The sequence below is a fragment of the Rousettus aegyptiacus genome, unplaced genomic scaffold (genome assembly GCF_014176215.1).
Source record: "Rousettus aegyptiacus isolate mRouAeg1 unplaced genomic scaffold, mRouAeg1.p scaffold_m13_p_16, whole genome shotgun sequence".
Taxonomy (NCBI): Eukaryota; Metazoa; Chordata; class Mammalia; order Chiroptera; family Pteropodidae; genus Rousettus; species Rousettus aegyptiacus.
The window spans coordinates 52,803,330-52,925,225 of record NW_023416291.1 but is presented as its reverse complement, the minus strand read 5'-3'; the positions used below and the strand labels follow the sequence as shown (position 1 = coordinate 52,925,225).

General features: G+C 60.8%; 7 protein-coding genes across 20 annotated transcripts in view; 4 read left to right on the top strand and 3 right to left on the bottom strand.

Annotated features, from left to right (window-relative positions):
- The first annotated feature begins 223 nt into the window (after positions 1–223).
- On the top strand, positions 224–25,195 carry TJP3 (tight junction protein 3). Of its 7 annotated transcripts, XM_016163524.2 has the most exons (21): positions 7,668–7,867; positions 11,487–11,543; positions 11,665–11,774; positions 12,464–12,566; positions 12,784–13,135; positions 13,678–13,781; positions 14,735–14,894; positions 15,168–15,282; positions 16,392–16,450; positions 16,663–16,729; positions 16,974–17,130; positions 17,640–17,748; positions 17,837–18,074; positions 18,639–18,850; positions 21,167–21,262; positions 22,445–22,515; positions 22,909–23,119; positions 23,200–23,300; positions 23,654–23,935; positions 24,604–24,650; positions 24,976–25,195. In XM_016163524.2, the coding sequence occupies exons 1-21, from the start codon at positions 7,850–7,852 to the stop codon at positions 25,076–25,078; spliced, it is 2,772 nt and encodes a 923-aa protein (XP_016019010.2). In that variant the 5' UTR covers positions 7,668–7,849; the 3' UTR covers positions 25,079–25,195. The 7 variants fall into 7 exon arrangements, 2 of the variants coding, with proteins under 2 accessions (XP_036089994.1, XP_016019010.2); XR_004954987.1 differs by lacking the exon at positions 7,668–7,867 and adding an exon at positions 224–454 and having other exon boundaries at positions 23,654–24,650; positions 24,976–25,077; XR_004954985.1 differs by having other exon boundaries at positions 7,666–7,855; positions 23,654–24,650; positions 24,976–25,077.
- A 93-nt stretch (positions 25,196–25,288) lies between these two features.
- Positions 25,289–31,910, bottom strand: APBA3 (amyloid beta precursor protein binding family A member 3). 3 transcript variants are annotated; one of them, XM_016163529.2, is made up of 11 exons: positions 31,781–31,910; positions 30,542–31,144; positions 30,413–30,452; positions 28,026–28,171; positions 27,822–27,908; positions 27,571–27,732; positions 26,957–27,136; positions 26,657–26,869; positions 25,817–25,936; positions 25,591–25,731; positions 25,289–25,506 (listed from the first exon to the last, which is right to left on the bottom strand). In XM_016163529.2, the coding sequence occupies exons 2-11, from the start codon at positions 31,115–31,117 to the stop codon at positions 25,435–25,437; spliced, it is 1,737 nt and encodes a 578-aa protein (XP_016019015.2). In that variant the 5' UTR covers positions 31,118–31,144; positions 31,781–31,910; the 3' UTR covers positions 25,289–25,434. The 3 variants fall into 3 exon arrangements, with proteins under 3 accessions (XP_016019015.2, XP_016019016.2, XP_016019017.2); XM_016163530.2 differs by having other exon boundaries at positions 31,727–31,907; XM_016163531.2 differs by lacking the exon at positions 25,817–25,936.
- Positions 31,911–32,712: 802 nt separating this feature from the next.
- On the top strand, positions 32,713–34,808 carry MRPL54 (mitochondrial ribosomal protein L54). Its single transcript, XM_016163567.2, has 3 exons — positions 32,713–32,868; positions 33,633–33,795; positions 34,407–34,808. Exons 1-3 carry the CDS (start codon positions 32,751–32,753, stop codon positions 34,537–34,539), a joined length of 414 nt encoding a protein of 137 aa, XP_016019053.1. The 5' UTR covers positions 32,713–32,750; the 3' UTR covers positions 34,540–34,808.
- Positions 34,809–37,054: 2,246 nt separating this feature from the next.
- Positions 37,055–38,137, bottom strand: RAX2 (retina and anterior neural fold homeobox 2). The gene is made up of 2 exons (XM_016163459.2): positions 37,904–38,137; positions 37,055–37,400 (listed from the first exon to the last, which is right to left on the bottom strand). The coding sequence occupies exons 1-2, from the start codon at positions 38,117–38,119 to the stop codon at positions 37,062–37,064; spliced, it is 555 nt and encodes a 184-aa protein (XP_016018945.1). The 5' UTR covers positions 38,120–38,137; the 3' UTR covers positions 37,055–37,061.
- Positions 38,138–41,468: 3,331 nt separating this feature from the next.
- Positions 41,469–86,874, bottom strand: MATK (megakaryocyte-associated tyrosine kinase). 4 transcript variants are annotated; one of them, XM_036234100.1, is made up of 28 exons: positions 86,791–86,874; positions 79,466–79,694; positions 78,689–78,803; positions 77,966–78,163; positions 77,550–77,842; positions 76,399–76,584; positions 75,250–75,478; positions 73,553–73,713; positions 72,497–72,616; positions 70,572–70,711; positions 69,668–69,800; positions 68,915–69,105; positions 62,777–62,874; positions 62,338–62,433; positions 60,869–60,980; positions 60,004–60,101; positions 46,820–46,872; positions 46,365–46,478; positions 46,151–46,266; positions 45,857–46,076; positions 45,347–45,440; positions 43,974–44,039; positions 43,140–43,239; positions 42,977–43,061; positions 42,828–42,901; positions 42,489–42,684; positions 42,023–42,109; positions 41,469–41,925 (listed from the first exon to the last, which is right to left on the bottom strand). In XM_036234100.1, exons 1-28 carry the CDS (start codon positions 86,841–86,843, stop codon positions 41,686–41,688), a joined length of 3,897 nt encoding a protein of 1,298 aa, XP_036089993.1. In that variant the 5' UTR covers positions 86,844–86,874; the 3' UTR covers positions 41,469–41,685. The 4 variants fall into 4 exon arrangements, 1 of the variants encoding a protein (XP_036089993.1); XR_004954983.1 differs by lacking the exons at positions 41,469–41,925; positions 42,023–42,109; positions 42,489–42,684; ... (6 more) ...; positions 46,151–46,266; positions 46,365–46,478 and adding exons at positions 64,166–64,349; positions 65,585–65,756 and having other exon boundaries at positions 46,846–46,872; positions 60,004–60,980; XR_001599250.2 differs by lacking the exons at positions 41,469–41,925; positions 42,023–42,109; positions 42,489–42,684; ... (7 more) ...; positions 46,365–46,478; positions 46,820–46,872 and adding exons at positions 56,148–56,173; positions 64,166–64,349; positions 65,585–65,756 and having other exon boundaries at positions 60,004–60,980.
- Positions 86,875–92,050: 5,176 nt separating this feature from the next.
- On the top strand, positions 92,051–115,563 carry ATCAY (ATCAY kinesin light chain interacting caytaxin). 2 transcript variants are annotated; one of them, XM_016163483.2, is made up of 13 exons: positions 92,051–92,406; positions 94,545–94,662; positions 103,489–103,547; positions 103,969–104,190; positions 105,428–105,613; positions 105,872–105,974; positions 106,427–106,558; positions 107,080–107,166; positions 109,474–109,572; positions 110,233–110,268; positions 111,710–111,781; positions 112,842–112,874; positions 113,230–114,011. In XM_016163483.2, exons 2-13 carry the CDS (start codon positions 94,586–94,588, stop codon positions 113,882–113,884), a joined length of 1,761 nt encoding a protein of 586 aa, XP_016018969.2. In that variant the 5' UTR covers positions 92,051–92,406; positions 94,545–94,585; the 3' UTR covers positions 113,885–114,011. The 2 variants fall into 2 exon arrangements, with proteins under 2 accessions (XP_016018969.2, XP_016018970.2); XM_016163484.2 differs by lacking the exon at positions 113,230–114,011 and adding an exon at positions 114,477–115,563 and having other exon boundaries at positions 92,060–92,406.
- A 3,464-nt stretch (positions 115,564–119,027) lies between these two features.
- Positions 119,028–121,896, top strand: part of NMRK2 (nicotinamide riboside kinase 2) — a 3,642-nt gene continuing 773 nt past the window's right edge. The window contains exons 1-5 of one of the 2 annotated variants that reach the window (XM_016163566.2): positions 119,028–119,159; positions 120,561–120,651; positions 120,985–121,033; positions 121,114–121,270; positions 121,541–121,612. In XM_016163566.2, coding sequence (XP_016019052.2) covers positions 119,059–119,159; positions 120,561–120,651; positions 120,985–121,033; positions 121,114–121,270; positions 121,541–121,612 — 470 coding nt within the window. In that variant the 5' untranslated portion in view covers positions 119,028–119,058. Of the gene's footprint in view, positions 119,181–120,560; positions 120,652–120,984; positions 121,034–121,113; positions 121,271–121,540; positions 121,613–121,896 lie in introns of both variants that reach the window. The other variant, XM_016163565.2, reaches the window with a different exon arrangement.

Here is a 121,896-nt window from a genome sequence, read left to right as displayed (position 1 = left end):
GGCTGCAGGAGACGAGATCCGTTCATTCCCAAGCTTATCCAACGAGCCTTTCCCCAGGACCTGCCTCTGCGTGCTGGTCTCGGGCCGATATCGGACACTCAGCGGTGAATTGCGCGAGCAGGCAGGCCTCGGGCGCCCCTGGTCTCCGGGCGAGCAGGGGTTAAGGCCAGCCGCTCCCACGTGAGAGCACCTTACGACAGAGCCACACACCCAACCAGCCTCCCGGTCTCTCTCTCGCACTGCCAGTTCGTCTGTGCATGTCGCATGTCATCGTGCCGGTTCTGCCTGGCACAGGACCTGCTAGCCTGTTGCTGCCACAAGGAAAGAAAAATTGGGCAAACAGGTGGGGAGAGCCGGGCTCAAACCTCAGGCTCCCAGCTCACCTCCATGCCCGGCGGGCACCCAGGCCCTGGCTGCTGCTGCCTGCCCACGGGCCACCCGGCCTCCCTGACAGGTAAGTCTCTGCTCGGCCCGCCATCCCGAGGCCATTGCTAGGATCGGAGTCCCACCATGGGTTTCCGGGACCCCAGGTCACCTCCCCCCGGCTCCCCAGAAACCAGGAAACTGACACTCGTGTGTGGGCACTTGACATAGTTTCTAAAGGATTATCTGGCTGGCAGTTACCGCCCCTGGCAGCTAGCCCAGGACATCAGAGCCAGGGACCTGAAAGGGTCATTGTTGGCCCAGGTAGTGCCAGGGGGCCAAGGGGGCACAGGTTGGTCTCTCCAACCTCCCAGACTGAGGACCGGGGTGGGGGTGGGTGGGGAGAGACGGCAGGTGGGACAGCCTGGCCACTGGTCAATGCTGGGGCCCGCTGGGACTTTCGAAGAGGCCCTGAGGTTTCTGGTGACTGTGTGGGCATCCCCTGCTCTGCTGCCACCGGCCGGGCCTGGGGCAACGGGTCCAGGGGTCGCCTGAATCGCCTCCTTGAATCCCTTCTCCGGGAAAAATCTCCCAATGGGAAATCCGGGAGGAGGCGGGGTTGGGCAGACAGTTGTCACAACAGTCCCCAGAGCCGACCGTGGGCGAGGAGCTGGGACGGTCTCTGGACAGAGGAGGCCTAGAACCTGGAGAGGAGAGGGGTCAGGTGGCAAAAGTTTTTTCTAGGTCATTTGCTCCCACAGGTGCAGGACAAAAGGTGCTTCCTGGGGAGCCAAGTGTCTGATTGCACCTCAAGTCTCTTTGTCCAGGACGGAGTGGGTCGCTTGGGGCCGGAAGGCATGGTCGTCCGAGATTCTGGGCGGGCCTGGCATTTGGGGTCACCCTAGGAGTAACGAGGCCACAGAGCTCCCAGGGAGCGGGGACATTTGAGATTTGGGGGGGCCGCAGGGCTGGGAGTGTATGTCTCCACTGAGACAGCGTTCAGCGGCTTCTGTCTGCATCTCAGTTTTCTGCTCTGCAAAGTGGGTATTAAGAGTCACCTGCTGAGGACAGCGCGCACTGGGGCAGTGTGTTCTCAGCCACGCGGGCGCGCAGGATAAGCCGCCCCACCCAGGATGAGATCTCAGAGCGCAGGGCCAGCTGTCACGCCCCACCCGCCTTCCTGTTTTACCGAGGTCGAACCCCTGCTCAGAGAGGAGCAGCCACTTGCCCATGGCTGCCCAATAAAATAGGGCTGTCAGGTGGATGGGACAGCCAGGGGGGTGTCGAATGCCAGGAGGGGCGGCCTGGGAGCTGCCTGAGACCAGCCGGCGGGCTCCCGGCTCAGCATCTCGTGAGCGCCCCGCCTCCCTGGCTGGTCGGCCCTGAGCTCTGGGGAAAGTCCACAGCGGGGCGGCCCGGTTCTTATTCTTCCTCCTGGGCCTGGCGGGGAGCCAGCGCGCAGTGTTTGCTCAGGGTGGAGCCTGACACCCTTTGGAATGGGCCGAGGTTAGTGGGAGATACGCCCGGGGCAGCGGCTGCCCCTGCAATGAAGCTGCATTCACGGGGCGCCTGGGGCGTGCGTCCTCCGAGGTCCCGCGAAGGTGGACACAAGGAAGGCAGAGCAGAAACAAGGGACGTGATAAGACAGCAAATCGTGTCCCGGGTTAGCGGGTGGGCAGCCTCACAGAAAAACAGAAGGGGAGAGGCCAGGGGCGTAGGAATGGAGCAGGCGGGACAGTGCTTCACAGTCTTAACGATCGGGGTGCCCACCGAGGAGGCGACATCGGAGCAGACTTGAAGGGAGTGGGTACATGGGGCTTTTGCGGGAGGGGGACAGGACGTGCGAAGGCCCTGGGGCAGGACCGTGCCCGGCCATGGGAAGACCAGCGAGGAAACCCCGTGGCTGGAGCAGGGTGTGCGAGAGGGAGGGACAGGGAGGGCGGGACTGTGACGGTGGCGGGTCGTGCAGGGCTGCGTGGGCGCGGGCAGGACTTGGCTTTTACCGGGAGGGAAGTGGGGGCTCCGGTCAGTCGGCGATGGGCAGAGGCCAAACCTGACTCAGGTGCTCACGGGCCCCCCCTGGTGGCTGCCGTGGGGAGGACAGGCTGAGAGAGGAGCGGGCAGGAGCCGGCGTCCAGGGCTGCCCCGACCGCGCCGCTCCAGGTGAACCACGATGGGTCAGGACCAGGTAGAGACAGAGGAGATGGGAGAAGCGGGCAGATTCCGGAAGGACTTTTGGTGGAGCCAACAGCATCCGCTGGTGTACGAGAGACGGATCCGCGTCCAGGGTGATTAGGAAGAAAAGTTAAAGATTCCAACAGGCGAGTGGCCCAGGTCGCCCGGAGGTAGGCAGAGATCCGAGGAGGAGGCTCGGATGCCGGTGTGAAGCCTCTTGGTGTTACTCTGTTAAAGGATAATTTTTCCTTTTCGGAAAGGTAAAAGCAAGACTGTCATACTAATAAAACAAAAGGTGCTTTAGGAGTTTACTTAACTCATTAATCAACGAGGGAACCAGTGAGATTTTACAGCCCGTTCAAGGAAGAGTGTAAAGAAAGAACACGTGTGTGCGCACACACGCGCGCAGAGGGGCATCGGGAATGCTGAAATGAATTCAGGAATAAATGCGAAACTGGTCAATAGCCACAGGGAAATAATCCGGGGTCTCCACGGGACAAACGTCATTCGCGGTTCTAGGGTCAAGTATCACCTGCAGCGCCACCAGTTAGTTCTCTGTAGTTTCCAGGGTTGTAAAATAGCTCAGAGGTGATGAGAGGCACAGGCGACGAGGCAGGGTACGCCAGAGCCTGGCATCCCTCAGATGCTCGATAAATATGCTTGGAGCCAACGCGCGGGAGCTACTGGTTGTCCCTGAGCTAAAGCCACAGCTCATTCTCTGACCACTCACGGGTGGGACTGTGCGTCCACGGCTCCCCGCGCCGGCGGGTGAGCTCCAGGCTGCAGCGCCGCGCCTGGTCTGCAGGGGGCGCTCAGCCCGCCAACAGGCAGCTGGTGGGGAGCGCCCAAGGCTCAGAGAGCCGAAAGGCGGGTGCGTCTACTCCGGACCGGCAGGTTCCGGGTGCGGCGGGCTCAGCCACAAAGCAGATGAGGACTGTCAGCATGGGGTCACTGGGACTTTTAATGGCTCTAGTGACCGGGAGCTGGCCTGGGCGCAGGCGCGAGGGCCAGACTGAAGAGGGACTGTAAGAAAGGCGTGGGGTGTCTGGGCCCCACCTCCAGCCGCACGTGCAGAACCCTGCTATAGATAGGTTCGGGGAACGTTCAGCCCTGGGAACGGCATAAGTCACCTTCGCTTTTTCCCGCCAGGGCTTGTCACCCTCCTCCTGGCCCAGAGTGGAGAAGGGAGCTCCGGAGGCCTGGGCAAACCTCTCTGCGTGCCGGCTCAAGTCGGAGCCGAGTCCCCATGATACAGACAGGGACACGGAGCCGAGCAGCAGAGGGGCTGGAGTTCATGCTGAGCTCAGCACCCTCCCCCCCCCCACACACAGATTCTTTCTAGGGATCCAGCTTCCTCCCACCTGGTGGGGGGAACACCCCCACTGCGCCCCCTCCAGCTGCAGCCCACACTCCAAGCTTCTAGAAGAGTCTACACGCCCCTCCTCACCTTCCCTTTCCGCCTACATCCAAGTGTCGTCACTAAGGTGCTCGAGGACCCCATGTTGCCAACACCTGGGACATTCCTCAGTCCTGCCATGCTACAGGGGCGCCTGCCACACCCCGAATCTGCCCTTCCTCAAACCCATGGCCCAGTCCAGCCACGAGGAAAGCGTCAGACAGAACGCGGTGGTGGGGGAGGGGGCCATACTGCAGGGTCTCGACCATTGTCCTCCAGGTGTGAAGGTCGTGGAACGAGGGGGTGGAGCCAGAGAAGACACGCTGACCCGACATACTGGGGGATCCCGGCCGGGTCCCCGGGGCAGAAAAGGGGCATCAGTAGAATCTGATTTCGGCCTGGAGTTTGCTTAATGGTGACGTAGCAACGTTAGTTTCCTAGTTTTGACAAATATACCAAAGTCACGCGTGATATGCATGTTAGGGGAAACCGGGTGAGGAGCATATGGGGACAACCCGAATTATACCTACGACTTGTCTGTAAATTTAAAATGATTCCAAAATAAAATGTTTCTTTTTGAAAAAAGGCGACATCTTGCAGAGCCTCCCTGGTTCCCCAGCTCCCACCTTCACCCACCTCAGTCTGTCTTCCCCACGGCGGCCACAGGAGGGCGCCAGTGAACACCTGAGTCAGGTCCCGCTGCCCACAGCCCTCCAGGGCTCCCACCTCCCTCGGGGTGAAAGCCCAGGTCCTCCTGTCCCACAAGGCCCTGCACCACCTGCCCGTCCCCTCCCTGCCCTCCCCTCCTCCCTCTCTCTCCCTCACTCTGCTCCAGCCACACGGGCCTCCACGCCAGGCATGGTCCTGCCTCACGGCCTTTGCATGCGCTGTTCCCGCCACCTGGAAGACCTCCCGCCAGATCTCCCCATGGCTCCTCTCTCACCTCCTTCCGGCCTAACTGTTCCTCTTCCCAGCTCCCTCTCACCTGGGTGACTCCTACTAAACCCAATTCCTGTCACGAATGTCACCTCCTCAGAGAAGTCCTCCCCGAACCCCTAGCCTCAGGCCATGTCTCCCTGCTGACGTCCTCAGGAGTCTAGACTGTACTTTTAAACTTACATTCTGTGACGATTCCATTATGTCTACCTGCCCTGAGGATGCCGGGTCTCTAGTCAGTCGCGTGCACACACAGTGGGCGCTTAGAGATGCTGGTGGCTGAGCCAGAGCCAAGACAGGGTACGGAGCTTGTTGCAGGACATTCCCGGGCTCTGGTCCCACCTATGAGGCCACAGATGACCTTTGCCTTCTGCGGTTCAACAAAGCAGCCTCCACCGGGGAGACCCCAAGCCGGGGAGTAAAGCCCCCAGGCTCCCACTCCTCCTGGCCACTGACACTCTGGGGGATCTCAGCTCAGCCTCTGTCCTCTCTGGGCCTCAGTTTCCCCACAGGTCCTCAGAAGCAGCTAAGCAGGTACTTCCTGGACCTTACCTTCCCTGGCTTCCTTCACCAACCCCCTCATGCACTGCCCTCTCCTGGTTGAAGTTGGCACTGCAATTCCAAGTGGGAACTTGGTCCCCCATCACTTCTACTTAATGTGCTTAGAGCGCAGTAGGGACTTGAAACATTTATGTTGCGTGACTGCCTGGAAAAATGAAGGCATGAATGAAGTGGATTGATGAAAAGCATATTTTCAATTTCTGGAGGTCAGAAGTTGGGGGAATAGGGGACTCAAGGCCAGTGACCTTCTCCGAAGCCTGGGATTTGGGCGCAGGGCCATCTGACGGGTACTAGGGAGCCATCGGGTGTCCTGGAGCAGAGTATGACTGTGAGATCAGAGTGGTGGCGGCTAAAGGGAGGCCATGCACGCATCCTGGGCCGGTTGTCCCCTTTCCAAAGAGGGGTTACAGTGGGGTTTCTCTACCCCAGTGCTATTGACATTCGGGGTCGGCACATTCTCTGTGCGGGGCCCTCCCAGGCAGCATCCCCGGCCCCCACTCACTCGGTGCCAGGAGCACCCCCAGTCATCACAACCACAGGGGTCCCCAGACATGGCCCGGGGTCCCCCAGGGGCAGAGTCACCCTATAGTGAGAAGTACCCATACTGAGGGTTGTGGGGTCAAACAGCCAAATCCAGCTCTCGCTGGCCAGGCTGCCATGGGACCCATGTGGCCTCAGTTTTCTCAGCTGCAAAATGGCACATGAATGTCGCATGTAACAGTGGCCGGAGTGAAGGAAACACTCAGTAGCTGTGAGCCAGTAGCTTGATTACCATGATTCAACCCGTTTGCTCCCCAGAGGATGGCACTGAGGTCGGGTGGCAGTGAGTGCAGGAATTCGGGGTGTTCCCTCAGCTTCCGTCACCTGCAGGCCGCCTGTCCGATTGGCCAAACTTGCGTTCCAATCAGTAAGTCCTCCCGAGCAATCCCAGCCACCGACCCCTGCGTGGGAGTGAGCGCCAGCAGCGAGCTTTTATTTTTCCCATGACCTACCAAAACAAACACGCAGCTACTCGAAAAACGTTTACCTTGTTCTACCCGATAACACTTTGTGTTTTGCCTGCTGGTAGCTGAATGTCACACTCGGGAAGGCTGAACTTTTTCCTCCAGCCAACAGGTCCTCAGAAGGGGCTTCTGCAAAGGTTTAGTGCCTTGGTGGCCTTTGGGGACTCTTGAGGCTGGCCGACTTGGGTCTCCAGATTAGTGTTTTGGGGAGGGATGAGAAGTCAGCTTGGGAAGGGAGGCGGCTCAAAAACTTTGATTATATTGTTTGTCTTTTTTACTTAGCAAACTTTCTTACCTTCAAAACCCCAGCTATGACGCCTCCTCTTCCAGGAAGCCTTCCCTGATCTCCCAGTTTCCTCTGCCTACCCCCTACTCGCAGCCCAGGGGTTCTTTCTCTCTCCAGTCTTGACTGGATGAGGCTGGGAAGGGGCGCCTATGCCAAGACCTGCCGCTCCAGCCTTGGGGCGAGGCGAGGCTCAAACACAGTGGGGGAGTCAGGGAGTTGTTTTTTTTAAGCCGAAAGGAATGTGAATGGAGCCACCTCCAGCTCCACCCATCCAGGTGACTTCCTCCCTCCCTCCCTCCCTCCCTCGATCCCAGGTAGAGGGTTTCCTGCCGGCGTCGCGTTTTCCCTAGGTCTTCCCTTAGAAACCTGGGCCGCTGAGGGAGAGGCGAGGCGGCCGAGGAGCGGAAGTCTGACCTTTGCTCCCGGGAGCCCGAGGAATTTCTCCCGCCCCGCCCTCGTCGGCGGGAGGCGCAGCCCAGCGCTGGGTGTGAAGACGGGGCCTGGCGCCAGCACGGGCGGCTGCGCATCTTCACGAAGTCCGCGCCGACGGCCTCTCTGGGCCTCAGTTTCCCCCTCTGTGAAATTGACCAAATCTCCCGGAGATGGGGGTGACTCGAAAAGACCGATGCTCCGGAGGTCTCTGGCCCTCGTCTAGCTTCTGACCTATTAGGCCTCCCCACCTGAACCTCAAGATGCGCACGTTCCGCGGACGGGGAACGTAACGGGGAACGTACCGGGTCGCAGCTCCGCTCCGCACGCGGCCGGGATTTGTGCCGGGTCTTCCCTGCAGCCTTGCCCGGCGGGTGTCCAGCCTGCGCCGCCGGCTGGGGCTCGGCCGGGCGGAAAACCCGCTTGGGCATTGCCACCCGCGGACGGGATCGCGGGCCGGGGGGCGGGGCAGGCGGCCGCCCGGGCGCCCGAAGGCGCGTCGGGGCCGGGGCGGGGCCGTGGGGCCCTCGGAGGAGGAAGGCCGGCAGGTGCAGCCCCGAGCGGGCAGGAGGAGGACGCGAGCCGCGCCCCCACTCCGCCGCGACCCTCCCGGCCTCGTCCCTCGCCCCACGGTGGGGACCAACGAACTGTTTCCAGGTCCCTCAAGGAGAGGGGCGCTGGAGAGCACCGAGGTGGACCATGGCGGTGAGATTCCAGGCCAGTGGCCCGCCGAGGGCGAGAGGGGGAGGGGATCCACCTGGGCTGGGACCTGGACCCGGGACCCCCGATCGCCCGTTGCCTATGTGACAGATGAAGAGACTGGGCCCGGAGGAACGCGGCGGCCACCGCGAGGCCGCGTTGAGACGCATCCGCGGCCCTCGGTCCCAAAGGCTGCCTCGAGTACCCGGTACACCTGGGTTCAAATCCCGGCTTTTCTGTGCACCTTGGGGCCAGTGAGCCACCGCCTCTCCGCGCCTGGTCTATGAAATGGGTGATGGTCATTTTAAAGAATGGTGGAAGGTTGCTAAGGGAAAATGTACTTTAAGCGACGGGCGCGTAGTAGGTCCCAAGTGGAAGTGTTTGCGCCGGATTCCTAGGGGTGTTGTGCGGGTTAAGCTTGAGCATTAGTGGAGGAACTGCTGGCAGTGACTTTACGTGTGCGCTGGGTGGCTTTGGTGAATGCGGCGAGGCTGCTGGAGAAAGCACCACCATTTATTGGGTGCCTACTGTATACGGAGCCGTTAACTCGCATGACCCGCCAGAGATAGGGGTTGAGTAAATTGGCCGGGCTGGGAGGAGGACTTGGGGGACTTGACCCCTCGGGGTGGAGCTTGAACTGGCTCACACGCACCCTACTGGGTTTCAGATAGGGCCGGAGGGGTAAACTGAGGCCGTGGGGTGGGGCGCGCGGCTCGCCCCAGGCCACAGCGCGCGAGGCTTTCGGACCGGCCGTGCTGGTTCCCGCCACCTCCCTCCGCGCTGCGGGAAGAGCTCCCAGAATCCCCTCCCCAGCTGGAGTTGGTGCGCAGCCCCGGCCCCGGCGGTTCCCGGAGGTGGGGACGGAAGGGGAGGGGAAAGAGCTCTTGAGCCTGGGAGCCGCTCGCCCGGGGCTGTTTGACTTGCTAAATGACCTGTCCCGCTGGCTCCGCCGCTCTGCTCTCCTCTGTTTGCAGCCAGCGCTTGGCGAGGGGGAGGCCGAAGGTCCCAGCCCCGCCCTCTGAGCTCACCTTGACGGGGCTGGGAGCTCTGGGCTCCGGACACACCTGGTTGGGTTCCTGGCAGAATCTGCCTTAGTCCATCATTCACCCATTCCCTAGACTCCGTGGTTCCTGGACCTGCAGGACAATGCTGGGGTCCCAGGGCCCCCATTCCTGCCCACCAGGAGCCCCCCAGACTGGAGGGGTGTAGACGGGACAGGAGGACTGGGACGCCCCAAGGTCCAGTCGTCAGGGATGTGTGGATGGGGGCCCGGGGGTTGTGAAGAGGGAACAGGAGTTTGCGGGAGCGCCGCTTGTGCCAAGGCCTGGAGGGGAGGCCCCAGCAGGTGCCGATGGCGGTCACCACAGTGCCAGGAGAGACAGTCCGAGAGCAGAGGCCAGACACTCCCCAACGGATGACTAAACTGGATGATCTAAGGTGGTTTTTATTTAGTGAATAAAACGTAATAAACCCGGGAGGAGTGATTATGGGGAGCCAGGCAAGACGGGCTGACCAAGGACGGCCTGAGGAGCGGGCGCAGACCTAGACCAGAGCAGGAGGGGCCGGCCGGGTGTCAGTCCTGGGAGGGTGCCCCAAACGCGGGCGCCAGACAGGGCGAAGGTTTGGAGGTGAATTCCTCTGGGGTGGGCCAGATGGGTCAGGCTTGATGTGGGTGGCGTCGGGGAGCCCAGAGGCCTCCGGGATCAGTGAAGGTGAACCTACCCGAGGCGAAACAGGCCCAGGCCACGTGCGTCTGTCCCTCCAGGTTCCCTGCGGGTTGTTTCTTAAAATAAAGCCAAGAAATCGAAATTCAGGAAGCTGCGGCCAGGTGGCTGGGCAGGGGTGTGGGGCAGGCTGCCAGGGTTTGCCGCGTGCTGTGTGACCTCAGGCAAGTTACCGAACCTCCTTGGGCCCCTCTTCCCTCCCCCCGAAGGCAGGAAGAGTAGGGTGCCACTGCCCAAGGTCACTCGGGATGAAATGAGCGAGGACGCTGACAGCCACAGCCAGCTCTGGATAGTGTTGCTCGTTAAGACGATGCCGAGAAAGGCCACTATTGTCATTATTATCACTTTTCACAACAACAGCCATCTCCCCAGCCGAGGCTCAAGGCTGTTCTGACTCCATGCCGCCGCCCCGCCCTGAGCGATGGCAGCTGGGGTGGGGGCACCCATTCTGCAGAAAAGGAAGTCGAGGGCGGGGAGGCAGCAAAGGGTGGGAGCCCGGGCTGTGAGTGCTGGGCGGCTCCGAGCGAGGCCCCACCCTCGGATTTGCTTCTCTGTCCTCCGCTCCCCCTCCAGCCCCCCACGCCTGGGAGCCAGGGAGGCTGCCCTCCCGAGAAGCCAAGCAAAGGCACTGGAGCGTGCCCACGGAGGGGTTTGGGCTGGGGGGTCCCCCCCGCCGCTTCCGCCAAGCTGGGGAAACAGGCCGGGCAGGGGAGCAGGGCAGCCCCACAGGAGGTGAGGGATGGGAGGGTGGTCCTGGCTTGTGGCCAGGCTCTGTGTCCCCGCTTCTCCCAGGGTCTCCCGGCCTGGGACTCGCCACGCCCAGAGCCGTGTTCTCATCTCTGCCACGGGCCTGAACACGACAGAATCCACGTCCCGCATCCCCGCCCTCCCTCAGCTATGCCGACGTGGCAAGTGCCTCGGTCTCCCCATCCGTAGTATGAGATAGTGCATGGTACGTGCCTGGCACGAAGGAAGCACTTCATTCACTCATTCACTCATTCACTCATTCAATAAATAGTCACTGACTCTGTTGTGAGCCGGGCACTGAGCACTCGACTGTGAACAGGACACAATCCTCCACCCTCTGGAGCCGATATTACAGAAGGGGGAGACGGACAGTGAATAGACGAACTACGTCTAGGGACTGTTGAGGGCCACAAGTTCCATGAACCAGGACCCTGTGTCAGGGGAAGGCAGAGAAGGTGACCTGGTGCGGGGCAGGAGGGGCCTACGGTTCTGAAGAGGGTGGTTGGGGGCCTCGCCATGGAGGTGGGGAGACCCGGGGAGGTGAAGGAGGGAGCCAGGTAGAGACCTACAGGAAGAGAGCTGCAGGTGGTGGGGAGAGCTTATGCAAAGGCCCTGGGGCAGGACCGTGCTTGGAGTGGTGGGGTCCGTGTGGCTGGAGCAGAGCGTGACCTCCCGCTGCCTGGTGGGCTTGTTTAGATCCCCCAGGGACGATCCAGACCTTCCAGAGTGAAAGGGACCCATAACCCACCTTTTCTCTGCTCACAGTACAATCTGGGTCACCCAGGGTTTCTCAGCTTTTGTGCTGACAGCTTTCAGGGACAGTCCACTCTCTGTGGGAGGCCGTCCTGGGCACTGGAGTGTTGAGTGGCATCCTTGGCCTCCGTGCTCTCGATGTCGGGAGCACCCCCAGTTGTGACGACCACTAACGTCTCCAGACGTCAATGGATGTCCTTTGGAGAGAGGAATCCTTTCCAGTGGAGAACCACTGACTTAAATCCATTTTGCAGATGAAAAAACTGAGGTCTCAAGAGAGGTCGCAACTTGCGCACAGGCTTAAACCACAGGAGTGTCAGACTGGGGCTCCCCACCCAGGGATGGGGACCCCCAGATGCTCTGACTGACGTGCTGTGACCTCACGCCCACCTCCCCCGCTCCTCTCCTGCCAGGTGTTGGACATGGAGGAGATGACCATCTGGGAACAGCACACGGCCACGCTTTGCAAGGTGAGCTCCCCCCCCCAACACACTCGAGTGGGTGCCAGAGGGAGTGGCAGTTTGGTCCCCATGGGAGAACTTTTGTTCCGGAGGAAAGCAAAAGCTCATCCCGTCTCCGATCGCCCCTCAGGACCCCCGCCGGGGCTTCGGCATTGCGATCTCCGGCGGCCGAGACCGGCCGGGTGGGTCCGTGGTAGTGTCCGACGTGGTGCCCGGAGGGCCGGCTGAGGGCAGGCTGCAGTGAGTACCAAGGCGGCGGGGTGCGGCACAGGGCGGACACACGGGGAGGAGGGACCTGTGTGGGCCACACGAAGCTTGGAGGCTGGAAGGTGCCCGGCGCCTCCCCGCCCTGTCCACACAGGCCGTGGACCTGGCAGCGGCACAGAGTCCGTGATTTGGCCGTCACTCTCCCCAAGGCACGTCCTGGCCCTCCCGGCTGTTCCTGCGGCCATAGTGGCCCCGGGCACTCTGGGACCGGAAAGCTCTGGAAACCTCTCTTGTGGCCAGAGCCGGACGACCCGTGTTCTGGGCCTGTGGAGGGAGGCGGGTCCCGGTGGCATTTGGGAAATGGTTCTGGGACCCGAGTGGCCGACGGGTGGCATGGCTGGGCCGGGAATCGGGGACCAGCTTCAGGGAGGGAGAGAGAGAATGTGCAACACAGATCGGGGAAGAGGGAGAAAAGCGGGAAGGGGCGGGGCTGGGAGGAAAGGCGGGGCGTATGGGCGGCCAGCGGGGGGGCACGGCTTCCGGCCCACCGTGGCGTTGTCTCTAGTGGGCTGCACGAGCCGCCCCGATTTGGAGATGAGGAAACTGAGGCCCAGGAGATAAATGTCTTTGCGAGCTCGGGGACACCAGCGAATTAGAGAGGGGCGCTGGGCCGTGCAGGGGCCCTTGGGGCCCCTCCCGTCTGAGGCCCGCTCCTCCCCCAGGACAGGGGACCACATCGTCATGGTGAACGGGGTGTCCATGGAGAGCGTCAGTTCCGCCTTCGCCATTCAGATACTCAAGACCTGCGCCAAGATGGCCAACGTCGTGAGTGGGGCCGCGTGGGAGGGGACCCCCGCCCCCGGCCGAGCCCCACTGGTCCTGCGGCCCACGGGGGGGGGAGGGGGTGTGGGCGGGAGCAAGTGGGATCCCGTTCCCATTTCACAGCTTGGACACTGAGGCCCAGAGGGGCCGGGGTCCCCCAGGGCCACCCAGTGGACGGGACAGAGCCTTGAGCTGGTTGCCTCTCTGCCTCCCCCGACAGACGGTGAAGCGTCCCCGGAAAATCCGGCTGCCCGCCCCCAAGGCCAGCCCCTGCGCCCCCGGCCGCCAGGACTCAGACGAGGAGGATGGGCCCTGGCGACTGGAGGAGGCCGACCACGGCCGGGGCTACGAGGGGGACACGTCCAGCGGCTCCGGCCGCTCTTCGGGCGAGCGCTCCCACCGGCCCCGGGCAGGCCGCCGGAGCCGGGCCAGCAGCCGTGGGCGCAGGAGCCCGGGCGGCGGCTCCGAGGCCAACGGGCTGGCCCTAGTGTCCGGCTTCAAGCGGCTGCCACGGCAGGACGTGCGCATGAGGCCGGTGAAGTCGGTGCTGGTGCGGAGGAGGGAGAGCGAAGGTGAGCCCGACGGCAGCGGGGCCCGGCGTCCCGCAGCGGGGCCGCCCGGGACGCCCGGACGTCCGGCTCCACGTGGCGTGTGGGCGGCAGGACCTGCGGACATGTCACTTCATGCAGCAAAGGGGACACTGCAGATAGGCTTAAGCCAGGGCCCCTGAGGGGGGGCGACCCTGGATTCCCCAAGGGCCCAGTGTCCTCACAGGGGGCAGGAGGGTCAGAGACTGAGCCAGGCTGCGTTGCCAGCTGCAGTGAGGAGGGAGGGGCCACGCGCGAGGCACGCTGCCCCTCCGGAAGCTGGAAAAGGCCGGAAACGGCTCTCCCTGGAGCCTCCATGCAATGACGTTAGAACCCCCGTGGTGACACAGTGTCTTATCAGGTTGTCCTGTCAGAGTGTGACGGGGAGGGAGCCCAGCCCGACCCCTTCCTCTGGGACAGCAGCCCCGATCGTGGGAGGGCCAAGGGCAGGCGAGAAGGCTGAGCTCCAGGGGGACCCGGCAGCCCAGACCCCAGGCCCTGCCTCAGTTTCCCTCCTTTCCCCACAGAGTTTGGGGTCAAACTAGGCAGTCAGATCTTCATCAAGCACATCACGGATTCGGGCCTGGCTGCCCAGAGCCGCGGGCTGCAGGAAGGCGACCTCATTCTCCAGGTGAGCCCCGGCCTCCTGTCGGGCAGGGCAGGGAGCCCCAGGCCAGAGGGGTTCCGTGTGACCGAGCCGTAAGTGCAGGTCAGCAGGCCTGGCCCTGGACGGTTCGCCTTCTGCACTGTTGCCAGTTTCCCAAAGGTTGGAGATGGCCTTCCCCTCTTCACCACCATCCGCGGCGAATCCACTGCCAGATGTCAGTTTCTAGTTGCCCCTCTGGCTTGTCTGTTTCTAGTATCAGAACCTTGTGCCTACAGCTCGGCTTCCCAGACCTGCCCTAGGTGGTTGGTGCTGCTGGGAGTCCAGGCTCAGAGGAGCAGCTCTGCCTTAAGAGCTGGTGTCCGTCGAGACTCCGCTCCTGAAAATCTATCTGTTTCTGGCGATTCCTTAGTGTTTGATCTCCAAGCCGCCTCCGGTTGACTGCTTCTAGAGTCTCCTCGCAGTTATCTGTTTCTAGTGACCCTGAGGAATTGTCTGTTTCTAGCGGTTTGGGGCCAACCCTAGAAACAGCTTTGCGGGGGACTGGATCTCCCAATCCTCAGGGTTACTGAAAACAGACGGTCCCGAGGGCGGATGCCGGCAGGGGACCCCCAGGGACGGAGTCCTTTCTAGGAACTGTTTGCTGTCTACCTCTGGCTGTCTGCTTCCGGCACGTTGGAGCCTCCTCCCCTCTCTTCTGGTTCGACTCGTTTCTAACATTCGTTCCCAGTGGCTCCCGGGAAACCCCCTCTTCCCGGTCTCTAGCGTCCGTCCCCTCCTTAGAAAATTCCGTTTCTAGAATTCTTACGGAAGTCAGTTCTTAGCGTACTCCTCTCGTAGACATTTTCTCCTGAGAATGCCTCTTTTTGGTAATGCCTGGGGATTGTGTGTTTCTACTGCCCCTCTCCCAAACTGTCTGTTCCTAGTGTCCCCTCTCTCTCCTTGACTCACGTCCTGTCTTCCTTCCTGGTCCCCTTGAGATCAACGGGGTGTCCAGTGAGAACCTGTCGCTGAGCGATACCCGGCAGCTGATCGAGAAGTCGGACGGGAAGCTGACCCTGCTGGTGCTCAGGGACCGAAGGCAGTTCCTCGTGAACATCCCGCCGGCCGTCAGCGACAGCGACAGCTCGCTCCTGGAGGGTGAGCGGCCCGGAGGCAGGCCCTAGGGGTGCTGAGTGGAGAGCGGGGGAGGTGGGGGAGGCGCGGGTGGGGGTACCAGGCAGGGCCAAGCAGGAAGTGGCGAGCCTGGCCCCGAGAGGCCCAGAGAGGGACAGGAGCTTGCTCAAGGCCACACAGCAAGTCCGGGCCGGAGCTGGCCTAGGCCCCTTTGCTTAGAGGGGCCTCGATGTTCCCCTCTGCGGGCCCAGCTTGGAGGGCGTGGCGTGGCTGATGGGATGCCCTCTCCCCCCGCAGACATCTCGGACCTGGGCTCAGAGCGGTCTCAGGCGCCACCGTCCCACGTGCCACCGCCACCGCAGCACAGAGGCAGGCAGCGGAGTCCCGACGCCAGCCGAACCAGCTCCCCCGCGTACGCACCCCCGCCGGCCAGCAGGGGAACGCGGGCATATTTTTTCCACTTGGGGGGGTAGCCTTGAGGGTGCAGTCTTGGTGGCCTACCTGAAAGAGGCTTCCCCGCCCACCCACACACAGTCTTTCTTGCCCTCAGTATGTGGCTTTCGGTTCCTGGGTGCTAGGAGAACCGGATGTGGACTGACTTAAAGCAGAAGGGATCCAACGTTATAACGCATCCTAGGAGACTTCAGAATGCTTAAACCCTTTGACTCAGCAAGGCCCTTTTAGGGGTTTCTCTTGGGGGGCAAAACAGCCACGGATGTGTGCGAGGACTGGAGGGTGCTGGTTCGTGATGATGATGTTTATGAAAGGGGAGAATTAGCGGTCATCTCGTATTAGTCTCCTGCGGCTGCTGTAACGACGTGCTACAAACTGGGTGGCTTAGGACGACAGAAATTCACGGTCTCAGTGTTGGAGGCCGGAGGTCCCAGACCAGGATGCGGGCAGGGCCGCGCTCCCTCCGACGGCTCCAGGGCAGAGTCCGTTCCGGGCCTCTGTCCCAGCCTCCAGTGGCCTCCGGCAGCCCGTGGCTCCCAGATGGGTCTTCACACTGTCTCTCTGCCGTGTGTCGGTCGGTGTGTCCGAAGTTTCCTGTTTTACGGGGACCCGCCATACTGGCTGTAGGGTCCCAGCCTGCTCCATCCAGTGTGACCTCTTCTCTACTACTTACAGCTGCCACAACCCTACTTCCATCACATTCTGAGGTGCGGGGGGCTGGGACTTCAACAGATGAACCTTGAGGGGACCCAGTTCCCTGCCCCCAAAGCACAAATGCTCAATACTTGGGGTTTATTTAGAGAACGGGCACCTCGCTTAAGCAGTCGGTGCCCTGCGGAACTGGGGGTTGTGTCTGTTAGCAGATTACCCCCAAAGCTCACTGCTGAGAACAACAGTATTTGTTACCGCCGGCCCTCAGGGCGCTGGCGAGGGCCCGTTCCCTGGCTGCCGTCGCCTAGCTACAGAGGGGCAGGACCGAGATTTGAATCTGAGTTCAGATAAATAAAAATTCTAAAAATCACCCTTTGACCTCTATCCCCATCTGATCCCAAACCCGTTCCCCACCAGGGAGAGCCCCCGGCTTCGGCGGGAAAGGTCGGTGGATTCCAGAACCGCCTCAGAACCAGGTGGGTGGGGGGGGCGGTGACTCTGAGCACCCCTCCTCTGATAGCTGTCATGGCAGCCAGTGAGGTGGTGCCCAGCACAGTGGGAGGGGGTGGGGCCAGCACAGGTCAGGGACAGTTCCCTGGGAAGGACCCAGGGCAGGGATACCCTACGGCAGAGGTCTGGGGGGTGGGCTGGCCAGGGTGCCTGGGAAAGACCAGCTGTTCCCCTTCAGACGCCCCCAGGCAAAGCGGCTATGACATCTACAGGGTGTCCAGCCGTCGGAGCATGGAGGACCGTGGGTATGTATACCCCAGAAAATAATCCTACCCGCCCGAGACTCCCGCACCCCTTGGGGCACCTTCCCACACGTTTGTTGATGGGTGCACCGTAGGTTCTGTGGGGCTGTTTGGGAAACGGAGGCCCTGGAGGGGGCGGGGCCCCCAAGGACTGTGGCTCCCGCCCCGCCCCCTCCAGCCTGACCCGCCCCCGCCCCGCCCACTCTGGCCTGACCCGCCTCCGTGTTCCCACCACGCCCCCGCGCAGGTACAGCCCGGACTCGCGCGTTGTCAGCTTCCGCAAGGGGACCAGCATTGGGATGCGGCTGGCGGGGGGCAACGACGTGGGCATCTTCGTGTCGGGGGTGCAGGCGGGCAGCCCGGCAGAGGAACAGGGCATCCAGGAGGGAGATCAGATTCTGCAGGTGACCTGGTCGCGGCTGGCCGTGGGCGTGGTGGCGTGCTGGGGATACGCCTGCGTGTCCTCCCCCGGCTCTGCTGAGAGCGGGTGTGACCACTGTCTGCCTCCCTATGTTGTTGACCTTGTCACAACCTTGAGAGCAAGTGTTGTCTGGGACCCACTGTCCCTGTCTACATATCATTGTCCTTGTCACTACTCTGTGACTACGCCCTGACTCTTTGGAGTGTCACAACATTCTGGCCAGTGTCACGATCTTGTCACACCTGTGCCCTGACAACCCACAGTGCCTCAGCCACTCGTGTACCGAGCGCAGTTCCCGCGCCCCGGGCTCAGGGTCAAGATGGGTGTCAGCGACGCCCGGCTGCCACGGGGCCATGCCCCCGTCAGAAGGCCGTCCCCAGTCGCCGGGGCCCTTGGCAGCAGCTCTGGCAGCAGCTGGGGGTGGGCTTTGTCCCAAGGGAGAGCTGGGGTCTAGTGTCCGGAGCCGCGTCCACTCCACGCCCCACCTGACAGGTGAACGACGTGCCGTTCCGAAGCCTGACGCGCGAGGAGGCCGTGCAGGTCCTGCTGGGGCTGCCGCAGGGCGAGGAGGTGGAGCTGGTGACGCAGAGGAAGCAGGACAGTGCGTAGGGGGTGCGCCTGGCGCTGGGGCGGGGTCCCCTCAGGTGCCAGCCCCGCCGGCTCACACCGCCCCCCCTCGTGCCCCCCAGTCTTCCAGAAAATGGTGCAGACGGGCGTGGGCGACTCCTTCTACATCCGCACGCACTTCGAGCTGGAGCCCAGCCCGCCCTACGGCCTGGGCTTCACGCGCGGCGACGTCTTCCACGTGCTGGACACGCTGTACCCGGGCCCGGGGCACAGCCAGGCCCGCGGAGGCCACTGGCTGGCGGCGCGCATGGGCCGCAACCTCCGCGAGCAGGAGCGCGGCGTCATCCCCAGCCAGCGGAGGTGGGAGCCGGCCCCGCCCCCGCCTCGGTCTCCCCGCCGCGCTCGGTGCCAGCGGTGCCGGGTCTCCCGAGGAGAGGCTCAGGGCTGCCCGGCCAGTGCCGCGTGGGTTTCCTCGGGCGCTGTAACAAGTCGCCACAAACTTGGTGGCTTCAAACCACGCACATTTATCATCTCCTGTTCTGGAGATGAGAGGTGCAAACTCAACCTTTTGGCGCTACACCCGGGCGCAGGCAGGGCCGGGCCTTCCCGACGCTCCAGGGAGAACCGCGCCGGCCTTTTCCGGCTTCTGAAGGCGCCGCGTCCCTGGCCGGGGCGCCTTCCCCTTCGTCATAGTCACGGACGGCCAGCAGCGCAGCCTCATCCATCTCTCTGTGACCCTCCGCCTCCCCGTTATGAGGACCCTGGGGAACCCACGGTCCTCTCCCATCCCAGGGGCTTGAACTTAATCCATCTGTGAAGTCCCTTTACCATGTGACATGGCTACAGGCCTGAGACTAGGACAGGGACGTCTTTGGGGCCGTTATCTGCCGACCCCAGCCGCTCAGTGATCTCCCTTCTCCCCAGGGCGGAGCAGCTGGCCAGTCTGGAGGCCGTCCAGCGGGCCGTGGGGGCGGGGTTCGGGGCCTCCGAGGGCCCTGGCCGCAGGGCCGAGTTCTGGCGGCTGCGCGGTCTTCGTCGAGGAGCCAAGAAGACCACCCAAAGGAGCCGCGAGGACCTGTCGGATCTGACCAGGCAGGGTCACTACCCGCCGTATGAACGCGTGGTGCTGCGAGAAGGTGGGACCCCCGCCAGAGGGGCTGCAGAGCCCCAAGTAAAAGTCTTGGGAAGTCCTAGTACAGCCTCCAGAAGCCGCCATGCTGACCTCTCTCCTTCCGCCAAAAATACCCACTTCTGGTCATTGTAGGGCACAGAGGGGACAGGAAAGGGCTTCGTTCCTTAAAAATAATCCCAATTCCAATAGAAATAGGCAAGCCACATACATAATCTGTGAAAAGAAATGGTTGAAAATAATTTTAATAATTTTTTTAATATACTATAGCCACAATATTATTTCGAGAGAGAATTCGTGTAGAAATTATTAATGAGCCACTGCACGTTTTTTTTTATACTAAGTCTTTGAGACCCAGCGTGTGTTTTGCCTCAGCGTGTCGGTTTAGATGACGTTCGGCAGCCACATGTGCCCAGCGTTGTCACACTAGACGGCACAGCGAGGGGGGTTATTCGTTTAGCGGGTGTCGCCGTTTCGAGGCTGTCAGCTCGAGGTAAACAGACGCCCCTGAAAATGCCTGCTGTGAACAGGTGTGCAGACCGAAACATGTCCACAGTTGTTCACAGCGGCATATTTGCAACAGCAGAAAGGTGGGAACAACCCAGGTGTCCATCAGCTGGTGAATGGATAAACAATGTGGTTCGCCCGCACACTGGAATATTACTCAGTCGTGAAAAGGAGGGAGGCACTGACTGTCCCTACCACGTGGACGGGCCTTGAACACATGATGCGCAGTGAGAGAGGCCAGACACAAGGCCACACAGTGTGTGATGCCATTGATGTGACAGGTCCAGAACAGGCACGTCCACAGAGACAGGAAGTGGGTTAGTGGTTGCCAGGGGCTGGGGTGGGGGGGCATGGGGGATGACTGCTCATGGGGACGGGGCTTCTTTTTGGGGAGATGAGAATGTTCTGGAACCAGATGGCGGTGGTGGTGGTGGCACAACATTGTGAATGTACTAAATGCCACTGAATTTTACACTTTACAATGCACAGGCTAAGAAAGTAAATTTTATGACATCTGTATTTAACCACAATCAAAAAAAAATACAGGTACAAAACCAGCACGTAGAGCCTTTCCCCAGAAGGGTGGGAGGGAAAGGGCCTCATCCAGGTTTCAGAAAGGGAAGGGATTAAGCTCCGCCCGAGGCCTCAGGGGAGAAGGGATTAAAACCAGGTGCAGAGGCCTTGAGGAAAAACATGGAGGAGGGGAAGAGCCAGTCCCCACCACCCCCAGCCCCACGAGACAGGGCCGAGCCGCTGCTGCACTGCAGTAGAGACAAAAAAAAAGACTTAAAAATCAAAGGCCACGTACTTCATTTCTAGCCCCAGCCAATGAAAGTTAGAAATCTCAATGCCTGCAGCTTTTGAGAGAAATAGACCTGGAAGGGGACGAGGGAGAGAGAAGGTACGCAGGGGGGGGCTGGCCACTCACCCCTCTCCTGCCGGGTGTGTTCTGTACCCCTTGCCTCATTGGTGACAGCGTCTATCAGTCCAGAGGTCGGGAAACTCTCCCTGCACGGAGCCAGACAGCATCTATTTTAAGTTTTGTGGGCCGCAGAGTTTCTTCAGAAAATGCTCTGCTGGAAGGCAGCCAGAGACGGTACATAAACAAATGGACATGACTGTGCCCAGAAAACTTTATGTACGTAAACAAGCAGTGGGGAGCCCTCGAGCCACCCTCCTCTTGCTGGGCCTGCTTCCACGTCTGGATGTGTACTGTCGCTATACTTTCCCGTCTAATAAACCTATTTTCTGCTAGAAAACAAACCAACAAACAAAACAGAACAAGCAGTGGGCTAGATGTGGCCCTCGAGTTGTAGTTTGCTGACCACTTGGTTAACTAGGTTCAGCTGCTATGACAGAGACCCCAAACCAAATGACAGCTGCATTAAAAAATATACATTTCTTTTTCAAGTGACTGCCCTGGTGTAAGCAGCCGAGTATGGTTTGGCTGCTTCAGCATCAGGGACCCAGGCTCCTCGTTTTGTGTTTCTGCCTGATTGTATATTCCACATGGCACATCCGTGCCCACATTCCAGCCAGCAGAAAGGGGAAAGAGAGCGGAGACCACTCACCCCCTTCCTCCAAGGATACAATTGCACTCATCAGTTCTGCTTGCACCCCATTGGCCAGAACTTAGTCACATGGCCATCCTAGCTGCAAGGGAGGCTGAGAGATGTAGTCTTTAGCTGGCCAGCCATGGGCCTGGCTAGATAGCTACCACTACAGAGGAAGTAGAGAGTGGTTGTTCAAGGGCCTAATGGTCTTTGCCTCAGACGGGATACTCATTCTTTCTTGTCATTGTTTCTTGACCCCTCAGCCAATTTCAAGCGCCCAGTGGTGATCTTGGGACCCGTGGCGGACATCGCTATGCAGAAGTTGACTGCCGAGATGCCTGATGAGTTCGAAATCGCAGGTGAGAAACCAGATCCCTTGGCAATCTTGTTGGTAAATCGTTTCCCAACCCTTGTCCGGCCCCTGGGGTCGAGGCAGCTTGAAGGGGCTGCTTATGATGTTCTGTGGGGTGAGAGTTAGAACACGAGCCACCAGCAGCCCTTCCAGTCCTGTCAGGCGTGACGCTCGGGCTGGATGGAGCCTCGGAGTCCTTCACGGCGTTCACCACGCAGCCACTGCCACATGAGCCAATGCACAGCTGTTCCTTTGTTCAAGATTTGTTTATTGAGCTATGGACACAGCATCGAACAAAATATGCAGGGTACTCTCAGGAGACCAAAAATCAACGACTACAGAAATAAACTAGATTAGGGGGTCAGCAAATTACAGCTCCCAGGCCAAGTCTGGCTCCTCCGCTGTTTTTTATACAGCCTGCTAAGAACAGTATTGACATACTTTAAGTGGTTGAAAAGAAGTTAGAAACAATTTTTTTTGTGACACGTGAGAAGAATTGAAAGCTGCAACTTGAACATAAAGGTTCACAGCAGCATTATTCGCAATAGCCAAGAGGTGGAAGCAACCTAAATGCCATGGGCACGTGGCTGGGTGAGCACAATGTGGTCCACCCAGACGATGGAATATTACTCAGCCATGAAAAGGAAGGAAATTCTGACACCTGCTACAATGTAGATGAGCCTGGGGGATGCTACGCTCAGTGAAGGAAGCCAGACACAGGACAAGTCTGATTCCACTTATATGGGGTCCATAAGAGATTCACAGAGACAGGAAGTAGGCGGTGGAGCCAGGGGCTGGGGGAGGGGCAGGGAGTGAGGGAGTGGTTGGGACAGAGTACCAACCAGAGGCTGGGAGTTGGGACCAAGCCTGGGAGAGCAAGGGTCTGGCGCTCTGCATTGGGCTCTCGACCTTGCCACCCGTTGGCCGTGTGACCCTGAGCCAGTGACCTTGTGTTCCCGAGGCTGCCTCCCCATCCTCCAGCTGGGCCAGGAACAGCCGGCCCGCCTCAGGAGGCCAGGGCTGAGGTCAGGAGGGCACGAGCGCGGCAGGCGCCGCTGCCGCGGCTGCTCTCGGGCTTCCTCCCAAGGCGGTGGGAGCCACTGTGGGCTCCCGAGCGGGGGAGCGGGGCGGACGGACGGGGACTTGCGGGGCTGAGGGACCGCCCTGCCGAGCGCCTCTGCCCCCACAGAGAGAGTGCTGAGGATCGACAGCTCATCCAAGATCATCAAACTGGACACCGTGCGGGTGATCGCAGAGAAAGTGAGCACGCTCCGCCGTGGGTCGCGTCTCGCAGAGGGGGGACCTGGGGTGCAGGCGTCCAGCCTGTTCTCGCCCCACGGCCGCAGTGTGTTCTCCCGTGGAGACCCAGCTCAGAGGCCTTGTGATGCCGGTCACGAAGGGGAGACAGAGTCTGCCCAGAGTCACATGGCAGCAAGCCCTGTGAAAAGGCAGAGACTCAGAACTGGGGCTCTGGGGCTCAAGGCGCTGCGGCCTGGGTTATCGCCAACGCCACCCCGTGCTGGCCCGTGGATGTGCGAGGCTGGGGTCCACTCTGACCTCAGACTCTTAATTTCCCTCCGACTCTTCCCCCGTCTCATTGGGCCTGTCTCTGGGTGCGTTTCTCTCCCTTCCCATCACACGGGCCCCGCCCAGGACAAGCACGCGCTCCTAGATGTGACGCCCTCGGCCGTCGAGCGCCTCAACTACGTGCAGTACTACCCCATCGTGGTCTTCTGCGCCCCCGAGAGCCGCTCGGCCCTCAAGGCGCTGCGCCAGTGGCTGGCACCTGCCTCCCGCCGCAGCACCCGCCGCCTCTACGCCCAAGCCCAGAAGCTGTGGAAGCACAGCGAGCACCTCTTCACAGGTAGGGCCGGAGCAGGGGTCCCCGGGAAGGCGACGGGTCCGGCCTGGGTCTCTCGGCACGCTGACACCCCCGCCCCGCAGCCACCATCCACCTGCACGGCACGAGCGACAGCTGGTACGAGGAGCTCAAGGCCACCATCCGTGGGCAGCAGACACGGCCCATCTGGACGGCCGAGGACCAGGTGCGGAGCCAGGGTCCGGGGCCTCTGTCTCGCTGTAGGGCTAGGTCAGAGGTCAGGGTCTAGACCTGGTCCCTGCCGTAAGATGGGACTTGGGGGCTCGGTCTGTGGCCTGGGGCTGGAGTCAAGGGTCAGGGCTTAGCTCGGGTTTGGGATCTTGGCCTTGAGTCAAGCAAGGGGTCACTGGTCAGAACTCACCCTCGAGTCAAGGGTTAAGCCTCAGCTTGAGAAGCCAGGGTCTTAACCTGGTTTGGGACTGGAGTTTGAAGGTGGTGTCCTGGGTCAGGGATCGGTCAGGGACCTGGGAGGGCCTGGCCCACGGGTCTCGCCTCAGTCAGGCCATTCCCACCCCACAGCTGGACGGCTCTGTGGAGGACAACCTGGACCTCCCCCACCGCAGCCTGGCGGACAGCTCCGCCGACCTGAGCTGTGACAGCCGGGTCAACAGTGACTACGAGACAGACGGCGAGGGCTACACGGACGGCGAGGGCCACACGGATGGCGAGGGGGGACCCCACACGGATGTGGACGAGGGGCCCCCAGCACCGGCCCTGGCCCGGTCCTCCGAGCCCGTGCTGGCGGACGAGCCCCAGAGCCCAAAGGACCATGGGAGGTCATCAGGCGTCCGAGGGGCCCAGGTGAGCAGGACGTGGGGCGGCCCCAGCAAGGGACTGGGGATTGGGCAGACACACGTGGGGAGTCGGTGTTCTCCCAGGACGTCGACAGAAACTTCTCTGATCAGATCAGCATCTGGGACCTGGGCTACGAACCAGTCCCTTACAGCAGACGCTTTAACCGCCGCGCCGTTTCCGTACCTGGGCTACAGGGACCGACGCCACGAGTCCCGCCGTCGCACGCTGGCGCGTTCACCGCGACACAGCCCGGGCCCTGCCCGCGGTCGCTGGGGACTCGACAGTAGCGACGGTTTACCCCGCTCTCATTCCACGTGGGGCCCCCGTCTGTGAACGTGACACGGGCGCCCCTCCCTCCGGACCCTCCAGGCGAGCGTGACCGTGCTCGCCAGGGCTGTGTGGCGGTCCAGGACAGCCTGCTGAGCGGGCAGGTGCCATTCTAAGCCCTTTACGTGTGTGAACGTCACTCAGGAGCCCGACAACAGCCCTCTGAGGAATTTTAAAGGGGGGAACCAATTCCCCTTCTGCTGACAGGCTGGGAGGGCCCGGCTAAGGTCGCTGAGGTCCCCCGTCCTGTTTTCTCGTTTAAATTGGAGATGAGTTGCAGACTTGGGGGACGGGGGGGGGGGTCACTCACTGCAAAGGGGTGTTGACATCCTTTCTGCCTCCCCAAGGTGGACAGCCGCCACCCACAGGGTCAGTGGCGACAAGACAGCATGCGGTAAGGACCCCGTACTCCACGCTGGGGCCCCTCGACGCTTCCCTGGGACTTGGGGTTTGGAGGGGTGAAGAAGAGACCCAGACCCGAGCTCTGTCTCCGTGGCGCTCCCAGCCTGGGGCGCGGCACAGCCCGGCAGAGCCGCTCTGAGCCCCGCCAGTGCAGGCCGTGATGTCCAGGAAGGCTTCCTGGAGGGGACATGGGCCAGGGCTCTGAAGGCCGTGCGGGCGCTCACTGACGAGGCCCGACCCCCCGGCCTGCTGCCGTGCCCACCCCCGCGGGGCCCACACGCTCCCCAGCCACAGCCTCTCCGTCTCCTGGTCCCCAGGACGTATGAGCGGGAAGCGCTCAGGAAAAAGTTCACGCGAGCCCGAGATGCCGAGTCGTCCGACGAAGACGGCTACGACTGGGGTCCGGCCACCGACCTGTGACCCCTCGGCGCCTGCTGGCCCGCCCGCCCTTTTCCTTCCTGGAGCCGGGACTCAGTTTCCCCTACAGAACCCGGACTCTCCCTCCAACTGGTCTTTAATAAATATTTTCACACCGCCGGGGCGGGCTCTAGTGGCTTCCAGAAGGACGGACTCGGGGCCAAGGCAAGTCCTGCCTTCCTCTCTCGACCCCACGCGCCCTGATCCGAGACCTCGCCCATTCGAGAAGCTTTTAATTTTTTTCCATCAGAAAATAACACAGAGTCGAGAAATGCGTGGGGCCTCGGCTTGCCCAGGAGGCAATGTGGGCGGGGCCAGGGCACGGCGGTGGGGTGGTGGCCTGGTGGGGTGGTGGCCGGTCACAGGTACACGGGCTGCTCCTGGCCTGTGAGCAGGCGATAGGTGGCGGCCGGCATGGTCTTGATGTGAACCTGTGGGGGGAGCAGGCGGCGGGTTGGTGGGGGCCCGGGCTGGGAGGAGGGGTGGCCTGCCTCGCCCCGCCCGCCGCCACGCACCTCGGGGTGGGCCTCGGTGAGCAGCTCGATGACACGGGCGTGCGGCGTGGCCACCACGCTGTGCCCGTTGATCTCAATGATGCGGTGGCCCACACGGACACCCCCACGCTCGGCGATGCCGCCGCGGAGGAGGCTGCAGATCTGGGGGAACACGGGGGGCCACGCGCTCAGGGGGCTGCGCGGGGGGCCACCCGCCCCCACCCGGGGCCCTGTGCCGGGGCCTCACGATGCCGTCCTCGACGCAGAAGCCCAGCTGCTCTCGGGCGTGGGGCCGGCGGATGATGGCCGTGGTGACTGGCGGGCAGTGGACAATGCTGAGGGTCACCAGCACCTGCGACTTCACTTCCTGTGCGGGGCAGGGGCCGTTGGCCTGGCTGGGCCGCTTGGCAACCTGCAGTCCCCCGGGACTTCAGTGTACCCACCCATAAATGGACCTACAGCCCCGACCCCCTGAGAAGCGGTTAAGGACGTGGACGGGAGCTGGGTGGCCTCGGGGTCAAAAGTCTGAAGTCTGACACCCGGGGCCGGAGCTTCTTCACGGTCACTAGCGAGTACCCAGCAGTGTCTACCAGGCAGGGTGACAGTCAGTGACGAGCTGCGGGGACCGGCTCAGACCGGCCCTTCTGGCCTGGCCAAGGCCTTCCTCATCCCGGGGCCTCAGTTTCCCCATGTGGGCAGCAAGGGGAAAGGCTCAACGCCGGCTGCCTCACGGGAGACAGGCAAGGCCGTCGGCTCTGCCACTAGCCGCCTGCGAGCCTGTCCTGCTCCCCACCAGTGGGGTCGCCCTGGAGAGGCGACTTCCCCGCTCCCAGGGGAACGGGTAGTGTCTCCCTAGGGGTGTCCCGACCCCTGCCTGCCCCCACGAAGCCTGACAACCTCAGAGCTCAGTTTCCCACTTAGTTTCCCTAAGCACAGAGGGCTTGAAGGTTGTACCACGCCCCTTCCGGGCTGGGCCCGAGCCCTGTCCAGAGAAGGCAGCTGGTGGCCTCGCTGCCCCTTCCCTGGGCCTGCCATCCACACCTCATGGGCCAGGCCCTCTGAACCCAGCCGCCCTGCCAGGACTCACGCGGATGGCGGCCTGCACGGTGGCCAGCGGCAGCCCCACCAGGCTGGTCCCGTTGATGGCGGTGAGGCGGTCCCCAATGCTGAGGGCCCCCGAGCGCTCGGCGGGGCCCCCGAGCAGCAGGCTGGCGATGACGGCCGTGGGCAGCAGGGAGCCCCAGCCCGACTCCACCAGCGCCACGCCCAGGCCCTCGCCCTTGCGCTTCTCGAGGACCACCTGGGAGGGGACGCAGGTAGGAATGATGTGAGGGCTGCTCGGTGGGGGGCTGGGAGGGGGCCGCCCGCCCACTGGCTCACAGCTCACCTCCCTGCAGTTGTCGCTGTTGGAGAAGTGGTCGAGGTCCCCATTGTGGAGGTGGCCGGGGCCTGCAGCCCCCGGGCTCTGCTGGGTGCCCACCCGGCTGGGGTCAACGCCGCTTTCCCGCAGGAACTGGCTGTAGGCCGCGGAGAAGGCCTGGCCAATGGCCTGGGCGATGAGCTGGGCCTGGGGAGGATGGGCGGTGTCACACTGGGAGTGCCCTGCCCCCTCCCTCTGCTCCCCCAAATCCTGACCACCTCAGAGCTCAGCCCCCACCCCTTCCAGGACAAGATCCCCAGCAGACTGCCTGTGGGGGGGGGTGGGGATAGCCGCCCTCTTCCTGCTAGGGGTTGGGGGGATGGAGCGGAGGACGGGGGAGGGAAGGGGACGGAGGGAGACAGGCCGGGGCAGGGGCCAGGGACGGTTTCAGGACTTGGCTGCCAGTCTCAAAGTCTTATCAAAACACTGGAACACGTGGGCCCCGTGGAGGGGTCAGATCAGCGCCGAGGACCGAGGAGGGGACGCGGGGGTGACGATGGGGACCGAGTGAGCTCCGGAGGGAAGTGGGGGCTGGCCCGCGTCCCGCTCTCCCCCGGGACGCCCGAAGCCCAGCGGCTCACGTCCTCTGAGTGGAAAACGTGGCAAATCATCTTGTAGAGCCGGCGGCCCTGGGCCTCGGGTGCCGGCCTCCGCGCCAGCCGCCGGCGGGCCATGATCACCAGCACGCTGCCGATGTCCGCGATGTAGGAGATGGTCTGCAGGGCGTGGTCCATCATGGCCTCCTGGGGGAGGGGGCAGAGCAGGCCTGGGAGGGCTGCCGGGGCCTAAGCGGGGCCCCCCGCGTCCCAGAGGCCAGGCCTGGGCCCTGTACCTGGGAGTCGGCCATCAGAACCTTGACCCTCTTGGTGGAGATGAAGAGGTCCACCTCCGTCATCGGCTGGGTCTCCCCGTCGGGGGCCTGTGGGGGGTGCGGTGGGAGGTGGAGGACCCCAAAGACCCAGCCTCTGCCCCACCAGGCCCCCCGGGGCCTTGGATGACCCAGCCCGCCCACCCGCCCATCGGTCTGTGGCTTCACCTTGACGCGGTCCACGGCCTCCTGGGCCTGCGCCATGCGCGTGCTGGGGGGTGGGTTCCGCTCGGACACCAGCTGGGTGGAGCCCAGGTATTTGGCCCCAAATATGACACCGTCAAGGAGGTCTTCATGTTCACAGGGTCCCGATACTGAGGGCGACAGCGGGGGCCGGTCAGCCTGGACGGCCCCGTCGGCCTCGTCCACCCACGTGGGCTCGGCCCAGGGTCGGCCACTCGGACAGTACAGAAGAGCAGAGATCAACCCTCTCAGGACTCGGTACCACCTAGGCGCCCGGGCCCGCCCACCGTCCCGTCAGCCGGAGACACAGCCCAGCAGCGCGGCCCTCGCAAACCCAGGGCCACTCAGCATCTAGAGCCAGCTCTGTCCTCGGCGCAAGGGCCCCGGGCAGAGGACCCGGCACCCGGGGCCGCCTGCGAGCCCAGAACCGAAGCAGAAGGAAAGACGCCTCCACCCCGCACTCCCAGAGTCCCGTCGTCAGGCTGGCCCCAGACGGCCCCGACCCACCCCTCGCGGTTCCTCTCAGCGGTTCTGGACACCCGCCCCCCCCCCCCCGCCCCCGCCATCGATCAAGAGGCAGTTAACTCTGCTCACTGTTCTGGAATTCTCCCCTACTGGCCCAAAAGCACAGACAATTCTACCCACGGCCCCAGAACCTCCTGGAGACGACCGTCCACGTGTCTAATGCTCTCGTGCGGTCCGGAACGCCCCAAGGCTCAGATCGGCACTGTCTGCAGAAGGCCCCGACAGGTTTCGGACCACAGAATCCTATCATGGGTTCTAGAAACCCCACACCATGCCAGAGCCAGACTTCCACTCCACGATTCCAGAACGTCTTCGCCAGGACAGCATTGGGTAGCTCCCCTCATGGTTCTAGAATCCCCTCGATAATCCGTGGCCACAGATGCACCCCGCGATGCTGAGACTTATTCGAACATCCAGAAACAAACAACGCAGCTCGTGGTTCTAGAGTCCCCCCAACTAGCCCAGAACCACAGAAAGCTCTGCCAGCAGTTCTGGAATATTCTAATCAATAGCTATTGCTCTGTGGTTTGGAACCACAGGTATAGGCCCCAGTGAACTAAACCACACTCCTATGGCTCTGCTCATCGTCCTTCATGACCTAAGCATTCTCAGACCACAGGCGTCTCTGGGGTCCCAGCGCTGTGCCGTTCGACGTGGCACCCACCAGGCACGTGCGTCTCGGGCCCTGGAATGTGGCTGCCCTGGATTAAGGTGTGCTGTAGATCCAAACACCAGAGTTTGACGCTCCTATGCGAACTGAAGTAAAATAACTGAAAATGTTGACTGTGTATTGAGGTACCGTTTTAAATATGCTGGGTTAAAATGTGTCATCGCTATTACCTTTTTTGAATGTGAACAACTAAGAAGTTTCAAGTCACAGGTGGTTGACATTTTTCTGTCATACGGCACCAGCCTAGGCCCTTCGGATGACTCTGGAATTGGACTGCTCTGCCCAGTGCCGGACACCCCCCACTGGTCTGGAACCGCAGATGAATTCTGTTCACTGCGTGGTTCCAGAACTTCCTGGTCTGAGTAGAACCACACAGCTCTGTTCACCATTCCGGAACACTCTTGTCAGCCCAGGCTCCTTTAATCTAGGACCATGGGCAAAATGCCAAGTTCTGGAGCCCCCTAAGAGAGTCCCAGCTCCACTGGGACTCCAGATCCCACTTGGAAGTACAGGGCCAAACCAGCTCCTCTTTGCACAGCCAGACTTTGCTCTTTAATATAGAGCCTCAGATAATTGGGGGAGGGGAAAATTCTAGACTATCCCAGGTGGCCAGACCGGGTCTTCACATGCCTTTAGGGCAGAGATTGGCAAACTTTCCTGCAAAGGGAAAACACTAACTGTTTTTTTTATTTTGTGGGCCAGATGGTCTCAGTTGCAACTCAACTCGACCATTGTAACACAAAAGCCACTACAGACACTATGTAAATGATGGGGGTGTGTCCCAATAAAACTTTATTTCGGGGCACTGAAATCTGAACTGCATGTTCCTTTCAAGTATAAAGGAATATTACCCTTTTGATTTTTTCCAACCACTTACAAATGCAAAAGCCATGAAGCCCACAGACATACCAGAACAGGAGGTGGGCACAGCTGGTCCACAGACGGTCATCTACCAAGCCCTGCTGTAGAGGGGAGCACTAAAAACACCGGCCGTCTACTCCTTCTAGAACATTTAAGGCTGTCTCTTTCTTCTCAGGCTGTCTGGAATCAAAACCAACCTCAGAGCCTCTCTAGAAGCGCCTCCACACTAGCCAACTTTGTGCCAGAATTTAGGAGTCTGACTCAGGCTGTTCAGAAACCCCTAGGTCCCTGGGGCCAGGGTGGGTGGGACACTCACCCTCCTGGAGGGCAGGGTATGAAGCCACGGTCTCAGGGCTCTAGAAGAAGATAGAAGAGGGGCAGGACTGAGTCCCTCCAGCTTGGCTCCTGGCGGCGGAGGAGGCCTGGGGGGTGGGGCGGGCACTACCTGGGCACCGGCAGGCTGCTCTTCGGAAGCGATCAGAGGGACCGTCTCCAGCCAGGGCTCCGGGGAGCTGCTTGAGCTTCTGCTGCCATGCCGCTTGGCAGAGGCTCCCTCTGCCCACCCCTGGGGGCCAGTATGCCCCTCTGGTTCCTCAGGGGGCTGCAATAGGCGAGGAGCAGGGTCTGCAGGCTCCTTGGGACAAGCCTGGGAAGAAGGACACTCCTCCAGGTGCAGAAGGTTCAGAAGGTCGTCGCGGCCAGCCTCAGCAGACAAGAGCCCGTGGGCATCGGCCAAATCCTGGGCGGCCCGGCCATGGCCGGTGGCAATGTGCAGGGGGCAAGGGGGCCCATCTGGGGACTGGCCCCCCAGATTGCCCGGCAAAGCCTCAAACTGTTGCACCAGCTCCTGAATATTCGGCCCGTCAAGTTCCATCTGACTCAGGCTGCTAGGGCCTCCGGGCACTGGGTCCCACTGACAGCCAGTGGTAAGGTCCTGAGATGGCACAAGTGTGTCCCTGGGCTCCTCCAAGTCCATGGCTGGAGGCCCTGGAGGAGGTCGAGGGGTTGTCAGGAATTCCATGCTTGGACCCCGGGCTCAGGCCAGCATCTGAAAGAGATTCAAAAATTAGATTTCTTGGGTGTCAACTTGGTGCCAGGCTCTAGCTGAGGGCAGTTTAAACAAGACACAGAATTTAATCTCCACCATACCCTGCAAGGAAGGGTGTGCTGCGACTCCCATTTTACAGATGAAGAACCTGAGACGCAGAACGCAGCTGTAAGACAGTGACATCCCGGGCTCCAAACTCCCAGAGGATTCCCCTGCACCTGTCACACCAGACCTCTTCCCACCTGTAGACCCTGTTTACCCCAGTCCTTACTCTTCCGAGCCTCCCTCCCCCGCAACGTGGAATCTCGGCAGGAGATACACTTCACTAAGAGGTAGGTGCAGGTAGCCGAGACCCGGGACTCAAGACCCAACCCCGAGACTTCAGATTCAGGACCTCAGATTTGATTCTAGAGATCCTGGACGCCGGAGAGCCGACCCTAATCTCAAGACCTTCGATGCCACTTTCGAACTGGACCCCAGGCTCAGACCCGGAGCTCAGACCCAGCCTGTAGACAACTCGAACCTAAAGCTACGAGTTAAGACCCCAGTCCTTACGCAGACCCCGGACTCAAGACTCCAGACCTGTGGACGCAGGCGCCGGCCCCAGATCCTGCTCTGCCCCGCCTGGACACTCACTTTCCAAACAGCGGTGGCTTCACCCCGCACAGCGCCCAGGACCCCACGCCCCGAGCCCGCCAGGTCTTCCGGGACGCTGCCGCTCGCCATTCCGGGTCAAGGTGTCAGCAGATGTAGCCGCACACCTCTCCCGGCCCCTGGGCATGCGCGCCCTCGCGGGGCCTGCTGGGAAATGTAGTTCTCTCAGCCAGCCTCGCCGCGAGGTGGAGGGGCGGGGGAAATGCTAGGTGTTGGAACCGCACATTCGAATCCCGGGTTTCCAGGCGCGTCGCGTGGGAGACCGGGCTGGCCTCTGGGCCTACTTTCTCAACTGAAAAATGAGGTTAATAATCACTGCCTGCCTCCTACGGTCGTGGTCATTATTCCGAGGGATGACAGATGGGAAGATATGGGACTGGAAAATGCTAAAGGAGAGTGAGAGGTGGTCTCTCCGACTACGGCGACATCGGAAGCAGCGCGGGGACCCTACTACACACGGACCTCGGTTTGGCTCACAGAAGGGGGCAGAATGGCATGTCTCGGCTTAACCTTCCCCCTCTGTGCCTCGGTTTCCCGAGTTTTAAACCGGGGATAATAATAGGAGGGATACCTCGTGATTTTGAGGTTTAGGGAGCAAGCCTGTCAAGGATTTAGCAATTGGTCCGGAATATAATGAACCTAACAAATGTTCGTTTTTTTAATGACCTTTAAGCGTTGAGTAAGTAATTGCTCACCGAGTAGAATCGGGAATGTGTATGAGGGGTCTTTAAAGTGCATAAGTAACTAAAGGAGGGCAATAAGCCAATGAAACATCTTTCGAAAGTCGCCTCAGACGGTACCGGGGATGTCTATGAAAGTTCAAAGCCAAGCACCATAAGCCCAAAGCCGGAAGACCACACTTCCCAAGAGTCTCTAGGAGCCTCTAACTCCCAAGCTCCCTCTGGCCGCTGACGCCTCCGGACGCGCGCACGTGCAAGCGGCGGCGCGCGGCATGGCAGCCAGGCACCTGTTTGGGGCTACCCGGACCTGGGCCGGCTGGCGGGCGCGACAGCTCCCTGGCCCCGCCGCCCCTGGAAGCGTCTTCGGACGGGATTACGCTAAGAAACCAGGTGAACTGGGTTAAGACGGCCCAAGATGGGAACGGCGGGGACATTGAGCGGTTGGGAATACGCAGGCGCAGGCCGAGGACGTGGCTCTTCGAGTCCACGCGCATGCGTAGAGAGGCGGGCCGCTGGGTTTTACGCGCAGCTGCAGTTTGAGGGACGGAGGGCGCGATTGGACTCAGTGCGCAGGCGCCAGCCTGTACCCCAGCGGCCGGTGACGGGGGTGTGGGTTACGTGGAGTAAAGGCGCTCTTCGCCGCGCAGGCGTGCGGTTGTTTTCTTTGGTCAGTAGGTGGGTGGCAAAGTGGGAGGAGGCCATGAGCTTGGGTCCAAGACCTGTTTCTGCACCCAGATCACTTTGTGAGCTTTGGCAAGTCATCACTAGAAATAGGAGAATGCGGTGGGGCCCATCTAATTATTTAAGCAAAGCCAAAACGAGTTTATTTGAATTTTAACTGCACGTAAACTTGCCTGATCTCTTGTGTTGAAAGGAGGGAATTGGCAAATAAATGTTAGACCTTAAAGAGACATAGCCACACTTTCTCCTAGAGGTACACAGGAAGAATCAGAATAGAATTGAAAAGGAATGTCTTGGTCTCTCTGAGTCTTGGTGTTATTTAATGCAGTAGCCACGTCCACCTTCAAATTATTTTGAGTGCAGCAGACAGGGTCCAGCCAGGGCTCCAGGCCACCCAGATAGACAGGGCAGGATAGGAAGGCTGGCCTTCGGAGGCTGGAGCTGGGTCGAACCAACACTCGCCTCTACCCTAGTCGTTAAGGGCAAAGGCGGCAAAGGCGGTGTGGTCAGCGACGACCTGAAGGACCCAGAGGTGTGCACAGACCCCGTCCAGCTCACCACGCATGCCATGGGTGTCAACATCTACAAGGAGGGCCAGGATGTGGTCCTGAAGCCGGACGCCGAGTATCCCGAGTGGTGAGTGGACCACGCAGCAGTGCAGGAAGAGCCAGTGACGGGGTCAAATCTGGGGTGTCTGGGAGGGTTTCCCTGGGGAGCGTGATCCAGGTGGCAAGACCTAAGTGGGTGGAAGGAGCTTCAGAGGTGGTGGGAGCAGCCAGTGCAAAGGCCCTGAGGCAGGACACCTGGTTCATTAGCAAAGCAGGGCGCAAGGTGGGGAGTAGGGAGAGACAGGGCAGGGAGGTCGCAGCGCAGTCCCGGCTGGGCCTGGGGGCTCCAGGGAGGGTTGGGGCAGTGTCAGGACTGGAAGCCACTGACATACACTGATCCTTAAAGCTGGGGAAGGTTCAGAGAGGTTGAGCGGGAGGGGGAGGCGTTGCAGGTGACGGCACAGCACGAACAGTGGCCAGGAGGCAGGAGAGGCTCGGCGCATGCGCACCTCCCACGTCAGCTCCCCTGGGCTGGGGACGCAGCCAGGAACCCAGCTCGGGGAGCGGAGGGGCGGCTCTCAGGCCACACAGCCCCCCGGACCCAATCCTGCCGCTCGCTGCCTCTGCGCTGCCTCTGCCCAGGGTGCCTGGGAGTCATGGCAGCCGCAGCGGCCCTGATTCCTGCCCGGACCCCGTCAGGCTGTTCCAGATGAACGTGGGCCCCCCAAAGCAGCTGGAGGAGCTGGACCCTGAGACCCGGGAGTACTGGCGGCTGCTCCGGAAGCACAACATCTGGCGCCACAACCGGCTGAGCAAGAGCCGAAAATTCTAGTTGGGGCTGGAGCCTCCCGACCCGCCAAGGACCTCGACGGGCCCCGGAGGGTCCCGGAGGGCCACCACCCTGCCCCTCGGTGTCTCGGAGCCTCCCGACCCACCAAGGACCTCGACGGGCCCTGGAGGGCCACCGCCCTGCCCCTCGGTGTCTCACGGAAGACTTTATTTCCCTGGAGAAAACAGACTTTCTTACCTGGGTTCCCATGTGGCCCTAGCTGGGTCAGGGGCCTGGGGACCAATAAAGAACTCTTGGAGCTGTCATCAGCAGGTTCTGGGCGCCGCTGGGTGTCGTGTGACGTGAGGCCGGTGGGAAGTAGGGTGGGCAGCGGGGAGGTGGGCGCCTCCTCAGGCGCAGTGGTGCTGCGGGCCCAGCTGCCGCTCCTGGGCCATCGGCTGGGCTTCTGCAGGTCCATTGTCCTCTCCAGGCCCCACCGATGCCTGAAATTCCCAGCACTGCCCAAGGGGCTCCGGCCCCGCTCCTCAAGGGGATGGCTTTTCCAGCAAAGCCTCTCTTGGTTGCAAGGGACTCAAACCCGACTCAAGCCATGGGAAGAACAGAGTTGGGTCGCATCAGGCATGGCTGGATCCAGATGCTTCAGTATTCAGCCATGTGGCTCTCCCCATTTCTGGTCCTTTTGACCCCCAATCAGTAGTTCTCTTGGGCAGGGATGGCTCCAGGGCTCCTGATGACAGCCCCTACCCAGTTCAGCAAGCCCAGTCCAGTGTCCTCCCTGCCAGCGTCACAGGGTTGTCTTCATTCGCCAGTCATTTGGACCCAGGGACGTGGGCCTACCAACTTTGCTGTCCACCCGCCTGGTGCCTAGTCCTCACTGCCCCCAACCAGGAAGCGCAGCCTGCAGTATCCCTGGGGTACCATGAACCCGATCCTCAGCCCCAGTGAGAACCCAGCTTTGGGTGGTCATGGCTCCTGCCCTGCTGGGCTGTGAGAAGGGGTCTCCAGGGCAGTGTCCCAGGGAGGAGTCAGGCTGGTGGGATGGAGCCCCCCACTCTGCCCCACCTTAGCCATACCCTTTATCTGGTAGGAGCCTGCTCAGGTCATGGGTGGGCACTGCCTTCCAGGCCCCTCTGTCCACATGCTGGCGGGGCGGGGCCCCCAAGGCTAATTCCTCCTGGTCCCAGGAAAATGAGAGCCCTCATCCGCTTAGAGGACTCTGCCGAGGAGATTACTGAGAACGTGCTCGCCGTGGTGGCCCACCCCGGACAGGCGGGGCGCCCCAGCCCTCCCGTGACTCAGTAAAGACCAGTTGCAGCAGCCACAGGCCCTGCCGGACCCTCCCCGCCCTCGCCCCCTCCTGCTCTCCCTGCCCCTCACTGCTCTGGGCGGCACACGGCTCCTCGCTGCTCCTCCAACGCAGCTAGCTGGGCCCTCCACCCTGTGCCGTTGCCTGTGTCGCCCCTCCCCACGTGTCCCCGTGGCTCCCTCCCTCTCGTTGTCCAAGTCTCTCCTCTGAGGTCACCTCCGTGCTGCCTCGCCAACCACCTCATTAAAGCCGACACCTGCCACACGGTCCTGGTCGCCCTTCCTAGCTCTATTTTTCTCCCCAGGATTCACCACCAGCTTGTGCTTTGTTTTATTTGTTTTAATGGTGCATCTCGTTCCTCCCACTGCAGTGGCGGCTCCGTCAGGGCAGGGACTGTTGTGTCCCCATCACTCACTGGTTGGATGGGGACCTGCACTGGGCAGAGTGCATGCAGGCTGGGCCCCGTCCCACCCTGGCTGGGCTGGGGAAGTGCCGGGACCTGCGGTCAGTGGGGACACAAGCCACACTTTGAAACGTGGAACGAGCAAGGACAGACAGTATTTGCCCAGTGTCCCCCGAGGGCCCTGGCCTGAGTCACCACCCGGTTCCTACCGTCTCCTTACCCCTCACGGGGCAGTGGGTTTGGGGAAATGAGTTTGAAAAACAGCTCTAACCCCTACCGGCTGTGTGACCTCAGGAAACTGGCTCCCCAACTCTGGGCCTCAGTTACCTCCCTGTAGAATGGGGTGGAGGCCTGTGTGCCCGCCTCACGATGGGCTCGGGCCAGGAGCAGCTGGGCAGGAGCTGCTGGAACCAGGTAACCAGCGGAGAGGGAGGCACTGAGAGCCGAGCGCTCTGCTGGGCAAAGATTAGGCAGGGTTTAGGCTCATCGGCTTGCAGACCTAAGGGCCTGGCGGCTCCCGATTACTGCCTTACGGCCCGGAGCCTCCGCACCCTTGCACCCTTGACAGATGGGATACTGAGGCCCCAAGAGGGGCAGAGACTCCGCAGAGGCCACGCAGGGCCCTGCCTCCTGGCCTGGGAACCTCCTTCCCGAGGCTGGGTGCTGGTCTGCCTACAGGGCAGGGCGAGGTCGGTTGGGGACCTGGGATGGGTGGCCAGGGTTAGGGAGGGTGGGGATGGGCAGAGGTCTCAAGTCTCACTCCTCAGTGATGGCCTGGCCTGCAGGTTGGGCTGCTCTGTGCCCTCGGCCTAGGTCAGGACAGGCCGCAGAGGGAGTGCTGGGTGGGTACCAGGCTCAAGCCGGTGGCCAGGCCCTGTCCAGAGCCTGCGCATGCTCCTTGGCCAGCAGCCGCAGAGACGCCTCCTCCAGGGCGAAGCCGTCGGCGAAGGCCGGGCCAAAGGCCTGCGGCCGGAAGGATGCCTGCAGCCCCGGGCCCGGGCCCAGAAGGCGGGGGAGGGCTGGCACGGCGGGGGGCCCGGGGCCCAGCCAGGGCTCCAGGGGCAGTGGCATGGCCGGCGGGCGGGCGAACGGCAGCGCTGGGGCCTCAGGGAGCCTCGGGGCTGAAACGGCGCCTGAGCCCGACTCCAGACGCTCCTGACGCCGCCACTTGGCTCTGCGGTTCTGGAACCACACCTGGGGGCAGCGAGAGGCTGCTGCCAGCGCGGGCCGGTGCGGAGGGCTGGCCGCTCTCCCCCTCCCCCGGCGGCCTGACCCCCGCCCCCGCTGCAGTGCCCCAAGGCGGTCTTGACAGACGGCCCCTCACGGCCCCCATCCTAGCAGCACCCCCCAGTGCTTTCTGGATCCAACCCCTCCTCGCCGCCGTTCTCTGCGCAGGTGCCCAGGCCCCTCAGCCTCACCCCTCGTCTCCCCTGGCGCTCAGCGCGGCGCTCGAGGCCCTTCCCGCGCGCTTTTCCAGCCTCGTCCCCTCCCCCCGCCCCCGCGCACGCGCCCCGAGCTCCGTGGAAACTCCTCCAACTTGACCCCTGCACGTCCTGCGCTCGCCGCCCGACGCCTGGGAAAACGCCCTCTGTCCGTTCAGACGTCGCAGCCCCCGTGCCACGTGCCCTCCTCTGCGAGGTCCGCCCACACGCGGGAGACCCCCCCCCCCGCGTGGTCATGTCGCGGGGTGCGCTCACCTGCACGCGCACCTCGGGCAGGTGCACCTTGGCTGCCAGCTCCTCGCGACTGTAGATGTCTGGGTAGTGGGAGGCCTCGAACGCCCGCTCCAGCTGATGCAGCTGGTACGTGGTGAAGGTGGTGCGGTTCCTCCGGTGCTTCTTCTTGGGGGCCTCCTCGCAGGGTGCTGGCCCCGCGCCCTCAGCCGCCGGCCCCTCCCCAGGGCTCAGGAACATGGCTGCCCCTCGCCTCCACCTGGCGGGACAGCAGGGGAGCCCAGCACCTGCTGGGGCGGGGGCGAGACGTGGAGGGGCTTCCCCCTCCCCGGGGTCCTGCGTGCATTCTGCCTCCCCGGTCTCTCCCTGCGATCTCGACCGCGGACTGTCTCACGCTCGGTCTCTCCCCACTTCCTTCCCTGATTCTTCTGCATCTGTCAGTCTCTGGTCTCCCGCTTCTGTTCCCCTCTCCTCCTTGAGTCCGCCCTCGCGGCCTCTCCCTGCACCTCTGTCGTTCTGTCTGTCCTCCTCTGTGTCTAGGGCCCCCGGGAGGGCAGGCCCCCATGAAACGCTTCCTTAGCCCCAAGTCCTCTGCCCTGGGGGACTCTGCACCCCCAGCTCCCACCCGGATGCCCGCCTTGCTCACCTGCCCAGTGCTCACCGCCCCCAGCGGTCCCTTATCAGCCCAGGTGTCCACGGGGCTCCCGCCCCAGCGGGCCCAGCACCTCGTCTGCTGCTGGCCTGGCCTGGCGGCCTCAAGGGGGTGGGGTCGGGTGGGGGAGGATTAGCACAAGGTATTAATTGAGACGGGCCCTCCTGTCCTGTCTGCCACTGGCTGCCCTGAGCCGCAGAGGGAGGGCTGGGGGTGGGGGGACCCTGTCCTCCTGGGTCCTCCTCCTCTTGCAGCAGGACGCCAACCAGAGCCTCCCTGTCTCTGGGCCTGTCTTCCTGGCCATAAAATGGCGACACTACTAGGACCCGCCCCATGGGGCTCTCGCTCCCGGGACTCACCGGGGCGATGAAACGGGAGCGTATCGGGCCGTGATGGGCACACGGTGAACGCTCGGTGAACGTCTGCCGCTGTTTCTACCAGCAGGGCCAGAAAAGGGCCGCCTGCGACACGTGGGTGTCAGCGGAGCTGGGGAGGCGGCGGTCCCGACAGGCGGCGGCAGTGTTAGTTGGCTCCTCTGGATACTGAACAGCGCATGGCATGGGGGGCATTTTAGCTGGGTTTTGAGGTACGAATAGAAGTGCGCTCTTCATTTACCCAATAAACATTCATTGAGCACTTACTGTATACCTGAACAAAACAGACAGGTATCTGGGAGCTGACATCCTAGCTGGGGAGACAGACAACAGCCAATGTGTAAGTTAAATGGAGCCCGTCAGGTGGTTGGTGAGAAACCTCAGGTGGGGGAGGGACGGGGCACGGGGGGGGGGGTCCATGCTTCTAAGGAACGTGATCACAGTGGGGGTGCAGAGCAATGCTGCACGTTCTGGACAAGGCCGGTGTGAAGGGGAGGGCACTGGGGAGCCATGGGAGGTCGTGCGGCCGGGAAGGGACGCAGCTGGCACCTTGGACAGTGTCGTGGGCATGACGGGAGGTCAGGAGGGGCCTGGAGGCGAGAGCAAGGGCTGTGGGGACGGTGAGCAGTGGGGGCAGGGGCACGGGAGCACTTCCGGGGGGAGAAAGTTTGGGGAGGAGGGAGGAGAGGGCGACACCCAGGGCCCTGTTCTGGGGACAGGGAGATGATGGAATTGTCACAGAGACAGTGGCCCGAGAGCTGGAGCAAGATCCAGGGGAAGACCCTGAGACTGGTCTGCTAACCCCCCCCAATCCAAGGTACCCTGAAAACCAAGAGGAGGGTCTGCGGGAGAGGCCCGAACACCTGCTGCTGGACGCAGTGGGAGACCCAGGCCCTCGGCAGGAGAGGAAGCAGAGACAGAGCCTTCCGGACGTTGGCTTTGCAGGGAGAGAGATCCGTGGAGACAGCGAGGAGCAACGCACACGCACACCCAGAAAAGGGGCGACCAGGCCCTGGAGGGGTCGGGCCCAACTGCAGGGCACGTGGCCTTAGAGGAGTCAGCTGCGCTCCCAGATCCCAAAAGCAGGGCCGAGGCGGGAGGCAGGGGGAGGCCCCAGACACCCTGAGCTCAGACCAGAGGGGCAGCTAGTGCTTCCGGGGGCCCCTCCAGCCTCAGCTGCCCCATCCGTAAGTCCAGCTCCCGGCTCTATGGCTAGGGCAGGCCGGGCCTGTGGGGCGGGCAGATAATTCCCTTAATTGCTTCATCACTTTAAAACGCTAATGAGCTGCTCTGTTCTCTGGCTCCAATTAGCTAATTGGTCCGGTGGGTTAAGAGGCTGCAGCAGGGCTTGGGCGTCGGTGCGGGGGGCTTTGGCGATTTAGCGGGATGTGACTGAAGGTGCAGACGCTGTGTCAGCTTAGAGGGCCGGATTAGGGGCGGGCCGCGCGGCGCGGGTGAGGGCGGTGGGCGGGGCCGGGACAGGAGGGAGGAGGGGCCGCCCCCCATCCCCCGGCGGGGTTGGGCGCGGGCCAGTCCACACTCTGCCCCTCCGGCCTCCCACCCTTCACTTCCCTCCCCCAGGAAGAATTGCTAAACCCCTTCAGGTGCCGCTGGGGAAACTGAGGCCAGAAGGTGGGCTGGGCTTCCGGGGGCATCTCAGAAGGTCAGCATGACTTTGGAGTATTTACTAGCTCCGGCTGCGCTCAGGCAGGGGTGGGTTGGCTGAGGTGGGAGGGTGTGCTGGGGCCTGGTGTCCCATCCCCTGCTTGGGGGGGGATCCTGGGGTGGGACGTCGCCAGGCCCGGACGGGAGACCCCCTACAGGCTGCCTGGGTGGGAACGATGGGGTGGCTGACAGTCGCAGCAACGACTAAGCGCCAACTGCGAGCGCGCGCAGGGGCCGCACCTCCGCGCTCGCTCCGGGAAGATGCGCAGGCAGGGCCCCCAGCCCCACAGTGTCCCTGAGACACACACATGGAGGCAAGTCGGGACTCAAACCTGGGGAGTGGGCCGAACCGAGCCCCCTCACCTGAGAGGATGGGAGGGGCGGGGCCTCGGGACTGGCTGCTCGGCAGGCTTTTCTTGGAGTCCCTGGGTCAGGCTGCTGGGCCGTGACAGCTGGAGGATATGGGTGGCCGCACGGAAGCATCCCCAGGCTGGGTAGCAACGAGCACGTGGCAGACCCTCCCTGGGCTCCCATGCGCTTGCTCCAAGGGGCACATCTCCCATGGTCCTTTGAGCCTGGGACCCAGAGAGCCCCGGACCCACACCCGGACTGGGACTTTGAGGGTCCATTATGGCATCCACAAATGGTTCACAGTGGGGACCTGGGGGCCATGGCAACTGGATCCACGGGATGGCTGTGATCCCCGACTTGGAGAGTCTCCTGGCTCCATCCCAGGGGTCTGTGTCCCCACTGTGGCTGCCAGTGGTCCCAGCTGTGCCGACCCCTCAGTGGACAGACCCCTGGCAGATGGCTCCAGGCTGAGTGACGGGGTGCCTGGTGTGGACCCCCTGGGCTGAGAGGACGCTGGGGGTCGCGGAGAGAGACTCAGACGCCCACAGTCCTTGGAACGTCTTTATCGAGGCACCAGTCCCCCCCGGTCCATGGTGTCCAGGGGCCGGCCCGAGCCCCGACACGGGCCCGCTCTGTGCCCCGAGTCCAGTGGGCAGCTTGCTGGCCCTGACCCTCCTCAGGCCTGGCCCACGCCCACGCCCACGCCCCTGCCCTGAGCCCCCGCTTTCCGGGTCCCCCAGGGCCCGCAGCCCCGCCGGGCAGGGTCAGGGCTCCTGGCCACGGGGCGGGACAGAGCCATCGGCGTCCTGCCCCTCTCCGGAGCCGGCGGTCCCGGCGCTGCGCAGCTCCCGTGCCAGCTTCTCAGCCAGCTTCCGAAAGGTAGGCCTGCGGGCCGGCTCCGCCTCCCAGCAGCTGCCCATGAGCGTGTGGACGGGGCCCGGGCAGCCCTCGGGGGGCTCCATGCGGTACCCCTTCTCCACAGCCTCTGTCACCTCCTTCAGCGACTGCAGGCAGAAGGCACACGGGTGCGGGCTGGGGGTCAGGGCCACGGCCCCCGGCCCGCACGAACCCTGTGCCTCCCCACCCCCACACCACGCTCACCATCTTGGGGTATGGAGCCCGGCCGTACGAGAAGACTTCCCACAGCAGCACCCCGAAACTCCAGACGTCGGACTTACTGGAGAATTTCTGTAGGCCCCAAGACCAGGGTGAGGAAGGTCCGACACCTAGAGGTTTGCGCTCCAGCCCTTGCTTCCTCCAGGAAGTCCCCCTGGATTTGACCTCCACTCTCTGGTGTCTTCCACTCCCTAGGCCCCCCCACACCCGACCAAGTGGAGCTCAGACTCAGTACAGGAAGGAGGTCGCTTATTCTTGCCCTTAGCAATGAACCCTGAAAGGGGGAAATGGGCCCAGACGGGGTCACACACAGAAGAGGCCACACAGGAGCTGAAAAGAACAACTATGGGTCAAGTGCTCACTGGGGAGGCTCAGAGAGGCCAAGACATGTGCCCAGGGTCACAGAGCAGAGCTGGGGTCCTAAGGGACCTGGAGCCGGAGGGGCGCTCACCCCGTGTTTGAGAGCCTCGGGTGCCGTCCACTTGACGGGCAGCCGGCTGGAGTCCAGCCCCTTTCGCTCAGCTTTGGCCAGGCCGAAGTCGCTGACCTTGGCCACCAGGTCCTCAGAAACGAGGATGTTGCGGGCGGCAAGGTCGCGGTGCACTAGCTTCTTGCTCTCCAAGTACTCCATGCCCTCGGCCACGTGCCTGCGGGGGGGACAGGGGCACGCGGGCGCTCATGCCCAGGCCGCAGACTCCCAAGGCCAGGCTCCTCCCTGCTCTGTGCCTCGGTTTCCCCTTGACCTCGGAAAGCCCCCTCTCCGCCCCGGGGCCCCCCCTCCCCCGCTCACAGGGAAAACTGCAGGAGCTGGGGCGTGTTCACGAGGGCCCGGCCCCGAGTCCGCAGGAAGTTCACCAGGTTGCCCTGTGGGGAGGACACGGGCTGGGGTTCGAGGCTTCCCGGCTGCGCCCCGACCCCCGCACGGGGGCACCGCCGCACCTTGCTCACGTGCTCCATGACGATGTAGAGCCCCTGGTGCAGGATCACGCCCAGCAGGCGCACCAGGTTCTTGTGCTGCATCTTCCTGGGGGGCGGTGGGGGGCGTGGGGTGAGGGCCGGCCGGAACCCCGCCCCCAGGGCGCCCGACCCCCACTGCACTCACGTCATGACCGCGGTCTCGTCCAGGAAGGCCTGGGCCGTCACGTCACACTTGATGTTCTTCACGGCCACCTTCTGGCCCAGGTATTCGCCCTGCAGGACGGCTGGGGGCAGGACGGAGAACGGAGAGCGGCGCCCGACAGAGATGGGGGCAGACACAGGGACGCACCCACTCACATCGACCCCCACATAGGCCTGGGAAACCCTCGCCCCGCGAGCTCCAGCCTCCCAACCAGAGAATCCTCTAAACCAGGGGTCTGCAAACTGCGGCCCTCGGGCCGAATCCTCTCGCTGATTTTTTGTAAGGCCCATGAGCTCAAAATTCTTAAGTGGTTGGAAAAAAAAAAAAAAGAATGCCATTTCTCAACACGTGAAAGTCACGCAAAATTCAAAATTCAGTGCCCATAAATAAAGTTTTGTTGGCGCATGGCCACGCCCGTCGGTTTTCCTGTCTTCCGAGGCTGCTTTCCTGCTAAAGGCAGGCAGAGCGCGTGTGACAGCCGTCTGGCCCGCGAAGTTGAAAATGTTAGCACTCCAGGCCTTTGCGGAGAAAGCGGGCGGAGCACCGGAGCAGAGGGACCAGCCTGTGCGGAGGGACCAGCATGTGCGGGAGCCCGCAGGTGCCAGGGGCGCACGCACACCGGGTGCCCGGTTCCCGCCTGGGTTAATCCGCCCCCACCCACCGCAGCTGCTGCCACGCCCCTTTCACAGAGAGGTCAACCGAGGCATGGAGAGAGGACTGCTGTCTTCAGCCACCCAGCAAGAGGTCTTCAGTACGGATGAGCATCATCCCTCTGACTCCGAGGCCCGCACGCCCCCAGCGCACGCCCCCACTCACCTCCAAACTCCCCCTCTCCGATCTGCGCCCCCACGGTCAGATGTTGCAGGTCCAGTAACCAGCCGGCTGTGGGACGAACACCTGGTCAGGGGGGCACCGGGCTCCCCCAGGCCCTCCCATCGGGGCACCACCTGGTGAGAGACACCCAGCTGTGGGCTCACATTCGGTGGCCGACATTCCCAGCAACGCCCCACGGGCCTGTCTGATGCACCCCTCTCCTGGGACCACGTGGTCCAAGGCAATATGGCCTCCCCCGTGGCGCTGCCCATCCCTCTTCCGCCTGGAGACTGTGCCCCTCCAAATTCCCCGAGGCCGAGGTCTCGTCCCTACACAATCTATTACCTCTGGCCACCACGGACACACACGGGGTGAAAAATACAGCAGACACGGAGCCCAGAAAAGCTTCAAAACCTTCGAGTGCTCTAAGTCATGGCCTGACCTCTGGCCTCCCTGACCTCTGTCTCAAGTAGGCTACTCCTCTCTCCCCTAGCAGGTTCTGTGGGCCTCCTTCCTGTCCAAATCAGGAGCCCTCAGGTATGATCAGGCATGGTGACACCAGCCTCCACACAGGGGGGCATCCCCAAGACGTCCAGATGTCCCCAGGAGAGACACGTGCTCCCAAGGAGACAGCCATGGTCATCAGGTTCAGAAGGCTGCAGGGGGGCTGTGGCTGGGGGCATTTGCTTTGGGCCTTGAGTACTGATGCTTTTGCCCGAGAGTCTGGAAAAGCATTTCAGGGGAAGGGAACAGAATGCACGACAGTACAGAGGCTGACGAGGAAATGAGGGGTCACAGCCCGGGGGGCTTGTGAATGGAGAAGGGGCCCTGCAGATGAGGCAGGAAACTCCCTTTTTCAGAGTGGTAAGCTGAGGCACAGGAGATGAGCAGTTTGTCTTTAGCGACAAGGGGATGGTCTGGAGGGGCAGGGGTGCTGCCCAGCCTCCTCCTCTAAGCAGGGAGTGGGAGGGTCGGCTGTCTTGGCAGAAAGCTGCCTCTGGGGGCCCAGGGGTAGGGGTCAGGAGACTGCCCCCCTGAAGCAGGTGGGAAGATCTGAGGCCGGACAGGGAGGGGATGAATTTCACTGGTGTTAGAACCTGGCGGTGAAGGGACCGTGGGAGGGGGGGGTGTCGACGTTTTGGGCCAGGTGTCTGGCTAAGGTGTCGGGGCGGATGACGGCAGGCGTGGGGAACAGGTTAATGCGCGGACGGTTGGTGTCGGTGGGAGCCGCCGCCCGCCCCGGGGGCGGCCCAGGCCCTCCACCTGAAGTGCCAGGCTCGGCCCCATGCTCAGGCGCTGAGGCGCTGGCCGGGTGCCAGGTCCCCAGGGCCCTGCCTCCCCAGGTGGACGTGGGTGGGGCGGGCGCAGACCCCTACCCTTGGCCAGCTCCTCCTCCGCTGATTTGGCCCCCTGCTTCCTCTTGGGTTTCACGAGTTTCGTGCAGATGGCCCCCTTGTCCTTGCTGTAATGCTGCAGGGCAAGGAGGCGCAGAGGAGGCTGTGACTCCGACCCGGGGTGTGGGAAACCCTGCATCCTGTCCCCTTCCTGTGGGGGGCGGGCAGCTCTGGACCGTTTGGGCAGGAGCTGATGAGGAGGGGAGGGGTTTGCTTCTCACAGGATGTGTTGGGCTGGTTTCCATGGGAACAGGAAAGGATGTAACTAGGGGGAGAAAGGGAGGATGGGGGGGCCTCCAGATTGGTGTTAACTTGGAGGTTCCTGGAGTCTCCTGAGGCGCCACCCCAGTCCCTACAGGGTGGGTGGTCCGTGGGGACTAGCTGCTGCTTTGCATTAGGGAGCTCTGGCCCAGGCGTCCAGCTGCTGGGGCGGGGCGGGGCCTGGAGCCCTCCCTGACCGGGGAGCAAACGGCCCTGGAGTCCGGGGCGCACCTCCACCATATCCATGAGGTTGCAGAAGCAGATGGCCTCGTCAATGGTGAGGTGGCCCTCGCGGTGCAGCACGCGGTAGTGGATGACGTCGCGGCCGAAGCTCACGCACAGCACGTAGTCGCCAGGATGCCGCACGGACTCCCGCACCAGGAACAGCCCGTCCTCCGGGGGCTGCAGCAGCTGCACCGCCTCCTGGCCAGAGATCTTCCCGTGGAACCACCTGCGGGGGCGCAGGCGTGGGCGGGGCCATGGCCAGACCCTCTGAGCCCCCATCCCATCCGGGCCGCAACTCACGGCATGAGGCTGAGCTTGGGGTCAGTAGAGAGGGCCTCGCGCTCGCGCAGCGCGCCCGCGGCCAGCAGCCCCTCCTGCCCGCTGGTGTGGTGCTTGGCGCGGTACCAGCTCTTGCTCTGCGGGGGAGGGAGCCGAGGCGGGGGTCAATGTGTGTGGGGGCGGCGCCGGGCCGGGGGAGATCGTATCTCCAAACATGCCCAGGCCCTCTGCTCACCTCGCAAGCCTCCAGGATGGTGACCACATCGCCCTTGCGGAAGGCCAGCTCTCCAGGCTTGGGGCGCGTGTGTTCACACTTGGTGATGCACTGGGTGCCTGGGGCCCAGCGCCTCTGGGTGGGGCGTAGGGGAGAGGGGGCAAAGGGGGCTTGAGGGACACACCCCAGAGAAAGAAAGAACCCATTGAGACAGAGAAAACAGAGAGGCGGGGAGAGGATGAGGGAGCAGCCAGCAGAGGTATTAGAGTCACACACCGAGGCCACTCAGGACCCAAGGTCAGGAGGAAAAGGCGAAAGAAGCAACACCCAGTGACTGAAAGACCGGAAGACGCCAGCTAAAGGGGACAGGGGTCAGCACAGTGCCCCTCCCCGGGGAGCCGAAGTCCTGGGGCACGGACTGAGGGGAGGGAGGGCGGAAGGCGGCTCGCCTTGGGTACTCAGCCTTGGGTACTCACCGCGGGCATGCTGGCTGAGGCGGCGGCTACCAGGGGCAGGAAGCGCGGGCCACCTGAGGGGAGGGGCAGATACAAGCTAGGCGGGGGCCCTGCAGGCCATCGCCCCCCATGCCGATTCTCCACGCCCCTTCGGGAAGGTGGCCTTTCCCTGGGGGAAGTTCCTTGGCATAGTGGAGGCCATGAAACGCCAGCAAGGAGACCGGGGAGTCTTGCCTCACCATGGTCCCCTAAGGGAAACTGAGGCACGAGGTGGGCACAGAGCTAGTGGCTGCCGGTTGGGGCGGGTGGGGGCGCCTGGCTCAGGCCCCAGCAGTCCACGCCGGGGAGCTTGGTGCCGCCTTCCGCTTTTCTGGTGGGTGGGAAGGAGCAGGGCATGAACACACAGCGTGAGTCAAGGTCACTCCCAAGGAACTCTGACCCTGGGGGGGAGGGGGACAGGGCAGGGGCAGTGCAGCCCTGCTGGGCTCCTCTGGCCACCAGCTGAACCTCTCTGATCCCCCCGACCCCAACCCAGGCCGGACACACACAGCGCCTGTTGCTGCCTGAGTGGGGACTTTTCCACCCCCTGCCACCCCCACCGACCCCGCTTCAGGTGGCCGGGCAATGGGACGGGTTGCGGGGTGACGTTCTTCCAGTTTGCACCCCCATACATCCCCAGCCCTACACGTACTCACACGCATACTGATCCATGTACACACAAGCACACGGTGACACACATGGGGCTTAGACACAGGTGACAGAGGTACACACGGGCATGCAGGTGTGCAAGCAAAGGCACGACCCCTAGAGACAGGTGCGCACACACGCACAGGTGCTTGGACATCTGGAAACGTGTATCTGCCCACCCCACAGCACACACCCAGACCCACACTCCAACACCTGGGCGCCCGACGCTGGGCCCCCCGGGCACGCAGGGCCGCGCACACGCATCTCGGCCACACGCGCATCTCCCTCCACGTGGACGCGCGGATTCACACACCCGGGGGCTCGCAGACACGCACAACCGCACCCGCAAAAATGTCCCCCACCCCGCGCTGGTCTCCGCTAACCACCCCCTACCCAGTCGCGCACCCGCCGTGTGCCCCGGCCGCGCACACTCGCGCGCACACCGGCCCCTCCCGCGCACGCCGGGGGCCCCACGGAGCCCTTGGGTTCCCCTCCGCTGCCCGCGCGGTCTCTCCCCACAGTCCCGCCGCCGCGCTCACCTGCTCAGGGGCGTCCCCGGGCCGCTCCCCGCTCCCGCCCCCAGGAGGGCCCCCGCGTGCCGGCTGCGCACCCCGAGGCGGGCCCGGCTGCACAACTTGGAGCAAGTTCCTCCGTTTCCTCATTTTGGGAGGGGTAGGACGACTAGGGTTGTGGGGAGCGGGAGGCGCCGCGGCCTGGGAGGCCCCTGCGGGTCCTAGCGCCGGCCGCACTGCAGTCTGCGGAGCGCGCGGCCGCCGGCCCCTCCCCGCCCCGCCTCCGCGGGCCCCGCGCCTCCCGCGGCCCTGGCGGGGGCCGGGGGGCGCTCACGGGCTCCGCGCCGCTCCCTGGCCCCATGCCTCGGGGCACGCACCCCAGCCCGGCTCGGTAAGAGGAGGGTTTGGGGCGTGGAGCAGGTGCCTGCATCTCGTGGGGGGGGGGCAGTGAGTGAGCTGCCTGTCAGGGAGCTAAGCAAGCTGCAGAGCCAGACGACACAGTGGACCCTCTGACTGCCATTCCAATGCCCGCAGTCACCTCCTGTGCCAACAGAGGCTCATTTAATCACCTGTCTCTGTAGAGGGCTGTTGGTGTCTGGTACAAAGCAAGCACTCCAAAAACGTCAGCCACCATCGGGGTTGTCATCATCACCATTAAGAGAAAACCGGGGCGGCAGGGAGAAAGTCACGCAGAACTGGATGTGTCCTGGCGGCGCTGCCCTCCTTGCTGGGGCCTGACAGGGGTCACCCCAGCTGTGCCAGGGGCAGGACCGTTCCTCTCCCGGCTTCGGATTCCTCCTCTGTGGGGCCAGCAGCGTCCGCCTCCACCTTGGGAGGAGCCCTGAAGGGGGGGCCACTGCCCTGGACAGGGCCCCGGTGATGGCTCTATGGGCCCCTTTACTGTCCCTTCTAAGGGAGGGGTCCACTTGGACAAGGATGAAGCTGACCTCGGGAGGGCGGTGGACCAAGATGCCCAGAGAGCCTGGGGCCCATATTTACCCCGAGAGGCTAAGTGGCTATGCCCGCAAGGCATCGTGGGATGTCTGGGGATAGTGGCTCAGTCCTGAGAATTACGGAACACCATATTATGGAATATTATGCAGCAAAAACTAGGAAACGGTGCATTAAGGTGCTGAAGTCTCCATATGTGAAAACCACCACGACCAGGAAGTGACCCATTGCAAACGGCCGGGTCCCATTCAGGTCACACAGGAGGGAGGAAATCCCTGGGGAACGTTCCAGAGGTGCCCCTCCGACTGGCGACAAGGCCACGCAGGCGAGGGAAGTAGGTCGTGTTTGCAGAGAGGAGCCCCCAAACATCCCTGCTGCGCACGGCTCCCGGTGCCCCACAGATCCCCCACAGATCCGGCTGCACGGGGCACCCCTGCCACCGCTCCGCCTCCCAGTCACAGGCACTTTGGACCCAGGGCTGTGACCCTGCAGCCAGCACTGAGTTGGGTGTGAGGCCCGCCATGGATGGCAAACCATCCTCACTTGGCAGAAATCCAAATGCAGCGTGCAGATAGCCACAGCGGAAACCCACAGTGTCGTCAGATTCTCAGCAGAGACGGCGGGGCGGGGCGCACACGGGCGGGCGGAGGCGGCCTGCCTTCCCTGCTCATGGCGACGGGGGCACCTGTCTAAGCCCTGGCGCCCCGTGGAGACTTTCTGCTTGCTGCAGCCAGAGAGACGGAAAGAGGGCCAGACGGCCACTTTCTCCCTCTGCGAATGGCTACCCGGTGTGTGAGTAACACCTACACCCACCGCCCCAGGACACCCCGGGGTCCTTGTCCCACACTCTGATAGGTCCTACCCCAGGAGTGACGAGAGGAAGCAAAGGTGTTGAGACAGGGGAAGGGCAGACTGAAGGAGGCGGTGTTACCTGCTTGAAGCTCCAGGTGTTGGCCTGGGGTGCAGGGCGCCCCCAGGGTGTGGGCACAGGACACTGAGCTGTGCCTGACTCTAGGGGGATGGATCTGAGTCCACAGTTTCTTTGGGTCAGAGCTACATAAGGGGTGAGGTTTTCAATACACTGCCGCTTTGAATCACGAAGACTCAGAGGTGGCAACACCAGTTTCTCCCGCCTCCTGCCAGGAGCTGGGGGGCCGCCCCCCCCCTTCCACGTGCCTAAAGCCAGCTGGCAGCCACAGCATCGGACAGGACAGGACGCCAGAATCCCCAGGCCGGGCTCTCCACCTTCCCCCGTTCGGTCCTGCAGACTTGGCTCCCGAAGCCCTCGGAGCATCCCAGCTACCCGTCTGGCGCAGGCTGGCGGCACGGCGCCCTCTCCCTGGTCTCCGGGCTGCCTCTAGCTTTGCTCCTTCTTACCGTCCGCCTTCCACTGCATCACCGAGGGATGCGGCCTACCGCGCTCCGACGCCTTCCACCGCTCCCACTGCCGGCGGGACAGAGCCCGCACGCTCAGTCCGGCGCAAAGGGCTCTTGGTGTCCGGCCTCCACCTACGCCCCCCACCCCGCTCCCACCGGCACCCAGCGGTCTGGGCTCTGAGCTGCGGGGTCCACACGCTTTCGCACGGGCTGTCCCCTCTGCCTGCAGTGCCCTTTCCCCATCCCGATGGCACCTCCAGCTCATGCTTCATCGCCACCACAAGTGGCACCGTCTTCATGAAGCCTTCTCAGACGCCTCCCCCCTTCTCAGAGCAAGACCCACCTCCGCGCCCTCGCTGGGGCACGAGCCACCTCATCCCACCGTGTGGTGGGCGTGGACCGGCCTTGGTGGCCGAGCCCGTTCGCCGGCCTGAAAAGGAGCCAGCATGGACGAAGCAGAGCCAAGAAGCAGGGAGAGGCTGGATCCCTTGAGAAGAACTGAAACCTGCGGGTCCGGCCGTGGCTGGAGGCCGCGCCCTGCCGCGTGCTGGACGCCAGTCTGTGCTCATTGGTGGCTCCAGGGGGAGATTCCTGCCACTTGCAACCAAAAAAATTACTAATACCGAAATGGACAGAGTGGAGCGTTGGGAGGAACAGTCTCTACGACGTGGAATCGGTGAGTCAGATTAGGCAGCCTAAACCCAGCGGGGTCGGGGGACCCCTTGGGCATCGCTTCCACAAGCCAATAAATCTGCCCTCTGCGCACGGGATCGGGTGGTGCTGGCTTCTGTCACTTGTCACAGAGGAACCCTGACGGGCCCTCCTCTTCCCCCACCCGAATGCCTTTGTTTTGCTCATTGAGATCTCACCGTTCCTCACCTCTCCCCTGCTTCCTATTTTGACCGTTGCAATTTGCGTAATCCTCTGTTCTCCAACTTCTTGGAGATTTGGGGGGCTCGATCCTCTCATTTTAGAATCGGAGCAGCTGTGACCCAGAGAGGCAGGCTACTTGCCCATGGTCACGCAGCTGGCTGGGGCTGGAAGTCAGGCCTGTGGACACCCCAGTGGGGTTGTAGACTTCTGAAAGGCAGGATGTATTTCTTCTTCTTCTTTACAAATACCAGCAAAAATCATTTCGGGCAGCGAACAAAGGGAGTCGCGTGCCAGGCGCTTTATGTAACACACCAGTTAAGACCAGGCAACAGGGGCTGCAAGACCCCAAGTGCTCGAGGCTCGGACTAGGTGGAAACGAACGCCCTCCGAGGGAGGCAGTCCTGGGCCGTGTTAGGGACCCGGGCTCCTGCCTTTCTCGGCACCTGAACTTCCACCTCTTCATCTAAGGTGGCTGCTTGAGCTCCAGCTCTCTCACCTGCATTCCAGCCAACAAGAAGCGGGAAGTCGGCAGAGAAGGGGACACCTCTTCATTTGAGGGCTCTTCCTGCAAAACCCAGGAGCAGAGGAAGCTGGGAAAAGTAGTCTTTCCATCGGGAGCCAAAGAAGAGGGGGTGGGCAGGAGCACTGGCTTCCTCCTTCTCAGAGGCCTCGGGCTTGGTCCCACCTCAGGGCCTTTGCGCTTGCTGTGCCTTCTGCGGGGGGCGCTTCCCCAGATCCACCGCGGACAGAGCACCGCAGCTGCCCCACGGCAGATTTCAACCTTCCGACGTCACCCCCCGTCTCCTGCAGCTCTGTGAGCCATCGCGGTCTGCAAGACCAAATGCTGTACTTGTTCATGTCGTTTACTGGCTGTGTCCTTTCTAGAACACCAGCTCCCCAGGGGAGGGGCTTTGGACGGTGTCCTTCATTCTTCACTGCCGAGGCCTCAGTCCCTGGCACATGGCAGGTGAATCCTGGGGCGAGGCGCGGCGACGAGCAGCCTTGTGAGGCGGGCTCTCTCAGGGAGCCCCCCTTGGGCACAGGGAGTGGTGGGCTGGGCTCTGACGCCATACCGGGCCAGCTGTGGGGCGCTCGACAGGGCCCCAGGGAGAACGTGCCCGTGGCTGAGCTCTCCGGACGCGGAGGGCAGGCGGGGCCGGGCAGCGGCAGCCAGGCGTGGGGACGGCTGCGCTGGCACCACGGCCCCAGCGGGTCCGGACCGTGGCCAGAGCACGCGGCCAGATCAGACTGCCCCAATTAGCACGACTTTAAATTTAGCTTCCTCCTCCCTGCCAGGGGACCCGGGGATTCAGCGGAGGAACGGTCTGCTCTTTCGAGGAAAACTGCTGCATCGCTCGCTCGCTCTGCCGCCAGAGCGGAGCTGCACCTGCCTCTCGCGGGGCGGCTGACCGAGGCTGTCCCCTTCGCCGCACCCCTCGCCGGTCTCCCGTACCACAGGCCGGCCAGGCTCCCCATTTCCCTGCGCGCCCGCAGGTTCACCGTGTGTAAACCGGGCCTGGCTCCCCTCCGGGCCTCCCGCCTTCCCACGGCACTGCCTGTACGGAGGATGAAAGCCTAGCTCCTCGCCATGGATGGCCGCCAGGCCACCGGCTTGGCCCGGGGACAGCTGCTGTCACCTCCCCACTCTCGGCCCCTCCCCTGGCTGGCTCTTTCCTCTTCCTCAGTCGCTCCGAGCACAGTCCGGCCTCGGGGCCTTTGCACGTGCTGTTTTCGCCTCTTACTGCGTCTTTCCCTCAGCTGGTCTCGGGGCCGGCTTCTCCAAGAGCCCCTTCCTGGTCACCTGCGGTGGCGCCACCCGCCTGTCACCCCGTCTCGCTCGCTCCTGTCCGAGGCCCTCCTGCCTCGCTCCCCTTGACAGAACACGCGCTCCGTGAGCGGGGGCAGGGAAGGCTCTGGCTTGGGCACCACTCGTCTCCGGAGCCAGGCACACAGTAGGCCCTCACAGAACAGACGAACAGGATCGCATCGAAGAGTGAAGACAGGAAGGACGGGGGGGGGCGGGGGGGGACCCCGCGGCACCACAGGGCGAGAGGCGTCCCCAGGGCCGCACGCTCTAACTCGGCAGACGGCAGACGGTCTCCGCGGAGGGCCCGGCTCTGTCTGGACCGCTCGGCTCCTTCTGCAGCGTCAGCGTCACCATGCCCAGCACGCGTGTGGGTGGGCGGCTTCACGGCGACACTCGAACTCCGTCGATCCTCCTGCGTGTCGTGCGACATCATGACTCGTTTTTTCCCAGCCACCTCGGAACATAAAGAACCATTTTTAGCTCACGGGACGCAGAAAAACAGCTGGCGGGGAGCGGGCCGTAGTCTGCTGACCTCTGGCGTCTCTGAGACTTTATTCTCTTACAAATAGGCACATCTTAAATCTATGTGACCCTGCAGGTGCACTTCGCGGTCGAAAGGTGTCGAGTCCGTGACACAGAAAGCTCTCGAGTGCTCTCCAGCGCCGCGCCCCTCGGGGGCACCAGGGCTCGTCCGTTTTCTTCTCGTCAAAGGTAACTGCAGTGTTAGTAGCGCTTTGCTGTGCGCTAAAACTGCTACGCTTACAAAGCGTTTTAAAGAAGCAGTGGGGTGTCCCCCCCCCCCCAGGGCGGCCGCCGCTGTGCCCGTTTCTCTGTTTCTCTGCTGTTTGCTTCCGCATTTCCAGATAACGTTTTACGCATCTCTTGACTTATCAGTTGGACGTTGATTTCTTACTCCTGAAGGTACGATTCAGCTCTCTTGGCGTTCTGCTCTGCCAATAGTTTTTTTTTATTTTTTTTTTAATCACGATTTTGGGTGAAACGAATGACTACTTGGTGCTCTTATCGTTTTACGTAAGCATTGTCCACGTGGGGCGACGTAAACTAAGGAGCGCTTTCGTTTTCCGGGACTTGACTTTTGACTTGCCCGGGTTCGTGGTCGCCTTTGCGCGTCGCGTCTGTGACTCTGTCCGGCCTCTCTGAGGGAACCGGCGTCTCCGGTCGGGTCTGGCCGCTGCCCGGCTGGGGTCCTGGCTTCTGTCTCCTTCGGTTCTCGGGGGTTCCCCTCGCCCCGTTTCCTGGTTTGCGCCTTTGTTTTCTGAACGTGCGCCCCTCTGGGCATTTCCAGGCAAAGCGTGTCTTTCCACTCGCCTGAGAGCCTGGGGGTCTGGCTGAGGACAGGCTCCGGGAGGGGGTGATGCCCCTCGCCTCACCTCCTCCGACTTCCAGTGTGGGGCAGCAGAACGATCCGGAGCTGCCCCGCTTCCTCATCCTCCCCACTTGCCACGTTTTTTGGTTTTTGGTTTTTTCCTCTCTGGAAGGCTCTACATCTCGTGCTTACTCTCCACGTCCCCCTGGGTCCGTGGCGCGTGGCCGGGCGGGACGTGCGAGGGGCTCTGTCACGCCTTCCATTCCCGCCCGGTGTCGCGGGTGATTTCTTGCACCTCGGCGTCTCCGTTCTCTTCGTGGAACTCGTCTTCCTCGCACGCCGGGATTGATCTAGTTTTCTTGCCTACATTTTTTTCGTTTCGTCTTCTCATTCTACTTTTTCTTCCAGCCCTTCTGTCGACATTTTAATTTTGACTCTCAGGTATTTAATTTCCAAGGACTCCTTCTGGTCCTTCAAATGTTCCTTTCAAAAGCCATGCGTAAACTTGCTTCCTGGGCTTCCGTGTCCTCTGAAGATGCTATATGTAGGCGCTCTTCTGGAACTGCTTTTTTTCTGCTCTTCTTCTCTCTCCCTGTTTGGGTTTTAGTCTCTTCATCGCTGCCATTTCTGAGGGGGTGCTACAGAGCTGACGGGACCCTCCTCGCCGCGGGGGGTGGGGCTTCACGTGGGGGTGCTGAGCCCTGGAGGGGAGCCCCCGAACATCGGCTGCACCTGCGAGGCTTTTCTCACAGCCGGGTGGCCAGTGTTCTAGAAGCTAAGACAGGGGCGTCATCTGGGGTCACTGTCCTGGGTGACTTTCCCATTAACCACCGGCTCCCGCCCTCACGGTTGCTGTCCACCGTGCCTTCATCCTGAGGCTGAACTTTTCTGTGCAGCAAGCATTAAACATGCATTTTTTTACTGAGTTCTCCCCGCGTCTCTGCAAGCTCGGTGCTACTTGTTTTAATCCAATTTTATAGAGGCTAATCGGGGTACATTCCTTTGGTGGAATATTATGCAACTATTAAAAATTGCATCTCTTTGGCTACAGAGTAGCCACGATAAATCCGGCTTACGTCCCCAAGCATAACGTCCTGCATCCATACTGTAGCCTGTGTCAGGATCTCCTTCTCTCCATAGGCTGGGTGATATCGACCGTCTGGATGGACCGTGTTGTGTTGATCCACGGCGTGTGTTGTCATGTCTAAGTGATGACCGACACTGCTACGGACATGGGTAGCAAAGCAGCTGCTTCCCGGCATGTTTTATTTCTCAGAACTTGGGCAACGAACAGGGCGCTACGGCCCCCACCCCTACCCCAGCCCCACCCGCCTTTTCCACCCAGAGGAGAAATGGTCCTCTGGTCCTCTCCCGGGTCAGCCGCTCGGCCTGAAACATCTCAGCCCCCGGAGCCAAACTAGTAACAGGCGACCGGGGAGAAGATGGACACGTTTCCCCAGTGAAGCCGCCGACGCCGGCCGAACCTCGGAGATGCTCCCTCCACCCCCGAGTGTGACTTATTTTGGAGCAGGGGCCACAGGGCGTATTTGTGGCTATCTTTCTGTGTTACTGGTGACTCTGCAGATGGAGGATCTGCCCTTCCATTTTTGTCTTCCCTGGACTGCCTGCCAGGTTGGGCTCCAGCCCTGCCCACACGCCCCACGTCAGCTTCCCCACACTCACCGCCGTCGCCTAGCAACTGGGCTTGCAGGCCAGCATCCTGCAGGCTGGGGGCCCACGTCTCAGGGAGCTTCTCCCCCTTGAAGCAGTCTGGCTTCTCTAGTGCCTGGTCTGGTATCTTCCCAGCCTGCCCTGGGGTCCTCTGCCCGGTGGGGAGAGGGCTGGAGAGGAAAGATCAGAAGCGACCACTCTTTAGGCTTTGAGCGAGACCGGTCCTCCAGACATTTCATCCATCTGGACCGAATACATCACTGACTGACTGCTTGATTTTGCTGTCGCGTTGTCTAAACTCGGTTTTTTGGAGTTGCTAGAGGGGCAGATTTAACTCTCTACCACCAGGATTAGTTTGAAACCTCCTGGTGGCAGAGACAATACCCGTCTCCCCAGGAACCAGGACTGGCGGGTGATGTGGGTTCCGAGAGCGGATGTCGGTGTGCGAATGCTGTGTGCAGTTCACAGCCGCAGGGCGCGGGCGTTCCCGCCAGGTGCGCCTGTCACTGTCACATCTGCTCCCTCTTCGTCGGGAAGCAGACCCCGTCTCCCTTCCCTTTATCTCTCTGCCTCGGCCCTAGCGGAAGCCTCTCGCCCCAGCTGCTACAACGATCTCCCCGGATGAGACAGAGACAAATGGTGTCTTCCTACTGAGGCAACTTCCTTGTGTGGACAGACGTGGCTTCGAGCCTTCAGCACGTTTACCTAGCTACTGCTGTGCACCTGGTTGGTTCTAGACCCATGGATGTTGTGGTGGGTAAGGTAGATAAACTTCCTGCCCACATCCTGGGGGGAGGCAGATAACAGGAGATCTTAATCAGTGTGTGGTGTGAAGAAAATGAACAGGGTTATGTAGCACTTTGAGGTGGCCAAGGAGGCCTCTGTGAGGAGGGCACATCTGGGATGGGATCGGAAGGAGTCGAGGAAGAGCTTATAGTGCGGCACGTGCCAAGGCCCTGGGGCAGGAATGAGATTGGCTGGTCTGCCAACAGGCAGGCGCTAGGGGGTCTGAAGAGCCATTATCGAGGGAGAGGGTGGCAGATGGGTTCCTGTGGGGGCTCCACTGGGATGTGGGGTTTTATCCTGAGGTTTACCCAGCGCTCCTGCTAGTAGGGGCTGAAGCAGCAGAGTGCCAATAAGGATGGGGAGCAGCAGAAGTGGGGCCGACAGGACTTTTTGATGGTTTGGCCCTGAGCACAAAGGAACCCAGGAGGGCTCCCCATAGGGGGTGGTAACGGTCAGCCTGGGTGGGCAGCTGGGTGACCGGCAGAGCCACCACGCAACTTGCAGGGGAGAGAGGGTGTGAGTGGGGTGAAGCACCCCATGTGCGGTGGAGGATGCCTGGACCCGGCCCCTGGGTGCTGACTGGCCAGGCCTGGGGGAGGGACCGGCTCTGCCTCCTGGGTGACGTCACGGTGCCTTGTAAGAGGCAGGGAAGCTGCTCCCTCAGAAAGGGGCCTGAGGCAGAGGGGGCAAAGCAAGTGGCCTGCCCTCCTAGAGAGGCGGTAGTCAGGCACCCCGACAGGCTGGGCGCCCTGGGCCCGACTCTGAGAAGGGGGTCCTGGCTGTTTCCTAGCTCATCTCTGTGCACATTGACACATGCCACTTCCCCTGGGAGACATTGCCACCTTGCCCCACCGTCCTGAAATGCCCCCGGAGGCTTGAAGCTCTCAGGAGCTCAGCTAGTGACCAGGTTCTCCATCTGAGTCCCCTACACCCCTGAGGTCTGTGATGGGGATTTGGGGAAATTGTAGAGAACTCTTGGTGGGGAGCCTGCAAGTGGGGAGCCACCCCCCAAACTCAGCTTGGCCAGCACCTCCTCCAGGAAGCCTCTCAGGCCCCCAACCTTCCTGCTGATGGCCTGGGCCGTGTGTGAAGTGAGCGCTCCTCGGGCTGGGCCCTGCAGGGGGCTGGCGCCTCTGTATCCCCAGGGGACCCTGGTACAGGGACAGCCTGAGAGTGACCACCCTGGGGTCACAGCCCGTGCAGCACCTGCCCCGGGACCTCCCCACCCACACTCACTGGGGAGCAACGCCAGAGGGGGGTAGCGCCCCTGCCTGGAGCCCTGAGCGGCGGCGGGAGAGCCCGGCAGGGCCGCCTGCTCCCCGAGCAAAGGACTGCGTGGCCCACACCAAGAGACAAGCTCATCTCGTTTATTCTCGCCCCCTGAACTCCCAGGGAGCGCTACGAAGACGTCAGACGTGAAGCCACGCAGAGGCTGCCCCTCGAACACAGGCGCGGACTCGAAGGACGCGGTGGCTGCAGGCCGCACCGGCACAGAGCGCCTTTTCCTGCTCAGTGCCACTGGGAAGCCGGCCAAAAAGCTGGTCGCCAAAAAGGGAGGTTTGGACAGATCGGGCAGAGGGCAGAGCCAGGGGGTGCCCAACTCCGCGTCCTGTACCGGGCGTGGCCCCCAGACCTGCTCCCAAGAGGCAAGCCCTGGACCCAGGTAGGCTGGACTGACGCGGGGCGGCTGAGGGAGCGGGGTTGGTGAAGGGCCACTCCAGACCCCTCCCCCCCGGGAGGGGCAGGCCTCCGTGGTTAGGGTGGGGGGTCTCCGGTTCTGGGCAGGCTGTCGGGTCACAGGTGTTTCCGGGGTACCAGAGGAGCCCTCATCCCTGGCCCTGTCGCCCTCCCCACAGGGGGCAGGGAGAGCTCGGCTTAGGCCCTGCACACCTCCGGTTCAGGGGCCCTGCGTCTGGAACAAACCGGGCCCAGGTGCACCCTCGGGCTTGGCCCCCGTTTCCAGCTCTGCCCCGCCCGACCCCGGCGCCAGCCTTCCAGACAAGGGCCCCAGACAGGCCCGCCCCCGTGATTTCAAGTCCATGCACTTCTGGGGCGTCCACAGGAAGCAACTTAGGAACCCACGCCCTCAGTAGCCCCAGGGCGAGTTCGAAGCCAGCGAAAGCGCCAGGGCTTAGGGTGCCGTGCGACACCTTCCACCCGGCATGTGCGTGCCATGCCGCCCCGTGGTTCCCACCACCGGAGGATGCGGGTTCACCAATGATCTAAGCACAGGTGTTTCTATGGAAACCCACAGACCATCACTGGAAATGCGAACGCGATTGTCCAATGTTGGGGATGAAGCGGCCACTTGTGGTGTGTCAGGTCCCGGTCGGGGAGGCCCGGCCAGTCACGGGGCCCCTCTCCGCCCCGCAGGCCTGCTTCCTCGAGCCCTCGCCCACCTCGGCCTGGCCCACCTCGCTTGGCCTCTTCCTGAAGCGCGCGCCAGGCCTGCTCTTGGGCGGAGGCAGAGGGTCCATGCCCAGGAGCTTGTGGGTCTGCCGGAATGCCAACATGCGCAGGGCGTGCTGTGGGCAGACAGCCGTCAGGACCCGCCAGCCACGGCCCCCCTCGCTGGCCCCATGGCAGTCGCGGGCTCCCCAGGCGTCCTGTCCTCGATGCCACCCTTCTAGCAAGTGCCAGTCACCCGGGGGCATGAAGAACCACCTGGGAATCCCTCAGGCTGGCGGACGGCCGTGCTCAGCCAGGAAGCCCCTCGGAACATGGCGCTCTCCTGCCTCGCTACAGGGACCCTAAACCCTGTGTCCCCAAGTTCGGTTCTGGTCACGAGCAATTTGATTCATTCTGTGACAGGCAGTTCCTCAATGTCAGGTCTGATGTGGTTTCTGTGCCACTAGGAGACGTTTTTATAAACGCACAAGCGGACCACAGATAGGTGCTCTGCTTGGTGCTTGAGGCTGGCTGGCCTTAAGCAGGGTGCCACAGAGCATGGGGCAGGGGCAGTAGGGGGGACTGAGGACAGTCCCAGCCAGGGAGGCCCGAGGTCTGCGCCTCATCACGGTGGGGGGTTTGGCTCTGAGCCAGACTGGCCTTTTCCCAGAAGCAGTCCCGTCTCCCCTGGGCCACCCATCTCTGCAGAGGAGGGAAGGGAAACCCCAGACCATTTCCTGAGACGCTGCACAGCTGCAAGCAGGCTAGGGCCAGGGAGGTGCCCACGGCCGGGCTGAGCGGGGGCCGCAGGGGCTGGCTGGCCTACCTGCGCGCTGGCGGTGACGTCTTCCCGCTCCTGCAGGGTCATGGACCCGAGCACATCCACCTGGTCTCTCTCGCAGGGATCCTGGAGCCCGGGCCCATCTTTTCAGGGGGAGGTGGGGGCGACAAGGGAGGAGAGAGCGCCCTCGTGAGAGCTCGCCACTGCTGGAGGCCTCAGGGTCCAAGCGTGGGGTCTGGGCCTGTACCCCTTGACACCCACGGGCCACGCGCGGCCGGCGCCTTCTTAACCAGCGTAGGGTCTCCCCGGGGGCGTCTCACCTGAGTCGATCCTCTCTCCGCCCGCACGCCCTCGGCAGAGCCTCTTCCTGCCGCTGTGTGTGTTCGCACGCACATGCACGCGCACGGGTACGCGGCTACGTAACAGGCCCACACCACAGGCCCAGGGCACGTCCTCCCCTTTCACCTAGCATGGCATCATCGTTTGCCACTATGGTGCCTGGAAAATGCCACCTTGGTGCGCATGAGGCCTCTCTCCCCTCTGCTGCCGCGCACCACGCCGTGGCACATAACCTGTTCTCTGAGTGCCCCAATACTTCCTTCGGAAAATTCCGACAAGGCCATCACCAGGACGACAACCCGGGCTCCCAGAGGGCTGGGCTGCTGTCGGAGAATGCATGCTGGGCTCACCCACAGGGTGGCCGCCTGGCCTCTCCATCTGCACCAGGACCCCCACCTGCCATCCTCCGCAGCAAGTGCAGCCCACGGTCCCTCTGGGGACTTGTGTGTGCCCGGGCCCACCTCCTGTGTGCACTGGACGTTGCTGAGAGGCCCCTTCTGTACCCGGCTGTGACCCTCAGTCTCTGCCATGTGCCCCAGTGCTCTGGGCTCCCCAGCTGACAGGGACTGACCTGTCAGGAGCGTCCCCGAGGCCACACACTCCAGGACCCGTCGCACAGCGTCCCCGGGGCTCAAGGGCCCCTTGGCACTGCTCAGAGCCTTCTCCACCAGCAGCTCCATGGCCTGGGCCAGATGGGGACAGAAAAAGAGATGATCCTGTGCCTTCGAGCAAAGCATGTGAGCCAGCTTGCCTCCCACTGGAGCTCTGCCAGGCTCGGCTTGGGGTGTCTGGGGGACCCCAGGACAGGAGGCCCCTCCCGGGATTTTCTCTAACTCCCACCCACCCTTGAACTTCTACGGAAGAGTGCGGTCACTGAGGCCCCGCCCTCTCCCGGCCCGGCCACGGCACGGGCAGGCTTCCTGACTCTCTGACCTCAGGTTCCCTATCAGCAAAATCGCATCGGTTGGAAGACGGCAAACCAGGGTGCAAGGGTTAAAAGAACCTCGCCGTCCACGACCCGTGGCGCATTTAGCCAGGGTCAGGATGACTGGTGACTTGCTCGGGTGTGTCCCCTCCTCCGAGGGGCCACCGGCCCGGGCACGTCGTGAGGGTGGGGCGAGGACAAGGACACGTGCCAGTGACTCGGCATGAGGCCAGCCGCTGCGCTGTCCGTGAGGGCTGGCACCGAGGGCAACGCCCCCCCCCCCGGCCACTGGCAGGAGGCAGAGGTCCGGGCGGGAAAGGACCCTTGGTTCCGGAGATGGCCCTCTTAGGCCAACGGTGGCCTGGGCCCGGGTGGGATTGCTGCTTGTCCAAGGCCTGGGCCTTGGGCACAGCAGTGGGGGACGTGAACCGGCAGCGGAAGGCCGTGTACAGAACACGAACGTCCCTCGGCCTTTAGGGCACCTGGGCCCCTTCCCGAGAATGACGTGGAAGACATCAGGCCTGGGGTCACCCTGCCCGTCACTGGGTCCGCAGGGACCCAGTGAGAGAGGGACCCACAGACTCAGAGACACACATGTAGAGGGACGAGAAGTAATCCCAGAGACAGGGTGGGGACCCCATAGAGGGCAGGAGCTGGGGTCTCACAACGCGGCAGCTTGGGTTGGGGGTCTGGAGGGCACATTCTCTTTTCTGCTCTGTCCCTCACCATGGGCTCCCAGTCCCACTGGCCAGGAGGTGTCAGAGCCACAGGGGAGGTGGGGGTGCACCAGGCCACCCAGTGGCCTCTGCATTGACATTGGGCATTTGGCCAGTGCCTAGCATGCCACCTGGTTCTGTCTGTAAAGTCGTGGGTCTAAGAAAATACAGCCAAGTGAGTTTGTGCTCCAGAGCAGGCCCCTCCCTGGTGCCAAGGGACCCCCAAGACACCCCTACTGAGATCTACCTCCTGGGCACTCAGGCTGATGCTGGCCCCTCACGGGAAAGCCAAATGCTGGGAGGGGTAACGTCTATCCAGGAGAAAATAAGGCTTTTTGGGGCTGTGGAGGTCCTTGGTGGGCTCCCCAGAGCAGAGGTGGCCACTTGGCACTGCCTTACCCAGTCTGGCAGAGCCCCCCACGTGGGCACACGCCGGCAGAGGTCCCGAAAAACCCTGATGACAACCACACAGGGGTGCAGGCCGCTGGCTCGTGCCTTTGGGGAAAGAAATGCACTGTTAGCTCTGAGCCACATGCACGTGGCTGAAAGGGTGTGTGTGTGTGTGAGGCCAAGGGGACAAGGGCTGACCCTGGGGATGGCGAACTGGGCCAGGGGTCCTGTCCTGGCAGTGGAGGCCACGGAGAGATGCTGGGGGCATGGCTATCTGGCCTGGAGGGTGGTGGCTAGGAGTGGAGTCCACTCCCAAATGGGCACAGGCCAACAGAACCGGCCCTGCTCTGATTCTGACCCATCAGGAGACATGGGCTGGGCAGCTAGCCAAGCAGATGGCTGAGGCACAGCCAGCAGGACAGAGGTCGCCCTGCTCCCGCCCCCTGACCTGGAACCACTTGGCATGGCGCAGGGCGGCCAGTGACTGGAGACACTTCTCCGGGCTCAAGATGTCCCCAGGGTCTGGAGGAGGATCTTCCGTGCCTCCTAGAAGAAAAGGGTGCGTGGTGAGACGTGCCCTCCCGCTCCCCTCACTCCCTGGGCCATGCGGGCCGCGCCCCTCCGTTCTCTGGGCCTCACTTCATTTATCTAAAATAACGAGGTTCTTCCCAGCCCGTCTTTCCTGCAGGACACAGCGGGGGCCAGAGAAACGGCTTCTGTGACAACCCCGTCCCCGTCTGCTCTCAGCTTGGAGGGACGACTTCAGTGCTTGTTCTGAGTGCCTTCGGCGCTGACCCCCTTGGTTAGCAAATTGCAGTGCTGATGGAAAACTATGAGTTAGATTTCCAGAAACTTCGGGGTGAAAAGTCTGAATACCTCCCGTCATCGATAACAAAGGCCTTCCTTCACGTCTGAGAGAAATTCAAGTCCATTTTTTCTTTCTTGTTGTTTCAAGAATATTGTCATCTCATTCTAGGAGACCCTAGTTTACTTAGGTCACGTGACAGAGCACAGGTTCCACTTCTGCCCACAACTATCCCTAGGGATCGCAGGCCTGTCGCCGGGCTGAGATGGGCGTGGCAGGGGTGCGCCTGCACAAAGGGGCGGAGGCTCCCCTGCCGAGGCCAGCCGGCCCTGCGTGGACACCTGGGTGAGGCAGCAGGCGAGAGGCTGGCAGGCCCCTGGTCGTCACAGCCCTCTTCGTCCCTCCATTCGGCCTCCGCCCAGCGGCTGGGGACCGGCACACTTGCTCACGCCCTGGGCCCCCCATTAGTGTGCTGGAGCGAATCCTTGTGGGGCGCTCGGCTGGCATTTCGTGGTGATGTTTCCTCCTCCAGCACATGAAGGGGTTCGAGAATTACTGCAATTTGGACAATGGTCCTGGGGGCTGTTCCGGGAGGTTCCGTGGCTCGATGAGCCGGGAGGTGCGACCCTGCGGTGGTGACTCCAGGCCCTCACTACCCTGGCTCCCCCCGCCCCTCTCGGGCACTGCAGTCTGCCTCAAGCCCCCAGCCCCCCAGTCCCACCCCGGTGCTGCTGGAAGCAGTGGAATCTGCTGTGGCCTCTGCTACAGAAGGATGGACACGCTGGGTTCCTGGGGACCTGGCACGGCTGGTGTCCCGTGGGTGGGGCGCAGGTGTCCGCACCGGCCAGGAGGCGAGGGAGGAGCACGGTCCTGCGCGCGCCGGCCGAGCCCATCTGGCACTCCGTCACCGGCTCGTCTCCTCCACCGCCCCAAGGCCCAGCTCTCATCTGACCAGCGGCACTGGAGCTGACAGAAGTGCCAGAAGGCCGCGCCCCCCTCCCCGGACCAGAGTCAGAGGCTGCCCCCGGCCACCTGGGTGTGTGAGGAGGGGGCTTGGATAGAAGGATCCGGCCGAACCTCTGTCCGTGGACGGGTCCTCCCGCATCAGGGGCGAGGTGACAGACACAGTGACCCGTATCCTGGGCTCCTCACAGGATAAGATGACGATCCTGGCTTCGGGGTCAGTGGACACCTCGTACTTGTCCTCCGTCACCATCTACGAGGTGCAAATGCAACACAAGGCTGTGGTCCTCCCGCTGAGAGGCAGCTGCAAACAGCCAGGACGTGCAGGTGGCGGGCCCCATGCCAGGCGTCTGGGGCCTCCCTGGGACTGAGTCACAGCCCGGCCGTCCAGGGATGCTTGCCTGTAGAAATGTGTATAGATGATGGGCCCTGCGTATAAGGTGCCTTCATATGTAAAGAATGCCCTTAACTCAATGACAAGAACGGCAATCTGATTAAGGAACAGTGAGTAATATAACAGAGAGTTGGCAGGAAAGGGAACAGAAGTGTCCCTTTTTACAAAATGACACAGATTACTGCCACTGCGAGAGAGAGGCAAATCGAAACTATAACGAGGTACCATCATCACCTGTGAGGACAGAACTCTGGAAGTGTGAGGAGCAGCTGGGCCGGCAGCTCGTGCGTCTGCGGACTGCTGGTGGAGGCCGTGGTCTTACCAGGGGTGCCGGGCTCGTGCCTTTGACCCAGCAACCTAGACGTCCTCTGCCAGGACACCCCCCCCACCGTCCTGCTGGACGCGGCCCCGCCTCCCCGTGCTCTCTGCCTGGCGTCAGGATTCAACTCCCCCCAGAGACACACTTCAGCTTGGCGTCTGTTGGACTGCGTTGGACTGCGTCTGACCGGAGTGGGTGCCCAAGGGCGGGCCTGGGGCTCGGGAGCGGCGCTGGCTTCTCCCCAGGTAGCACCGGTCACACTGGGGAGACACCGCCCTCGGGACTGACTTCTTTAACCTGAGACGAGCAGTTTAAATTCTGATGTGACCTCTCTGCCCTCAGTTATCACTTTGGGTGGGAAAAGTACTATGACGAGAGAGGAACAGCCCTAGAGGGGAGATCCCAGTCGCCCTCCCACAGCCCTCGCCGTGAGTCTCCATCTTGCCTCTCCTTTCTGGTCAGTGATGTCCCCCCCGCCCCTGGCCCCACCACACTGCTCATCAGGTAGCCTTCTAAATGGCCGGCTCAAGGGTGGATGTACCGCAGGTACCGTCCTCGTGGGGGGACACGAGGTTTACCCTGAACCCATTTTATAAAACCAGCCTCAAGTTGCCACCTCCCTCTCTCTCCCTTTTACTGTTTGTAAAACAAACCAGTTAGTAGCAAATGATCATGACCTCTTTGAAAATCCTGCGGATGCAAGGTCACCCCAGCCCGGGAGCCATGGGGTTCATGGGAGAGGACTGGCAGCCCCCCTGCGGTGGCCCGCCCTTACCGACAGCTGCAGGGGCAGCTGCTCGGCGACCCTCTGCAGCAGCGCGTGGGTGGGCTTCTGGGAGCAGAGCAGGACCAGCCGCACCGTCCTGTCCCCCCGCAGGAGCAGGCCTTTCGCCAGGAGGCCGACCCGCATCACGCCTGTCAGGATCCTAGCGGAGGGGTCGACACTGCTGTGGAGACAGACCCGCAAACGCACGCGTGAGGAGAGGGGCTGGGGGGAAGGGAGCGTGTGGCCCTGCGCTGGGTCCCCAGCTCCTCTGCTCACACGCTCCCAGGACGCCGGCAGCTTGCTGGGCCGGCCGTGCCTCAGCTTCCTCATCCGGGAGACGGGCTCCTTCCGAGGCCCACTTCACAGAGGACCTGACAAAAGGGGACGTGAGAAGACGTATGACAGCAGTGCTGGGGACACGGACAGCAAATCATGCCCGCTCAGTGACAGCCGGCAGTTGTGACTCTTTCCTGATAGACTGCATTCTGAAAAAGGCCAAAGATGGCATCCCCATGGCCCCCGGTCCTCAGCCAGCCGGCGCCGCCCCTGGGTTTGGGCACCTTCTGAACCTTCTCTGCGGTCACTTCTCTGCCCCTGCCCCTGACCATCAGCAAGGAGGCGGGTCCAGGTGCTCAGGCCACAGCATCCTGACGGAGCTCCTGTCCCAGCCTTGGCTCTCTAAAGCCCCAGACAGCTTTTGGTGGCGAATCTGATCATCGCGTCTGCCTGATGCCCAGCCTCCCAGCACCAGCCCTCTGTAGCAGGTGACCCCCACACTTCTTCCCCAGCCCCAGGTCCGCAGCCTGACCCCTTGGGCCTCCTTGCCGCCATCCTCACCCTCCACTCACTCTGGGCTTATGCTCTAGCCCCAAGCCTCCTCCCATATTCCTCCGGCCCCACAGGGCTCATCCCTCTGCTCAAGTCAGTGCCTTCACTTGACTGAGCTCTAGAGAAATATCTCCTCTGCTCCAGAAACTGCCACTCTCTAATTGCTGGTTTCTCTTTGTGACACTACTAGGGATAGGAGATAACCATTTTTTGAAAAATGTGTTGATGTGTTTGTATCCACCTGGGGACCACAGAGCTCTGGAGCCCAACAAGGCCTGAGGGGCCCTGGCTAAGGGAGGCCACCAGCAAAATCCAGACCAGGGACGTCTGATTCGGGGGCAAGGACCAGACTCTGCAGCTGGGATTCCTAAGGGAAGAGAAAGCAGAAAGCGGGGGATGGGAGACGTGCAGACACAGTCTTAGAGGTTGGTCAACGAATTTGAACCCCAATTCACACAAACTGTAAAACAGACGGAAAACCCCCACAAACATCAAAAAAATCCATTATGATATCTATGGGACTGCTGCAAATTTCAACGCTGACGGGACACTTATTGATGTTACAGAATCACTGTCAATTTTTAAAAGTATAATAACAGCATTGTGGTTTTGTTAAACAGGACAGTCCTTACTGTTCAGAGACAGTACTTACTAGACGCTCACTAACGGATGTGAGTGTGGGACGTGGGGAGGATCTCCTTTTGGCCCCCAGAAGAGGGACAGGGAGGAGGGGCCAGAGAGCAAGTGACAGTGGTGTGGGAGGATCACACGTCAGTAATGGTCACATGGCAGTCACCATAATTTTATGGTTTTGTCAACTTTTGTGCCTGTTAGAGAATTTCCATAATAAAAGTTTAAAAAAACCCAAACACGGGGATCAAATATGTGGTAGCTGAAGGAGACTGAACTTTGCATGATGATCACGCCATAGAATATACAGATACTGAATTACAACGTATACCTGATACTCATATAATTGTACCAGGCGTGTGAGAAGCATGCTATTGGGGCCACCCGAGTTCCTTCCCCGAGGGGCCCGTGTCGACATTCTGCCTTGACACATGCTGAGGCTGCTCCCATGCCCACACTGGGGGGGGTGGGGGAGGGGGAGTGTCCCAGGATCCTCTCTGCACGATTTTGTTATGAGTCCATAATTATTTCAAAATAAAAAGCTAAAAAAAAAGAAAAAGGAAAAAGTGCACAGGGAGAAAAACTACAGGGAACTTTAAAGCTCTAAGCAAGGTGCGGATTTTTTGTTCAGAAAACAGGAGTGGAGATGAAGGGACATGAGCCTTTCGGCCTGCAGCGCCAGACGCCCACGCGCCCTGCCTTCCCGCCTCACGCTCCGCGGATCGGAGGCCGCACACCGGGCCCCTGGGAGCAGGGCCACGGCAGTGTCGTGGCCAGGCCGCCTCCGGGGTGCAAGCTCCGAGCCCCAGGCAAAGCTCGGGGCTGGGGCGCCTCCGCCCCTCTCAGACTCCTCCGTCCGGCTTCTGCTAGTGTTTCGGCTTCACTCAGTCGCCAGTGGGGGGGAGCGGAAAGAAACGCCTTCTCTGCACCCCGGCTTCCCGCACCAGTGGGTGAACACGGCTCCCTTTCCTACCAGACGCAAGGCCGTGGGGGGTCCGCGGGGTGAGCTGAGGGGTGAGCTCGCTTCACCGCGACACTGTGTAACTCACTTTGTTTCTAGGGAACAAACACTATGGTGGAAGGAGACAACCAAGTGGAATTGGCCAGACGCGAAAGGGCTGACCCCGCCCGAGGCAGAACAGGCCTCGGAGACAGACGGGGCCGCGGGGCCGCAGCGGGGGTGACGCGGGGGTGCCGGGCCGCAGCGGCGCGGGGCGCATGTAAGGGGGCGGATTTCTGTTCTGGGTGAGAAAAACTTCTGCAGATGTGCTTAGTGTCACTGTCGCTGTATCACACACATGTAAAGTGGTTTCGTGCCATGAGTATTTCACCACAGTAAAAACATAACAATAAGAAATGGAAATGAGAAGGAAGGCACTGCGAGAGGAGGACTTGGAAACACTGACTCCCTCTCCGATTATTTAAATCCTGTAATGACTCATGCCGAGGCACAGGACTTTTCTGGAAGTCCCCTGATAATCACAGGGCCCGGAACGATGACTCAGGTGGGCACTAAGTGGCCGCTTCTGCTGGGTGAGGCGGAGGGTCAGGGCGGAATCGCACTTATCTCCAGAGGCGATTTGTTTTCTGAACTGTTCCTAGACACATCCTTGGTTGGTGTCAGAATACCACCTCTCACCAACCAGGACTCAACCCCCCGTTGAACCCCGGAGCTGCAGCCCTGGGGCAGGACTCAGTAAACTTCCTGCCCGCGGGCTGGAAAGCCCCAGCCACCAGAGGCCCGAAGCGGATCGGGGAGGGGCCGCCTCTACTCCTGGCAGCCATTTCCTGTGAGAACCTCCACCAACCCGCCCAGGAGGGCAGTCCCCCACCTCCTCCAAGTCCCCCAGGCCTAGGGACACCGAGGGCGACCTCTCTTACCTGCGCTCAGCACCCTCTTGCGCTGGGCTTCTGGAATTCTCCTGGGCCAGCGCGTCGGACACCAGCCTGAGGGCGCGCTCCACGTGGGACACGGCCTTCCTGATGGCCAGGAGCTCCAACTCCGAGGGGTAGATGGCAGCATGCTTGCACATGATGTGCCGGTCATCATGGGACTCCGGCCGCCGCGAGGGCTGCAGGGAGAGGCTGTCATCACGGCAGGGCTGACAGATCCCCAAGGCCCCGTGGGCAGGGCCGGGACCGTGCCAGCTCTGCAGAAGCACGGCACACGCAGCAGGTGGCCACGGGGCTGGGGTGGGCGGCCAGGCTGAGGAATGGAGGGGACCCACAGGTGGTGACGATGAGGGCCCCGGGGCCTCCCCTGATGGCTGCGGGGGCCTAGTGGGCTCCTCTATGCTGACGTTCTTACATTTCACAGCCAGAGGCTTTTCAACCCACTCAGTGGGCCTGTCCCCTCGGCAAGGTGAAAATCTAAGGTGCCTGTGTGGACAGAGACGCCGAAGGACAACCAGGGCCTTAGGAAGCTAAAGCGACCACTGTGGCAGGCCGTGGGGCTGGGGCCTGGAGCTCCTGTCGGTGATCAGCGATGAAGGGTGGACGCCCCTTTAGGAGTCTTGATACAAAACTCCGCTCCTCATCCCCAGAACACTTGGGTCCTAGGGAGCATATGAGGATATCGCCTGCCCCGCGAGGCCACTGCCACAGGGGACATTTCAGCATACGATCACCACCCACCTGAGGCGTGGTGGCGGGTGCTCCCAGTCTGCTCATGAGGGGAGGAGGGTGCTGGCTGGGTGGCGAGTGCCCTGGGTGCTCGTCCTGGGCCTGTGTCTTCTCCTCCAGCCGCCCCCTGCACAGGTCATAGCGCCTGCAGGGAAGCAAGAAGACAAGGAGCTGTCAGCAGCCGCAGGGCCCCGGGCCTGTCGCATCAGAGCCGGCAGCACGAGGAAGCTGTGTGGTTCCTGCTGCCTGGTCCTCGGGCTGAGCCATGCTGGCCGCCACCGAGGAGAGGCAGCAGCCAACGAGACCCCACGGGAGCCCAAGACAGAGTCCTGCACAAACGCCCACCATGTGCCAGGGAGACGGAGGCCGCAAGGGCCAGGAGGACACGGGGGGAGGAACCAGCGGCTGCAGCCCTGAGCTCCGGGCCCCGAGCTCCGGGCCCGGCTCAGAGGCTGTGGCAGCTCTTCCATGAATCAGACGCCGCATCACAAAATGCTTTGGAACTGAATTGCTCTCGAGGATGGAGGATGACGTCGAATGTGCGGGACATCGGGAGACACCAGGGGGTGGGGGACACGCAGACACCAGGGCATCCCTGTGAATCAGGCTCCGGAGTGCCAGCCCCATGGCCACCGGTACCGCGCTGTCCCTCACTTGTTCGGTGACTCACACTGACTAATTACGGCCGACCTTTAGAGTGACCTGCACACGGGGGCCTGGCCAGCTCTAAAGTCCTCCACGTCCCCACGAGTGCCGTGTCCCCTGCTCGGCTCGCAGGCCACGGGCACCGGGTGCTCGCTCAGGCACGGAGGTGACAGCAGCACCCCCACTTGAGCACGCGAGCAGGTGGAGCTCTGGCGCTCAGAGCCAGCGGGGCAGAGGGCCGCCGGGGGGCCGGGATGCGGGGGCCCCGCACCGCATCTCCGCGTGCCAGCGCCGCAGCTCCTCCAGCCGCCTCCTGGTCAGCCGCCGCTGCTCCCGCCTCCGCTCCTCCAGGAGCTTCCGGACCCTGGGGCTCAGCTTGATGGCGATCGGAAGGTCAGGGTTCACTTTTTTCTGGAAGGAAAGAAAGGGCTGTGAGGTCGGAGACTGTCGCTTAGAAGAGAATGCCGGGGTGTCTCTGGACCCAGGGGGGGGCCCCACGACTGACACCCTCTGCTGGATTTAGACAACGGCTGGGTTTCAGTACCCCAGAAACTTAACACTCCCCAAAAGCACTGGCAGGAGAGGAAACCCGCACCGGGGAAGAAACAACCGACAGTCCGAGCGACAGACGTGAAGCCTGCCAACGGCGGGAGCCGCACCCCGCCTGCAGGTCTGGCAGGGCAGGCGAAGGCGCGGCGACACCGCTGGCGATCACCGAGCAGCCGCTGAAAGTCCAACGAAAAGTGCTCACCTCCCGTCAAAATGACTCAGGGCAAACACCACTCGCACGGGATCCAGGGACATGTAGCGCCACGGCATTGCCTTCGTGCACTGAACTTCGCTTTCGGCACGTGATTTCATCACTCAGAAAGCGGAGTGCTGCCTAAGGCTCACGTGTTAGCGGAAACGACCCGGCGTCCACTCTCGAGGGAACGACCCACAAGACGCGGCCGCCCGCACCCGGGAGCGTCGCTTGGCCACGGAAGAAAGGGGGGAGCTGACGCTTGCCACCACCCCGAACACGCGACGCTCAGTGAGACGCCGGACATCGGGGCCTCCCAGCGTGAGTCCCTTCATGTGACGCGTCCGGAACAGGTAGAGCCTCTGAAAGCGGGTTAGTGGTTTTAAAAAGAGGCTGGGGGAGGGAATGGGGAGTGACTGCTAATGGGGAGGAGGCTCCTTTTTGGGGTGATGAGAATGTTCTGGAATTAGAGGTGATGGTCGTACAACTCTGAATATAGTAAAAGCCGTCAAACTATATATTCTGTGTGGGTGAATTATGTCGTGTGTGAATGACACCTCGGTGAAGCTGCTAAAAAGGGAGGAAATACCCAAAAGCCACAGTTTATCACTGAGGAGAGTCACACATGTGTGCTGTGCGCAAGCACACTCACAGCCCGATGTCCAGCATTTAAACACAGATGTGCACACGTGCCCCGGCGAATGTGAAAGGGAGGCCTCGAGTGGGCAGCTGCGGGCCCCTCTGGTGGAGTCGAGAGTGCCCGAGGGCCCATGGGAACGCCTTGGCCACACAAAGCCACCCCCCCGCCCGGGTAGGAAAGGGCCCCTGCTGGCCCTTGAAGCCTTCGGCATAGGAGGCCAGGCTCGCTGGAGGTGGCTGGCCCAGATGGCCCACTGCCCTCTGCAGCAGTGACCCATCAGCACAGGACCCCAGCCCCTCTCCAGCCCACAGACTCAACCCTGGGCTCCCCACGCATTATCCCATGGGGACGCAGTTCAGATAGAGCACAGCAGTCCCCATCGCCACTAGCGCCCGCCAGCTTGGGACCTGGGCAGAGGCCCTAGGAAAGAGAGACGGCACGGATCAGGTACGAGAGGACCAACACGAGGAGGCGGGAGACCAGGCCGTTTGTGTGCGCATCGCACTGACCACCCGACGTGCGTCGAGAGCTCCCTCGCCATCGGCAATGGGCGGCTTGGAGTTTTAAAACCGAACGTTCACCTACAGGAGAGGAAATCAACTGGCAAGGTCAGCGCTGGGTTTTCCGCTCTGGTCACCAGGCCAGGTCGTGGAAATGCAGCCTGGACTAGGCCTGGGAGGCCCCTGGGGCCTGGAGCTACTGCTGGAGGGGTGGACTTGCGGAGGGCACGATGCGATGCCGTTTGAGCCGGGAACAGAGAGGAGACGCGAATCCACCCCCACCCGCCCAGTGGGCCAGATCCGGCAGGGCGCACCTGGTACTGCAGCCGGTGCCGCCGGCCCCTCACGTGCAGGTCCCTGGCATTGGGGTCGTTGAGGCTGCACTCACACAGCGTGCAGTGGAACCGGGACACTCTGCCTTCCTCGTTGCACACCTGACACACAAAGCTCAGCTGAGTGCTGGCCACCCGGCAAAGGGCACCTCCCTCCACCCTCCGAGGGCATGGAGCCTTCCCGGGGAGTGTCCTGTCTGCTGAGTTAGTCCGCGGGCGGCTTTCAGAGGAGACGGCCTGCCCTCCCACGCCGGGCTTCGACCCTGCCACCGATGGGCCCCCTTTCTCCTCCCCTGGGCTCAGCCACCGCCCATCAGTGCCCTGCCCCACGGTGCTCCCGCCTTCGCCCCGGCACAGTTGCTGCCCATCCTGCGCCCTTCTCCGCTTGCTGCGGCTGCCGTGGGCCTCGTCTCCTCAACTATTACACGGCCGGGGGTCCAGCGCAGGCGTGCCCTATCTAGAGTGGCTGTTTCGCAAGGAACAAAACAGAAGATGCTGAACTGACTGAATGAAAACACAGAACTGAGAAGGAAGCAGTGGCGATGCCGCGGCAGTCCGGGAGGGCTGGGGGCTGCGAGCTGTGGGCGTGGCCGCGAGTTTCAGAATTCGCGTTCTAGAGGCTGTTTAGGACCAGCCCGTGGGGCCACTGCTCAGGCTCTGGGCATCTGGGCGAAGGCCGTGTAGGGGCACACTGGCTCCTACTGTCCCCAGAAGCACGTGCCTTGGGGTGCTGCAGTCACCCAGCCTTCCAGGGCATGGCTTCCTCCTTCCCCCTTCCTTCCCACAGGATGAGGGTTGCCCAAGAAGATATGCCTGTGCCTGCCTCCAGCCTTCCTTCTAGGATCTGAAACCCAGTGTCTGGCCCTTCCGGGAAGCTCTGTACGACTCACTGGCCTGCCTGGGGACGGGTGTGATGTCGGCTGGAGAACTGCGCTGAGGGCTCGAAGCCTGACCCCAGCAAGGCTCTTGTCAACCAGAGCCCAGCAGAGAAGGGCACATGCTGCCGGCCCGAGGGTAGGCTGGGGCAGGCAGAGTTACCTCTTCCACGTAGCCTGGGCCCACGGGCTGCGAGTCACAGTAGCTTCCAGAAACTTCTGCAGAGCCTCCTTGGGTGGGCGGTTCTCCCGGCCCCTCCGATTTCCGGTGTGTCGACTTACCCTCTGGGGGTCTGCGGCCTGCTGCCTGCTGCCCAGGGGTTCCTGGAAGGAAGAACTGCATTACTTGTAACTTGCTCTGGCCAGAAACCACAGCCGCTTCCAGCCCGCCGGTGCGAAGGGCAGAACGCCACGCGAACCAGAATCTCCCGCAGCCCCTTCCGCCCCCACGTGACATCAGCCGGTTGGGTTTGCAGTCCCACAAGACTCTCTCGCCGGCCTGGGTCACAGCTGAGAGAACGAGGCCCGCACAGCACTTGGTGCCGATCTGAACTCGTCTATAGCGGGGTCCTGGCTGCAGGCCCCTGGCTGAGGGACCCTCGTTGTGGCACAGACTAGGCAGTCCTTAGTGAATCGACCATGGGACAGCAGGTGGACCAAGGCTCAGTGGCCACCTGGCCCCATGAGACAGGTCCACAGAGCCTCAGGAGGGAGCTGTTTCTATTTTTTACGTTTTTAATAAATTTATTTATTTAGTTTTAAGTATACAGTACATTGGTTAGACAGGGAGCTCGTTCTTTATTATCAAAAGTGCTTTAAGATTTAATCTTCAATATCATGTGCTTATTCAAAAAACTGTTGTTGAGGCTAAAAATAAAATCAGCACATCCTCTTCCCAAACAAAGCGTGTGGTGCAGAGCAAAGCCAGTCAAAGATCTGGGTTCGAATCTTGCCCCTACCGTTTGTGGGGTGACCCAGGTCAGGTGCCACCTCACCTTGGCTTTTCTATCTGCAAATTGAGACTAATGACAAAATCTACTTCAGAGGTGTGGAGGGCCTGCTGGGCAATGCCCGTGGGGCGGCTGTGGACCAAGTGCGGGCATACAATCCTGGCTATGACCCCCTCGGTAATTCTCACACACAGCAATTACTTCCCTCGGGTCACAGCCGATGCGCCCCACAGCTGAGGGAAGGCGGGGCTGGGTGGGCCTGAGAGGAGCCCGCTGCTCGCGGTGCCCACGTAACCACGACCGTCAGAGCAGTTCGTCCACTGTAGCTCCGGGCCGTGAAGAGCGCTGGTGGTGGTGGCCCAGGGCCCTCACGCCTTGGGCCCAGCGCAGGGCTGTGGAGAGTCACCAGCACCTGGGCGGGTCCCAAGCTCCATGGGGATAAATGGCGCTGCTACCCCACTGGTTCTCCCAAGGCTTCGGGCCCAGAGGGTGTGAACCAGAGGCAGCAGAGCATGTCCTGCCTGGCAGGAATGTGGGACAGAAGGCCCGCCCTGCCCCCCGCGCCAGTCGTAGCTTAGTCCGGCGGTCCCCAACCTTTTGGCACCAGGGACCGGTGCTCCCATGAGAATCTAATGCCTGATGACCTGAGGTGGCGCTGAGGCGGTGATGCAGGCACTGGGAGTGGCTGCGAATGCAGACGGAGCTTCGCTGGCTCACCTGCCGCTCACCCCTGCTGTACGGCCTGGTTCCTAACAGGCCACAGACTGGTACCGGTCCGCAGTCTGGGGGCTGGGGACCCCCGGCTTAGTTCCTCCTGAGAAGATGCGCTGGCTTACACACATGCACGTAGGTTAGCTAGGCAATCACTTCTCCATCTCAGGGTACGGGCGTGTGAACCCGAAACACGTACCCACACGCTTGGCCTTCGAGAGCGCCAGTCTCTTGTCCGGCTCTGGCCTGCTGGGGGTATGCACGCTGCAGCTGGCGGGGGCAGTGGACTTGGCTGAGGTCACTGGAGGGCTGTCCATGGTGAGGGGTGCCTGCTGCTCAGTACAGGTGGTCTGGAAAGAGCTGGAGGGCCCTGGTGCCGGTTCTATGGTGGGGATGGGCTTTCCCAATTTGGTGTGCAGCTTGAAGACCTGGAACGGACCCATGTCCCCTTGTCAGGGTCACCTGCAGGCCCGATCGACCTTCCCCGAGAAGCAGGAAGAGCACCACAGGGGGTGTGGGAGGGCTGGCAACCTGTGGCAACCCAGTGTGTGGGGGCCCCACCCAAACCCCGGCTCCCAGGTACATGCCTTCCACTCTCTCAAGCATCACTGTCTGGAAAGGCCCCACCAGTCACGCACACGCAGGCCCTAGAATACGCCGACGCTCCGTGTGGGCTAACGCTGGCCCCTTCCTTCTTAATTCCCCTGCCTTCGGCTGGGGGGCCGGGCCGCTCTCCGTATCCACAGCACCAACCCAGTGCCCACCCAGGACGGGGACAAAGCGTGTGTAGACGGGTGAATGGAAAGGGGCCGCCTGCTAAAATGTATGTAATGCATGTGTGTACATGTCCATGGACACACGTCTATGTTCTGTAAACACGTGTCCATGTCCATGCACACAAAAGCACCTAGTGTTCGGTCGCATCCCATCCTCGATAGTCTTGACATTAAAACCTACTATTTTCAATTTATTAATTTAATTTTATTTGTTTTTAAAAAGGAGGACCCCCAAATGGAATATACCATTTGACCTCATCGATGTTCAAACTCGTTCACGCAAACACGTTCTCGCAAACACGTTCTCGTACCTAATGCCAAGAGCAGAGTCTCGGGGCCTGGGCGCGAGCCCTCTACTGCTTTCTGCTTCTGTGCAGGGCAGGTAGGACTTGCATGACCGGGACAAGGTGTCTGGCTTCCGGGGAAGCAGGACACCTGGGCCCTGCACGGAAAGCTTCCTCTCATCAGTGGCTGCCCCCTCTGGTGTCACTGGATGCCCCTCTGGGTCCCGGGTGTGAAAGGCCGGGGCTGCTCCCAGGGCCACCCTGCCTGGACCTGTGCGGGGCTGCTACCTTCTGGTGCCTGGCTCCCCGGATGTGGGTGGCGTAGGCCTCCGCCCCGGTGCAGGACACGGCACATAGGTCACAGCGCAGCTTGGCCTGCACCCCGCACGGGCTGCCGTTGGGCTGCACGCCTGCCTTCTGAGCAGCCTCTTTCTTCTTGTGCTTCTGCCCTTCCAGGTGCTCACGGTAGGTCTGCTGGCAGAGCGTGAGAGTGGGAGTGGCGGGGTGTGCCCGCTGGGCACCACGCTGTCCCCCGCAGATCAACGACAAGGGGTATGTGAGCCAAGGGGAGCCTGCCGCCTCCAGCCCTCCTCTCGCGGCCTCAGAAATTCTCGCACTGCTGCATCAGGCCCAGCCTCAGACTCAGACACGTGGCCTGAAAGACATAAGGTCTTTCTTTTTTTCTTTTCCTTAAAAATCGATTCGTTTTAAGATAGCATCCTTAAAGAATCACACACGCAATTTTGGGTGCTGCTGTGAATTAAAATTCTGGCTTTTCAGAATGTGACCTCAGAGACTGAGCCAGGATGCATGTGACATTTCCCTGTTAGAATGCCACTGAGAAGTCGAGGGGCTCCACACAGAGGGGCTGCCAGTGGGTCACAGGCCTACGCATTCTGCACCACCTGGATATCAAGAATTGGCGTTCCCAGGGCACACCGAGTACGTGCCAGACGCTATGCTGAGTGGTGGCGCTGGGGTAAACCCTGGCCCCTGGGGAGACGGAGGCGCAGAGAAGCTACGACGCCTGCTTGGGTGACGGCGTGAGGCGGGGCTGGGCTGCGAGCCTGGGAGGCTGGCTCCCAAGCCCATGCCCCATCCCCTGAGACGATGCGCACGTGCGCACCCATGCGTGTCCGGGGCCCTGCCGCCAAGCAGGGGCACTGACTACGTCTCCCGCCCCGAAGCAAGGGGTTCGAGACCACGCAGCGGCCGACGGCCGGCGCTGTGCGGCTCTCATTTCTCCCACCCAGTCACGGCAGGGCCATCGTAAGGCGATCTGACGCCCTGCTTGGCATCGCCAAGTTCAATACAGGCCTCTCTGGGGCGGGCGATGCCCCTGACCGCTGGTTGGCCACAGGGGACGGGGGAGGGCTCTCCCAGCCCACGGCGGGGAGGAAGGCCCTGGGGCCTGCCCGGCGTGGGCACAGGGTGCTGACCTGGGCACCAGCGCAGCTGATCTTGCAGATGTCGCAGTAGTGAAGCGGGGGCTGCCTGGGCCCACCTTTGGGTTTCAGAAGCTTGCTGGGAACCACTGGCTTCCTGACGGAGCTGCTGGCAGAACTGGCCCTGGGGCTGCTCCCTGAGCCACCCCACAGGGACGAGTCCAGGGGCTTTGGGAGTGGAGGAGGCGGGGGTGGGGGCGGAGGCTGCATCTGTGGGGGGAGCAGCGGAGGGTAGTACAGACTGGCTGCTGAGTACAAGGCCACGTCACAGCTCGGGTAGTTTGGTCCTAAGAAGCAGAGAGAACGAGGGAGGGGGATAGGCTATGGGCTGGTTTCTAGGATGATGCTCATTTTGGCTGCAGAGGAACCGGCTCTGCCCCCATGTGCACCCAGGGAAACCATAAGCTTACCTGTGTACGGGGTGGAGGCGGAGTTGTAGGAGGGCGAGGTGGACACGGAGGCCACGGGCTGGACGCTGGTCACTAGGGGGCCGGTGTAACTGGAAGATGGGGCGCTGGCTGGCTGTGCCACCCCTGTCGTGGGTGCCTGTTGTGGGGACTGCGCTTGGCCGTACCCACCGCTGGCCTGGCAGTAAGCTCCTTTCGTCCCTGGAAAGCAAGTAGAGCCCCTCTGAACGGCCGCACTTCACCGCCATCCCCAGGGAGCAGAGTGAGAGGCACGCTGCCTGTGACCACCGCAACCAGCTTCCCCAGCTGCCAAGGGCCAACACGGGCCTCCTCTTGTGGCTGGGCCCCAGGTGCAACTGGCCACGGACCCCCAGGATGTCTAAGCGTGGGCTGGAGGCCGGGACACCGGGCCTCTGGCACAGAGCTCTGATCCCAGCAGGGATTGATGTGACTTGTGCCCACTCTCCTTTCTAGGCTCTTCCTCCTCTGTGGCACGCGTGTAAAGGGGTGTACACGTATGCGAAGTGTGCCTTATCTCGCCGTCTCTCTCACGCACGGGCCCACCCCCCGGTTGAGACGTCGGGCTACCTGAGAAGGTATGAGAAGGGAGCCCTACACTCACTTTACTTCCGGATCTCCTATGAACCTGGAATGTTTAAATGTGACTTGAATGCAGTGACTCCCGTGCCCTCGCTCCTCCCGCCCTCTAACCCTGCAGAGACCCACCTGGCTGGCAGAGTGTGGCCGTGGCAGGGAGCTGAGGCTGGCCCGCAGCAGGCAGGGGACACTGCTTGTTCTCATAGCTACTGGCGGCTGGCAATGACCCGCAGCCATAACTGTCCTGAGAGGGGGTTTCCGTGGGAGAGACACAGAGAGCAGGGAAAAGAGTGAGGCGTGCGGCGGGGGCCTTGCAAGGCTCTGGTTCTGCACTAAGGGCAGCAAGGAAGATGGCGGGATTCGGGTTCACAGGGGGATTCGGGCTGTTGGGGGGTGGATCAGGGACTACACGGAGGCAAGGACGAAAGCACAGAGGCCAGCAGGCGGCCTGGGAGGGGCAGGAGTGCGGGAGGGTGGGAGGGAGAAGTCCCAGGCCTTGCAGAAGCAATGGTGGGAGGAGGGAGGAAGGGGGCGGAGCCAACTGGTGGGGCTTAGCTAACCAGGTGGCCTGTGGAGCCATTTATCCACCCAACTGGGGACAACCTGTGGGTGGCGGAGGCCGGGGGTGGGAGACCACCTGCGGCGTGGGGTGCGCTGGTGATTGCAAGTGGAAGTGCAGTGGCCTGGTCTGCGGCCCAGAGCGCCAAGGTGGGGAAAGCGGCATCATCCACACCAGAAGCGCCGACAAGGACAAGTCACCTCCACAGGCGGGGCGACAGCACGAGGAAGGCTGGGCACGCACCCTGAACTGTCTGCTGGTACGGGCCGCCCGCCACACTCTCCCATTCAGCGCCATCAGCCTTTCAAGGAAGGTCAGGTGCTGGTCAGGGAAAGGCCAGCTGATACCTGGGAGGAGGGCGCAGTGGCGGGCACGGGGGCAGGTCCGCTGCCATAATCGAAGTCCCGGATGGAGTGGGGCTGGTACCCGCCGTACCCTGCCGTGCCATCGGACCCGGGTGGCTGGGCGGCCGTGGGAGGAAATGGCGGGGTCTCAGTGGGGCCCATTCCGGGCGCGAACTGCGCAGGGAAGCCGGCTCCAGCAGCAGGGAGGGGGAGAGCCATGGGAGGCTGGACGCTGGAACCACAACAAACACAAAAGCCCGGCTGCATCAGCGGGGGCCCTGCAAAGAACTCGGCTGAGCTTCGCTCGCGCCGGGCACTGCCGCCAGCTGCGGCGGGTGCCCCTGTCCAGTCAGCACCTCCTGCAGCTGCTGACGCCGGCTGAGGCGGACGAGCACAGCCCCCGTTCTGAGCACGTTCCGCGAACGAATGCAATCTCCCGACGACCCTGTGAGGCAGGGGCCATCCGACGCCGGGGTTCCACAGGGAAGTTGGACTTGAAGGGTATTTTTAAACCGAAGAACAAACGAATGGACCTGCCTGATCATTAGAATAGAGAAGATCGGTTACCACCCAACTAAACACTCGTTACTAACGAGAACCAGCTTTTATTGACGGCTTGTTCTGTGGGAAGCGCAGCTCCGAGGCTTTGTCCACATCACCTCCTTCACGCCTTAGCACCCGCAGAGAAGGTGGCAGCGCAGTCCATCCATCGGCCTGTCTGTCCTCCTTGTCTAGCCGAGGGGACTCTCTGAGGACCAGTGACACGTGTCAAATGCTTGGGATCTTTCTGACTCCAGCGCCACATTTTGCTGTATATTGGTCACTGATAGAGTCCTCAAATATAAAAGCCCAGATGTCAGGAAGGGAATCATCAAACAGTTTAGAACAATACCAATAAAGGTCATATAAGAAAGTTCTGGAACACATCCGCCTCAGATCAGGGGGGCCTACTGTACTGATTTATAATACTAAGACACTTACACATGTGGCACGCAGGCTTCCATTTACACTTTAGCCTTGAGCTTCCCAAACTTAAAGTCTGATTATGTACTTGTTCGAATGCAGTACAAGCCATTCGCCTGGTTTCCTAATGGTAGACGTTTACAGATAAGTATCTACTGCCGAGTTAAAAATCACCCTCGATGATGTGGCTGCAAACGATAATAACCATTTATCATCTCCGCAGTTTCCGTGGGTTGGGGATTCGGGAGCGGCTTGGCCGGGCTCGGGCGCAGGGTCTGTATGAGGCGGCGGTCAAGCCGTCGCTGGGCTGCATCATCCAAAGGCTCAGCTGGGGCGGTGGGATCTGCTTCCAGGACCTTCCCCCGCCCTGGCTGGCAACTTGGTGCTGGCTGTTGGCGGGAGGCCTCAGTCTCTCCTTTAGTGGGCTTTTCCCAGCACTGCTTGAAAACGTGGTGACTGGCTTCCCTCAGGGTGAGGGGTGTGTGTGTGAGAGAGAGCGCGCGCCAGCTGGAAGCCGTCCTTGTCATGACCTCGCCTCAGACATCACATGGCATAACTTCTGCCATGTTCCGTTAGTTAGAAGTGAATCACTCAACCCATGCTCAAGGGGAAGGGATTAGGCCCCACCTTTGGAAGGAAGAAGTACCACGAATTTGTGGGCTTATTTTTTAAACCACCGCATGTTATTTCCAATCTTCTGCTGTTAAAGCGATGCTGCAAAGTATGTTCTGTGTAAGTTCCACGTGCGCCTTCTGGTGCCAGCTTCCCCTCATGGCTTCTTGTCCCACGCTGCCCACTCCAAACTGGGCACAGCCGAGGGGAATGGGGCCAGGCTGGCTGGCTTAGATTCATCCAGATCTACCCTGGAGCCGAGTCGCACAGGAGAGGCATGGACCCGACGCAAACTGGCAAGGAACACGGAAGGGACAGACTTTGGGAGGACGACGGAAGGCCCAGCAGGCAGTCCGATCCGCCTAGACTGCGAGGGCAGGGACGCGCGGTCCCAGTGTGCGTGCACACCTGGAGCTCTGCCCTGAGACCTGCCCTGCGGGGACTCCCCTCCGCCCTGGAGTCCTTCCATCCTGATGGCCTCCACCTCCTGGTCCTGGAGCCCCGGCCCCTGAAGCGGTGCCAACTGAGGGCACAGAGGCAAGGACCTTGGGGTGGAAGGAAGTCTCGTCCTTCAGCCGCCGAGGGCCCTGAGGAGGTACAGACAACCTCAGGGCTGTCTCCACCTGCTCTAGCGGTGACCTGACTCAGGTCACAAGCTTTGTCTCCACCTGGTGGGGGCCCCGCCTAAGGCACCCAGTGCAAGCAGACGGCTGTTCCCCTTTTCCATGCCAGGAGGAACATACATACAGCCCAGTGTCTAGGCCAGGGGCTTCTCGACCCAGGCACTACTGACATTGGGCTGGACCACTCTCTGGGGTGGGGCCATTCTGGGCACTGTGGCCTCCAACCGCTCGATGCCAGGAGCACCCCCAGTCGTGACAACCACAGATGGGAACTGCTGGCCGAGGACGAGCTCAGTCCCAGAGCAGCAGCTGGGCAGCGCCAGAGGCTGATCCAGACCCGAATCTGGAAGGATCACCAGGACGCTGTGGGGTGCCTCTGACAGAACATTGGTGAGTGTAAATTTAAAAGGACACGTTTTGTTGCACATGACCCTGAATGGTGTTCTGTGCCCTGAAGCTTAAAGACCACGCACACTAGACTGAAGGGAGGAATGAAAGGAGAGTCTGGGTGCAGAGAGCTGGGGTCCAAGCGCTTACATCCGAGGGAACCCAGAGGCTGCGGTGGCAGAGTGCGGGTGCTCTGCGTGCCTGCAGGGCGATTCCCATCGGTCACGAAAATGTCACAGCTAGGGGCAGACTGGCTGCCTGTGAGGCATACAGGGTCAAGGTCAACATCAGCTTTCAGGTCGGTGTGGTCCCCACAATTAAGATGGCTACATGGTAAGCCCTGCTGGCCAGGTGCTTGGAAACACTGTCTTGATGACGTTATGCTGGTTAAGCTAACGAGAAAGCACTATGCACCCACCCTCCTAGAAGCTGTGAAAGAATTTCCAACCAGGAACAATACGGCCATGCCTCTTTACCGCTGTGAACGAAAGTGGTGGAAAGCCGACGTTTCGGGAATGGTGAGGGGTCACCCGTGGCGCCAGCCCTCTCCCGCTGCTGGTCTAACACGCGCCTCTCTCACGTTAACATGAGGAGCCGGGGGCAGGACTAGAGCGCTAACGTGAGCAAGTACAACAGACACTGAAGCACCAACCACGGATGCGACCAATGACGTTCCCACTGAAAAGCCACTGGCTTTTCAAAAACATTCGTCCCAAGGGTCTTAGACATTGAAGCTCATTCTGCACCCAAGAGGAAACCTCCTCAAGGACTTAACCTCAGTCAATGGAACTGACCTTCGGAAATACAGAATGCTACAGCCTCGAAGCAAAGCAATTCTCCATTTTCCGTGGACAGCAACAAATGAGTGACTTGAGATATGTTAATTGAAAAAATGCGAATGAACAGTAATGTGCCACAAATGCAACTTACCTTTAGGGGGGTAAAATCTACCGAAGTAAAATATCTGCCAAAGAAACAAGGCTCCATTCCCCCCAAAATGTACAGATGAAGTGTCCAGCTGAAAGAAACCAGCAACTTTAAAACGATCTTATAACACAAGTATAATGCAAGAGAATTTCAGTTCCCAGGCTGGTGGCAGATACTTGGTGAAAGGGACAGAACAAGGGAACAATAAACAACCAATTAGACCTTGCGTGGTACGCAAACCTTTTCCTACCAAGATGCTAAAGAATATTCTATGAATAAACAGCACACTCAGATTTAAGGCATCATACACATAGGAAAAAAATTAAAAAAAACAAAACAAAACCATAAAAAAAAGAATAAGCAAAAACTTTGATTCGTCTAAGCTTTCTAATTTTATTCTGAATTAGGCAGCACTACTTGTCTTAGATGAATAAGCTGTCTGAACAACTTAGAGCTGTGATGAAACAAAAACTGCTTTAACACAATAAAACCCCCAGAACCATACCATTTTAATCTATTAAAACCAATTGAAATGTAGGGCTCCTCTGACTACCTGGGAATATATTTTTATATATATATATATATATATATATATATATATATATATATATAAAGATATATATATATCTTAATTATCAAATGCATCTATAATATCTTCTATAGTATCCTTTCATAATTAAACTTTTAAAATATATAAAGCAAAGATCATAAAGTGGAGGCAGGTATCATTTGTCCCACGTAGTTTGAATTTGGTGCCAATATTTAAAACTTGGATTTCACATAGAAAGGGGACTGTGGGTTCTCTGGGGGAAGGGGAAGAAGTCAGTGACAGGTGGTGTATCTCGGGGGGGGGGGTGCAAGCTCTGTCTTTGTCCCCTCCACTCCCATACAGTCTCTACCATCTCAGACTCATTCATTTATGCACATGTCTGGCTCTTACAGAGCCATCTGCAATCCCTCACCTGAAGTTTCATAAGTTTTCAATTTACTAATACAAAATAAAAGGAGAATGAACACAAGTTTACAAATGCCCTTTCTACGTGTCTTCCTTATCTTTCCAGGACTACCTAGTTACTCACCCAGATCAACAGTCTTTGCCCCCTTACCTCTATAACCAAATGAAAGAATGCCAATTATACTCATGTGAAAATAATTTTAAAAAGTCATTTCAAAATGCTTTCAAATTTGATGTATCTGTTCTAATAACTCTAAGTATTGGTAAATCTAGACAAAAGACAAAATAGAACAAAACTACTAAAACTTTGGAAACAGAATATGTTTAGGGGGAAAAAAATCTCTATTAGGAATTTACTTATGCTCCAGTGTTGATGAGTTGACTTTTGGTTCTAAAACAAAAAAGATGAAAATTCAAAATCCATACTTCAAAAATTTGAAATGTATTAAATGTATATGTAACAAGATCTAAGTTAGCAGAGTTCTGTCATCTAAAAGATTTTCCTTAAAATAGACTGAAGCCAAGTTTTCATTGGCAGTCCAGAGCTGCCACTCAAAATTACCTTCCAGAGAACTCCTTCAGTTGAGCCCTAACATGTATTTTAGCCTTTCTGAGACGGGTCCTTGAAACGGCAGCAGCCACATTCTAACAGAAAGACTAGTTGCCTTGCTAATCCAGGGTCAACCTACTGTCAGCCCTACCCAGGAATAAATGGGAGGTCCTGCTTCAAACCCAGCCAGAGGTTCCCACAGGCCCCGCCCTCCAGGCTCTCTAATGCAGTGCTGCTTTTGGGTGAGGTGGAAGGGTCCACGTAGAGGCGTGCACCCTGGCCCCTGAGGCAGGGACACCAGATTCTCTCTGGCAGCCTTTGCTCCTTGCACCTAAGCTCAGGGGACAGGTAATGGAGGTTGGCCTGGGTGCACCAGGACCCTTCTGAATCTGGTTGAGGCCACTACTGACAGGGCGGGGGGCTCCGGATCAGGCGTGCTAACGGAGGATCGCTCATCTGCTGGCGCTGCCCAAGGTGAGTGTAGACTCCACCACCTTTCCTGGTTTCACTGCACTTCTCTTCTGTGCGCTTCAGATGCTGCATCTCACGAGCTGAAGGGCCGTGGCACCCCTGCACCCAGTACGTCCATCAATGCTGTTCTAGCGTTCTTTAGCCATTAACTATTTCTTAATTACGGCACGTACATTCTTTTAGACACTAGGCTACTGCACACTTAACAGATTACAGTATAGTGTAAACATCACTTTTATACGCACTGGGAAACCAGGAATTTCATGTGACTTGCATTTCATTCCACATTGAAGCAGTGTGGAGCCGAACCCACAATATCTCCAAGGTATGCCTGCACCTATTTTAACAGTGTAAATGATCGATTTCTCCTCCGGAAGGTAATCTTAACAGAAAGCATGACATTAAAGTGATTTTCCAGTTCTGACTGAAGAGTGTACTGGAGAGAAGAGACAGAAAAAGGAAGAGCCAGCAAGCCCAGGGGCGAGGGGCGGAGCCTTTCCAAACGTGCACGCGCCCAGGAGGCGAGAAGACCCGCAGCGCCCGCGTCTCTAAGCGCCGGAAACAAGGAAGGAGAAGACACAGACCTAACACTGTCCCACGAACCAGCGGGTGATACGTTCTGTCCCTGATGGACAATCCACTCCCAGCCAGACGTACAGCTTGGAGGCCATACCGAGGCAGAAAACACCAGGCGCGGGCCCGCCGCCACCGGCCATGCCCCCGAGCCCTGGTCAGTTTCCGTATGATGCCGCGGGAAAGAACGTGGCAGCATCACGGCCACCGGGCCGAGGTGTCGCACTAGCCTAATCGGCTTGCACGGCGCTGACACAGAGTATTAAGGACATCTCAGCAAAGGCCCCCAGGGCGGCAGACACTGTCTCTCGGTTACGTAAGGCGGCTGACACCGTGGCTGGCTCCTCGGGGTCTGTGAGAAAGTGGCCCCAGAGGCTCTGTGGGCTACCAGATGGACAGGGACACAGGGCAATGAATGAGAATGACGGGGGAGGGGCGCGTCCTCAGGGATGCCAGCCCTCTCCGCGCCCGGGGCCCGGCCTGGAGCCAGGGCGGGAGGCAGCCGGATGCTCCACGGGGACGGGTGTGCGTGCGCGCGCGCCTGTGCAGGGGGCACATCGGAGGCTCGGACCCCTCTGCCTCCCGGCCCTCCCGTCCCTTCTCCCCGTCCCCACCGCCCAAACGCCGGGCTCCCGGCCCTGACCGGGTCTTAAATATCCAAACGCCCGCCCACTGAGCGTCGCCGGTCCGGGTCCCGGTACCGCTCCCGCGGAAGCCCAGGTGCCCACCTCCTATCGGGTCTCGGGGTCCCCCCGCCCCAAGCCTCCGCCCGCCCCTCGGGTACCCTCCCAGGTTTCGGTGTCCTCTCCCTCACCCCGCTCCCCTTCGGGGCTCAGGACCTCCCAACGTCACATCCCTCCCAATCGGACACCAGGTCCCCCCCTCCCCGGTAAGGTGCCCGGCCGGGTGCCTCCCGGTGCCCTCTGTCTCCCTCCCAGGGGTGGTAGCGGTGGCGCTCCCGCCCGCCGTCCTCCGCCGGGACGTCCCCCGCGCTCCTAGCCCCGCCTTCTCCCCCGCTCCTCAGGGCAGCCGTCCCCCGCCGGGTCCCGGCGCCCGCTCAGGTACTGTCGCCGACCCGGCGCGACTCAGCGTCCTCAGCCCCGCCCCCTGCGGCCGGGGGCGCCGCCCCACGTCAGGGACCCCGGCTCCGCGGCCATCTCAGGCACAGCAGCCCCCGGCCCGCGCCCCGCCCACTTCCGACCCCGACGCCGGGCCGCGGGCCTTCGCGCCGCGGCTTCCCCGCGGCAGGGCGGGCGTGCGCCGTTACCTGTGCTGCGCGCCGGCGCCCCGCGCGAAGCCGCAATGGTCCCCCGCCGCCATCTTGGCGTCTCCACAGAGCGCGAGCCGGCCGCGGGCGCGAAGGGGCGGGGCCTCCGGGCGTGACGTCACCGGGCCGCGTGCCGCTCGCGCCCCGCCACGTGCCCCAGGCCCCGCCCCCCGCGCGAGGCTCGCGCCTTCTCGCTTCCTCCTCCGCCTGGGGCCCCGCCCCCGCCGCGAGCCCCGCCCCCAACCCGAGCCCCGCCTTCCCCGTGACCGCGACGTTTCGGGTGGTCTCTGCCTCGCGCTCCTCTTTCAGCTGCGCATTCCAAGCTTCGCCCTCAGGTGGTTTTCCTTTTTGTCCGACTTGGTTGGGGTTGGGCGCCCCGGGGCCTGCTCGTCCCTTCAGCACCCGCTGGGTGCCAGCCTTTTCGTGTGTCTTCTAAGAGCCTCAGCACCTCAAATCATGTCGCTGTAAATTAGTGGTTCTCCACCGGAATGAGTTGCCCCAAGAGTACTGGGGACGGTATCTGGGGACATCCGTGGTTGTCATGACTGGAGGGTGCTCCTGGCATAGAGTGGGTGGGGGCCGGGAATGCTGTTTAACACCCTACAGTGTCCAGAGTGGCTTCCTATGAAGGAGAATGATCTGCCGTCAAATGTCACTAGTGCCAAGGTGGAGAAACCCTACTGTAACTGCGGTTCGCTTTGAGAGATATTACTTGATCCAACCGTCACAGGGCAAGCCGCCTCGGGGGGTGCGGCAGTGAGCAGAACTGACCTGGCGCCAGTCCCCGGGAAGTTAGAATCAAGGAAGCTGATCGTAACCCAACTATTACTTTTGATAGGGCACCTTTTTAGGTTAAATACCGACTCTATTGAGATGTGATTCGCATACCACACTATTCACCCACTTCAGGTGTGCGACTCAATAGTTTTTAGTACCTTCACAGAGTTGTGTTGTTATCACCAACTCCAGAACACTTCCGTCACCTCGAGAAGGAACCCCGTCCCCATTAACGGTCACTCCTGAATGTCCCCAACCCAAGCCCCCGGCAACCACTAGCTCGCTTTCTGTCTCTGTGGATGCGCCTGTCCCGACATTTCATACCAGGGGAATGCTACTCGGCAGTGGAAAGGAATAAACCCTTGATACAAATGAACACTTGGATGAAGTTCTAGAGAATCACGCTGAGTGGGAAGCGCCAATGCCAGGAGGCTGCGCACTCTTATGATGTCATCTACATAAAATTTGTGAAAGGTCCACATTATAAAAATGGAGAACATATTTGTGCTTTCCAGGGATTGAGGACGCGGCAATGGGGGAATGGGAACTGGAAGTGGCTGTGAAATGGCAACACGAGGGATCCCAGGGTGATGGAAATGTTTTAAATCCTGAGCGTAGCAGAAGCAATAGTGATATTGTCCTGTACTTTGGTAAAATGTTACCACTGAGTATTATGGGAGGAAAGGGTACAGGGGACCTCTTTGTTACTTCTTACAACCGCGTGTGATTCTAAAATTATTTCAAACTTAAAAGGAAATTAATTTTAAAAAGGCCCCCCCAAAAGTACATTTACTGACTGGTGTTCTTTTGCCCCTTAATTTAAGCAAGCTAGGGGCTAGTTAATTCTTAGACAGAATCCGTGGCAAGCCCAGAGTGCCAAGGAGAGCCGTATGGGTGATTTAGCGGATGGCATTTTTCCATTCATGTCTTTACGACCATGTACAGCCTCGAGGAACAATCTATGGGGTCTGGCGAACACGGTTCTCCCACCATGTGCTGGCTGAAGTCCAACATGGAAATGACACATGGCCTCGCTCCAGTTCTCTGCAGCTCTAGCTGGATGATGAAGGCTTCACGCATTATACAGGTCTGTTTTAATGGTTTTTTTTTTCTGGATTACATAATACCTTTTTCCTGTTACTGACTACAAGTATTACATGCACAATCATATCTAGTCCTCACAATAGCCCTCAAACATAGATACGGTCAGCTCTCATTACGGCACCAGTCCTGTTTTATAAATTTGCCACAAACACTGAATAGTGAACGCCGAATCATCGCTCCTGGGGAAATAGAGAATTAGTTTCCTGGGAACCCCTGGTCACATTTTCACCCACTGATCAATACATCACCATGTTTTATGTGGGCATTTTGTTTACAGACACTTTATTTAATATACACTGTCGATTCCTTAATATCCTTAGAAACACCGGACAGCAGTTCAGCACCATGTGCAAGAGCCATTACGAACAGCCAACGCAACCAACGACAAGCACAGAAATGCAAAAGCATGGCACTAAATTGACAGTCTAGGCTGGAATAAGAAGACAGAGCATCACCTTGTTCTACTGCTGATGGGGACATGCACTCAAATTTTTCACCGCCCTGCACTGCCCGCAAATGACTCTGAAAGCACAGTGAGTATTGATTGGGGGGTTACAAATGTTACCAATGAATTTCAGCCAATATGCGATTTCACAAATATGGAAACAGCAAATAATGAGGATCAAATGTACTTGTCTTAGTCCCCTTTGCCAATCAGGAAAGTGAGACTCGAGGCGGTTTAACAATTTCAGCGCCTTAACAAACTTTCCTGAGAACTGACCGTTTCAGGCCTTCTTCTAGGGCAGGCCCCTCAGCCCCGGCACCAGCCAGTTCTCTAGTGTGGGGAGCTGTCCTGTGCATTGTAGGGTGTTGAGCGGAATCTCTGGTCTCTGCCCACTCGATGCCAGTTTTACTCCCATCCCCCAAGTTGTGATAACAAAAAATGTCTCCAGATATAATGGAGGACTGGAGAAATGGGCAGGGGATTTAGTGTTTAACAGAATTTCAATTTGGGAAGATGAAAAAGTTCTGGAGATGATGATGGAAATAGTTGTGCATTGTGAATGTAGTTAATGCCACTGAACCTTGACCAAATAGTGACTTTCATGTTATGCATAGTTTCACGACAATTAAAAATATACCAAAACAAAACAAAACAAAAACAAAAACAAAGACAAAGACAACAAACGAACATACAAACACACACCGGACAAGCCAAGCTTAGGTCCCGCACAGCGCCCCGGCGGTGGCTGCAGCACCACGGACAGCTCCCGGCGCGCCCAGGGAAGGGGCTGCTGCATTTCAAACCGCCCTCCGTCCAGAAAGCCTTTCTCCCCCTTCTCCATCCACCCAGCTCCGGAAGGAGGCGGCCACGTGAGCAGTGTTGCCTGGTGTCCACAATGGGGACTAGTGTTCACGTGTCTCCCGAACACCATCTCTGTGCCAAGTGCAGCTGCCCTCTCTGGAGAACGTTACAGTGAATAAGACCCACCAAGTCTCATTTCTCGAACTTTACCTTCTGATAAGGGGGTCAGGAAGTAAACAAAGAAACAAGTAAATCATTTCAAATAGTGGTCAGTGCTGTAAAAAAAAAAAATCAGGTTCCCCAATAAGTTCGTGTACACCCATGTTGATAGCAACGCTATTCACAAGACCCAAAACGGTAGAAACAGCCCAAATGTCCAACCGCTAGCCAATGGATAAAGAGAACGTGGCACACGCGGACGACAGAACATGTCGCTCAGCCACGAGGAGTGGAGCACTCCTCTGACACACGCTGCCTGGGGATGATCCTCGACGACGATGCTCAGCGACAGAAGCCAGCTACAAAAGGGAGCACGGGTGTGCGAGTCCATTTATGTGCCACGTACAGAACGGGCTCATCCACAGCCACAGGAAGTGGGCTGTGGTTGCGGGGGCTGGGGAGGGGCCTGAGTAGGGGGATGGGAGAGCGCTCCCCAGGGGCGGGATTTCCATTCAGGGCGATGAAGAAGTTCTGGGACCAGACAGTGGTGATGGTTGCACAGCGTTGCCAATGTACTTGGTGCCACTGAACTGTACACTTGTAAGTGGTTAAGATGGTAAATTTCACAATGTGCACATTTACCATAATTGTAAATATATATGCTAAAAAAAAAAAAAAATCAGACCGGGCAATGGGATGGAGGGCGATAGGGGGAAGGCTCTCTGAGATTGCTTCAGAGCTGACAGCTAAATAATGCGAACATCTGGGGGGCGTCCCTGGCAGAGGGATCGGCACGTGCCAGGGCCCTGCAGTGAAAGTGAGCTCGATGTGTTCATAGAACAAGTGAAAACCCACCGCGGTGATTGGACAGGTGGGAGGGAAGAGGCGTCAGTTCGTACTCGGGGTTACGCATTGGTTTCGTGTGGCCGCCATGACAAAGTTCCACAAGCTGTGGCTGAAAACCACGGAAATGTACCCGTTCACACTTTGAGGGAGCAGGAGTCTGAAATCGAGGTGTCGGCGGGGCTGGCTCCTTCCGGAGGCTGTGAGGGAGAACCCCCTCCAGGCCTCTCTCCCAGCTTCCGGTGGCGGCTGGCCATTCCTGGTGTTCCCTGGCTCGTGGATGCACCACCCTGACCTTAGCCTTCGTTGTCACACAGCCCTCCCCGCTTATGAAGACACTTGTCACTGGATTTAGGGCTCATCCTGAATGCAGGATGATCTCATGCGGAGGTCCTCCATTCCATCTGCAAACTCTCCTTTTCCGAATAAGGTCACATTCATAAGTTTCAGGGGTTATGACAAGGCCATATATTTGGTGCGGGGGAGGGAGGGTGGCACCATTCGACCTGCTACAGGTCTAAAAATAAACACAGTAAGCAAGAAACACGCATAGAGCCTCTCCGGGGCGCCGGCACTGTGCTCAGCGCTCTCCGCGCGTGGGCACTAAACGCCGAAGCACCGGCACGACGCTCCCACTTCACGGATGAGGAAACCGAGGCCCAGCAGGTTCAAACCCACGTCTGGTCCGATTTCGGAGGCTTCGCTCTGAACTCCGTACCGTTCCACTGTCCCCCTGGAGGACTCCAGGGCGGGGCCACCGCGCGGCGCAGCGCCCTTCCCTCGGTGCAAGATCCTGTCTCCCCAGCACCCATCCCGGTCCTGACATAGGGCTCAGTCGCTAGGAGGTGGTCCGCTGAGGGACCCACGAAACGGGGTCCCGAAGACATCCTTCCCTCCTTCCCTCTTAACCAAAGGAATGAGGCCATCGCCACCACTTATTTATTTATTTGCTCCTTGTTTTGTTTTTAAATCTGCGATGCGCCATCAGGAACTCATTTCCGCTTATGCCGCTGGTGAGGCTCTTGGCAATGCCCCCTCCCAGCCAATGGAGAGCCCCGGATTCCGGCGGGGGGCCGTGCTCTGTGGTCAGCCCTGCCCCCACCCACCCACCCTGCACACAAAAGCGGCGTAATTAACCGTCTTAAGGAAGCCGAGCCTCTGCCCGCTGCGAGCCGGAAAGACGAAAATACCTCAGAGGCGCGAGCGGCGACGGTGACAGCGGACGCAGCCGGCGCGGAGAGAGAGGGCGCCGGCCGCTCCCCGCTCCCCGCCGCGGGACAGAAGCGCCGGGCTGCGCCGGCCGCGCTGCTCTGGGTGACCTTGCTCGGATGCAGAGTCCGCCCCTGCGCGCGTCTGCCGTGGATGCTCCGAGGCCCGGGGACCGCGCTCGCAGGCCCGGGGATGCCGGGCTGCACGCGCGCAGGACTCGCCTTTGTCTGAGCGTAGCCGGTAGAGGCGGCGGAGGTAACCAGCGCTCGGAGCCCGAGGTGAGTCCAGCTCCCTTCCCGCCCGCCGCCGCCCTGCCCGGGACGGTGCCTCGGGCATCTGCGAACCCCCTTCTGGCCGCCGGGCGGGCGGAAGCGGAGAACCGGGGCCTGGGAGCCTTGGGGCGGGAAGCATCCGCCGTCCCCTCCGCGGGCACACACCCCCACAGGTCCCCTTCCGTGCCGCCGCTCACCTGGAAGCAGGGATTCGCACCGTTTTCAGGACGCGTTCGGAAATCAGGCGGAGAAAAACCCCTCAGCCCCTCTCCGGGACGATCCCTAAGAGACCGAAATGTCCACCTCCCACCTCTATGTCTTTCCTGTTTGTAACACCGTGAGCGGATCTGGAAAAGGGATTTGAGAAATGCTTACATAAAGGCCCGCTATGCGGCCGCGAGGAAGGGTGATGGTGGGAGACAGTCTTCCTCCTCCGTCTGAACTTGAACCTTACGTGCTGGTAATTCAGCACCACGGCGCAAAGGAAGACCTCTCAGCTGCCCCTGCCTTTGCCTTACCTGCCACCTTTACCTGTGAAGTCGGGATGGGAGGGCTGGAGTGGACAGGGTCCCTGGGGGCCACTCACCCCACGTCTAGAGGATCATAGGGCCTACGTGTGTGAGACTCCAGGGTCTCTGCGTGGGGGGGGGGGCTTCCTGGGGGCTGGATCACCCCCAGCCCAGGATAAAGAAAGCTGATGCAAAGACCACTCCTTTCACATAGGAAATGAATTTAGTAAGGTCTGGGTGGCGGTTGTTGCCTGTGACGTCAGGAAGTTGGGTTTTTTTTTTTGCGTACTGCGTCTCACTGTCCCTCTCCATGAATGGATGACGACATCGAGGACAGTGACAAGAATCGAATGAGAAACTCTCATTGAAGCGTGGGGGTGGGGCGGGTTCTAATTATAGCCACCGCCTCCCTGCCTGGCCCTCACCTGTCCCAGGCTCCCTGCGGGTCTTCTCTCTCGGAGCCACAATCCCAAATGCAGACTCACCCTCCAGTGTGGGACTTCGGATGCCACACCCTAGCCATGCCCCAGCCCTTCAGAGGGACGGCAGGGAACGGCGAGGGGCTGGCGTTGCGGGACCTTAGATGCTGGCCAGTGAGGCTCGGAACACAGGGGCTGTGTGGAGGCCGGGATCCGGTGACGCAGAGAGCCTCTGTGATGACGGCCAAACCCACGCCCGACGGCCTTTCACAAACCTGCAGATTAAAACAGGGTTTCTCAATCTCAGATCTATAGACATTTGGGGCCAGGTCATACCCTGGGCACTGTAGGGGGTTGAGCAGCGTCCCTAGCCCCAACCCTTTCAATGCCAGCAGCATTCGCCCTCCAGTTGTGACAACTAAAGATGCCAACTGTCCCCTGGCGGGGGGAGCAGAATCACCCCCAGTGGAAAACCCCTGGTTTAAAAGCACAGAACCTGTGATATCAGTTGAGTCATAAGATCCTGGAACGTTATGCCCAAAAGGCGTCATAGAGATTATTTCTAGCTCAACTCTATCATTTATAGGCAGAGAAACTGAGGCCGAAGAGGTCCGCGCCCTGCCCCCAGTTGGCTGCTAGAATGGTAAACACAGAACTGGCATTTGGTGGTTGATAATAATTATGATCCTGACTTCCACTCCCAGGCTCTTTTCACAGAGGACCTTCGTTGGCCCTCGGGTCACGAACTTGTCAGGACTTGCTTCTTTTTGGGGGGGGGACAAAGAGGCAGGACAGATGTCCCAAAGCACATAGAGATGGGTTGGGGTCTAGCAGGTCCTATTCAAAAGGGTTAATCCCAGTAAGGAAGTCGAAGTATACTTCAGTTTAAGTCATCAGCACTGTAGTATAATTGCTTTACGGCTTCCCGGATGAAGTCCAGTATGAGGGAGGGATGATGAGCCCTGGAGGGTGAATCTCAGAGCTCGTAGCTGGAGCCTCGGCCTCTCACGTGCGTTCAAACTCCAGACCCACGTGGGTGTGCTTAGCTCTCCGTGCCTCTGTTTACCCACCTGTGAAGTGAGGAAGCCTCGAGGGGCTGGGCAGTGATTCGGTAAGACGACGGATGCAGGAGCTCCTTGCAGACGGAGCCGAAGTGGCGGAGGGTTGTCATTACGAGGATTGTCCAGTGAAACCTCCACTCGTGGCTCTCCTCCAGAATTCATCCCTTCGTCAAGCCAGCGCCTCTTCCCGGCGCCCATGGGGACCACGGAAGCCACACTCCGAATGGAAGACGTGGATGTGAAGGAAGAACGGCCGGATGGAGGTCGTCCCAGGTACGGCCCCGAGGCCTGCACGGCAGCCATGGCGGGGTGGCGCTGCTCCGAAGCGGGGTGCAGGAGACATCGCCCACTGACCAGACCAGGCCCATAATGAATATTTAAGATTGAGTCCCACCCACCCCCTACCCCACCAAAGCGCCATAAAAGCTCCCATTTTCACATAGTTTCAGAATTCTAAACATTCATATAAACCCATCTCACGGACTATCACAATAGTCTTACCTGAGTGCCCATGAGTCCAGGTAATAGCATATTTTTACCTGCAGCAGCCAGAGGGCCTGTGTCATACTCCTGCTTAAACCCCTGGGGCAAATGCCTGTCCCAGGGAGAATCCAGGGTTCCACCTGCTTCTGTGAGCTCCCCCGACCGCTCTCCGTCCCTTCCTGCCCCTCCGGCCCCAGGAGCGCCTTCCGGGTCCTTCTCTGTGCCCAGCTGCCTCTGACTTTCAAACTTCACACTGGCTGCTTGTTCCCTCTGCCTGGAGCGTTCCTCCCCAGACGTCCTGGCCTCTCTCTCTTCCTTCAGATCTTTGGCCACAGGCCACCCGCTCAGAGTCCCTCTTGGCCCCTTTATTACCCCTCCCCGGTTCCTGAATAACGGCCCCCAAAGGTATCCATGTCCTAATCCCTGAAACCTGAGAATGTTCCCTTAGGTAGTAAAACGCACTTTACAAATGTGGTCAAGTTAAGGACCTTAAAATGGGGACGTGACCCTAGAGTCTCCAGGTGGGTCCTCAGTGTCATCACAGGGTCCTTTGTAAGAGGGAGGCAGAGGGAGATTTGCCAGAAGCAGGAGCCATGACGACGGAAGGAACAGATTGGAGTCACGGGAGGAAGGAGCCACAAGCTGAGGGGTGCAGGCGCCTCTGGGGACTGGAAAAGGCAGGCAACAGGGCCTTCCTCGGAGCTTCGAGAAAGAAGCGGCCCTGCTCACACTTTGCCTTTAGCCCAGTGAAACTGGTTTCAGACTTACTTCCGGCTTCCCAAATCATAGAGAATACATGTGTGTTGTTTTAAGCCACTAAGTCTGTGATCGTTGGTTACAGCAGCTGTAGGAGACTCACACTATCAACTACACTAAGTACTTTATGTCCTTACCTTGTTTAAAGTCTGTTCCCTCCGCCCCTGAAGTGGAACCCGGGAGAGCAGGGGCCTTTGGTTCAATCGCTGCTGTATGCCAGCGTGACAGAGCCAGCCCGGTATACAGTCGGCGCTTAATAGATATGGGGCGAATGGGTGACAAGTCATCGGGAGGAATAAAAACTCGCACAGGAAGGAGGCCGTGCACCTCCACTGCTGACACGTGTGAGCCGCTGGGCCTTGTCTGCCTGTCTGTCTGTCCCTCTGTCTGTCTTCTCCTCGGGGAGGTGCTGGGTAAGAGGACGCATGCTCGGCACAGGCTCCCCCAATTCGCTGGCTGGATACGGCCGCTCATCTTCCTCCCCTTTCCACGCACGGACTCCCCCCACCCCCCGCCCTCCCGGGAGACGAGGTTGGCTACACAGCCATGCAGGAAGGGATGGTCAAGTGACCGAGCCCGTTCGCCCCAGAAGAGACTTTGAAGAAAGCACCTCCAGCTCCAGAAATCTCGGCCAGTGGGGGCGCTGAGGGCGGAACGGGGCTGGACGTGTAGCGGGCACGGAGGGGACCCCAGCGGCCGGTCCCGTGCCAAAGCGAAGCAGGCCGGGGGGCCGGCTCTCCGGCGCCCTGCCGGACGCGTCCAGGCAGAAGCCGTGGTGTGGCAGGGTCGCCCCGCGCTGAGTTTGCGTCGGGCCCTCTTCCGAATCCGGCCATCTTCCGTCTCTACGTGTTGCACTCGCGCTCGTGGCTCTTTGTAGCGGGAGATGCTGGTTCTCAGGAAGGCTGCGGGTGTCTCTCGGCCCCGTCCGCAGGAGTCTGTCTCCAAGAATACGAGCATTTCGGGAGAGAGGCCGTCGCCATAAAGGGTCTCCTGACACCAGGCTCGGCAGCTGGGGCAAATTTAAGGATCGATTTTTGAGCAAGGCACTCCCAATGTAGTCAGAAGTGATCTGAAATGGACAAGAACTGGCTCTGAGAGCTGTCCCTTGCTCCTGGCCTGAGAGGGGGTGGTCTGATTTTTCTCGTTTAGAAGGCGGACTCAGGGGGAGTGATCTCGGTGACCCCGGGGTCCGGAGGGGTCTCTGACCAGTCTCACCGTCTGCGATGCCACCGACTTTGGCCTCGCCGAGGCCGAAGCACCTCCGCGTCTGGGCTTTGAGGACGTCTGATGCGAACCCCGACCGGCTGGCTCGGCCACCCCGGGCAACCCTTCGAGTATCTTTGTGCCTCAGTTTCCCTACCTGCACGATCGTGACAGTCACCCCTGGCTCGTGAAGCTGCGTGTGGGGCTCGACGGCTAAGACAGGCTGTCCTAATGAGGCAGGCCGCCCAGCCGACGGTCCCCTCGGCGGCTTCCCTAGTCACTTGTATCTTGTTCGCTCCAACTCCATTTTCCCGCGCTCCCCACCCCCGCGTTTTAAAAGGCAGCTCCTCCCCCGAGCCTCGTGGAGACAAAACCGGGGCGGCCGGCAGCTGCGGGTGCGAATTTCAAGTGGGTTTCCCCAGCTGCAGAGGGCCCCTCTCCCTTCTCAGTCACTCGGTGTCTGCAGGATAGTGGCATAGCTGTGCAGCCCGCGGTCGTGAGGCGCGCCTTTGCGAGGGCTTCTGTCTTCCTCCTTCTGGAAGAGATGCGTGCAGCTCCTTGGCGCCACGTCCAGCTGCGTCTCGACATAAGCGCCTCTGTCTGGGGCCAGACAACCCGCGATTCTCTTCCTCCCGGCTCCGCGAGCCCTCCCCCCGGGGGATGTCGGAGCCCGCGCCCTGTGCATCTTCCTTCACTTCCTGCCCTTCTGCAGATTCCCGTGGAGCCGGAGCCGAGGCGGCCTGGAGACGTTCGTTCTAATGATCGGCACCGACTGTGTGCCAGGCCCTGGGGGAGATGCTGGGGACACGCGGGGAACAAGGCAGGGCCGGGCCGTCCCCTTTAACCTCACTGAAGGAAGGAAGACTGAGGGGGAAACAGAACCAGGCAGAGGAGGGCTTGGCCAGGCTCTGGTAGCTAAGGAGAGGCAGCTTCCTTTCATAACCAGGGGGCTGCGGGTTTTGTTCGTTTGTAACTTTGTATCCTGCCATAGTCCCAAATCTAACAAAATATCTAAAAGCAGGAAGCGGAGCTCTAAGCAGAGGGACGAGGATGCGCCAAACCACCAGCTCAGTGAGGGATGCAGGGCGAGAACCCGGCTAGGTCACAGTTACAAGGCTGGAGGGCGCACAGATGCCACACGCCGGGCGCGGGGCCCAGGGAGAGGTGGGGATTTCACTCTGAGGGCTGCGTGAGTTTTCTGGAGCCCCCGCGGCAAAGCACTACAAAAGGGCAGCTTAAAACAACAGAGTGTCTCCTTTCGCAGTGCTGGAGGCTAGAAGTCCAGAATCGAGTGTCCTACTCCCTCCGGAGGACCCGGGGGAGGGTCCTTCCTGCCTCTCCCAGCTGCCGGTGTCCGCGGCAGTCAGTCCTTGGCGTCCCATGGCTTGGAGGCACGTCACCCCAGTCTCTGCCTCCATCTTCACATGGCCTTCTTCTCTGGGTGTCTGCATCCACATTTCCTTCTTCTTATAAGCACGCCGCTCATTGGATAGAGGGTCTCATCTTAATTAATTACATCTGCAAAGACTCTATTCCCAAATAGGTCTTATTCCTGGGCACAGAGGGTTAGGACTCGAATTATCTTTTTTGGGGGGGTAGGGGGACCCAAGTCAACCCACTATAGGAGGATGAAGCCACTGAACGCCTTACATATTAAGGGGACCCCACTTTTTCTATGGGTTCCCCATTGCTGAGAGCAAGCTCTACAGAGAGCCATCCGGGTCTGGCTCGGTTCCCGGCAGGCCTTCAGCTCTGCATAATTAGAGGTTTTCCTGGGTTTGGGGGAGATAACGAGGTCTCGCCTGGCCTCGAAAGCCACGGCCTTGTAGACCGGCAGGGTGGATCGCTGCCCGGCCCCTGTCGGGAAGCTGCAGGCTCCCCTCCAGCAAGCCCTGAGTCCTGCTGACTCAGCTTCCGGAGTTCTCCAGCATGCTCTGGGGCACTGACTGAACATCCATCGCTCTCTGGGCAGGTGCCAGAGACTCACGACCCCTTCCCACCCCCACGACAGCGCCTCCCCCTGGCCCTGCCACCCTCCGCACCCACATCCTCCATCTCCTCCCCCTCCCCCACTGCCCTCTGAGTTCCAGTCTGTACCTGGAGCTCACCAAGCTGATTCGGCCTCAAGGCCGCAGTGCCTTGTGTCTCCAATGCCCTTCTCCGGTCTTCCCATGATGCCGACCTCTCGCTTTCAGGTCTCCACTCAAAAGTCACCTCCTCAAAGAGGCCTTCCCTGACTACCCTGTAGTCACACCCTCCTCCTCCTCTTCCTCCTCCTTGCCTACTTTCTTTGTTGCAAGTGTGACCATCGCTTTGTTCCTGTATTTGTTTACTTGATCGTTCACTTCCTTTCCTCTTGTATCAGTCACGGTTCTTCAAAGAAACATACTTGGTTTTCATTATATATATATATAATCTATATTATTGCAATTATTTTGTCTATGCAATATCAATTAATATCTATTAGTATATTTATCTGCCTAATGCATATACAACTATGCATATAATTATGTACGCTTTATCTATAGCATAGATAAGTTTTAATACACTATTTTGCATGCATGATTATGTACGTTTTACGTATGTCGTGTGCATGCCGTTTATCCCCAGGCGGCGGCTTACCCAGCTGTAGGAGCTGGCAAGTCCGCGGGGCGGCCAGACGCTCAGGCTGCCTCAGACACTGTGGTCCCGAGACAGTTTTAACTTCCGGGGGACAAACAGCCTCAGGCCCTGCCAGCCACAGGGGCCGGCAAGTCGTCCTTGAGGATAATCCCCTTCGCTGAACATCCGCGGATTGCCAGTGTGAACCCCACCCGCCTCGTGCCTCCCAGCAACACTGAGACTGGTGTTGGGCCCGGTCGCTGGGTGCGAGGGCCTGGCCAGGTTGGCAGGAGGCTGTCCTGTTGCCCTCCGAACTGCGTGAAACCATCTGGGCCCCTCAGCCCTGTACACTGCCCAGAGCCCACCTCACGTGTTTGCGGAATGAATGAGAAGCAGGCACTCGCTCTGTTCCTTTCGCTGATGAGGAACACGGAGGCCCGGGGCAGGCAGGGCCGCACCCAGACACCCGGCCCTGGAGACGCCCGCTGTTTCAGCCCGTTCTGGAGCCTCCCCGTCTGCGCCGCTGAGTGGTCGGGCACCTCCCCGCCTTGACGTTTGGACAGCAGCTGGGCGACAGTACTCTAGACCAGTACTGGTCCCCAACCCCCGGGCCGTGGACCAGTACCGGTCCGTGGCCTGTTGGGAACCGGGCCACACAGCAGGACGTGAGCGGTGGGCGAGCGAGCGAAGCTTGAAGCTTCGTCTGCATTCGCAGCCGCTCCCCAGCGCCGGCATCACCGCCTCAGCCCCGCCTCAGGTCCTCAGGCGTTAGACTCTCACGGGAGCGCCGGTTCCTGGTGCCACAAAGGTTGGGGACCCCTGCTCTAGATTAGTGGCCAACGTAGGTGCGACACCGACCCTCCAGGGCTGGGAGGCTGAATGACACCCTGATAGGAACCTACGACGCAGCAGCTGCGTAGGGCATAGTTCCCTCTGGCGGGGGAGCTGGCGGCCCCACAGGACACCCAGTGACCTTCCCGGGCCCACGGGTGTCTGCCCTGTTCCCACCGGGTTGGCGCGCATGTGCTGATGACTGGACACAAGGGGGCGGTAGAGGACAATGCCCCGCATCTGCTCGGCCACCTTGGGGTTGCAACCTCAGGACCGCCTGTTTCCCCCTCTGCGGAAAGGGCTTCTGCCGGCCGTGCGGGGCCGCTGGGAGGCGCATACGCGATCGCGATCGATCGCGCCGGGGACGTTCCAGATGGCGCGCAGCGAGCGCCCCGTCCACGGGGTAAGTTCTCATTCCAGCTGATTCGGGAGCAGGAACTGCGGCCTCAGACATGGAAGGGTGCTTCGGACACTCAGGCGAAAGGGGGTGGCGGCCAGTGTGCTCCTGGCGGAGGTCACCACGCATGCGTCAAAAGACAGACAGCGGGACTTGGTGCCACGTCTCCCATTGGACAGCAAATCTAAAATGTTTTCGAATGCTGCGTGGGCCGGACTGGACTGGCGCTGGTGCATCGGCCGCCAGTCTGCTAACCTCCCTGTACTGGGGACTCTGGACTTACCATGAGTCACCGACCCTGGCCCCGCCCCCCCACCCATGTTGCGAGCAAGGTGTCGGCTGCAGACAGGAGGGACAGAGCAGTGTGTACACTCTTCAGGACGCCCATCTCTTTCAAACCTTCTGACTTTATTTAAAGGTTGCCTTTTCTAAAAAAACTGAGGAGAAATTTGCATAACGTAAAATTGACCATTTTAAACGTACGATTCAGTGGCATTTGGTGCACTCGGGTATTGTGCAATCATCAGCTCCATCTAGTTCCAAAACATTTCTGTCACCCCAAAAAGAGAGCCTGTCCCCTTAGCACTCATCGCCCTACCCCTCCCCCGGACCCTGGCACCCACTGCCCGACTCTGTCTCCGTGGACGTGCGGGCCCTGGACGGGTCACCTAAGTGGGATCACAACCGCATGGCCTCTCGTGTCTGGCTTCTCTCGCTGAGCAGCATTTGTGCAAGGTCCGTCCACATCGTGGCGAGTGTCAGTGCTTTGCTCCTTGTCGTGGCCGAGTGATCCTCCCCTGCACGGGTGCCCCACACTCTGTCTACCCATTCATCCATTGATGGACACCTGGGTGGTCCCCACGTTTCGGCTGCTGTGAATCCCGCCGCAGGGCGCGTTCGAGGATGAGTTTCCATGTGGACGTGCCTTTTCGCCTCCTTGAGGGCTCTGCTCTATTCGACTTCCACAAGAGCAGGGCAATATCCGATTCACCTTTACCTCCAAGACCCGCCAAGGCACCTGGAAGATGGTGCCTGGGGAATGGGAGGAGGGTGGCAGGGAGGGAAAGGAGGGCACATGGATAGGTTTCACCTTGCAGCGGGAGCCAGCCCATCCCCTGCGAGGAGCAGAAGCGAGGGAAGAAAGCGTTTTTGCAAAGGCAGGGAGACTGCGTTCTGCCGCGCCTCCGGTCTGACCAGCTCAGCGGAGCCGGCGCTGCTCAGCTGCAGAAGAGAATCAACTCCCCAGTGCGTCCCTGAGTCAGCTCGCCCTGCCGCTGGAGCCCCGGACAGCCCCGTGCACTCTGCAGAACCTTCTGCCTGGAACTGAGTAGTTCCTCGGGGAGCAAAAGCAACTGGAGCGTGTGGGTCAAACCCAGGCAGCAGGAGCTGTTGCCCCAAAGAGCCGTCTTAGTCCACAGATTTGTACTCAGCCATTAAAGGGGCTCAAAAGCATAGTTGGCAGCATTTAAAAAAATAAATAAAAGAAGAAGTACTAGTTCCGGTCAAGATGGAGGAGTAAAAAAAAAAAACATTTTATATACTTCTAAGGAGAAAAAATACATGACTTTTTAGAAGTTTTATATTTGCAGAAAAGTTACAAGAATGTTACGGAGAAGTTCCATACACTCCCTGCCCAGTTTCTCCTATGATTGATCTCTTATGTTAGGCTAGTAATTTTGTTACAATTAATTGACCAATATTGATACATTATTACTAACTAAAGTCCACGATTTATTCAGCTTTCTGTAGTCTTCATCTCCTAACATCATTTTCTGCCCGAAGATTCCCCTCCAGAATTTCACATGACATTTAGTCATCATATCTCCTGAGGTTCCCACGGGCTATGACAGTGTCTCAGACCTTTCTTGTGTTTTTGGTGACCTTGGAAATTTCGAGGAGGACTAGTCAGGGATTTTATAGAATTTCCCTAAATTGAGTTTTTTTCTGGTCTGTTTCTCATACATGGTTAGATGCGGGTGATGGATTCTGGGAGAAAGACCCCGTCCCCTCCCATCATATCCAGGGTCATGTGTCGCCATGACCTATCGCTGTGGATGTTGACCTCGATCCCCTGGCCGAGGGTGTTGGTCAGGTTTCTCCACTGTAAAGTCGCTCTCTGCCCCGTGAGTGCTGTCCTCTTTGGAAGAAGTCACTGTCCAGCCCATGTGAGAGAGTTGGGAGCTCTTCTCCATCTCCTGAGAGCAGAGTGTCTAGAGCCGTGATTTGGAATTTATCCGTGCAGAAAACTTGTCTCTTCTCCCCTATGTTTATTTATTTAATCATTTCTTTATTCCCACGTGGACTAAGGGACACTTTAATTTACACCTTGGCTTGCAATCTAGGAGTCCATGATTTTTTTTTTTTTTTTTTTTTTGACACTCAGACTGTCCCAATGTTGCTATGGAGAGCTCATTCGGTTGACTGCTATGGCCATTGGATAACTTCTTGCTGGATTTAATAGCAATTCATCAGAGACAAAACCCTGCAGGGTCACCCATGACAAATGCCATTTATGTCCCAGAGTGTGTGAAACTGTGTGACACTGGATGAGACTCTCTCGCTCGCTCTATCTTTCTCTATCTCTGTCTCTGTCTCTCTCTCTCTCCCCCCCTCATACCCCGCCCCCAAAAAAAGAATATTCATTAAGTGTTCTGTAGGGAGCCTCAGCCCCAGTGTTCTATGAATTTCTGTGCTCATGACCAGATGTATTTTTTTCCCAATGAGTCCTCAGAACTAAACCGATTTTGTTGTTGTATCTGAACTCCACACTCTGGCGGCTGGATTTGCGGCGTCTGGTGGCTGGTGTCCGCTCCTGGCCGGGTCCACAGGCCGGTCCCGGAAGAGACAGGGATGGACTCCCTGGGCCACCCTGCGGAAGACACGTCCTGTAAGTTCCCCCTGTGTGTGAAACGAGCACGCTGTTCCCGGGTCTCGGTTCTGCCTGAGACTGTCCCTGTAGACACGTCAGAGGCCGTGCCCCCCGAGGCGGGATGGGGAGGGGGGTCGTTCCCCTCCAAGGCGCTGGGAGAGAGATGCAGGCGTCGCCACGCGGTCGGGGCAGCGGTGGTGCTGAGTGTCTGTCCTCGGGCTGGTGGCTTGGCCTCTCTGTGCCTCTTTATGTCCCAGAGTGTGTGAAACTGCGACACTGGATGAGACTCTCTCTCTCTTCTACTAAATAAATACGGGCGGCGAGCCTACCGTGCAGTGGGGTGCGGGCCCCGCCAGGCTGGGGGGTGGAGAGGAGGAAGGAGAAAGAAAAACCGCCCGTTTCTGCTTTGTTTCGTTTTTCTTTTCCTGTTTCCCTGCAGCCCCTCCCAACACGTTGAACTTCAACGGAGCCCATCGTAAGCGAAAGACGCTGGTTGCCCCCGAGATCAACATTTCTCTGGATCAGAGCGAGGGCTCCCTGCTGTCTGACGACTTCCTGGACACCCCTGATGACCTGGACATCAACGTGGACGACATCGAGACCCCCGACGAGACGGACTCGCTGGAGTTCCTCGGGAACGGGAATGAGCTGGAGTGGGAAGGTGAGCCCCAGCCTGGCTCGCGGCCCCTGGCATGGCTCAGCGCTCCCAGGGCTTCCCGGCCACCTGCTGGAGCCATCCAGCCATCCCTCAGGCTCCCAGAGCCACCCCACGAAGGTCAGCCCGGCCCTGCGGCTCTGCGCACATTTTCTTTGTAAACTTGTGAATATTTAGGGGGAACGTGGCTTTCGTCAGGTTCTTGAAGGTGAGCAAAACCGAAAGGAAGTGACTGCAGCTGATTCCACAAGTATCTGGGTCTCGATTGAGGCGTGGGGACGTGGAGGGACTGTCAGGAGTCGATGTCTGCCCACCGCACGCAGTGGAGGCAGAGACAAATGCCAGATCGTGAAGCAAATGTGCACGGATCATTGCTGCTGGTCATCGGTGCCATGAGGAAATTAGCTGAGGGATGGCATAGGGCAGGCGGGCTCACCTGAGCGGGGTTCTGCCCCTCAAGGGACGCTTAGAGATGTCTAGGGACATCTGTGGTTGTGATGACAAGAATGCTGCTCCACACCCCGCAGCGCCCAGGACAGCCCCCCACAGACAATGATCCAGCCCCAAACATCACGGTGCTCAGGGTGAGACGCCTCGAGCTGGGGGGACGGGGCCGTGGGGCTCCTTTGGAAGAGGGGTCAGGACAGGCCTCGCCGGGCGGGTGTCATCTGAGCTGACATCCTGAGGCAAGAACACGGGTCAGGAAGGCTGCGATGGTGGTGGCCGTGGGGAGGGAAGCAGAGCCCAGCCCCTGCCCGGGCGGGTGTGGAATGTAGGGCTGAGAAGGAGTGGACAGCGACCCGGGGCCTGGGGTCCTGAGCGGCTGGGAATATGGCGAGCCATTCCCGGAGGCGGGGAGGCCGCAGGACGGGAGGTGGGAAAGCGGGCATCGTGGGAGCGGCTAGGAAGCCCGGGGAGCCCAGAGGGGGGGAGAATGGACACCTGGCCACACGGCATGTCGTCGGCGAGAAGAGCACTACCCAGGGGACTGCCCACGCCCGCCCGGAGCAGAAACACGGTCTGGGCGCCGCCCTTTGACGCCCAGGCGCGCATTCCCCCCCCCCCGGCCCCCCCCCCCAGCGGCCCCTGCATGGGACAGACAGGTGGCCTGGCCCGCCACCAGGGGGAGCCACACGGGCTCCGTGGCCGCAGGTGTCAGACGGAGCCCGAGGGGCAGACCGGGGGAGACGGAGACCAGACGTTGGCTCCGGCACCCCTTCTGCTCACCCCCACCTGCTTCCAGATGACACCCCTGTGGCCGCTGCCAAGAACATGCCTGGGGACAGCGCGGACCTGTTTGGGGACGGTGCGGCCGAGGGTGGCAGTGCCGCCAACGGGCGGCTGTGGCGGACAGTGATCATCGGAGAACAGGAACACCGCATCGACCTGCACATGATCCGGCCCTACATGAGGGTGGTGACCCACGGAGGTGAGGCCGCACCCCCGGGCCCTGCCTGAACCGGGGCCTCTTCGCGGGAGCCACGGGGACAGGGAGCCCTGCTCTCCGCGTGGGCGGGGGGTGGGGGGGCGAAGCCGGCGAGGCCAGGGCTCGCTGGGCGCCCGCGGCTGGGGGCGGGGGGCGCGCCCCGCCAAAGGCGGACGCGGCTCAGGGCCGGGGCGGCTCGGGGCTCGGCGCCCAGCGCGGGCCTGCCCTTGGCCTGGTCACAGCCCGGCCGCGTGTCCCCAGGCTACTACGGCGAAGGCCTCAACGCCATCATCGTCTTTGCCGCCTGCTTCCTGCCGGACAGCAGCTCTCCCGACTACCACTACATCATGGAGCACCTCTTCCTGTGAGTGGGCCGCCCGCGGCAGCTCCGCGAGTCCCGGCCGGCGGGCTGGAGCGAGCTGCAGACGCACCCGGGGTGGGGGGCCCCGCCCGGCGCCCGGGAGGGGCTGCGCTGCCTGCACGCGGGGCCCCGGGCCCCCTGCTCGTCCGCCGGGCGGTCGTCGTCATCGCTGTGCCTGTTCAGGTGTCGACGGCCGCCCGGGCGCGCTCACCCCGCCCGCCCCAGACTCATGTCAATGGGCGTGATGCTCGTAGTGGGTGCTCCTGCGCCGAGCACCTACTGTGTGTCAGATGTTTCTGTGCGCGACCTCGCTTAAGATCTCCGGCTGCCGCAGCTGGGGCAGGAGGAAGCCAAGGGGGCGGGCAGGTGCCACAGGTGTTCGGTGCCAGGCCCTGGGCCTTTCCGCACCGGGCATCCTCTCACCGGGTGCCCCGCCCCCCGCGCCGCGTGACCAGGTACGTCATCAGCAGTCTGGAGCTCCTGGTGGCGGAGGATTACATGATCGTGTACCTGAACGGCGCCACCCCCCGGCGGAGGATGCCGGGCATCGGCTGGTTGAAGAAGTGTTACCAGATGATTGACAGGAGGTGGGTGGGCTGCATCCTCGGCTTGCAGACGCATCCCCTCAGTCCCCGCCGGCGTCGCCACATGGCCGTGTCCCGTTTCCCTTCATCAGGACACCGCTCGTCTTGGACCGGGGACCCACCCTACTCCAGGACGCCCTCGCCTTAACTCGTTACACCTGCGATGACCTGTTTTCCAAATCGTGTCCCATTCTGAGTTCCCCGGAGTTAGGACTTCAACGCATGAACTGGGTGGGGGTGGGTGCAATTCAACACGACCACACTGGCGGTCAGAACCAGGGCGCCCCGAAAATCTGTCAGGCAAGGGGGGTGGTGTGGCTGTGTGGTCAGGAGCTCAGACTGATTAAAGCGAGAGCCAGGACCAGGCAGCCGCTGGGCCACCGCGGACTCCGCCCCACGGAGGCTCCGCCTCTTCCCTGGAAGCTCGAGGGCCACAGCGAGCGCAGAGGGGGCGCCGCCTGTGAGCGCCCCCTCTCCAGGGCTCGTCCCGGGGCCCATCTTGCTTCCTCTGTCTCCCCCCACAGACTGCGGAAAAACCTCAAGTCCTTGATCATCGTCCACCCCTCCTGGTTCATCCGCACAGTGCTGGCCATCTCCCGCCCTTTCATCAGGTGAGGGGGGGGGCCGCCTGCGCCCTGCGTCGGATACGGGCGGGCGGTCCTTCCTCTTGTTACCTGCGCGCTTTCAGGCTTCTCTACGCCAATTGCGTATTATGCTTTAAACGGTTTGAAATCATAGGTGTTACTATTATTCAGCGGCAAAAACGTGGAAAACAGTGACGACCAGCTCTCCCATAGTGAATGACGGGCAGCTTTCCACGTTTGCAACCACGACCCTGAGAGATGGGTGCGATTGTGCCCATTTCAGGGATGAGGAAACCGAGGCTCAGGAAAGCCAAGGAACTCAACCAGAGCCACACAGTAAGGTCGCTAGCCCGCCATGCTCCCCCCGAAGGGAGCCAGATCCATTCGCCCCTGAGTGTGTGTGTGTGTGGGGGGGGCATTAGGGCGCCAAGCAGGTCCGACCTACCTAAACGCTGGTCAATAACTGAATAAGCCGAGACACGAATGTCCGGGGGTCGTTTGCATGACCTCACTTAGCCACACGGAAACACAGTGTGTGGCCGGACTAACAGACTCGGTCTCCAGCCTCTCCAGAGTCAAAGTGATGTGACTGGTGGTGGCCCAAGACCCCCACCCCCACCCCCTGCAAACCCCAGCGTCAGTATAGACTGCCTGGCAGGGCTCATGGCCCCGGGTAACCTCAGATGCTCTTACCAGGCCGGACAAGCCCTAGGGGTGAGCTCCCGCCGGCATCCACAGCCAGTTCCTTCTTCGCGGGGGGCAGGGGTGGGGCGCTCCAACCCTGCTCGGCTCATCGCGGGGCCGCTCCAGAGGCACTGGAAACACAACCAAGAAACACAGAATCAGGCACGCGAGCCGTCCTCGCCGGTCACATGGCCATCGTGTGTGCATTTAATTTAGTACCGTCCCAGACGCCGGGTTGAATCAAGGTCCTTCATTTCCACATTCCCCGTTGAGAATCCCTGATGAGTTGAAGACACGAGGCCGCACTTTGCCTCGAGAGAGACGTTCACGGCGTGAACGATTTGCCAGGAGGCGACTCCGGACGCTCTGCGGTCAAGGACCCCGAAGATGAGTGGAACCAGGAGAATGGGCCAGTGCTCGCGACGAGCCCACGGGGCGAAGCGGCCGACACGCTTCGGCCCCACACAGCCACAGCCGCCCTCGCCGGCCCGGCGTTGGCCGCAGGTCATCCTCTCACTCTGGGTGGCTTTACCCGTGGCGAAGTGTGAGGGTCTCGGTTCGAGCTTTTGAAGAAAAAAGAAGGGGGGAGGGGAGAAGAGCGAGCATCTCCATTTAAACGCCGCGAAACGCGGAGACAGATTCTGAGCTGCAAGCCCGTCCTGAGGTTCCACGCTCGTGACCCTGGGGGCACCCCTGTGCGTCTCGCGCTGGCCTAAACGGCGCCAACGTGCCTCGGTGGGAACGTGCCTCGCCCCAGACTGGGATTCCCCCAACCAGGACCCCCCCCCCCCGCCCCCGCCAACCAACACGGGACCAAAAGCGCAGCTCACAGGCGGATGGAGCGTTATCACGCCGGAGATTCTGGTATCAGTTCCAACATGGGTGTGGCGGGTGTCACCACATCGTCATCAGGGTGTGATCGTCACCTGTATTTATAGACCGGCGCTCAGAGCAGCAGGTGCTGGCCCTGGACACCGCAAAAATCCTTTGCGACAGATCCGATCTGGACCCGGAGATATTCGGGTACCGAGCGGACAGCCCCAGTGAGGCAGGTGGGGACCGAAATTAGGGTTACCTGAATTTTTGTTTTTTTTTAAATAACCATGAGTTCAAAGCAAGACGCGGGTGACAAAGCTTCGCGCGGGACCAGACTGCCTGAGCACATGCTTGGGCAGGAAGAAGCCATTCATCCCAAAAGAATGGAGAGTGAGTCAGCAGCCCCACGTGGGCCTCTCTTGTGCCCGAATGACTACCGGCGTTGTCCCGGGCAGTGACGGCAGTGACAGCCGTGACGAGAGCGCCAGGAAAGTATTCTTGGAAAAATTTACGCAGGGGAGAAATGCTCAGGGAAGGCGGCGAGACAGCTGGAGTCTAGCTGAGTCTCTAGCCTCTCCGTTTCCTTTCAACAGAGGCCTCAGCTTAGTGGGGACCCAGGTCAGATGCCTGGCTCAGGACTCTTCTCCTGCAAGTGGAGCCCCTGGCTCTGCTCTCTCCACCCCGCTGGGGGCAGGGGGTGGAGGCTGGCACTGGGCGGGGAGGGAGCTCCGGGCCAAGGTGCTCGAGCATCCTGGGACTCGATGTGTGTGTGTCCCTGTCTTCCATGGTTCCTCCCGGCCCTTGGGCAACCTCCCGGCCTTCTCCCTCTGCCAGCGTCAAGTTCATCAACAAGATCCAGTACGTGCACAGCTTGGAGGACCTAGAGCAGCTCATTCCCATGGAGCACGTGCAGATCCCAGACGTTGTGCTCCAGTAAGTGTCCCGCGCCCTGCGAGCACCCCTCCCCCCATCCCAATGCCCCCAGGCTGCCCGGACACCAGATGGGAGCAGGAGAGCAGAGAGGAACAGTGAAGCAAGCACTGTGGGGCTAGAGAGCACAGCGGGCCTGGGCATCCAGGGCAGGGCAGGGGCCAGCCCACCACGGCCCACGGCTCACTCTTATAAATAAAGTTTTATTAGCACACGCCACACCCATCCGTTGTCAGATCATCTGTGCTTGCTTTCAAGCTCCAACTGAATTGAGCTGGTGCGACCAAGACTGGCCTGCAACACCGAAAATGTGTACTTTCCGGCCCTTCGCAGAAATAGCTTTGCCCTGGTGGAGGGGCGTGTAAATCAGCCCCCCTCGATGGGCTGGTCGCTTCGTAATGGCACCGTCAACGGGTCAGCGGCCAACGGCCGAGTCAGGCCGAACCTCTCTGCTGGGTTGCATTTCCGCCGAGTGACGGAGCACAACAGAACGTACTCCCCGCTCCGTGGGGCTGCCGGACACTTTCTGCCCTAAAGCCCGGCGTGCGTTCTGAGTTGACAATGGGGTTGTGTCTCCATCCCCTAGGAGAGGGAACCCCCCAGACAGCGTGGCCGCTGGCAGAGAAGGACTGCGTCCGACATGCTGTTCTCTCTCCCTTACAGGTATGAAGAGGAAAGGCTCAAGGCCAGGAGGGAGAGGTCCGTGCAGAGCGGCCGAGCCAGGGCTGGCTAGGGGCTGGCGCCCGGCTGGGCCCGCGTGCGTGTGTGTGGGTGGCGGCAGGTGGCTTCCGCTCAGCGGGGACCAGTGGCATGCCCGCATGGGGCTCAAGGCCCTGCTCCTCTCTCGGGCTGGCTGGGAGTCGGACCCGGCTTCGAATCCAGGTTCCCCCACTTAGTCACGGAATGACATCACCAAATGGAAAGTTCACAGTGACCTCGGGGGCTATGGTGAAAAACCAGGAACAGCGTAGCCCACTCGGCAAGGACAGTGGGCTCACGGCGATCGTGACAGTATCACCTTCCCCCTTCACAGAGGGAGCAGAGCTCCGCACGCGCCCCCCACAGACCCGGGCACGCCCCTTTAAAGCCTTCTGGGCTCATTCTTCGTTAGCGTCACACCCCTGAGAGATGCTTGCAGACCTTCGGGACCATCCGGTCCCACCCGGGGATGGAGCCCTCATCTTGTCACCTGCATGCTTCCGCGTCTCCCCACCCTGAGAGCGAGGCAGGCCCAGGGCTCCCGACGGCCTCTCATGGCCCAAGAATCCGAGGCTCAGAGAGGGCGAGTCGCCTGCCCGAGGCCACGCGGCAAGCCTGAAAGAGTTGGGGCTTCCAGGGAGTTGAGAGCCCGTACCATCGCCTGGCCCTGTGCTCAAAACCGGGGACACAGAGGCGACTAAGAGTCATGGTCCAGAAGGCTCTTTATTTGGCAAAGGGGCGGGACACCGCGCCCGGCGGGGGAAAGCGGGTCCTGGGGACGCGGAGGTGACGTCTGCGGGCAGGACGCGTGATGTGCAGACGTGCGGCGGCTTCGCAGGCGCCGTCCGGTCATGACAGAGGGCGCCGCGCGGGGAGCCGAGGCCGGAGGGCCCAGGGCATCCCTGCCCACCCCCCGCCCGCCGCGCTGCCCACCCCCACCCGCTTCTCCGCGTCCTCCCGCCACGCGCTACTTTCAGTCTTTGACCCCGTGGGCGGGAAGCGATGCTGTCTTTTTTTTTTTTCTTTTTCTTCTCTCCTTCCTTCCCTCCCTCCGGCCCCTGTCCCTCTCCCTGTCCCTCTCCCCCTCCCTCTCCAGCGCTCTCTGCCCCTCCCCGTCTCTGATCGGTAGTAGGGACAGAAAACACAAGCCGGGCCCCTCCCCGGCACCGCAGCGCAGGGGCGGCAGCACCCACGGGACGCGGCAGCTGTGGGCGCCTCCCTGGCGATAGCTGAGGCGGATGCTCGGAAGGACTGGCTCGGCGCCCCTCCTCCCCCTCCCCACGTCCCCGCTCGCGGCCTCATCTTCACGAACCCCTGGGCGTGGACCTCTCCCCGCCCTCCGGGGCCCAGCACTTCCCCGGGGCAGCACGGCGGACCCGGGCCCAAGAGCCCCTTGGTCCAGCCCGGTTTGTCATCCCGACTCACCTCTCTCTGTCCCCAGCGCGCGGCCGCAGCCGGAGTTCGTCCTGCCCAGGTCAGAAGAGAAGCCGGAGGCGGCGCCAGCGGAGGACAGGTAAACACACAGGTGACCACGGGTGACGGCCGATGCCCGCCAGGGCCGCCGAGGCCCCGGAGCATCCGGACAAGGCGACCACGGCGCCGCGATGTTTGGTGTTTCCGCCGTCCGGAGGTTGTCGATGTTGTCAGGACGGTGAAACGCAGACTCCGGCCAGCTCGGATCGGATCCCTCGGATCCAGCGGCCTGCCCTCCCTCCGCCCGAGCTGCCCCTCACGGGGCCACTGCAGAGCCGGCTATTCAAACTTAAATGAATTCACAGTCAGGTCGCGTGTGCCGCTGTTCGGGGCTCGGGGCTCCCGTGCTGGACGGTGTGGACATGGCGCTCGTCACCCGTCGGGGACAGGTCTGGGGACAGCGTGCTCCAGGCCCTTCTCGGGGGTTTCCCTCGCTCCCTTTTTTAACTGAGGTGAAACCCACGCGACGTGCAGTGAGCCACGTTGCACCTGTCTCCAGTTCCGGAACGTTCCGTTAGCCCAGAAGGAAAGCCCGTGCCTCCCTCTCTCGCCTTCTTTTAAGTCCAGCAGATACCTCAGAGCCTTGCCCCGGGGCGTGGGGACAGCACAGCTCGGCTTGGCCCCCTCCCTCACCTGGAAGTCCCCGCGGGTCTGCCTCCTGCCTCGACCTTTGTCGTACCCCCCTCCCCTGCCCTTGAGCTCCCCACGGGCAGTGGCTCCGTCTTGGGCCTGTCGCCTCCTGGTCCCTGTCTCCGGCCCAGGCCACGCACAGGGGCCACCAGCAGCCGACGCCACCGGAAGACCAGGTTTTGGTCTCAGATGAAGGTTCCAGCAGGGGACCTTTGTGCCAGCCCCAGAGGGTGGGTCTGGCCTCCCTGGGCCTGGTGAGCCCCGAGTAACATTTGTGGCCTTAGTGCAGGGCCGGGCCGGTCTCCTTAGGACCCCCTGTCCTGCCTCGTCTGTGACACGGCAGACACGGGCCAGCACCTGCTTTGTACTGGGCGAAGACAAAGCTGCGTGAGCCCTTGTGGGACTCACAGCCAAATGCCCGGACCCCCAACACAGGCAAATAATGCTAAGACCCCGTCCCTCTCCCACAGGTCTGCCCCAGTGACAGAAGATCAGGAAACAAGGTGAGTGGCAGCCGGCGACCTTAGAGGCTTCTCTGAAATGTTCTAATCGGAGCCCCCGCCCCCGGGACGAGCGCCCCATGACTTACTGTTGGTGGGGGGCGAGCGGACTGCACCAGGGAGTCTGCGAGTCGGCGGTCACCATGACAACAGGGTCCCTGCTGTGGCCGGGCATCCTGCCTTGGCTCGACTCCAGGGGGCACCATCGACATGAGGCCCCAGAGCTATGCAACATGGTGGCCCTGCCTGAGATGCCCGCCCCGGTCCGGGCCCCCGGAAGCCCGGGGCGTAACTCAGCCAGAGGGTGCACCTTCTGCCCTCAGCCCGTCTCAGGGGCTCCGCCTGCTTCTGTATATAGGGAAAGCCTCCTTGCATGTCAGGGGGCCCAAAGACCACCCTGGGGTCCAGCGGTTCGCCAGAAGAACCCACAGAACTCGGCGGAGCTGCTGCGCCCGTGGTCATGGTTCACTGCAGTGGAAGGACCCGTGCAGGTGAAAGGCAGCGACAGGGCCCACAGCGCCCCCAGCAAGCACGCGGGCGGCCCACAGGAAGTGCGGCCGATTGGGGACACTCGCTCGCGCCTCGGCGCCCGGGGTATGTCCTGGGGTCGGTCACGTACCACGGCTGGCTGCCCGCCTTCGTCTCCAGCCCCTCCGGAGGTCGAGCTGATATCCCCCACCCCGAATCACGTTGTTAGCTCTGACTATCTGACAGGACCCAAGGTCTTGGGTAAACAGAGACCCTCTAATCAGGCGGGACATGCCCGGGGCTCGCAGGTGGCCGCCCAGGAACTGGGCAAGAGCCAGGCCTTCCTCTGGAATGTGCGGGGTCAACTCCGGACCACACACTCACCGATGAGTCTGCAGCCTGGACCGATGGCCCGGATGCATGCCCCAATAACTACCCATGTGACGTGGGAAGGCCCAAGCCGAGAAAAAAACACCAAAAATGGCCTAATGGCCAGTACCGCTGCGGGGACCCTGAGTGGAAGTGAGTTCTCGATGTGTTTTTGAAAAGACCATCTCGATCCACGCCTTCCAGAGATGAGTCCACATCCACACACACACACGACACACGAGGAACTCATCCACCGTGAGAGAGTCAGCAGCCACAACGGACCGCAGAATTAGACCCCCTCCTGGGAATTCCCAGATAGAGATGATAAACATGGTTAAAGTTACTAAAGACGCAAGAGGGAATTATAAGGAGCGATGGCTGGATGGATGGACAGACGGGTGGGCGGTTGGGCAGATGAGCATGTGGACGGCTGGCTGGCTGGGCGGGTGGGTAGGCAGATGGATGGACGGATGGGGAGATGGATGGATACGTGGGGGGTGGATAGCTTGAAGCTTCCCTCCGTCTCGCTGAGGGCACCAGCCCCGAGGTCTGTCCTGCTGGGGCACCGAGAACACCCCATTCGGAACCGCACCTCCACACTGGGTAGCTCCCAGGTGGCAGCCCGGGAAGGGCAGGCGCTGCTTTGCCTCCGAGGCCGCATCAAAGCCAGATTAGATCCTTCGTTGAGATTCCACGAATGCGGGACAGCATTTTCCACTTTCTTTACAAACAATATTAATCACTCAGCCTCTGTTTTTCCCTCTCCAGCATGTCCTGAGGTGATGAGCGTGCAGCAAAGACCACGAAAGAAAATTCCAGATGCCGAGTAGCCTCTATCGGATGCCCTCTGGCCCTGGATCCCACCCCCGCCTTGTCCTGAACCCGTCTTCAGAGGGGGCCTGCCCCCAGCTCCCGTCTCCGAAACCCAGCATCCTTTGGGCCGCTCGAAACCCTTTTTTCTTGAACGGTGCAGTAGCTGTGCATTCTGGATGAGGACCTGGTTCTCAGCCCTCCGCCCTCCCGCGGCCTCGAGCTCACGGCCGGGTGGGAAGAGAAGCCCATGTGTCTTTGGAGGCCCCAGAGCCCCCTTCCTCTGCACCGAGTCCCGATCTAAGACCCTTTTCTTGCTTGTCACCCGGCCCCGCTTGGAGCCGCAGATGCCCACCGGCCTCCCGGCCGCGTCTGGAATTCGTTCTTGTGCCTTTCCTCCCAGAATGGCCCCACAACCCTGCGCGTACGGCCGGGAAGCTCAGTGCCCCGGCGGGGACACGCCCTGGGCACCTTCGGCCCCGTGGCTTTTCCTCCAAATGGCCCCTTCATCTCTGGTGACACCCACCTCCTTCGGGAGTATCGGAGCCCACAGCACAAGTGAGAGCTGCCACCATCATCCTCGTCCTGCAGGCACAAAACCACGCCCTCCCCCCTCGACCTAGACTCTTCTCGAGTCCCCTGAACGCGGGTGCCGCGCCACAGGGCAAGCCCATCAATACCTCCTACTAAGGAAGTGAGCCACTCCCACTTCTCCGATGCCCCCAGCACAGGGCTGGGGCTCCCACCAAGAGCAGAGACTAAGAAGCCAGCTCCGAAACAGACTCGTCCCAGAAACAAACGGAGCAAGGAGAAGGGGGATGCAGGGTGTCGGACGTGTGTCTGCGTTCTCAGAGGTCGCCCGGGGGGAAATACGCCCCAGTGGCCTGGACGCTACAGCCACCTGCGTTCGAAGGAGGCAAATTTCCGTTGGACGAAAGACAGGATTTTCTAATGAGGCCCAAACACCAGTCAGGTGGCCTCTAGAGGTAGTGAGCTCCCCATCTCCAGAGGTATGTCAGAAAAGGCCAGACGGTGCTTACAGAAAGTGGCCTTCTGTGTTCCCTCCATTCCTGAGTCTCTGTTTCTATGGACACGAACAAAAGTTGAGCGGGCCCCCTCTCCGGGACCCCTGCTGGCCCTGTAGCTGGCTTCTCTGTGACGTTCGGATGACACATCCCACAGTTTTCGAGTGTGAGGGTCATGGCCTCGGCGGAAACGTCAAACGCTTCTGGACCTGGGTGGGCAACGGGGCGCGTTTGGAGCTATCCCCACAACAGGAAGCAGCTGGTGGCGTTTAGTGCGCTCTGCCGAGGGGCGGGTCCCGCACATCACTGACCCCAACCCCAGGGGCTATCGCCTGGAACAGCGGAAAAACGCCGTGTTTCTGAGCGGCTTTGTGCCTGCACCTTCTGGGACCCGGCTCTGCCCCTACGAGGACTGGACCTTGGGAGCCTGGTGGGTTTTTTAATTTGAGGTTCTGCTCTGTTTCCCAAATGTCAAAGAAAAGACATGGACCCTGTTCCAGGCCCCGGGAAGCCGCCTGGAGCCTGAGGCAGCAGAGGTTGGTGGATGGGCCGGGCCCCTCGGGGGCTTCCCTCCAGAAGCTCCCTCAAGCCCCGCCTCTAAACCCCAGGTCCTGGTGGCGGGCTCTGCTCATCTGAGAGACACAGGATCCTGAGCGCTCCCAGCTCCCACCGGGGCACGCGGCATCTCCAGCAGGCCAGTGAAAAGCGGCCAGGGACGGGACAGGAACCAATTCATTCTGCTTCATCTGACGATTAAGAAGTGGCAGACGGCAAAGGGGCAGACCCCATCCAGCCCTCGAGGACCTGGGAGGCTGAAGATTCTGGCCACATGAGAAATTTCAGCAGGTTCACTGAGGCCGCCCCCCGGACCACCAGCAGCACAGACACCTGGGTGAGCGGAACCAGGGACCCGGACTCAGCCACAGCACTGTCCCCAAACAGAGGGAGACCCCCGGGAAGCTGGAAGCTGTCTCCGGGCCAGGCACCTGTCGTAAGCGCCAGAAGTCCCGCTGCAAGGCCACCGTGTCCGGATGGGCTGCTACCTGCACCCTCCCAACTCGGGTTTGAGAAAGGTCGGCATGCGGGGCAGGCAGTTCGAGCCCAAACACAATGGACCCCAAGCCTTGGTCGTAAAGGGATGTTGGGTTTTCGTCTTGTGACGTGTGTGTGTGGGGGGTCATGAGTCCGGCCCAAAGTCGCAATTCACAGGCTCATCCTTCCGACAGCAAGGTGTGCGGTTTTTAAGGACAAAAACAATCCATCATGATTTCTGGTGTAATGTGAAGACGTTTCCATGAACCTAGGGGTATTTTTATGTGAAATAAACTATAACCGAGAACAGAGGGGTCATTTCCGTTTGTGCGTTTCTGAAGGCTGTGATGCCTGCTGGTCGTGGGATGAGGTTCAGAACAAGGAGCTTTAACGGGGCGAGAAGGGGCACAGCTCAGCGCCTCTGGCGACCTTGCATGACCTTGGGCCGTCTCCTGTCTCTTCCTGCTTTCCTCTCCCATCTTTGGGGGGGTGGCCTGCGAGGCAATTCCCGAGACCCCTTCCCACTCTGCCTCCACGTGATTCAAGTTCATTTCCTGCCCCCAACCCCTCTGGAGTCAAACCAAGTCAGCAGCTAATAACAATTATTATATTATTGCATATTTGCATATAAATTACGGCATTGTTATAAATATATTGCTGTCATTATTATTACTACTACTGAAAGAGAAAACTATGTCCCCTCTCTACACTCACACCAACACTTCGCACACCGGATGCGGGGGACTTTTTCCCACGACACGCCGTTCCCCAGTTCTGGGCAGACACCAGCGGGGTGTCCTACAACTCAACTCAGTTACCACATCACCCGGGGTTAGTGCCACCTCACGGGGTAAGGGCTCAGCCCCACACGACTGTCCCCACATCAGACACTGGTCCAAAGCAGGGGGTCCCCAGGATACCCACACTTCTGTCCCACTTGGCTACAAATTGGGGGGTTTTGAAACTTTGGGTTCGACAGTTTGCTACAGCAGCTCATAGGACTCAGGAAAGTCCTGAGTCCTATGGATTGCCAGTTTATCATGAAAAGACATAACTCAGGGACAGCCAGACGGAAGAGGCCTGGAGGGCGGGGTGCAGGGAAGGGGCTTGGAGCTTCTGCCCCCTCCAGCAACCACCCCCCACCCCCAGCATGTGGGTGTGCTCGCCCACCCCGAGGCGCTGGAGCCCCCTTATTTAGGGGCTTGGCGGGGGCTTCATCACAGAGCCGTGACTGGGTAAATCGTCGGCCTTTGGTGATTGACACAATTGCCAGCCCCTCTCCCTTGAAAGCTCTGCCCTGTAACCCCGGCTGGTGCCCCTGGCCACCAGCCCCCATCCCACAGTTACGGGGCCTTTCCAAAGTCACTTTATCGGCATAAACTCAGGTGCAGTTAAAAGGGCTTGTCACAGACAGCAAGAGATACTGTTTTCATCTTTACCTCTCTGGCTCTATTTCAGGAACCAAGGACGAAAGTCCAAATATTGCACCAAAAGATACTCTCTCTCATCACTTAGAAAATTGCAAGGGTTTGAGGAGCTCTGCGCCAGGACCTGGGACTGAGACCAAATATACATATATTATTAATCACAAGATCACAAAAATAACAATGACAATAATAGTAGCCTCTGCCCAGCTAGCATAAGCTCATGTTACCTAGGGGGAAACTGAGGCACAGAGCAGTCACATGGCTCAGCCGAGGTCACACAGGACAGTGGGAGCTGCTCCCCTCACAGGGTCTGGCGGAGCCTTTGGTCCCACGTGCGTCCCAGCTCCATCCACCAGCAGCCATTTGACCTTGGGCCAGGGTGTCCCTCAGCCCCCAGGGGGACAGAGCAGGGGCCAGCAGGGTCACGCCCCAGCCCCGCCCCGCCCCAGGCTGCTGAGAGGCACGAGGCCCACCCCAGTGACTCCTCGGGGCCTCACGCGGCACTCAGGGAAGGGCCCCCGGTGTCACACTGCGATCTTCTGGCAGGGCCTGTGTCACCAGAGCCCAGGCCTCCTGGCCCTACCTCCTTGGCCTTTAAGCCCGTCTGGGCCACAGCTCCCCTTAGGAAGGGACCTTCCTGCCATCAGGGGGTGGGGCCGGTGAGTTCCCTTTCCTGGGTGCCATTGGAACCAGTCTTAATGTCAGGGTCAGGCCAGGGGACACACCGGGCAGGATATTTTTAGGGAGGTGAGATGTGTGGCTGGGGTGTTATCTGCCCCGTGAAGAGGAGCGAGGAGGGGGTGGGCGGTCGGGGGAGGAGGGGAAGGGAGGCAGCCGGGGGGGGGGGGGGGGGGGTGGTGACATCTACCACCCCGCCCCCGCTGGCCCGTGACTAATTTAGGCAAAAGGCAACGTGGAGCTATTTCCATCTGGCGGGAACAGGTGCTGGGCCCCTGCGCCCCCACCCTGCTGGCCACACTGCCCATAGGCCGCGGGCCGCCTCCCCCGGGGCGGCCTCCGGCCTGCCCGGGCCTATAAAGGCGCCAGGTTTTCTCAATGAAGCTGGGACGCAGCTCACTGCGGGGTCCGACCCAGCCAGGTGCCCAGGAGTCTGCAGCCCCAGCGCGGTCCCCGCCGCCCCACCTCGTGGAGATGAAGTACATTGTGGGCATCGGAGGGTGAGCTGCCCAGACGCCCAGGGGCGACTCGGCCGGGGCGCAGGCGCGGGGGAGGCGCGGAATGAACCACGGGCGGCCTGGGGTCGCAGAGCCGCAACGAGGTCTGAGCGCGGGGCGGGGCCTCTGCCCTTGGAGGTGGGATGGGCGCGGGGCCCGATCTTCAATTTTCAAACTAAAGTCACTTTTCCCCACCATACTCGGTATAAAACCAAAAATCAGTGGGGACAGGAGACTTTATAAAGCTCAGGAAGACCTTCCTAACCGGCCCAGGCCCTCCTTGGGGGCGGAGGACTCCCTGCGCCCCAGGCAGACACGTGCCCGCTGGGGCGGAGCCCCCAGAGTGACGCCCCCTGTGGCCTGTGCAGCTGGCGCCAGGCAGGGGCCTCCCTTCTCCCGGGATCGGTGTCTCTGTTTCAGTACCGGCCACCACCTGCCTTTCAAGCTGATGCTGGGGAAGCGTTTCGCCCGAGTCAGGCTTGGGGACCAGAACGCCCACCCAGGGGGTGGCCTCGGGCCCTGCCCCCCACTTGGTTTAAGACTGCTATGTCCAGCTGGAATGCCTAGTGTATTTTGAGGAGGGCCGGGCAAATTCTGTAGCCACGCTGGCACAAGCCGTGCCTTTTGGTGACAGTCCACATGAACGTTGGGGGTGCCCTAACCTGCCCCCCTTAGTATCGGGGGCCCTTCCTGGAGGCCCTCCCGATCCACAGCAGCGACCCCGCGTCCCACACCCGGCTTTCCACCCGATTCCTAGAGCAGGGACAGCAGGTCAGAGGGGACACTCGTTTCAAGGAAGGCCTGACAGTCACCCCGCTACGTCCTTCCCCGGCTCCAGGAGTCCAGGCTGTTGTCCGTTCTGCCACAGGCTGACCTCCCGTCCCGGTTTTCCAGGCACTGGAGGGTCCCCAGGATTTGGGACTTTTCTGTGCTAAAAGCAGAGATACCCTCGGCAAACCAGGGCAAGCCGGCCGCCCTGTTTTGCCAATTGCTTTTTTTTTTTCCCCTTTTTCTTTCCTTGTCTTTTCTTGGTTACGACTGTTTCATAAGGTCAATTGCCCCTTTCACTTTCAAAATGAACTGCTGAGTTTTCTATTGCAGATACCTCCCCCTCCCACCCCCCCACCCCCCACGGTTTGCACTTGTCAACATTTTGACCTTAAAAAAAAAGAGAGAGAAAGCAAGCCCACTGCGGCTCAGGCCTCAGTCTCCTGGTCTGTGAAACCGGGCCCCCGGCCCTGCGTCCTGGGTTTGCAGCGACTCTGAAAGAGCCCCCTCTGGCCCTCGGCCAACATCAGCCTCTCGGCCCCACGCTTTCTGGCTCTGTGCTTCACGTCGGAGTCCGATTCTGGGGGGCCCCTCACGTGTCCACTGCCTCCGCAGCATGACCAACGGTGGCAAGACCACACTGACCAACAGGCTCCTCAGCGCGCTGCCCAACTGCTGCGTGATCCACCAGGATGACTTCTTCAAGGTGGCTGCCCTCGCCTAGGGGTCGGGGGGGGGGGCGGTGGCTGGCCCCAGGCCACCCTGCCCTCTGCTGCCCACTGCCCTGCCGGGCCAGACACAGGCCCCTCCCAGGTCATGCTGGGCCAGGGGAGTGAGGGACAGGCGTTCCCACTTACTGAGCACCTACTATGCGCCTGGCACGTCTTAGTGGGACACCTGTCCTCCATTGGACTGATGCCGGCCCTGGGCCCCTCATGGTGGGCCCTCCAGGTGCCGAGGGGTCCACCGAGGCTCCCCAGCATGGTGGAGAGGTGGAAAGGTGGGTGCTGAGCCTGGGGTTCGGGCTCCTCTGTTTCAGCCCCAAGACCAAATCGCGGTCGGGGAGGACGGCTTCAAGCAGTGGGATGGTAAGGACGGCTGGGAGCCCCGCGCCCCCTGCCCAAGCTGTCCCCCGATCCCCGCTGACGCCCGCTCTCCCCGTCCCCAGCGCTGGAGTCTCTGGACATGGAGGCCATGCTGAGCACCGTGCAGGCCTGGGCGAGCAGCCCCCAGAAGTTCGCCCGCGCTCACGGAGTCAGCGTCCAGCCGGACACCTCGGACACCCACATCCTCATTCTGGAAGGCTTCCTGCTGTACAGCTACAAGTGTGTGTCTGAGGGCGACCCCGGACCGGCCCCCCCCACCCCAGAGGTCCCCGAGTCTCCCTTCAGGACTCGAAGGCAGAGCTGGACTCAGCTTGAGGGTCTGGGCAAACATCCCGGCTTCTTGGGGAACTGAGTCCTCCTTCTAGAAGCTCGGCGTGCGGCTGGCCCCTCCCAGCCCCCCCACCCCCACCCTTGAATGCCGCGGGCTGTGGACAGCGGCTCCCGGCAAGGCCCGGCCTGTGGTTCTGACTGTGTCCCCCACCCCGCCAGGCCCCTGCTGGACTTGTACAGCCGACGGTACTTCCTGACCGTCCCCTACGAGGAATGCAAGTGGAGGAGAAGGTGAGGCTCGAGGCCTGGTCTGCATTCCCCGCTGGGACCGGGAACCGATGATGCCTGCTGGACACGAGCCACCCTTAGCCCCAGGCTGGGGACTTGGCTGACCGGGCCCCGGAGCCTGGCCCGCCCATGCACTGCCCTGGGCATCTCCCAAGCCTGGGGGAGAAAGTGCCAAAAGCTGAGGCCTCGGGCCCGGTGGGCGCCTTCTCAGTGCTGGTGTCCCTGACCTCTGACCGGGGCCACGTCCCCCGGGCTCTGCTCACGGTGCCAGCCCTGGGCGACAGGGG

What these genes read in the sequence shown, in the direction of transcription:
- TJP3 (XM_036234101.1), top strand. An exon ending in CCGGCTGAGGGCAGGCTGCA is followed by an intron (nt 11,775 to 12,463) that starts GTGAGTACCAAG and finishes CTCCTCCCCCAG; the next exon opens with GACAGGGGACCACATCGTCA. An exon ending in TGCGGGTGATCGCAGAGAAA is followed by an intron (nt 22,516 to 22,908) that starts GTGAGCACGCTC and finishes GGCCCCGCCCAG; the next exon opens with GACAAGCACGCGCTCCTAGA.
- APBA3 (XM_016163529.2), bottom strand. Translation starts at nt 31,117, where the DNA reads ATGGAATTCCTGACAACCCCTCGACCTCCTCCAGGGCCTCCAGCCATG. An exon ending in AGGCCGTGGACCGCGTCAAG is followed by an intron (nt 27,909 to 28,025) that starts GTGAAGCCACAG and finishes CACCCCCCACAG; the next exon opens with GCCCCCGACGGGGAGACCCA. An exon ending in CCGTGCAGGCCGCCATCCGC is followed by an intron (nt 25,937 to 26,656) that starts GTGAGTCCTGGC and finishes TGCCCCGCACAG; the next exon opens with GAAGTGAAGTCGCAGGTGCT.
- MRPL54 (XM_016163567.2), top strand. Translation starts at nt 32,751, where the DNA reads ATGGCAGCCAGGCACCTGTTTGGGGCTACCCGGACCTGGGCCGGCTGG. An exon ending in GGATTACGCTAAGAAACCAG is followed by an intron (nt 32,869 to 33,632) that starts GTGAACTGGGTT and finishes CCTCTACCCTAG; the next exon opens with TCGTTAAGGGCAAAGGCGGC. An exon ending in GACGCCGAGTATCCCGAGTG is followed by an intron (nt 33,796 to 34,406) that starts GTGAGTGGACCA and finishes GGACCCCGTCAG; the next exon opens with GCTGTTCCAGATGAACGTGG.
- RAX2 (XM_016163459.2), bottom strand. Translation starts at nt 38,119, where the DNA reads ATGTTCCTGAGCCCTGGGGAGGGGCCGGCGGCTGAGGGCGCGGGGCCA. An exon ending in TGCCCGAGGTGCGCGTGCAG is followed by an intron (nt 37,401 to 37,903) that starts GTGAGCGCACCC and finishes CGCTGCCCCCAG; the next exon opens with GTGTGGTTCCAGAACCGCAG.
- MATK (XM_036234100.1), bottom strand. Translation starts at nt 86,843, where the DNA reads ATGGCGGCGGGGGACCATTGCGGCTTCGCGCGGGGCGCCGGCGCGCAG. An exon ending in GCCCAGGCTACGTGGAAGAG is followed by an intron (nt 72,617 to 73,552) that starts GTAACTCTGCCT and finishes TTTGTGTGTCAG; the next exon opens with GTGTGCAACGAGGAAGGCAG. An exon ending in CACCCGCCACCACGCCTCAG is followed by an intron (nt 69,106 to 69,667) that starts GTGGGTGGTGAT and finishes CTCTCCCTGCAG; the next exon opens with CCCTCGCGGCGGCCGGAGTC.
- ATCAY (XM_016163483.2), top strand. Translation starts at nt 94,586, where the DNA reads ATGGGGACCACGGAAGCCACACTCCGAATGGAAGACGTGGATGTGAAG. An exon ending in GAGGGTGGTGACCCACGGAG is followed by an intron (nt 105,614 to 105,871) that starts GTGAGGCCGCAC and finishes GCGTGTCCCCAG; the next exon opens with GCTACTACGGCGAAGGCCTC. An exon ending in GCGGCGCCAGCGGAGGACAG is followed by an intron (nt 111,782 to 112,841) that starts GTAAACACACAG and finishes CCTCTCCCACAG; the next exon opens with GTCTGCCCCAGTGACAGAAG.